The sequence below is a fragment of the Aricia agestis genome, chromosome 18, assembly GCF_905147365.1.
Source record: "Aricia agestis chromosome 18, ilAriAges1.1, whole genome shotgun sequence".
NCBI classification, from domain to species: Eukaryota; Metazoa; Arthropoda; class Insecta; order Lepidoptera; family Lycaenidae; genus Aricia; species Aricia agestis.
This window is the reverse complement of record NC_056423.1, coordinates 9360468-9504646: the sequence shown is the minus strand read 5'-3', so window position 1 is coordinate 9504646 and position 144179 is coordinate 9360468. Positions and strand designations below refer to the sequence as shown.

Here is a 144179-nt window from a genome sequence, read left to right as displayed (position 1 = left end):
GTTCACTGCCTACCATACCACTTTGCAACACCACCACAGAAAAAACAAACCATAGATAAACGATCTTTTTCAACTCCATTTTACCAGTGTCTTACAATATTTAAGAAAAACTTAGGATAGGACAGTCCTTAACGAATGCCCAATTTTAACTGACCACTAACTGAATCAAGATTTCGATGTTGTAATTATTACTAAATCACCAATGCCTAATTGGCTTGCATAACGGAATGTTATGAATGCTAAACAATCATCAATGTCGCAGTTTCGACACAAAATTCGAATTCGGAACACTTTTTTCGCGGCTTCTTCTCCTTCTTTTTGAGTGAACGCGAGTATCGTAATTGCCATACGCGATCGTTCTAAGACATTCCTCCGTATCACCCCACTATCTATTGACAAACCTAGTCAGAACTCCTTCACCTTTGAGCATTTCCTAACGTTGCAAAAAACTTTACACATTTTATGCAAATTGATACTGGATTCTTGAATTTACTCTGTCGATGGCAACACTCATATTTTTTAAAATATAGGTTAGTACTTAACTAATTGTAGTTAGAAGCAATATTGTTAATAATATAAAGAATATTATGTAATAAGGCAATATCTCTTGATGGCGGTTGCTCCAGTTTCTTGGCGTTAGCTGGTTCATTGAAACCAGGACAGCTACGCATCAGTTTTATAGTGCTTAAGTGTGTGCGTTATTCATAAGAGCGCTCTTTATTCCAATAGTTCGGATAACCAACATAGCTTACATGTAAGCTATGTTGGTTATCCGAACTATAACAGGCATAAAAGGGCATGCATAAAAGGGCATGCCCTTTTATGCCTGTTTTCACCAACGGTCTCCTAACGCTAACTGTTCCCTAGCGATATTTGCAGGTCAAATATCTCTTAAAACAAACACATTAAAAAAAAGTAATGTTTTGCAAAAGTTCTTACGCCCTAAGGACGAAGGTGACACACAAAAATTCGTGAAATCTTGAAGGATATGTACCCTTAATGGCCGCTAGGGGACCACTTAGCGTTAGGGGGCGGTTGGTGAAAACAGGCATCAGACGCATAGATTACCTTTTTTAGAAAATATGGCAACCTCCCTGTATATTTTTGGCTCTTCTCACCATCGTTGTAACATTAGGGTTTCGAACATTGACTGCAACTTGAGCCTCTATACTGGGTTTTAACCTAGGCATTACAAAAGACATTTACATATTTTACATCAAACAAGTACCATCTACAAAGTTCAATATTACATTCTTCAAGTTCTCGTCAGACGCTTTAAAACTTCAAACTTAGGCGTCACCTCCAGAGTGCTTTTGTAAAATAACTTGGGTCCGAAAGCGTAAAAGTTATGATGAATTCGACTTCCAAAAGGTTCTTGTTTTCAGTGTTTGTCAGAATATTATAGCTTTAAAGTAATTTTGAACTTATATTTTCATCATTCAAGAAGTTAATCTTAAATTCTGATGAGACTTCTGTATGAGTCATACAAGCAGGGGTCAGAAATCAGAATCTATTCTTAATATTATAAAGCAGAAGAGTTTGTTTGTTTGAACGCGCTAATCTCAGGAACTACTGGTCCGATTTGAAAAATTATTTCAGTGTTAGATAGCCTATTTATCGAGGAAGGCAGGCTATATTTTATCACGCTAAAACAAATAGGATCGGAGAAATAGATGAAAATGTGGGAAAAACGGGGTAAATTATTTGAAATTCACCTTTGAGTTATATATATATATATATATATATATATATATATATATAGATTACTGCAATGTTTTCACGCTAGGGGCAGCACAGACAGTATACAAAAAGTTTTGTTCGACGTTTGACAACGTTTCTGTCAATATAATATAAATCAACATGAATTTTAAATTTAGCTTATCTTACTCCAGAACGGCAAAACCAATTTAGCTGTTTTTAGTCTTGCAAATTGCAATATTCGCGGAAGACCAGGTATGGTAAGCGATACGAAGTTCAGCGGTTCAACTAGTTTATAATATTAGTTAAAATTCAGAATCTATATTAAAACTCAAAGGTGACTGACTGATTGACATAGTGATCTATCAACGCACAGCCCAAACCACTGGACGGATCGGGCTGAAATTTGGCATGCAGGTAAATGTTATAACGTAGGCATCCGCTAAGAAAGGATTTTGATAAATTCCAATCCTAAGGGGTTCAAATAGGGGATGAAAGTTTCTATATAATAATACTTCTTAACGCGAGCGAAGCCGCGGGCAAAAGCTCGTGTTTAAATAAAAATTGAGACATATTCCACTAAAATTATGGACTATGACGTCGAACATTGCGTATGCGCATAGTTAGATTCACTCTTACTTTTCAAACCGGTCAACATAAAATGGCATTCGAGCCAGTTGGCCAGTGGCCACCCGTCACGTTCATAATATTGTGTTGGCTTATAAAGAGTAGATTAAAATAAGTCCCTACTTATATTGTAAAATCCGGAGGTCTATCTATAAGGTGTAACAAAACAAACTAATAATTTACTTTAGGACGTGTGTATGAGTTCCCTGTGTAGAGTTCATTGTGAAAGTAGCAGTGCTGAAAGAGTAACTTTTTAAACTTTTGTATGGGCAAATTCACGACGCTACACTGGGGTGCTCGACCGTATAAAACACAAAAAAAATGCTCTTTTTCACATTGAACTCTATGGAATACTTACACACCTTAAAGTATTATTACACTGCTTTGTTATACTTACCCTGTATACAGGGTGTAACAAAAATAAGTGATAATACTTTAGCGTGTGTATGAGTTCCTTATAGAGAGTTCACTGTGAAAGTAGCATCGCTGAAATACCAAATTTTTTTTCACTTTTGTATGGGGAAACTCAGGCGCTTGCCCATACAAAAGTGAAAAAAAAATTTGCCCTTTCAGCGCTGCTACTTTTACAGTGAACTCTCTATAAGGAACACATACACACCCTAAAGTATTATCACTTATTTTTGTTACACCTTGTATATGTTAGGAACAGCTCATAATTAGTTTTTTACCGACTTACAAAAAGGACTAGATTACTTAGAAACCGCTGAACCGATTTGGCTGAAATTTGGCATGGAGATACTTTGAGTCACGGGAAAGAACATAGGACACTTTTTATCCCGGAAAAATGTACGGTTCCTGCGCGATAAACGAATTTTGGCGCAACGGAGTTGCGGGCGTCATCTAGTAGCATAAACATAATATTTAACGTCGACTTTGTTACAGGTTAAAAATACAAACATACCTTGCATAGACACCGCGACACTGAAGAACAATACAAAAACAATTTTGTTAAACATTTTGATATTAAAATGTTTGAGAGTAAATCTAAAACACTGTTACTTTCACAACACTAAAACTGCTTGTGGCCAAAACTTGAATCTCGAGAAAGGTGGTTCCAATTTCTCCCAGATTCACATCCATATTTATTATTATATCTGTTGTATTTTATTGTATGACTGTCGGTCACCTCTTCAAGCCGCGACGAACAGATTTTAATGAAATAAAAAAAGTCTAATACATATTTTATATGTAAGTAGGTACTTTAATCACATTTTAACCACATGCATAATTATTAACACCTTCTAAATGTAACTATTTTTTTTTATTAATAACACAAACACAAACTATTTAAAAACTTAAAATGTTTTTAAATAGTTTATGTTTTTACTTTGAGTCCCGGCAAAGGAAATAGGATAATAATAATAATAATAATTTATTTCTTTCAAATCATATTAAGTAACATTCAAAAGCTTATAATAAAGACACTGTTTAAGTCAATTACAGTACAAATTCAGTAGTTTGCGTTGGGAGCTGTACTAGTTAAAACTGTGACACAGCTCCCAAGGATAGCTGTTTCCCCAGAAAAATGTACGGTTCCCGCAAGATAAATGAAATTCGACGAAAAGTTGCGGGCAACCTCTAGTTTACATACATATAAAATATTACGTAATAATTTTTATGACGGAAAAATACGACAAAATACGCAACAACTTTCAAGCTTTCTTCAAAGGAGTTTTTTTTGTAAAGGTTTTTTGTTCAGTAACAAAAAAAAACATTATAATAGTAAGGGAGGGGAGGGTGCTATTTGTGTAGTCACTCGAGCGTCATGGATACCTAGTAGGTTTTTTGCATTAGGTAAAACTGATTAAAAAAAAATAAGAGCATTTTTCATCTTAGCGGTGGGTTCAAAAACTGCAGCCATTTGAAAGTTTAATTTAGTTAAATAAAAAAGAAAATATAATCAGAAAATTTGCTTATTTAGGTAAATTATAAATATATTTTAGACAACAAGGACTAAATCATTTAGTTTAGTGTAAAATAAAATATCTGCGAAGCTTAGTTAGGAAAATATGAACCTTTATTTTTTTATATTTTAAAATATCCCTACAGCTGGCTTATCTAACCTTTGAATAGTCGGTGCTTTACATGGAAGCTTTTTTGGGGTACACTAAACATTCCCTATCTTAATCTGACAGATCCGATGATATTTCAATATTCAAAAAAAATATTTTTAACCCACCACGTGAGAAATCTGATTTCTATACCATGATAACTAGACACATGACGGAAGCCTGTACAAGCTTAATCTGACACGCTCGAGCTTGTCCCGAAATCCCATCTTCCCCTCCCCAACTATAATGGTCTTAAGTCAGCGTTCAATAAACTATTTGGCACTACACATTTCTTAAAGGCTGCAGTCATTGATATTGTATTATATTGTAGATTAAATTTCAATTTAAGGCAACGCCTTGATAATTTTCTCAGCAATGACCAAAGCTAAGAAATTAAAGTTTATTGTCAGTATTCATCATGTGACATGTCTTTGTCTTTGAATTACCCATAGCATAACACGATTGGTCAACTTTTATAACACAGAAGAATCAATCAAAAAGACCTCTGTGAAAAAAGGGATTCCTATTTTGCCAACAGAGGAGAGTGATTTAAGCTTCCAAAATTTGTACATAAATTGGTTCAAGCATACACTTTAATTTGTCTATAGCTTTTATGAAATGTATTTATGGTTTTTAAATTACGCGACAAAAACCATTTTGTCGCTTACGAACTTTCCATTTTTTGCTGTTCCATTGCTTGTTTTCTATGACAGGCCGGGCCGGCCTCTCATAGAAAAAACGCAATCTAAAACATATCCAACACGGTTTTTTACTTTAACGCGGCGTCACCTTAATGAAGAGTTTGACAGATAATTTATAAGGCTAATCTCAAAATCTTCACTTAATTACAGTTAAGTAATTAACATTCGAGTTCATGCGGCAGTTACTCGGGTTAACAGTAAACAGACATGCAGTCTTATCACATAACATTGCTAGATGCTTCTAGACGACAACAAAGAAAAAACGTACAAGCGTCGCGACCCAATTGCGGCGTTACGTGCGAGTTACGTCAGCTGACGTAACGATGGGACGGCCCCCCGACCCGTATAGCTGGTGCGTGTATGTTAATCATAATAAGGAAAGGTCTGTTTGCATGTTGGCTAAACTGGGCTGGTTTAGATGCAGGCATAAAGAAAAGTAGCTAATTATGTGTCTTGTCTTCATAGAGACTTAAAATATATAGGACCAGATCTGAAATGTAACACAGTATACATTTGGCCAGTGATTAACTCATGAATCCGATGCCATATTGTACCTACTGGTGTGCCACTGGTGAGCAAGTGTAACGTATTATAATGACATCCCAATAAAGTCATAAACGTCAATGCACTGGCGCATATTTCGGAACGAATACTTTTCCTTATATGCGCTTTCTGGAGTATTATATATAGGTACCAGGCATATGAGTATTATATGCCTGGTACCTGTGTTTTGAAATCTTTGATGGAATGTATGTCGAAAGACTCTACACACATAGAGACACGCCTAGGCTACGTCTATTCAGTGTCAACAGCACACGGCTAGGGATAATTAAGCTAACGTGGTTTGAGGAACGAAATATTTTTTTGTGCATTTTACTTATGGTTGTAAAGGAACTCAGTGGCGGAGCTACATGCACGAATGGGCTCGTTATTACCCTTTGCACGTAAGATTATCTTTACTAATATTAAAAAACCTAAAGAGTTTGTTTGTTTAAACGTTATCTCAGAAACTACGGGTTCGAATTGAAATATTATGTTTTTATTTTTTGGTTAAATGATCGATTTTGTCAAGGAAGTCTTTAGGCTATGTAGCATTACGCTGCAGCCAATAGGAGCAAAGAATCTGTGAAAATTATACAAATAACGGGAAAAATAATTAATCTACATAATATTTGGGTTAATTATCCATTTTATGAAAATTGGTTAATATCTTGCACTGGTATGATAAATTAAAGGTATGTGTTCCTGACACTAATTAATTATTATTAAAGTTTTGTATCTTTATTTTTCTTAATTTAATTATTTCCTCCCAAAATCCCTTCCAAACATTAGTGGGCCCTAGCTACGCTCCTGCTGTGGGCTCCAGGTTTACCGACTGAAGTTCCATTAGGCATCTCATTACCACCGACCTACTTCGTCGCATCAAATATTCATACCGGTGTACGCCATATATTTCGCCACAAATCTCCCCATTTCTTTTTGTGAGATGTAAAATGAAGATTTTTATTAAGCTAGCAGATTTAAAATCTGCTAATAATAGTAGGTACACAAAGCTCGGTATTCGATGAAAATGACATTTTCTAAAAATGATTCCTAGCTAGATCGATTTATCGCCCCCGAAACCCCCGCTCGTTTAAAGATATAAGATTAATGCCTACTACATACAAATTAAAATACTATCATACATAGACTGTTAGCATTACCTTCCGTAAATGAAACTCGAGAAACTTACTTTTGTTTATGAAATAAGGGGGCAAACGAGCAAACGGGTCACCTGATGGAAAGCAACTACCGTCGCCCATGGACAATCGCAACATCAGAAGAGCTGCAGGTGCGTTGCCGGCCTTTTAATAGGGAATACGCTTTCTTCTTGAAGGTTTGCAGGTCGTATAGGTCCGGAAATACTGCTGGTGACAGTTCGTTCCAGAGTTTTACGTTTATACGTTTATTAAAGTTACGCGAGTAACGCACGGTGGAAGACTGCCACTCATCAAGGTGATGAGGATGGTATGTTTTTCGCGTGGGATGATGGCGAAAAGTTGCAGGCGGTATGATTCCGAACAATTCCTCAGAGCACTCCCCGTGATACAACCGAATTACATTTTTAACTGAAATAAAATAAACGATCGATTACTTTTAACTTCTCCTCCTCCAGTCGTGTTCCTCATGTCTGAGGGTCGTGACCTCCCCCTTCCATGACGTTCCTTCTAATGGTCTTACGCCAGCTGTTCCTATCCTCGGCCACTCGAAGAGCGTCGTAGACGGTGGACTCAAGTGTGGTGCGGATTTGATCGGACCAACGCATGGGACTGCGACCTCGTGGTCTTTTTCCCTCAATCTTGCCAGTTACCATCAGTTTTTCAAGATTGTCTCCTTTTTTTCTGGCTATGTGTCCGAAATATTCTAAAATGCGTTTGAGGCAGATGGTAGAGAGCCTTGTTTTTATATTTAGTTGAGCCAGAATGGATGCGTTGGTTCTGAATGCAGTCCATGGAATTCGGAGCATTTTTCTCCAGCACCATATCTCGAAGGCGTCGATACGTCTGCGGTCTGCAGACTTCAGAGTCCATGTCTCGGATCCATAAAGAAAGATGGAGAATATGAGCGTGTGCACAAGTTTCGTCTTGGGTCTTAGCGAAATCTTCCTGTCACGCCAGGTTTTATGCATTTGAGACATGGCACTCTTAGCCATCCCAATTCTCCTACGTATGTCTGGTTCTTTTAACTATTCACTGCGATTAACATGGACCTCGCATAAATAAGGAATTCAGTAGAAACCGTTAATTTTCCCACAATAAAGTAGCCTATTTACTAAGTCGTTGAAACAAGCAAACCCTTCAGATTTATAATATTAGTATAGACTAGACTATAGAATCTACACTAATAAATAATAATATTATTATTATTTACTACAACCTACAGTAGATAGGGATTAAGCACACATAGCTAAGCAGAAAAGTAAGGGCCTAGCCCTTACTTTTCTGCTTAGCCCAGGCTTTTTCGTTATCGCATCGTTATAGAATCGCCTATTAAAATGTATGTAATTAACATAATCGTTCGTTAATATTATGACGTTGTCGTTCGACTAGCTTAATATGTCAATGCTCATACATTTTGCTCGACGATTCTATAAAGAAGCGATAAAGAAAAGATCTTAGCTCACCCCCTGATTCTTTTCCCTCATTTCGTGAGTGTGATACAGCCAGGGCCTGTAGACAAGTGGCAAAGCGCTAACGCTAACGCTAGCGCTACAAAATGTATGCGATTTGACATAAGTCATCGTTTCGCTAGCGAATACTAATGTCAAATCCATACATTTTGTAGCACTAGCGTTAGCGTTAACGTTTTGCCACTTGTCTACGGCACAATAGACATAACGACCAGTAGTTCGACTGCAAAGAGACGGACAGGTTTCAATATCTATCAAATTCGTCGGGTTTCACTAGGATTATAAATGGAATGTGCCTCGCGCTGGCTGATATAATTTATTTTTAAATATTTAAAATAAAGATTTCAAAATTGGATTCTGACAATTTTAATCGCATGTGCCAAAACACACACAACAATACGACCAAAGAGGAACACGTCCAGCGAATATGACTCTATAATTCTGTCTACTCTGTCTACGGGGGCTGATATAGAAGCGACATTCCAGCTGTGAGAATCTGGAGCGTGCACTTGAAAAATTGATACGTTCGAACCGCACATAAAATATTCAATAGTGATTACGCAGCAGTATTCATGATGTTTAATTTTAATCAAAATTCAGGTCAAATCGATACTCTATCGGGATTGGATGTAACCTATGAATAGATAACTTGCATTTGAATGACACAATATTATATCCATACTTAATAGACTGATATAAATTACTATATACAGGATGTAACAAAAATAAGTGATAATAGTTTAGGGTCTGTACGTGTTCCTTGTAGAGAGTTCACTGTGAAAGTAGCAGCGCTGAAAGACCAAAAAATTTTGTCACGTTTGTATGGAGAAACTCGTGACGCTCTTGCCCTTGCCCATACAAAACTGAAAAAAAAGTTTCAACTTTCAGAGCTGTTACTTTCACAGTGAACTCTCTACAAGGAACACGTACACACCCTAAAGTATTATCACTTATTTTTGTTACACACTGTATAATAATAGATTATAGAGGATAAAAAATATATCCACAGCCGAACATAATATAACCTCCTCTGTTTTTGGAAGTCGGTTAAAAATATGGGGCAATTCTTCATTTCATTTTCCGGACTCGTGTTTTCAAAAACGATCACTAAGAATTTTTCGGCACTTTTCTAATTTACCACCTGCCACCAGGCGGAGTTATCGTGATAATTATAATCGTGTTAAACAGCGCAAGGCCTAAGGGTTTTTCTAATTTCATGACAAAATATTGTCATAAAATTAGAAAATTAATCCATAATGCACTGATTTGGATCGCACCGACAAGGACTACACAAAATGTCTAAAAGTGTCTAGATGTTAAATTGTTTATGTCTTTACGAATACTGCAGCTGTTCTCAAACTGTTAGCGCACTGAGCCTTAAACGAATCGCTTAAGTTCAATCTTTGAGGTCAAGTATACGAGTAGAGGGGTCAATTTCGTTAGAAACATACTTTGAAAAAGAGATAAATACAAAAATATAATATAGGTAATCTCTACACTTTAAAGGTAGGTAAGTAGCTATTATTTTTTATTTTTAGGAGGTAGAAGCGTTGTTAGGCTGTAGAGATATTTTTTGTTTGTTCAACGATTATCGATCCACTCACCGCTGTTTGTGGACGGATTTTAAAATTTTCAATTCTTCTTAAAACAAAACACATCTATAGTTTGTGCGTTTTATGATGATATTCGTGACACATTATAATTGACAATAGTAGGGAAGTTACCTAACAAAAATTAATCGATAGTTTAAAAATATCGAATCACTTCGTAAAGGAATTGCAATCGAAATTATCGACTTCGTACTGACATTTCAATGGTGTCGGCGATTTAAGATGGCTGCCCTTTTTTATCGATTTGATTTCGATTCAACAGTGTCAATCTCTATTGGCATGAGTTCCGTTTCATGCATCTGACATTTTTCAAATATTTTCGTAACATTAATTTTATACTCCTATTTCATAGTTAATAATATAATTTTATATTAATAAGTTAGCATTTAGCAACTTTTCATTTTTATTCGTTTACAATTATAGGAAACATTTCTTTTTGTAGATGGAATATAATTTATTACATTTTGATTTTTTTTGTTTTCTTGTAAAAAAATACCGTAGCAAGGAATATGAAAACTGTCACCCATATCATCTTATAACGCACAAACTATAAGAACAAATGTATGTAATACCACATTGCTTCTCTATTTCTTCAAGGCTCTATGGCGTACGTAAGCAGCGACACAATAGACATAACTACCAGTAGTTCGACTGCAAAGAGACGGGCAGGTTTCAATATCTGTCAAATTCGTCGGGTTTCACTAGGATTATGAACGGAATGTGCCTCGCGCTGGCTGATATAATTTATTTTTAAATATTTAAAATAAAGATTTCAAAATTGGATTCTGACAATTTTAATCACATGTGCCAAAACACAAACAACGATACGACCAAAAAGGAACACGTCCATCGAATATGTCATAGTTTTAAATTCGTAGGTAACAAGTTAACAACCCTAGCGACGATTAACGTCATAATACGTCAAAATTAAAAATTTCAACATCAGTTCTAAGTCGGTATACTCTATCATTCTGTCTACTCTGGCAGCGACGCGCAGTACTTCCTCGCGAGCGCACATAGTCCGGTACCGAATATGAGGAAACGGCCAAATCGACCGAATATAATTTGTAAAATATTGCCTTTAGTCGAAAGAAGGCAATAACAATCTTTATTGGTAGGTTGTTCGACTTATGCCGTGAAATTGGCAATAGTAATAATCTTCTTATATACTTATTTAAATTATCGTGTCACAATGTTAGGCCCCGTACTCCTCCAAAACGGCTATACTGATTTTAACCAAATTTTATATGCATATTCAGTGGGTCTGAGAATCGGCTACTGGGCATTTTTTATATTGATAAGTGCATTTGTTGAATAAATAATAGTAAATTATTACAACTCGAGACTGACGGCGACCATTGTTTATACGACGGGATAGCGATGGACGTTGCCATGGTGACATTCTTATTTAGTCACTTCAATAAAATAATACGGGCGAAATCAATGAGTTTCTAAAATACTAGAGTAGCAATGTCTTACAAAAGATTCTCAGAAATGCGTAACCACTTTTTTGTTCAAAAGACAATGTCAAGTCATATATTCGTTATGTCATTATGTATGTGAGATATGCCTGCAGGCATCTTCGAAGTGGCAACGCGTTGCTACCGTAAACTTCCAATCTAGTTACGTTAGTAACATAGAATATCATTGGGCGAAATACTTTATATGGCAAAGAAACGTTTGCCGGGACAGCTAGTAAAATATAATAAATGCGAACTTTCACGTTGTCTGTCTGTAATTGCTTTTTACCCGCTTACTTAGCCATCAAAGTCGCAACGATTTTGACCTGTATTTGACATGTATGTTTATATGTCCCGGGATCGAACATAGGAAAATCTTTTACAAGGAATATAAGCTGTGGGTAACATAATATTCTAGTTTTAATCAAACAAATCTAATTTTATGCCATAACCACTTTTTAAGCGGTAACAGGTTAGTGTTCAACAACATTGCTCGTATTACATTTGAAGGCAAAACATTATAGTACGGGAGCCCTAGAACATTTTTTTTTATTACTATCAAGCTAGTTTTTTGTGAGTAGCTTCATTTTGATAAGACGAACAACACTTTTATATGCGACTAGCTGTCCCGGCAACGTTGTTTTGCCGTTTAAAAATGATTTTCCCTGTGTTTCTGCTTTTCTCTTGATTTTTTTTTCTATTTTTTTTTCTATAGACCTCACGGAGCCCGAGACCTTTCCAACGAATGCAAAACCGTGGAAATAGATTCGTGCCTTTTGGAGTTATAGCGTCAAGAAAGAAAACCCGACTTATTTTTACATATTAGAAAAATCTTGAAAGTGGACTACTATAACGGAAACCTTTATTTTTTTATCTGAGGTCGAATTTCGACCGTTGGGAGTTCACTAGTCTAGTATAATCATACAACTAACTTCAACTTTGCCATCATTAATTTTCTAGGCACAATAATTGGATATGATAAACCTAGAGAGGCTAAACGGACCAGCCCCCTTAGACAAAGTATCTTTCGTTAAAAAAGATGACGAAATTCGTTATCAAAATGTATGCAGTTTGACATAAGTCATCGCTAAATGACATTTCGCTTGCGAAGACTAATGTCAAATCCCATACATTTTGATAACGAAATTCGTAAAAGATACTTTGTCTACGGCCTCTGTACGCGTAGGCTGTGCTAAGTCTGACTGGACATTCCGAAATCCATTACCCAATGGGGATTACTTGGACGTTCATTATCATCATCACATTTATGATATACACTATGCGCATTGGTGGATGTACCAGGTTGTTACAAAATATGTAAATGATAATTTAGCACTTTAGGGTGTGTATGCGTTGCTTATACATCCCGTAGCATCCAAATTCCAAACGGGTAGATCGATTTTGATTCAGTTTTTTCGTTTGAAAACTGACTCGAGACAAGTAATCTTAGCAATACTTCATCATTATCAGCTCGCTCACCGGTCGTCTATGTGGTATCTAGGAACAGTTTTGGTATCGTTTTTAAAGTTACAGAAAGATCGGAGCCTCTGCTCCGCTACGCTACCTAGCACATAATCCAACCAAAATCCGAGACTTTGTACACGCCATATCAGAATACTGATAGAAACGTCGTCAAACTTTTTTACCACGCTTTACCACGCTTTACGTGGTAGAGCCATGCTCCGGCACGAATGGGCCGGCTTGACCGGAGAAATACCACGGGCTCATAGAAAACCGGCGTGAAACAGCGCTTGCGCTGTGTTTCGCCGAGTGAGTGAGCCCCTATTCCATCTTAAAACACCGCACCTGCAGCTCGACTGATGTTGCGAGTGTCCATGGGCGACAGAAGTTACTTTCCATTTGCTCGTTTTCCCTCTTATTTCATAAAAAAAACGTCGAACAAGACTTTTTATCTGTCTATGCTGGTGTTGCCTTTAGCGAGAAAGCATTGCAGCGATATATCCTATTATAAGGATTAGCAAATCCCAAGTGACGTAAGGTGGGCCTTAGAATTTCTATTGTAGTTTCCTGTGCGGCTGCATTGTATATCAGGCATAGCCACGTTGAGTATAATACGTACCAGTCAGCACTTTCATAATGGTCCTTTAACACGCAATTCGCTCATGAGAATTAATGATTTTTCGTGCTATTTTTAACAACTAATAACAATGTTGCCGCTTCTAATAATATCTAATAATAAACACAACATGATACTTACATTGTACAAAGCTCTACTTTTTATCTTTTAATGGAGAAAGATATTACGATTTATTTGAAAAATCTGCGAGCAAAGTCGAAACTTATGTTCAGAAGAATAGTTGGTAGAGACAGTATAATAACAATTCACTGACGAACTTCAGACTTAAGAGGATACACCAGGGGCGAGAGAAATTGAAAATAGGTATTTGAAAATGTATTGCTGTCTCACCAATCTCATGTCTCCCACCGCAGAGCGCGATAGAGACAATACGACAAAGTTCTAATAAAAGAACAAAAAATCTTCGATTCGTTGTCCGCTAATTCCTTCTCCAAAACTTAACCGATTTAAGTACTTTTTTCATTAGGAATTAAAGCAAGGCTTGATCTGTGTTCCTATGTTTAATTTTTTTTGTATATTTTAGCCAGTTTTGTTTTCTGGGTGTTTAAACACAGAGGAAAATCTTGCCATTTTTTTGGGTTTTTGGACGTTCTTATCTTTTTTAATAATAAAATTATGAAAAAAAAGAAAACATAGGGACATGCTAATAGTGGCCATAGATATTCAGGAAAAAAATTATAACTCTACCGGCATTATCCAGGGAGGAAACAGGGGACAGCGTTTGTATGGAAAAACGGCGGTGTGGAATCCTCTTAAGAGCGTGCTTAGATGAACTGTGCCATCTCCCGTTATGCTTGGAGATGGAAATTGCAATAATTCTTTCTTCTATCTTTCTTATTGGTCCCAAGGCAGCTCTTGGTCGATAAGACCACCAAAGAGTTTATACGTGGTTGGTTACTTCTGTCGATCCCGGCTTATAGGAGTAGCACTAGTGGTGCGAATATGTAGTGGGCCAATGGCCGTTATTTTTTTACGGACTAGTAACAGAGTGTACTGATAAAATCACTACCTTAAACGTGGGAGAGCCATGCTTCGCCACAAATGGGCCGGCTCGACATGAGAAATACCACGTTCTCACAGAAAACCGGCGTGAAACAGCGCTTGCGCTGTGTTTCGCCGACTGAGTGAGTTTACCGGAGGCCCAATCCCTTACCCTATTCCCTTTCCTACCCTCCCCTATTCCCTCCCCTTCCCTACCCTCCCCTATTACCCTATTCCCTCTTAAAAGGCCGGCAACGCACCTGCAACTCTTCTGATGCTGCGAGTGTCCATGGGTGACGGAAGTTGCTTTCCATCAGGTGACCCGTTTGCCCCCTTATTTCATAAAAAAAAAACCTTCTTTTTGCCATCGGACAAAAAGAAGGTCAAACTTGCTGTCGTCCGGTTTCGGAAGAAGAGGGGTCCCTAATCTTGACGCATACATACGGTTAACTTAGCTACATGAGACAATATCAACAGAGGATACACGAAGCAGGGCGCTCTAGTTGTCCCAGGATGCCCTGGGCATTCGGTCTTTCGACAGCAACGGACCTCCCAACAGGCTTGCGCGTCTGTGGTATATATACCGCCGTGGAAAAAAACTTCGATAGCGCGATGCAGGCGCGGCGCGCTGATTGGCCGCTCTGGTGACGTGCAGGTGAAAGTGGTGCTCGCTCGAGAGGAACGACCAGCGGTAGTTGAGTCAGTATTCGACTGCCTGTGACCGAGGCGTGTAATGTGTATAATGTATGTGCAGTAACTGAGATCGAGTCATCGAGATGAAACGAGACGCGAGGCCAGAAGATAAATATTGGTTCCGTAGATATAATGCGAAAGTGTGTCTGTTTGTCTTTCTATCTGTTACCTCTTCAAGCCCAAACCGCTGAAACGATTTTGCTGGGTATGGAGATACTTTGAGTCCCGGGAAAGGACATAGGATACTTTTTACGCTTGAAAAATGTACGGTTCCCGCATGATAAACGACAATTTGGCGCAACGGAGTAGCGGACGTCAGTACGGAGGCATGGATTAGTGGTTTCCTAAAATACAATAAGGGCCTGTTTCACCACTTCCTGATAAGTGCCGAATAGGCTATCCACCACTTAACGTGACAGATGAATCTGTCAAAAAAGTTGTGAATAGCCTATTTGGCACTTTATCAGAATGTGGTGTAACATGCCCTAATTCTTCTATCTTCTCGTCAATATAGATAAGTATAACAGAATATGAGCGCTCTTCTTTCTTCTTAGATCTATCGTTTAACAAAGCCCGCTCTATTTTAAATTTACTTTATGTAAATATACAAAGCGCAGATAGAACGTCAATTTGTCTCCAAGCGGAGAAGACCTCAGTTTACATTTTAATGACATTTATTCAGTTTTCTTTCATCCTTTAATCTCGTAATGGTGCCTTCTCACGGCGCGTATTATCGCAAGCCGCGCCGCGCCCGCTCGAGCCACGCGCCGTATGAAGGGGTGGCTCGGGCTGGCTCGAGCTGGCGCGTTTAATATCACGCGCCAGCTCGAGCCACGCGCCCGAGAAAGTGGTGGCGTGGTTGCGTTCCCACGGCGCGTGCTACCACGAGCCGCGCCGCGCCCGCTCGAGCTCGGGGTGGCGCGGCGCGGCTCGTGCAGGTGCGTCCCGATCCGATTAAAGTCGGTAACTTCAAAGGCGCGGCTTAGCAAACAGGCGAGCACGAGCCACCCCTTCTCACGGCGCGTGATATCACAAGCCGCGCCACGCCGACAAAAAATTCAAGTAAAATGAAACTTTAGTAACACGAAAATAGATATCAGTTTGCTCTAAGTCACTTCGTTAAATAAGTAAATTTTAATGAAATGAAACTTTATTCACTAGGCAACTAGGTTGCATTTCAATCTATGCCGCTAATTTTATTAAATTAAGTGTAATTCATTTATTTGATAACAGATGCCGCTGCTTGGCGGCTACATCGCGCTATAGCTAGCACGAAGATTTTTATTATACGTGATTAACTAGTATGATTTTTTTTAACTTACACTCGTTCTTGGTGTTGTAGAATTATCACGCCAGAGGGATTTAAGTCCCAGGGTGGGATACCCTGGGGGCTGGGACTAAATTCCTATGGCGTGTATTGGTCCTCAAATACTGGTGGCAGATCATTCCTGAGTTTTATAGTGCATGGCAGGATGCATGGAGGAAGACTGCCACTCACCAAGGTGATGAGGATTGATGATGGTATGTTTTTCGCGTGGAATGATGACGAAAGCTTGCAGGATGTACGATTCCGAACAATAATAATTGCTCAAAACCTTCCCAGTTCCACGTGACGCTATACTACTTTTATAATTCACAATAATAATTATTATTATGTTTCCACTCGTACTGGTGGAAGAATGACCCTTCTGTTCGAGCACAACATCACGAAATCCGTCTGTACGGTTACCCCGGGACTAAAATCGCTCCACAACTCCACAAGACCAAGAGCGAATGGAAATAGTTTCATACTATTAATCACCTTATACCTATAACAAATATTTTCGTGCTAGCTATAGCGCGATGTAGCCGGCACGGCATCTGTTATCAAAATAAAGGAATTAAACTTAATATAATAAAATTAGCGGCATAGATTGAAATGCAACCTAGTTGCCTAGTGAATAAAGTTGCATTTCATTAAAATTTACTTATTTAACGTAGTGACTTAGAGCAAAATGATATCTAATATCGTGTTAATAAAGTTTAATTTTACTTGAATGTTTGTCAGCGTGGCGCGGCTTGTAATATAATGCGCCCGTGAGAAGGGGTGGCTTGTGCTCGCCTGTGGCTCGTGCTCGCTCGTAATAGCTGGCTCGGCGCGGCGTATCACACGCCATGAGAAGCCAGCCTAAGATTCAAAGCAAGAATAAAAGAGGTTTAGAGCGCACATCCTTCCTCACTAATATTATAAATATGTGAAAGTGAACCTGTCTGACTGTCAATGTGTTCCTTCTTCACGTTTAAATGGCTGAACCGATAAAGATAGAATTTGGTGTTAAAATATTTTGAGAGACGGGAAAGGACATAGGACGGTTTTTGTTGCAGAAAATTGTTCGGGTTTCAATTACTTAAAAACTTTTGCTCACAATATTGTGCATTTAATATGTAATCTTTTTTTTATGAAGTAAGGGGGCAAACGAGCAAACAGGTCACCTGATGGAAAGCAACTACCGCCGCCCATGGACACTCGCAGCATCAGAAGAGCTGCAGGTGCGTTGCCGGCCTTTTAAGAGGGAATACGCTCTCTTCTTGAAGGTTTGCAGGTCGTATAGGTCCGGAAAGGTGACAGTTCGTTCCAGAGTTTTACAGCGCGCGGCAGAAATTTACGCGAAAAACGCACGGTGGAAGACTGCCACTCATTGAGGTGATGAGGATTCTATTAATATTAAAAATATGCGTGTGTATGCGCGAAGCGTATCGGCCAATCTGTCTTGTTACTTCTGTAGGTGTGAGCCCAAACGAATTTTTAGCACGATTGAGTTGCGGGCTTCATCTAGTAAATAAATAAATGCGAAAACTATGTAGTTATAACGACTAGTATTTACGTAAAAAAATTACACATAATATAGCAAAATAATAAAAAGTACTTATGCTGTGTAAATACGATGCCGTAAAACTATTTTTTCGGCTGTATTTTAGTTCGTGAAAAACAATGATGGATAACAACACGACCATGTGCCGTTCTAAATCAAATGACACGGAAAATGGAAAATACTTGAAAATTTTATCAACCGAATGCCGACTTTAAAATTGGAACATTTTCGTTTTTTTACTGTATTTTTCTGTTCGGCTAACGTTGTGTTCTTTTACTGTATAATATTTCTGTTTGGCTGAAGGTGTGTTTTTGTTTCCCCACTAGATGACGCACGCAACTCTGTCGCCTCTGAATTCGTTTATCGCGTAGGAACCGCACTTTTTTCCAGGATAAAACTATCCTGATGTCCTTTCTCGGGACTCAAATTAGGTATCTCCATGCCAAATTTCAGCAAAATCGATTCAGCGGTTAGGGCGTGAAGAAGTGACAGACAGACAAACTTTCGCATTTATAGTATTATGTATGGATACTGAGAAAATTTCAGCCTGATCATGAAATAGTATACTTAGTTTAGGTATGTAAAAAACTACTTGTTTCAAAAGTAAGTAGATATAATTATATGAAGATTCTTGTAGCTGTTTTTGGGATGGATGACAATATGATCCTGATCTAAAATTGGTAAGACAGAGGGAAGTAAAAGAAACTGAATATGCCAAAGTACTTTTTAAATATGTTTCTTTCTACCTATTCATCTTTCCTTTTTTCGCCCGTGTATTATTATTTAAAATATTAAGCTATGGGCCTGTTTCACCACTTCCTGATAAGTGACGAATATGCTATCCACCAATTAACTTGACAGATCAAGTATGGAGAATCTGTCAAAAAAGTTGTGAATAGCCTATTCGGAACCTTATCAGAAATTGGTGAAACGGGCCCTTAGCTTAATATTTTAAATAATAATACTATCGGGCCAAAATTGCTCTATGGGTACGTTGAATTTAAAAATCATTTACAGTGTGTAACAATAATAAGTGATAATACTTTAGGATGTGTACGTGTTCCTTGTAGAGAGTTCACTGTGAAAGTAGCAGCTCTGAAAGACGAACATTTTTTTCACTTTCGTATGGGCAAGGACCCGAGCGTCACGAGTTTCCCCATACAAAAGTGAAAAAAATTTTAGGTCTTTCAGCGCTGCTACTTTCACAGTGAAGACTCTACAAGGAACACGTACACGCCCTAAAGTATTATCACCTATTTTTGTTACACCCTGTATATTCATAGCTTCATAATTCTAGTCCGATAATTATAATAATTTACTCTACATTCTCCAATTAAAAGTACTGCTCATTAAAAGTTTGCGGTTTGGAGGGTAGTTAGTCAACAACCTCTAAACTTTAACGAACTTATTTTTGTAGGTACTCTTTTCAATGTTTAAAACAATACTTATTCAATGGGCATTGTCCAAAAAAAATCACATGCACTTTTTATATTTTTTTTCGTTAAATTAAGGTATTTTAAGAATATAAATTAAATAATTTTGAAATTCATTGGCTAGTTTTTTCTCAATAAATTTTTAAAGTTTCGCTCTGACGTTTCATCATCGGCCGCCAATTGACCTCTGCATATGTTTTAAATTTCCTTTCAATCTTATTTATAATGGCTGGTTCGTCAAATGCAAGTTCTCATTATGTGAAAGCTGATACCAGAAGCTTACCAAAAGTTCGAAACGTAATGTTGGTCGAATTTATTGCTAATTTAACGCCATTGAAGGTCAAACAAAGGTTAAACGTATTTGTTCAAAAATATAAGTAACTGATGGGTATTTTTTTCGTTTATATACAGAAAAACGATCACAGACCTTATTCCTCGAAATGTTTTTGTAATGATCAAAATTAAAAAAAAATGGACAATCCCCATTGCACTCATTATTGTCATCATTTCGTATTGATTTTTTTAATACCCAACCAAAAGCCTCTAACGCAGAAATAGATATATAGCGGACTTACGTTATTTACGGTGTCAAGCTCAGATCACACTTATATTAAATAGGTAGTAGGTATATCAACAAAACGTCTCGCAAATTGCTTTTAAAGATTTTTCTTAACACAAAATAACAAGACATAATAAGAATAACAAGATGGAATTTTTCATAAAATAAGATCTCCATTTTACATATCAGCGTGTAATGTGGGGATATAATAACGAGAAACAAGACATACTTTTATGTTGTAATCATAATGATTTATCATACTAATTTACTGTAGCATTCGCTCGCATCGCACTCGCATTTTTATTGTTTTTTAGATCACTTTACAAGCAGAGTTTTTATTAAAGCAGTGGTCGTTCATTATGTGCAATGCCAAAATTATGTTGCGTTACTTATGTTTATTTTATTTAATTAACTTTATTTAATTAACCCTGCGTCAATGACGTGAAAATAATAACATGGACTATGACGTCGGGTCATTTTGACCCGAACTTTGTAGATACATTTTTAGTTAAACTAAGTAAGCTACCACAATTTTGTTTATTATTTATATTAAAAGGGCTTTAATTATGCATAAAATAAAAAAAACCTGTGTTAAAAAAATAAATATTTTTGTTATTGGCTTTCTTCACGGCAGATGCAAAATCAACCTTGAAAGCTTAATGTGTACGTTAATTTTATATTTTCGCAAAATTTTGAATGATGAATTTAAAGATTAAGACTGGGTTGCACCAACTAACTTTAACTTTAACTGTAAATTGAACTTTATTTTTAACTTTAACTACAATGCAAAATGTCAAATCTTTGGTTAAAGTTGAAAATGGACGCCATCAAGACGCCATATTATTTAACCATAACCATAGAGCTCGACAAGGTTTTAAATGCATGTGGCAAAAAAAGGAACTAACGTCATGTCATCATACAAAAACCGCCATTTTTGACAGTTCTCCTTTACCAGCAGCGCCCCCGCCCACGTGCATTTATAACCTTGTTGGATCAGCTGTCATCTGTAAATTTCTGCGGGCAAAGTTAAGGCTAAAGTTAAAGTTAAATTTACCTTAACTATAACCATAACTTTAACTTTAAAAACTTTAACCACGCCTCTAGTGCAACCCAGTCTTAATACTTAATATGACCCGGCGTCATTGTTGCCGGGTTAACTTACTGAGTATAGATATTGCCCGCAATTTCATTGCCTAAAAATGTTCATCACTGCTGTTAGCGAATATTAGAGCTCGAAGAGTTGCAACTTACAGGCAGACAGTTTCGTAGTTTTTTTTTAATAGAATTGATTATTGTATACATAAGGTAAGACTTATCTCAAAATGTTCTTGTTTATTGAATTCAATGTTCATCGACTGTTTTACCAAAAAAATTTATTTCTTTCAAATATTTAATGAGGACTGTTTTTTTTAATTTGTCTCAAAAATACAAACACATTGATTTCAACAAACTATTAAATAAAAGACAGTTTTAAACAAACAATTTATTCAGTGAATAAGTGAGTAAGACTAGTCTAGGGTACAAAATAAGGCGGTCGTGAAGTGAAGACGCTTAGATTAAGGGCAACGAGCACAACACCTATTGGTAAGTGCCTTTACTTTTTAACCGACTTTAGAAAAGAGGTTTCTTTCGACCGTAAATTATATGCTTTTAAAGAGGCGGTTTCACAATTCAACCGTATTTTATATTGTGATTTTTTTTGTTTGTTCGCGGATAACTTCGTTGTTTATTAACCGATTTTGATAGTTCTTTTTTTGTTAGAAAAAAAACATTTTAAAGGTGGTCCCATGATATAGATTTGATTAAGAATTACGAACAATTGAGGGACAAATCTCGCATTATGGTGTTCTCGTAATAAATCCCAACATTTTATAATAATAATATCTATGGACGCTTCACATCACGTCAGTCTGGCCCCGTGCTAAGTACCTGAAGGACTTGTGTTACGGGTACAGACAACGGAAATATATTTAATAATTTTATACTATACATATATTTAAGATTTTTATTATATAATACACATATTTAATACACATCCATGACCCAGGAACCTTGAAAACTTTTTGTTCCGTCTGCGGGATTCGAACCCGCGACCCCCGGCTTGAGCTACCGACAGCCCACCCACTGAGCCACAGAAGTCGTCGTTTTATTAACCTTAAACGTGAAGTTTTGAGCCTCGTCTGATGGCTTAGACTATAGTTGTTGTGCTCGTCGATTAAGGCAGTTCTTACGTAGTGCAGAGGTCTATGTACATTGTACACACACCGCTTACTTACTCTAGGTGGCTTGGTCAATACTTATTACATAGTAAAGCGTTTGCAACATAACTTACTAATATTGGGGGCATCCACATATTACGTCAATCAAAAATCTCGACTGCCCCTTGCTGTATCCAGTCATTTTAATTACCTACTTAACTTTAATTTATTGAATATTTTGAAATAAACTCCATACAATGTAAAACGCAGATGCGCAATGCACATGCAACGCAATGTAGATGCATTGTGACGTAATATCTGGACGATCCCTTGTTAAAATATTGTTCTACACCAGTATTGCAGCAAATGTTGAAATAAGCACTTTAGTCACATGTTCACTAAGTAACTTACATTTGTTTGTGACAATTGTTATATATTATAACGATTATTATATTATTTTCAAACCTAAAGTAAACTTAAATTGAACTCTTTACGGTTGTAGCTTCCGAAATAGAACTCAGTGTACCTATTTTTGCCGGTGCTCAAAACGTCATGAGATAATATTTCTAATTCGAATTAAAAAAGCAAGTAAACAATATTGTTTTATATTATCAGGCAGATAATATAAAACAATATTGTTTATGCAGCAATAAAGTAGGTTTCATTTAGATAACATTAGGGCCTTTTATGGGACCTAAGTTTTAAATTTTATGTATGTTTTATAATATACGTAAGCCAACATTCAGTCTACAAGCTATATAACAAAGAGGATTTGAAAATTACAACATACAGCGTGTTTTTTGTTCTTTAAAAAAATCGGTTGATTATTATTGTAGAACACGCTGTAGATTTTGCATTAATCAGGTTTATACAACTAAATTTAATGTGGTAGGATTAGTCGTTAGTTATTACTACAAATTCTAGTATTCTGTATTGCCTAAAATTTAGGCTGAATTTTGCAGCATATATCTATACAATCTGTTTTGTAATATTTGTAAAATAATAAAATTTCTTCTTTTTCTTCATAAAGGATAGTGAGAAGAAAAGAAGGAATTTAAAAATAAAATTAAATTATCCATAAATATTTTTAACTAGCTGTCCCGGTGAACTTCGTGTCACTTAAAAACCTTCCCTGGACTTCTACGAATATTTTAAGACTAAAATTAGCCCAATCCGTTCAGCCGTTCTCGAGTTTTGCGCTTAGTAACACATTCAGCGACTCATTTTTATATTATAGACTACATGTCCCGGTGAACTTCGTGTCACTTTAAAACCTTCCCTGGACTTCTACGAATATTTTAAGACTAAAATTAGCCCAACCCGTTCAGCCGTTTTCGAGTTTTAGCGTTACTAACATAATTGAAAATCCATTTTTATATATTTGACTTTTAAGTATTATCACAAATCTTTTGTATAGGAGTATAGAAAAGTGTTGTTTTTAGACTTTTTCAGGAATTTTTTTTTTTTAGAATTTTTCTCTCCGTAAGCACCATCATCGTACTTCAAGGTATATTTTAAAAAAAGAATTAGCGAAATCGGTCCAACCGTTCTCGAGTTTTGCGCTTAGCAACACATTCAACGACTCATTTTTATATTGTAGATTGTCCCTTTTTCTCATCTTCAAGTCATTTAATTGACAATGATCTAACATTAGATAATTTAAAGTTACACAGCATGTTAAAAACTTTGTACAACTTTCTTCTTATTGTTTTAATGATATTTATTTTAATAATTATGGTCTCACAGAGTCATTCTTGATGTCTTCATTTAGGTGTACTAATTATTTCGGATACATATTCTGAATTATTCTAATGTAGGATTTTTTTCGTTTATTTTATTTACACAAAAACAAAAGAAACTCTCTGGACAATTATAGAACTCTATTTACATTTTACATAAGCCTTAATGATAATAGGTATCTATGATACAACCTGTAAAGCTAAGAAAAAGCGTTAGTGCATCAAAATACAGGCTATTTCTAAACTAAGTGTCGGTTTATATTTTACGTGGCGAGGCAATGCGATAAATTTTTAAGGGTGAGGCGTGGTTATAGTTACAGTTACGGTCAAAGTTATGGTTATAGTTAAGGTTAACCTTAATTTTGTCCACAGAATTTGACAGATGTCTGTTGCTGGTCCGACAAAGATTTAAATGAACGTGGGCGCTACTGGTAAAGGAGAACTGTCAAAAATGGCGTTTTTGTATGATGACAGCGTTAGTTCCTTTTTTAGCCACGTTCATTTAAAACCTTGTCGAGCTCTCTGTTCATCGTTAAATATGGCGTCCATTATTGACTTTAACCAAAGATTTGACATTTTGCATTGTAGTTACAGTTAAAGTTATAGTTAAAGTTACAGTTATAGTTAAAGTAAGTTGGTGCAACCCACCCTTAGTGGGCCATTAAAAATTAGAATAGACCACCCAATACCTCGTGCAAGAAGTTTGTCAACTCAATCCGTTTTTGTTTAGTAAATAAAGTTCAGTTTAAAATGTCTCATTCAACACATGTGTAACATCGTCTCGCCACGTTACAATAGGAGTTAATCATAACACTCATTTGATTTTATTTTATCTATAAAAGTTGTTAAAATAAAACATTTTTTCCTAAAAAAGAATTTATAGAAACAGCCTGTATAACATCAGCCTTTTTATACTATAACTGAATGTCTATTCGTCTTCTTGTCTGGTGCGTACGGTTCAAGTTTCGCTGGCTCCGTGTTTAGGGCACTGTAGTCTACAGGGAATGGGGGTTGGGGGAGGGAGTCCTTAGGGGGAACGAGCACCCATTGGCCTGGACCGTTGGGGTTCTTGCCCATCAGCCAGTTGGTGAAACAGTGCATGTAGGTGCCGTAGTCCAGAATGAGGTAGCCGTTCTGTAAGAAATGAACACGGTCATTAATTAATGATTATTATAAAATACAGACCAGAAAAAAAACTATAATATTAAAATCGGTACACCCGTTGGGATGCTGCGATGCCAGGGACACACATACAGACAAACAGACATGCACGTCACTTGTAACAGCCCTCTTTTTTCGTCGGGGATTAAAAACAGAGGGTATGTAAAGGTACTATAATATTAACTGCCCCTCCTTCTTCGTTGACTTTACCAAATAGCCTACAGTAAAATTCTACCTACGTCAACGTAGTAAACGTATGAAATACATATTTGCATTATAAAACGTGGAGGAGTGTCCGTCCGCCTGTTCATGTTTATCTCATTTATGATCATACAGGGAACTGTTAAAAAACTTTCAGGGCGGTACGTGGAACGAATAGTTAATGTATTCGCGTCGGTATGGCGGTCTGTAAGTCACACCCGAGAAGTTCGACACTCGTTATTTATCCGACGCGTTCGATTTACGCCCACGCGTTTGGGCCGCCAGTGCGAGCGCTATGACCATCATTTTCCTTTTTGCCTTTACGTAATTAGACCCCTGAAGAACCGCCATCCTGGTACAAATGACCAAGAATTTTGTGTTACCATCTCCCGGTCTATAATGATTATTATGTCATATAGTATGGTTCCCATGTGATAAAAAATTTATGCGCAACAAAAAACGAACATCATCTAGATTCTAGTAGGTAATCTATATTATTATTAGCTTTTCAATCTATATTATTATTATATTTAGTATTTCGATAATTATATATTATTATATGAAAATTTTTCGTCAGTAACTTAGCCAGTAACCATGACTTCCTAAAATTCAACGACTCTTTAAGTTTTCGTCAAAACCGCACTCTACACTTCTGAAATTGTTCCGAAGTTCGAAACTGCAATATTAGTTTTATAGGAGTTTAGAACCAAGTTTCGAGGGTTTTATTTCGAAATATTTTACAACACGATTCGGAAAACATATATTTTATGTTTGGCGTTAGTTTAAATAATGTATTACGGTCGCACAATTATACACCATATTCAATGTTCAAATCAATCCGAACAGGTGGTAGGCACTAGTAGTATTTGTTATAACTCTATTCAGAAATAAATCAATTTTTATTTATTTATTTATTTAATTATATATTACTTATATAGTTTTGTGGAGTTTCTTAGTTTTGTGTTTGAGACGATGTATTTTCAGTTAGAGTGCATCAAATAATGATAATAATATACTCCCCACACCGATTTCGGTGACGGTGGCCAGTTTGATTGAAACTAGGCCAGGTACGCAGGAGTAATTTTATAGTGCTCAAGTGTGTGCGCAGTACACAAGAACACTCTCTATTCCTTCACTCTCATAACCCAGTGGGACGGAAGACCGACACGACTGGCGAGAGATCAGGCGCAGGACCGACTTTTTACATGCCCATCCGACGCAAGGATCATCTTACTTGTCAGACAATCAGGTGATCAGCCTGCATTGTCCTAACCAAACTTGGAAATAACATGTTTCCAACGCGGGAATCGAACCCACGACCTCTGAGTCGAGAGCCACGCTCTTAACCACTAGACCACGGAGGCGTCATCAAATAGGTACATCTTAATTAAAGCCTTGCTGGGCTGGCTTAGCCAACACGTTTACTTTCTTCGTCTTATTTATAAAATTGTCTTTAAGAAATGTTTGGATGTTGGATGATATACGCGTATAATAATAATAATTATTATTATTATAAAGTTGACCTTCGACTCAACTTAATTCCATACATTTGATCGGCGATTCCATAAAGAATCGATAAAATAAACGTGTTGGCTAAGCCCCCTGGATTAAATAAAGCTGGTCACCGAAATTGACTTACGCTGGTCATCCTATCGTATGCGGTGTCAATGACCTCGTCGACGCGGCTGGCCGGCAGACCAATCACGGATCTGTAGAAGGCGGCTAAAGCGGCCTTCGTTATCTCACCCGTACCTGCAGGATAATGGAATTAGGATTAAACAATATGCCACAGAACACAAAAATAATGAGAAATAGTATGACGGTCGCGGACACGTAGCGGATACGCATTACGTTTTCATCACACGCGCGTTCGCAAAACGCGCGAATACATCGCTAAAAGTCACCGTGTGCTAGGGCCCTACAATGCACAGAATCTGCTGTAACATTGCAGCGTTACGCTGCTGTCTCGGAGCGCATTCGCGACGTATTCGGTGCGTGCCCGTCCCGCCTAGCATACGCCAACGAGATATCTCACTCTCGAGATAATTAAAAACTACTCGTCTCATAATGTCAAAATCTCGACATTATCTCGACAAATCTCTATAAAAATGTGTTATTTCGACGATAGATCTACGCGAAAAAAAATGTTTGTCATGCTAGGGTCAATAGAGATGAAGAGACAGACCATCAAACATCGAGAAAACATGTAGAGCGAGATATCTCGTTGGCGTATGCTAGGCCATATGTTAAGGTCTACAATCCACCTTCTTGATTTCTGGATTTCACTTATTCCATTCCAACTAATAAAAAAATAAAAATGCATTACTAGAAAACTTCTGCCATAGCTAGCTAGTAATGCATTATCAATGAATTCATCCTACAAAGCATTTATTTCTCTTGGTAGCGGTTCCGGCATTTGATCCTCTATTTGGTACGAGCGGGTTTTGATACGAGACAGGGTTCGCTGCAGTAAACCGTTCCACGATACCGAGTTGTATACTGAATAGGCTTGTTGGTTTCCAAAGCCTTTCTGCGTTCATTATTTCAGCTATAACCTAGAAAAATAGCGGTCTTTTCTTATGAATATTCACCTGAATTCATTTATGTGAATGAATAAAATATTTGAAAAAGAAACCCCAAACAATTATTAATACCAGTATATTATTGTAAAACTATATAAGACCGTAACTCCGTTGCGCCAAAATTCGTATATCGTGAGGGAACCGTAAATTCCGGGACAAAAAGTCTTTTCCTGAGACTCAAAACATCCACAAACTAAATTTCAGCCAAATTTGTTTAGAGGTATGGGCGTGAAAAGTTAACAGACAGACAAATTTTCGTTTTTATAATATGCAGTATGCGCTGTAAGATATTGAAATAATTGTTCGAGAAAGCATTTTTATAACGAACAGCCCCCGTAGACAAGTGGCAAAACGCTAACGCTAGCGCTAACGCTGACGCTACAAAATGTATGGATTTGACATTAGTGTTCGCTAGCGAAGCGATGACTTAATGTCAAATCGCATACATTTTGTAGCGCTAGCGTTAGCGTTAGCGTTAGCGCTTTGCCACTTGTCTACAGGCCCAGGCTGTCGGCTTGAAAAACCTTTCTATGTTTATTATTTCAGCTATAGTAACTAAACTACTAAATATTATTTGTATTGTGGCTATACCCTACAGAAATAGCCTCATAATATCAATATTCATTTGAAAGGCGATTTCATAACTTTATAAAAAGATATTTTGTAATATGAAGATTGCGAGGGATATTTTAATATAATAGAGTGCTTCCTTCGAATTCCTATCATTTTAATGAAATTGAAATAAGGAGACAATATTTTCGAAATATGTATAATATTTACTAACGTACAATTTGTTCGGGTTCCGTAGCCAAATGACAAAAACCCTTTATAAATTCGTCGTGTCTGTTTGTCCGTCCTTATATCCCAGCCACTCCTCCGAAACTATAAAATCTGTTATAGTCCATACTGCTGAAACTTGCTAAGTAGTTGTATTCGGTAAACCGAGAGTCCGACTCGCACTTGGCCAATTTTTTTTCAATTACTGTTCCCCATGACTTTGTAGAATAAAATCCCTTAGAAACTACACATTTTTCCTCAGTGGGAAGCCTATAATGTACGCAACGATAATATCTATCCTTTTAATTGCTGTTTTACCATTCGTTTTGATTGAAACATTGATTTTTAATAAATGGCTAAAGAGAAGTCCACACCGCCGTTTTTCCATACAAACGTTGTCCTCTGTTTCCTCCCTGGATAATGCCGGTAGAGTTATGATTTTTTTCCTGAATATCTATGGCCACTATCAGCATGCTTCTATGTTTTCTTTTTTTTCATAATTTTATTATTAAAAAAGATAAGAACGTCCAAAAACCCAAAAAAATGGCCAGATTTTCCTCTGTGTTCAAACACCCAGAAAACAAAACTGGCTTAAATATACAAAAAAACATAAAACATAGAAACACAGCTCAAGCCTTGCTTTAATTCTTAATAAAGAAGTACTTAAATCGGTTAAGTTTTGGAGAAGGAATCAGCGGACAACGAATCGAAGATTATCTGTTCTTTTATTAGAACTTTTGTCGTGTTGTCTTTATCGCGCTCTGCGGTGGGAGACTTGAGATTGGTGAGACAGCAATACATTTTCAAATACCTATTTTCAATTTCTCTCGCCCCTGGTGTATCCTCTCCTGGCCTTACAAAAAACGACATTCGAAGCTTGGAAATCAGGCCCCTTGTTACGAGTGTCCATTATCACTTACCATTAGGTGATCTATTTAGTTCATTACATAAGCAAGTAACTATAGGGGTGGTTAAAAGCTAACCTCTCATAATAAATGTAAGTTGAAGCGAGTAGTTAAAAACACATTAGTTCCCTCTCGTCGTTGAAAGAAGTTGATTAAAGTTAGAAACTGTCCGACACCGGAGCTAAAAGTGGATAGAGCTACTTGCAAGATGACTTTGTCTATTGTATTTTTAGGGTTCCTTATAGATTCGTCATGTCTGTCTGTCCGTCTGTCCGTCCGTATGTCACAGCCACTTTTCTCCTAAACTATAAGAGCTATACTATTGAAACTTGGTAAGTTGATGTAGTCTGTGAACCGCAATAAGATTTTGATACAAAAATTGAAAAATTATTAAAAATTTTAGGGGTCCCCATAGGTACAACTGAATAAAAAAAAACATCTAACCTGTGTGTGGGGTATCTATGGATAGGTCTTCAAAAATCATAATATTGTTCGTAAATCGTTTGTATCGTTTCTAATGTCATTTTTTTTCTAACCTGAATAGTTTGCGAGAGAGACTCTTCCGAATTGGTAAAATGTGTGTCGTCCCCCCCTCTAACTTCTAAAGTAGGTGATAATTCTAATAAAAATATATTGATGCACATTACTATAAAAACTACCAAGGAAAATTGATTTGAACGAGATCTAGCAAGTAGTTTTTTTATACGTCATAAATGGTAAACCTTAATTTAACTTTCACCTTACTGCTGCTGCGGAATCCTTTATGAGCGAGTCAAACTCGCACTTGGCCGGCTTTTTAAATATCATACTACTAGTTGCAGATAAAGACGCGTAAATTCTCAATAATTTGCTTGCTACTATCATACACTCTCGTGAGGGTTATTCGACGTATATATTTTGTTTATGGCCTAAGAGCCAGCAACAGCCAGACTTTCATCATCTTATAAAAGGTTTTTTCTGTATTAATGAGTGTAAGAACACCCCCTTAATAAATGTAAGAACGACAAGCAACTATGGAGTTTCGTTAGCGGTTACTTTAGGTTGTATCCAGTTCTACCTAACATCCATTAAAGTATTAAGCTCTATTTTTAGAATTTATAACTTCTATATTCTAAAGTATTAAGGCCTGTTTCACCACTTCCTGATAACTACCAAATAGGCTATCCAGCACTTAACTTCACAGATGAAGTATGGAGAATCTGTCAAAAAGCTGTGGATAGCCCATTTGGCACTTTATCAGAAAGTGATGAGCCTAAGGGACTTTGAGGTGGTCTGGCAGTAGGAACTAGGAAGTAACTATTCATAAGTGTTCAGCAATGGGAGACGAGATTCCTATCACTTTAGGTGGCTTTTAAAATGATCACGAGTAAGATCATACAAAAAATAAGCGTAAAATAAGAACCTCATCTTGTTTTTTCGTCGTAAACAAAATCTCATTAAATATAATGAAGGTAGTTATGAATTTTTAAGAGGGTTCAGGTGTTTCGAGAGCGTGTTACAGTCATTATAACTGAACACCCTGTATAATTACTTAACTAATTAGTCACTTTAACTCAAGTGCTGAATCATTGATGCTAAATGTAAAATCGATAAATGTTCTCGATTAGAATAGAGGGTTTTGTCTTTTGTTGTTGGGTGTTTAAATATCCTTTTACTCAACTGCGTTAAGAGAGTTACGTTTTTTAAGTTTTCTGTACCCTTCTATGGTACACTCGAAAACATACACGACTGAGCCCTATCTATAATAATCTAAGGCTAGCTTCACAGCTATCCGGGACACCCCGCTTCACAGTATTGCCAGCCCGTACGGGCTGGCAATACTGTGAAGCCATCCTAACATTACAATCTGACTATTTTATTATATTTATAAGACAAAAAAGAGCTGCACCCTCTAGCAACTTATCTGATACTACTTTTCGTCAACTCTTCATTATAGCTTAATCTAAGCTGACTGAGCCAGTTTCTCCAACCAACTTACCATTTCTGTCGACCACATGGAACAGTATCTTGCACAAGTACTGCAGATAGAGCGGGAGGTCAACGAACCGCCTCGTCTCGCTCAACGCCAGGGCCCAGCGCGCCAACCAGCCTTCCAACGTGGTGCGCCCCGGTATACCACCAGCTTCGGGCCCGCAGACGCGCCGGTAGTAGGGCAGCTCCGCGAATCTGTTGATGAAGTGGTTTAAGAGCCAGTCCACACAGCACGTTGCGTCAGCGTCTCGTCGACGCAGGGCTGGCGTTGCGTTGTTTTACATACAAATAACCAAGGCGTTCACACGGCACGCTGCAGCGCGCAACGCACACATGACGGACAGCAGCCCCCGAGAAGAAGTGGGAGGAGGTGTTGACGTTAAGACTATTTCGTAATAACGTTGCGATGGCGCAGCGCCCGTGTTAATGGCTATGTGTTAAACGTTGCGTCGACGCAACGCTGACGCAATGCGCCGTGTGGACTGGCTCTTAGTCAGCGTAGAGAACTAGGTTGGTAATGCGAATAGCCTATACGGTTGTACAGTCCTAAAGTTTGGTAATCTAGTTGGTATAACATTTAGCTAGACTGCGTTTTTGGATAATTTTGGCATAGAAATTTCGCCCAACATCGTCGATGTAGAGTTTTCCACATTTTCCACTAGAGGCGACACACGAAGCGTCGCCTGTCACAGTGACGGGCAGTCCTCGATTAACCGCCGCACAGAGTGGAAGTGTTTAATGATACAGTATTCTGTTTTTAATTTCCCAGCTCTACAAGTGCTTGTATTCCACACTACTCACTATTTCTGTTGTCTACTACTCACTTCTCCGGCAGGGGGTTGATGAAGTTGTCGATGAACTCTCTCTTCACCTCCAGCATGATGTGGAACTCCGACGAGTTGGGAGACCAGTCCGCGAAGTGCGCCAGCTTCTGCAGAAACCAAAGTCAATTGAAATTTTAATAAACAACAGACTTCAAACAGTATTTCCTTATCATGGGGCCACCTATGAGACTTTCCAACAAAAAAATTCATCAAAATCTATTCATAAACGATGAAGCTACCCGCGAACAAACATAAAATAATAACAAACATAATATAAACGGTCGAATTGAGAAGCCTCCTCCATTTTAAGTCGTTTAAAAACTCTATCAAAATCGGCCCTTGTGGACGCTACAATGCCGAGAACACATACAGACATGTCAAACTTATAACATTCCTCTTTTGATCGGGCGTTAAAAAATTGTATATCTATTATAAAGATAATTATTTCTGTGTTTTCATCAAATAGGCTTCAAAAATACGAGGTTGATTTTGATGATATTTAGTTTTGTCCACACTGTGCCTTTTTTTGTTCATCAAGGGCATGCGTTATAGCGCATTAGCTATGTCCACACTGTGCACTTTCATCTTCAATTTTCGTCATCAACTTTCATATTGGCGCATACAATAACTGTTCTGTTGACTGCGCTATAACGCATGCCCTTGACGAACAGAAAAAGGCACAGTGTGGACAAAGCTAATAGCTAACATCGCAAGTGAGGCATGCCCGCGACGCTATGACACTTTTCTTTCCAACGCGGGTGGATTTTGACGCATTCAATTATTGAATATGCCAAACGAAAGTTGAATAAAAAGATGATGATGAAAATTGAAGATGAAATTGCATAGTGTGGACATGGTTTTGGCACAGACATAGAATGAACTACGTGGGATGATATAGCAAAGCTTCCATCGCGGGAAAATGTACGATTACCGCGGTATAGTACTTTTAGTGTCTAAACACACTAGGCCGAAAATACGCGGCCGAAGTTCGTCGCGCATGATTTCGTCAGCAATGCGCTAAGCATACAATATAACGCGACGTAATTTCGGCATGGTGTGTCATCTGTAATTTAAAAATGCAGTCGTAATCATGCCGAACTTCAGCCGCGTATTTTCGGCCTAGTGTGTTTAGACACTTACGTGGCGGAGTCGCGCACAAAATAAGTCTAAGTTAGGTTGAAAATATTGTTATGACATACATTAAGACAAACTGTTTTAATATCAGCAGAGGGCGTTTACTAGACTATATTTATTTCAATTTCCAAGAGAACCCTTAATATTTAAATGTTAATTGAAAACGTTTACTTTTAAATAACAGTGCCAAAACGCCCTAAAATAGCATTATGAAAATTAAATTACCTAAATAACCAGAGGGCGCCTTCTTGGAATTTTAATTCCAGTTGAAATATCTCGAAAGCGCATTTATGTGCTAATGGAAAATTTTCATAACCTTTACGTTAGGTTAATGTTAAAAAATTCGGTGTTCACTTTTCTTGTTGTTGGTATTGTAAGGAGGTACGAGATAATATAATTATATTATTATTATTTTGGACTGCAAACTTACAACGCCATGGTATAGTTTAGCGATGAAATGTAGCCCACACATACAGGACCATATTAAGGGCTCGTGCTCATATTTTAAGACAACACAAACAACAACAGTCATAAAACACAGTACGAAGATGCACACACACAAACAATAATTATTTTGTACTAAACGACGCCCGCAACTCCATGCTATGAAAAAATGAATGAAACAAATGAAACAATTCGGGGCTTATTTTCAAGCATAAAAATGGATTATAAAATCATAAATTTAGGGTTAGTCGCCCCCATAAGATAGTGATAGGGTATTAGAGCGAGCGAGAGAAATGCGTAGCTCGATTTTTATTCGGCGGTATCCGCTTTTCTGACATTTTACTAGATTTAGTTTAGTGAAATGACATATCACTAGATTTGTTTAGTAAGAAGACGTAAGAAACAAGAATATTCGGTATCTACCGCGATTTCGTGATATCCCTAGGGATTTCGGGATATCCCTGATATCTTCTTTTCCCTGCGACATATATATATAATTGGAATCTCGAAATCGGCTCCAACGATTTTCATGAAATTTAGTATATTAGGGGGTTTCGGGTACGATAAATCGATCTAGCTAGGATTCATTTTCAGAAAATGTCATTTTATTCGTGTTTTATCGAATACCGAGCAAAGCTCGGTCAAATAGCTAGTTTTATATTATTAGTAAGGAATACCTTAGTTTGCCTGTCGTGTCTAATAGCCATTCCCAATATTTGATCTATCTCTGGTTTTGCCCTACTAGAGATAGGAATAGCTCACAATTGACATAAAATATATGTCTCTAATGTCTAATGTGAGCTATTCCTATCTCTAGTAGGGCAAAACCAAAGATAGATCAAATATTGGGAACGGCCGTTAATAATAAAGCGAGCTCTATTATTCATGGTAACGAATTCACATAAGAATCTGATACCTGGTCGTACCTCGAAGAAGTGGTCGAAGTCACCATCATCAATGACGTCATCCCGGTCGTGGTCCAGAAGCTCCGTGAAGAACAGCGCCATCTTGTCCGTCTGCACGCCGGACAGCTGTGCCAGCGGCTGATCCTCCTCCAGGTCCAGGCATTCCAGGTCCTCGCTGCAGCGGTTCACCCAGGTCGCTGAAAAGTGTACTCTATTAGTATTTAGTATAAAAATAAGAGTTATATTGGTCTTCTAGAGCAGGGATAGCTGGGTAAGATTCTGCTCTTCCTTCAGGTCTTACTGCAGCGGTTCACCCAGGTCGCTGGAAAAAGCTCTATTAATATGACAATTAGAGTCATATTGATTCTTATGTATAAGAGACAGCTATGCCAAGGGCTGCTCCTACTCCAGATCCAGGCAATCCAGGTCCTCGCTGCAGTGGTTCACCCAGGTCGCTGGAAAGTGGACTCTATTAATATGCCACTAAGGATCATATTAGTCCTACGCCAGAAGTATTCTCACTCTGCAGCTTCAAGTCGCTGATGGCTTTATTTGCTAACTCCCTACGAATAATAAAAACTAAGGAGTCGTAACTCCCATACTATTACCGTTTTAAATTTGGTTCCTTAAATCCTTTTGATCTGTCATGTGACGTCAGCTTAGTACCGCTCAAGGACACCTAAATATTGCAAATGTATTGAAATGTGTACGTAGGTACAATTTTTTGACAAGTATTGTGGAGCATGTTTTTTGACGGAGTTACTTTTCCTTAGTTTTTATTATTCGTAGCCAACTCCTTATTTTAAAATTAAAAACATGAATATGAACATAATATTATCTTACTGCATGACGACCACAACCCCGCGACAAAATTCGTTTATCACGCTGGAATCGTGGATTAAAGTACTTATCATAATATGTCCTCTCCTCACTCAAAGGATCTTCATACAAAACACCAAAATCTGTTGAGCGCTTTGGGCGTGAACAGACAGACAGAACACTTTCGCATTTATAAATAATATAAGTATGGATGTTATTATCAATTTTTGCGGGAAAATATAATAAACATAATAAATATTCCACCGTGTTATTTGTACAGATTCAACCGCACTTTTATCAAAATTACACCATATTTTTCCATCATCTAACATTCCGTCGCAGGGTCCAAGTCTGCAGTAATACATCAATCCGGAATACCCGGGGGTTCGGGGTTCGGTGATTTACCGGGTACCTGGTGTTTTTACTTTAATAAATAGAGAGAACGTGACCAACGCGACATAGATTTCCAATAAAATTGCGTTACTATGTATAAAGAAGTCTACAAAGTTTTTCTGTGAAAATAGCAGAGCTGAAATAGTTACTTTTGATATCATGTTTATATGAGAAATGACCCAACATCATAATTCATAATATTTGCCTAAAAATTGAGAAAATAAAACATTCTCATTACCACACAAGGAGCACTAATTACTTAAAATAGTATGAAGATTTTAACATAAGCCAAAATACATCGTCTCTGAGTGCGGCAGTCTGCTGCTGCTTTTAAGTAGAACTTGTTAGATTTCACTTTTCTTGACCAGCTCTACGCCAAATTCTCTTATAGTTGGGGAGGGGAAGAGGGGATTTCGGGATAAGCTCGAGCGTGTCAGATTAAGCTTGTATAGGCTTCCGACATGTGTCTAGTTATCATGGTATAGAAATCAGATTTCTCACGTGGTGGGTTTTTTTTTAAATATTAAAATGTCATCGGATCTGTCAGATTAAGATAGGGAATGTTTAGTATACCCCAAAGATGCTTCCATATAAAGTACTGACGAATCAAAGGTTAGGTAAGCCTGTAGGGACATTTTAAAATATAAAAAAATAAAGCTTCATATTTTCCTAACTACACTTCGCATATATTTTATTTTACACTAAACTAAATGATTTTGTCTTTGTTGTCTAAAATATATTTATAATTTACCTAAATAAGCAATTTTCTGAATAAATTTCCTTTTTCGAAACTTTAAAATGGCTGCAGTTTCTGAAATCACCGCTAAAATAAAAAACGATCATATTATTTTTTTATCACTTTTACCTAGTGGATAAAACCTACTGGGTCTCCATGACGCTCGAGTGACTACACAATTATTACCTTCCCCTCCACTACTTTTACATTTAAGCACTATTATATCGTAAGATCCAAATATAATTTTGCTTACAATATACAATACTCGGAGCATGAAGGGAGTCATAAATTTTGGGGGCACAGGTGTTGCTAAACGTGTGAGAAATTTGCATTCGCGAGTTTGTATCAGCTCAATTCATTTAAATGTTAATACACAGAACACTTCGCATGCTAGGGAATAATACAACAGGTATTAATATTTGAAAGGTTAAGTAACAATAATATTGTAAATTATATCCATACTAATATTATAAATACGAAAGTGTGTCTGTCTGTCTATCTGTCTGTCTGTCTGTCACGCCTAAACCGCTGAACCGATTTTGCTGAAATTTGCTATGGAGATACTTTGAGCACCGGGACATAGGATACTTTTTATCCCGGAGAAATGTACGGTTCCCGCGCGATAAACGATTTTCATTTCGCGTCATCTAGTTTTATTTATTTATTAATCATGTAAATTATGTATAAATAAGACGCTCATTTAGGGCCCTGGTACACGGTGACTTTTGGTAAGGATGCAATCGCGCGTTTTGCTAACATGTGTTGGTCACATTTGACGACCTCTGTGGCTCAGTGGTGAGCGCGTTGGTAGCTCAAGCCGGGGGTCGCGGGTTCGAATCCCGCCGACGGAACAAAAAAATTTTCAATGTTCCCGGGTCTGGATGTGTATTAAATATGTGTATGATATAATAAAAATCTTAAATATATGTATAGTATAAAAATATTAAATATATTTCCGTTGTCTGGTACCTGTAACACAAGTCCTTTAGGTACTTAGCACGGGGCCAGACTGACGTGGTGTGAAGCGTCCATAGATATTATTATTATTAATTGCAACGCGCGACTATAGCGATGCAAACGCTTGACCGGGTCGGGTGATAGCGGGGAGTAGAACGGAGGGGGGCTTTGTACTTTATGCCGTTACTGAAGCTTGTGCTGAAAAGATTGAAACCCGTTTATGTCGCGTTTAATTCGCATTTGCATTACGACTAATAGACCGCCCCGTGGGATAGCCCACACAGTTAGCGACGGCTTCGCCGTAGGCCAAGGCCCTAAATGAGCGCCCGTACTATATTTTGGGTGAAAACCCAGGTACTTTACACAGTCTGTCTGAGGTTTACTACTATTCTCTAGGTATACTGGGGGACAGTTAACTCTTCTTAGGATAAAGGTGATGTGATTTGATTTAAGGGCGCTAGCTCGAATGCGCCACTTTTGGAACCATGAGGAATGATTTGTATGAAAAGATATTTACGCGACCGAAATTCTGCCACTCACAACTTACAAATTACGCTCGTTTGGCTTCACCCTAACGGCCGCAGCTAGCTTTTTTTTAAATGAAATAAGGGGGCAAACGAGCAAACGGGTCACCTGATGGAAAGCAACTTCCGTCGCCCATGGACACTCGCAGCATCAGAAGAGCTGCATGTGCGTTGCCGGCCTTTTAAGAGGGAATAGGGTAATAGGGGAGGGTAGGGAACGGGAGGGAATAGGGGAGGGTAGGAAAGGGAATAGGGTAGGGGATTGGGCCTCCGGTAAACTCACTCACTCGGCGAAACACAGCGGAAGCGCTGTTTCACGCCGGTTTTCTGTGAGAACGTGGTATTTATCCGGTCGAGCCGGCCCATTCGTGCCGAAGCATAGCTCTCCCACGTATGTGCCCTGTGCCAGCTAGCGACCGCTTCGCGATTGTATCGACGCAAACGCGCGATAGAACTTATCGCTACCGCATCGCTTCAAAAATTCGTCGTGTGCCAGGGGCCTAGTATTTTATATTATTTTTAGACAATAATACATTCGTTTATTGATGCCTCCTAAAATTTTTTGGATCGATCTTAAAACTGTGCGCGGTCTATAAGTGTTATCTTTTTATGCCATAAAATCGGAGTACGAAACCTTTTAGTGGATGCAAATGTACATTTTGTATTCCGATAATTACCCCAAGACGTATTTAAAAAATCTTTTAAGTAAATCCCGTGTTTTCCTGTAGTATGATTTAGCTTATCGCGATTAAAGTTCCTAATTAGTTGCGTGTTGCAACAGCTAAAGCCTTAAGAGGGCGACTAACCCCAAAAATCAAACATCGTTCTTCTCTCTTCACACTCACGCCCGTCTTTCATATGCCAGGTGAAAAAGAAATTAGTTTTTTCTCAATAACTCGATAAATATACATTTTAAAAATCCACTAGGTCGATCTCTCAATGACAGAATTTTATGCAATGTGTTACAATATTAACTTAGTTCAATGCACGGTTATAGCAATAAATAAAAAATTCTTGAAAATTAGATGCATATTTGTGATTTTTTTCTATTGATAAAATTTTAAGATTTCGTGTTTTTGCTCAGATCGAATTCTCGGAAATATAATGTAGTATCCAATTTTAGAAAATGAAGCAATTCGGGGCTTATTTTCAAGTATAAAAATGAATTATAAAATTGACACTTTTGGGTTAGTCGCCCCCTTAAAGTATTGCGTGCTCAATGTTGTTCAGTGCCTTCCTGTTATAGGTAGTTTAATAACCCGTTTAGTCATTTTAATTTATACTACAGTACATACTAGCTGTCCCGGCAAACGTTTCTTTGCTATATAAAGTAATTCGCCCGTATTATTTTATTGAAGTGACTAAATAAGTATGTCACCATGGCAACGTCCATCGCTATCCCGTCGCACAAACAATGGTCGCCGTCAGTCTCGAGTTGTAATAATTTACTATTATTTATTCAACAAATGCACTTATCAATATAATAAGTACCCAGTAGCCGATTCTCAGACCCACTGAATATGAATATAAAATTTGGTTAAAATCAGTAAAGACTAAAGCCGTTTCGGAGTACGCGTCCTAACATTGTGACACGAGAATTTTATACATAAGATATTAAAAATGTGAAAGTTTGTTTGACAGTATATCACGCTTAAATCGATTTTGATGAACCTGTATGGAGATTAGAGTAAGACTCGCGGGAACTTGAAGTGGCAAAACAGTGAAATATCACGTCATGCACGTAAAAACTTATCTCTCCGTAGAGCACGTTTACTCTACTATCTCTACTGGAGTTATTTATTTTATATAGCGGTTGCAGGTTTGTATTACAGATTGATGTAGATGTAATACAGAGTTTCACCAGTGTAAAATTTACAGTTCTCGTGGGATAGATAAATCATAACCCGCTGAGGATTCACGAGGAAAAGCCAGTAAAATATAGTTATGAATGGCATTTTTTTTTTCTCAATAAGAAATACCTTTGCAAAACAGTACCGAAATGTTTATATTGTAAAAATTGTTCTATCGCCTCCGTGATTTAGTGGTACAGAGCGCGGCTCTCGACTCGTAGGTCGTGGGTTCGATTCCCGCGTTGGAAACATGTTATTTCCAAGTTTGGTTAGGACAATGTAGGCTGATCACCTGATTGTCTGACAAGTAAGATGATCCGTGCGTCGGATAGGCATGTAAAAAGTCGGTCCTGCGCCTGATCTCTCGCCGGTCGTGTCGGTCTTCCGTCCCACTGGGTTATGAGAGTAAAGGAATAGAGAGTGCTCTTGTGTACTGCGCACACACTTGGGCACTATAAAATTACTCCTGCGTAGCTGGCCTGGTTTCAATGAAACCGGCCACCATCACCGAAACCGGTGTGGGAGCTATTATTATTGTAAAAATTGTACATTCCGATCGAATTATCTTAAATTTCGATCGCATATGCTATTTTTTTATTTCACTTCTTTTTCCTTTTTTATTCAAAAATTTTTAGATATTATTTCATATTTAGTTTTGCGTATTTTACAACATACTTTATAATATCCTTTATTAAGTGATCCTGATATGTGTTGTAATGTTCTACGATTCCTAAAATGTTGTAATATTTATACTTAAATTAATGTAATTGTTCTTGTAGTCGCTGATAATCTTGTTGTTCTAAACGACCTTAAATAAATGAAATATAATATTTAACAAAATATATAATATATTACAGTTTGCGTCGTTTCCAATGATTTGCAAGACACCTGAGCATCTCCAAGCATTCCACCGATTAATATCATACACCTACACCAGGGTTTCTCAAAGTGGGGTACGCGTTCCCCTAGGGGCTCGCCATTCGACGACAGGGGGTTCGCGACAAGATTTACGTAATGTAAAATGATAACTGGCAGGCATAATTTCTAGTTTTACGAACGAGAAATGTCCGTAGATAAAACTCTTTAAGCTGATTTCAAAATGATGTCTTTGATAGATTTTTGGGCACCTAGACAGGCAGAGTATTTCGATTTCTCATGCAAAGCAATTAATTTCCTTTTACCCTTTGCTACAATATACTTATGTGAGAGTGGGTTTTCACACCAGGGTCGTGATAAAAACTAAATACTGAAATCGACTTGATACTGAGTCAGAATTAAAGTTAAAATTGCCCAAAATTACTCCTAACATTGAATCCATTTGCGACAAGAAACAAGCACTCCCATCACATTAATATTAGAAAGACGTTTCTTTTGGCAGTTTGTGTGTTACCTAAAACTACGAATTTATTTAGTTAGTAAGGAGTTCGCTGTCACTGGAAATTTTAACAGGGGTTCGTGGAGCCAAAAGTTTGAGAAACTCTGACCTACACAAACTACAAACTATCTCGGCCCATAATATTTCGCATAAGCCCCATACATTCTCGGCTGAACTATGCCAATACATTGTCGGGTACAGACACGCCTGCCGTAGGCTTCGCTAACAACACGGATTTATAAGGGGTCATAGATTAAACTATATGACGTGTTTATAGCGAAATAGAACGAAATGAGACGCAGCTTCGATAATGCATATTTAATCGTCATTGAGGTCAGTTCACATTTCAAAGTGACGAGGCGATGCAATGCATTTTTAAAGATGATTTTAAAAATAAAATAGTCCACAAACACCGATCCGCTTGCCAGTCTATCAATTAATTATGTATCTTCTTGTGTCGAAAAAAAAGGTTTTGAAGGGCTCATTTAAAAATATATTCACACAAACTACTAAATATTTACTTCGTATGTTTTTTTTTTATGAAATAAGGGGGCAAATGAGCAAACGGGTCACCTGAAGGAAAGCAACTTCCGTCGCCCATGGACACTCGCAGCATCAGAAGAGCTGCATGTGCGTTGCCGGCCTTTTAAGAGGGAATAGGTAAGGGAGGGTAGGGAAGGGAAGGGAGTAGGGGAGGGTAGGAAAGGTAATAGAGTAGGGGATTGGGCCTCCGGTAAACTCACTCACTCGGCGAAACACAGCGCAAGCGCTGTTTCACGCCGGTTTTCTGTGAGAACGTGGCTATCCCAAAGCATGGCTATCCTACGTATGAATTCTTAATAATTACTTCGCACAGGCTACATACTTCGTATGTAGCCTGTGCGAAGTAATTATTAAGAATAGTTTAAGAAGTGTTTATACTTGCTAAATCAGTTCAGGGCACACTTTTGCATTTGATGTAATTAAATTCTACTTTAAGAAAGAAAAAAGAAACTTTATTTGGTAAAACAATAAAATATGTACAATACAAATAATCAAAAACATTTCAAATACAAGTCTTACCAAATCGGCGCCTACTCAGCATATGTTGCAAAACAGTTCGCAACTTTACATCATAACATTTTTAATATACGTGGGAGAGCCATGCTTCGGCACGAATGGGCCGGCTCGACCGGAGAAATACCACGTTCTCACAGAAAACCGGCGCTTGCGCTGTGTTTCGTCGAGTGAGTGAGTTTATCGGAGGCCCCATCCCCTACCCTATTCCCTTCCCTACCCTCCCCTATTCCCTTCCCTTCCCATCCCTACCCTCCCCTATTAACCTATTCCCTCTTAAAAGGACGGCAACGCACCTGCAGCTCTTCTGATGCTGCGAGTGTCCATGGGCGACGGAAGTTGCTTTCCATCAGGTGACCCGTTTGCTCGTTTGCCCCCTTATTTTATTTAAAAAAAAATCACTTTTGATATAAACATTTACTAATTAGATAAATATCTCGTTTATTATCTTAAAATGTACCATATTTAGAAATAAATGAATTATGTCCCTTTTCATTTCTAATAATAATATAATCATTACAATATAAAGAATATATTTATTGAATATATTATTTCATTAGATAAAACATACTTCGCAAACATAAAACCATTTTATTGTGAGTGCAAATTGTTTTTCCGTTGTTTTTATGTTGGTGCCGGTACCTAAGTTGCGGTTTAAGCAACTATTATCTATTCTGTGGTTTAAGTAATGAATTTCTGAGCAACACGCGGCTCCGCACAACGGTATTGTAATTAGTTTCATTTAATTAAGAAAAAGTTTAAAATAAATTATATTATTTAATGTTTGCTTTAAATTTTGCTTCTCTGGGACACATATAACGTTAAACAACATTATTGAAATATAATATAAAGGAACGGCACGGTATTTTACAGTCACGCATCCTATAGTACTAGTTGACTGTAAAAGACCGTACACCTTGGTGTAAGGTGACAACTACCAGGTCTGGCTAAAATTTCGGCGCCAAAATTCATTTATCGCCTGGGAACCGTTCATTTTTCCAGGGTAAAAAATATCCGATGTCCTTTTCCTTTACAATATCATATATCAGGACCGTAGATAAAAAGTATTCTATGTCCTTCCCTGGGATTCAAAGTATATCTATACCAAGTTTCAGCAAAATTGGTTCAGTGATTTAATAACAGACAGATCACAGACAGACAGATAGAAATACTTTCGCATTTATAATATGGATTGATATTGTATATTGTTTTTCGTATATCAGACGCATATTTATAACAATATTTAATTGCGAAAAAACTTTACGAGTATGCATTTTAAGTGAGCCCTAAAACTATTTTATGAGTGTAAATTTTATTAGTCCATTGACGCACTATATTCCAATGTATTGGTATCAATAAATACTTTCATCAGGTCGCTGTTAAACATTTGTGTAGTTACTAACCAACAAAAAAAATTGTTGAATTTGGAATGCAGTCTTGCTTTCGATTGATCTATAACAATCTAAAGAACACTGCATTGATAACTCAATACTTTTTGTGGGTTAGTACACGAATGCACAGCGTCCAATTCTAGGCAATACGTGTGTGAGCTGTGACGTCACAGTTCTGTAATCCGTAATTCTCTGTTCCACACTAGAGTGCTACACGTTCTAGACTTAGAATCTAGATTTTGTACTGCACTAAGTATTTTCCAGTACAGTTACAAAATCAAGATATTGTTTGTTACATATTAATCAAATAGGATATTTGATAAATGTTTTACGCTAGAGGTACCTAGCACAAGCATAGATAGCAAACAAAAAGTTTTGTTCGGCGTTTGACAACGTTTCTGTCAATATTCTGATATATTTTTTATTTATTTATTTAAATCAGGCTACGTAGGCCCATACAATATTGTATGGGCCTACGTAGCCTGATTTAAATAAATAAATAAAAAATATATCAGAATATTGACAGAAACGTTGTTGAAACGACACACACTTGGCCGGTTTTTCAATATAAGGTATATACCTTATATTGAAAAACCGGCCAAGTGTGTGTCGTGCCACACGCAATATAAGTTTCCGTAGTACCGCTATTTTTTGACAATTTTTATATGGTCAATGAATGCACATTTAAAACGTGTTTTAAATGTGCATGTGTGCAATGTGCATTTTATTATTTATATGATATTTTATCAATTTGAACAAACTTTTAAATGGCTTTGTGTTAGAATCTATTAAGGCTGCAGTCTTGCAAAATTTACTCGCTGCGAATTATTTCTGTATATTTTTTTCTTGACAAACTAACACTAACTAATAAAATAACACTAAATATTATTATTGCGTATAATATAAGTAATAGCTAGTTATTTTTTTTTTGAGTTCACATATGTGGATAATGTTAGGTAAATCAAGCGTTAAAAACAGCTCTTCGTGCCCAATGTCATTTCGAGTTGTGTTTGTGCGCTTAGTTTATGGCAATAAATAATATAATTTAAAAATATGTTCAGCGCATAATGAGCTCAATATTCTCATCTTTAAAATGCGCAGATTAGTTTTTTCTAATTATCTTTTATTTTCTTAATTAAGTGGCCACAATTTCATCAAAATTCTCTGTTTTTATCTCTTAACAAACGGGTTATTTCATAAAAACTATGCATCATAAGTATGTAATAATTAGATTATTTTGATGCCAAGAGTTTAATAAAGCAATTAATACAAAAAAAAATTACCTAAACCACCTTACTCCAACAATAATAATAATCTTAAAGACCTACACATATTTCTCTTGCAATTCTTGTTTATAAGCCCTTTTTTGCAGGTCTTTTGAAATTATTATTATTAGAAAATAATAATTATTATTATTATAATTAGAAAAAACTAATCTGCGCATTTTGAAGATGAGAATATTGAGCTCATTATGCGCTGAATATATTTTTAAATTATATTATTTATTGCCGTAAACTAAGCGCACAAACACAACTCGAAATGACATTGGGCACGAAAAGCTGTTTTTAACGCTTGATTTACCTAACATTATACATATATATAAACTTAAGAAAATAACTAGCTATTACTTATATTATACGCAATAATAATATTTAGTGTTATTTTATTAGTTAGTGTTAGTTTGTCCAAAAAAAATATATAAAAGTGCGCCAATAATTCGCAGCAAGTGAATTTCACAAGACTGCAGCCTTAAGGTTACTTTATAATATTAGCTGTAAGTTTTCAGAATAAACACAAAATTAATTAAATTTTATATTTTTTACCACGTAAGATCAAGAATGTCATTGCTCTTTTATGCTACGCCGTAGCGTTGGATGCTACAACGCTTCTACGGAATGCTACGGATAATTTAATAATTAAAATGATAGCATAGTTAAGAAATATTTTATTTCCTTTTACCAAGCATAATAAGCAAAAAAATATTATTATAATTGTAATTGAGATCAACTTATTTTCTTTTATAAAAATGAATTATATATATTATATGTTGTTCATTTGTTGAAAGTGGTCTTAGCAAAATCACAGATAAAGAAAAGGCTCGCTACATAATATTATGTAACACGTAGCTTATGTCATAATATGTGTATATTGGCACAAATTTCCTTCTAAAAATTATTATTAAATTAGATGATGCCCGCAACTCTGTTGCGCCAAAATTCGTTTATCGCGCGGGAACCGTACATTTTCCGGGATAAAAAGTATCCTATGTCCTTTTCCGGGTCTCAAAGTATCTCCATGCCAAATTTCAGCAAATTCGGTTTAGTGGTTTGAGCGTGAAGAGGTAACAGACAGACAGACAGGCACACTTTCGCATTTATAATATTAGTATGGATAAGTCTTCATAATTTTATTTTGTTTCAAAGTGACTTTTAAACAAAATAGAATAACAAGTTTCTAAGCAATTTCATCTACAATTTAGTCAAGTAACTTCGGAACTCCCGAAACAGTTTTGACACGTGGATTATAATTTCATTTACAATTTCCGGCTCAAATAAGATCAAAGAAAATTTCAGCAGTAATACTATAATTTACTTTAACAACCTCAGTTTCAAATTGAAGCTGGTTTCAGAATACGCTATCTTATATCTTTAAACGAGCAATTCTTGTATATATATATAATTGGAATCTCGGAATCGGCTCCAACGATTTTCATGAAACTTAGTATACAGGGGGTTTCGGGGGCAATAAATCGATCTAGCTAGGGATCATTTTTAGAAAATGTCATTTTATTCGTGTTTTATTGAAGCAAAGCTCGGTCAAACAGCTAGTAATATATTATAGCGCGTATATAGCTCACACAAGAATATCGCGCACCATACATAGCGTATAGCAATCCAATGATATAATATAGTACAGTACAGTGTGAACGTGTCCATAACAATGTATGGTGCGCGATATTATTGTGCTATGAACTATATACTATATGCTATTATATTATCATAGCATAGTCTGAAAACAGCTTGAAGCCCGTGGAGATTTCAACCGGAAAACGTTCTGAATTCAAACTTTTCAAAATTAATGACGATATTTTTTTTAAATGTCGAGTGTCAATTGGCAAATTAAGCGAACAACGAACACAAAAACTTTTATTCGTTATTCACTTAATTTTCTTCTTCGAATACCACGTTACTATTTTTAAGAAAATTTGCTTTAAATAACAAAGATTAGAAGTAGTTTAGTCATGAGTTACTTTATAAAAAGAATAGTTATGTAGTAAACTTTTCTTTTCTGTGAACTACAAGGTTCAGTGGGGACTATAAGTTTCACTCCTCGACGATGTAGGCCACAAGTCCAAGTGTGCTACTCCACTTAGAAAACTTTTTCCAAGTCGGGAACATCAAAGAAATGAGTTTTCACTATTTACGCATAACGCGTATGTTTCTCGGTTGAATAAAATGTCATTATGTTTATAGTTTGATTACGGTATCAAAATTCTTATACCTTATTTTTAACAAACGTAATTTGAAATTTAATAGGTAGTACAAAGTTTTAATTCACAAAGATTTTTTTTTATTACTAACATTTTGCGTCGTATATATGGTTAACAAAAAATTAAGAACGAATTGTTTTTTTTGCTTCTAGTCTTAAGTTACGCTTTGTAATACTCATTATAAAGTCATATAAGTGTATAGTGCAGCTATCCCCAACCCGCGGACTGCCGGGACTTTATTTGTGGCCCGCGTACTGTTAAACCACCGGAAAAATAATGTAAAGTCATCGTGAAAGCCGTGATTTTATTTTCCACTTTTAAATCTTTTAAGAGGGCGACTAACCCCAAAAATCAAACATCGTCCTTCTCTCTTCACACTCACGCCCGTCTTTCATAAGCCAGGTGAAAAAGAACGACGCGGATTCATCGCCAAATTAGTTTTTTCTCAATAACTCGATAAATATACAACATTTTAAAAATCCGCTAGGTCGATCTCTCAATGATAGACTTTTATACAATGTGTTAAATATTAACTTAGTTCAATGTACGGTTATGGCAATAAATGAAAAATTCGTGAAAATTAGATGCATCTTTGTGATTTTTTTCTATCGAGAAAATTTTAAGTTATCGTGTTTTTGCTCAGATCGAATTCTCGGAAATATAATGTAGTATCTAATTTTAGAAAATGAAACAATTCGGGGCTTATTTTCAAGTATAAAAATTAATTATAAAATCGACAATTAGTCGCCCCCTTAACCTAAAAATTTTTGTTGCGGCCCGCGACACCAAGACCAAAACATGTTCGTGGCCCGCATGTAAAAAAAGGTTGGGGACCACTGGTATAGTGCATAGCTTATTATAAAGTCATTCTTTCAAATCGGCAGGCTCTTAGTAGATCTGCTATTGCGTCCTTGTTACTAATAAGAAATTCGAAGTTGCGGATTTACAGCAGTAATTGTATAATTTTGCGCCAATTGCTAACCTACTATAAAATATGTAATCGGAGAGAAGCCAACACAAGAAAATTATTTATCAACCATCGCCAAAAGCAATTTAGTTTTCTTTAACTCTGTCCATTTCGCACTGCCAGCATAATGAACCTTTTTATATGGACCTTTTTAGAGTCCAGACTTCTGCTATAAAAAAAACACATCCATAGCAAAAATTCTCTATGGACAATGGTTGCTATCCATCTGGTGAACCATTTGCCCCTCTAATAAAAAAAATATACTCACTCCACACATGCACGCTCCACCCATGGTTCTTCTCTTCGTTCCCCCCCGCCATCGCTGCCTCCCCCCCCTCGGCCTCCGGCAACGTCCGCCACCGCTTCAACAACTCCTTGGTCTTATCTTTGGTCTTGTCGCATGCCTGCTTCCAGTTGGTGAAATACTTCCGAGAGACCTTCGGACTGCTGAGCGTCGCTTTGGAGTCTTGTCTGCGAAAGAGATGTGTGTTTAGATACATAGAATTTGCTTATGAAAGAAATTAGTGTTTAGATGAATAGCGGGGCTAAAATGGTCGCTTTGTAGAATCATAATATGATTCATTTTCTTAATATTGCAAAATGGTCACTCTGCTTGTAATTCATGTCTACAGATCGACAAGACTTTATATGAACGTGGCGAAAAAAGGAACTAACGCTGCCATCATACAAAACTTCATTTTATGACAGTTCTCCTTTACCAGCAGCGCCCCCGCTCACGTTCATAAAAAGCCTTGTCGATCTTACACATATATAAATAAGTCTATTTTTTTTTAAAGTAGAGAAATGCATTAACGCATTCGACGCAGGGGATGGGGACGCTCCGGGACGCTCCTCTCGCCACCCAAGACGAAGCCACGGGCACGACACACCTACCGTAACTCCTTCAGTGGCCGTAGATGAACAGACCTAATAATACTTTAGGTAAGTGTCGCTTATTCAGATTCAGTTCACTGTGAAGGTAGCGCTGAAATAAATCCAGTCCAAGAAAATATATACTTTAATCTTCGATTCGTTAATGTCGCTATTTCTGTCTGCGTGTTTTTCTGATCCCTCTCCTGTCTCGACGCTTAGGGTGGGTTGCACCAACTTACTTTAACTATAACTTTAACTACAATGCAAAATGTCAAATATTTGGTTAAAGTTAAAAATGGACGCCATCAAGACGCCATATTTAACCATAAGCATAGAGCTGGACAAGGCTTTAAATGCACGTGGCGAAAAAAGGAACTAAAACTGAAAACGCCATTTTTGACAACTCTCCTTTACCAGCAGCGCCCCCGCCCACCTTCTTATAAAGCCTTGTCGGACCAGCAACGTCTTCTGTCAAATTATGTGGTCAAAGTTAAGGTTGAAGTTAAATTAGTCTTAACTATAACCATAACTTTGACCATAACTCTAACTTTAACCACGCCTCTGGCGCAACCCAACCTTAGACTGGCCATAGACGGACCGCAAGTAAAAAGTTCTTGAGCGGTCGGTACACGACCGCTCAAGAACTGCTCGAGCGGTCCGTGTATTGCGGATATGATTTTTTTGTATAAAAACTGCACTTGCTTCGACTGAATGATGCACTCCGTTTATGTCCGGCCTTAGACATACCTTTTTATAAAGTAGGTTTACCTATTAATATATATTTTATTTTTAAAAAATATGATGAGCCCTCAAAAAAAAATCAGTCATCGCATCGGTGCAACATTTCCGCATTTTCTTCACTGAAATTATCTGAAAACGGTATCTACTTTCTCGTTACACTTGGTCATAAAAAATATAACTTTTTGCTGTGAATATTTTAAATGTTAGGGATATAAAAATGCAATTTTGCGCTTTGGCACCGCGAGTCGCGAATTGCGAGTGTCAATCAACGTCACAGCAATCAAATATTTACTTTGAGTAGCGTACGAAATTGCTTTTTGTGTAACTATACTTTTACTCACACTAATAAACGACTAGAGCCTGTCCCACTGACCTCTATAATACACTGGACAGGCTATGCCGTACAAAATGACAGCTATTTTTTTGTGCCGATTTGAAGCGCCGCGGTGAGCGTACTGTGAACTAATTACATAGAAAATGACAACCGCCATTTGCAAAATAGTAGTTCCAAGTACACTCAATACTGCTTTCACATAGCAATCAGCGCCAATATGGCGACTTTCAAAAAGGAACATTTTATTGATAGCGATCGAATGTTCTGTGTAATATAGAGGTCAGTGGCCTGATCACACGGCGCATTGCAACGGCAGCGTTGTGTCGACGCAACGCTGCCGTTGCGTTGTTTACATACAAATAACCAAAGTGTTCACACATCGCGCTGCGTCCGCGTCGTGACAGCAGCGCGCAACGCACACATGACGGACAGCAGCTCCCGAGACGAAGCGGGAGGGGGTGTCGACGTTAAGGGTTCACTCAGACCGCAACGCGACGCGATGTATTTTTAAAATATGGATTTGACAGATTCACAAGACGTCTCACGGCATTGAAATCTTTCAAATCGATACATTTTCCGCGCCGCGCCTCGCCTCGCCTCGCCTCGTCGCGTTGCGGTCTGAATTGACCCTAACGGTTAATGGGGATTGTCCATTTTTTTTAAATTTTGCTCATTACAAAAACATTTCGAGGAATAAGGTCAGTGATTGTTTTTCTGTATATAAACGAAAAAAATACCCATTAGTTACTTTTATTTTTGAACAAATACGTTTAATTTTTGTTTGACCTTCAATGGCGTTAAATTAGCAATAAATTCGACCAACATTACGTTTCGAACTTTTGGTAAGCTTCTCGTATCAGCTTTCACATAATGAGAACTTGCATTTGACGAACCAGCCATTATAAATAAGATTGAAAGGAAATTTAAAACATATGCAGAGGTCAATTGGCGGCCGATGATAACGTCAGAGCGAAACTTTAAAAATTTATTGAGAAAAAACTAGCCAATGAATTTCAAAGTTATTTAATTTATATTCTTAAAATACCCTATTTTAACGAAAAAAAAATATAAGAAGTACATGTGATTTTTTTTGGACAATGCCCATTCAGTCCGCAACGTGACGCGTCGAAAAGCTCGTTCATATAATATAAAGTCGGCTATGAAAATATTATGGTTCATCCATTTAAAACCCGTCCTTGACTTTTTAACTCAAAAACAAGAAGCGGTTACGTACTTGTAGCATAGAATTCAAATTGTTAGAAAAGTATAAAATCGCGTGTTTTATCACAAAAATAACTACTGAAATAACATTGACTGCACTTTTTTTAAACGGGCAAAAGGCCCACCACACATTCCCACCACTGCAACTCCTGTGTCACCAGGATCAACAGTGGCAACCAACCACGAAAAACCCTTTGATATGATCTCAGGGATGCCCGAGGGACAAGCTAAATCTGTCTTGGGACCCGTAACGAAATTAATCAGAAGAAAGGTAGGAGGAGTAGGAGATATCCAATTTCCCTCCCCAAGCAAAGCGGGAGACAGCCAAATTGTAATGACAATTAATGTCCGAATAAGAGGGGGAAGCACCACGGGAAAAAATATACTTAATACAATATGCCTACTTCATAAAAATGATATAAATTTATAATGGCAAACTTGTGTTCGATTGTTTCCAATAGTATTTATGACAAAAACGTTTGAAAGCACGGAAATTCTTTGCGCTGCCTACGAGATCATCGTAGTATACGGCTCCGGAAACACATTGGATGCTGTTTAGCAAATCGGTTCTTTCCTCATGCCAGAGATCGCATTCCCAGAGTATGTGATGAGCAGTTTGTTCTTGTGGGCTGCCTTCGGTCGAGCACTCGCAAAGAGGAGATGGAACTAGCTTGAATCCATGAAGTTTAGCTTTAAAATTGCCGTGACCAGTTAGGAATTGCGCAACGCAGTGATCTATTTTTATCCAATGCATAGCGAGTCGTTCACGAACCGAAGGGAAGAAATTGTACAGGTGTCACCTTTGATCGAGGTGTCCCACCGATCCTGCCACTCGGATATAAGATTTTGTAGTGTAACGTCTAGTGGTTCAAATAATCTATTCACTTTATTTCTGTCTCTTATGCTTAAGAAATCTGGGGTCGTAATTTTTTTATTTTTGTAATATAACGCAGCTCGGCGTTGTATTTCTAAATCTACAGGCAAAACACCCGAAAGGACAGGGAGTGCTTCAGTACTGACTGTTCTATATGCCTTACATAAGAATATCAATGCGAGACGTTGGCTTTGTAAAAGTTTACGCCGGGCTGCGCCTATCGTAGCCCTATCTGCCCAGACCGGTGAGCCGTAGCATATTCTGCCCAAGTACGTGGCTGTATATATAATTTTTAACGTTTTGAACGAGAGACCCCATGTAGAAGTCGATATTTTAGTAAAACTATAGAAATTTCTTTATGCCTTCTCACCCGTTTGTATAATATGTTCTAAGAATGTGAATTTATTTTCTAAAATTAGTCCAAGATAACAGAGTGATTGTGTACGTTTGATGTTTGTTTCGTTAAGTTTAATGCGGGGAGTTGATATAAGAGAGCCTTAAAAGAATTTGATAAGTTTTGTGCGCCGCAAATTCCAGACGATTTCTATGACTCCAACTCGCAATTACGCTTAGGCACTTGTTAGCCTTATTCTCTATTTCAGTTCGCGTATTGCCTTCAACAAGGAGGAACCCGTCGTCAGCATAGCCTACCAGATAACAGAGAGGCGGTAAAGGAATACACAGTAAATCGTCAAAACTTATGTTCCACAGGTATGACGATAGCACCGACCCCTGTGGGCAGCCGCGGGTTAGATCTTTGACATAGATGTAGTGACCAAATCGTAGTTTAATTATGCCGTAACGGAAATACGATAGTAGTAAGTAATAAATATTGCGGTAGCAACCTCTGTTCCGTAGCTTTAGTAGTATCATCGGCCACCAGGCATTATCAAAAGCCCCTGCGATATCCAAAGATATACCTACCACGTAATTACATTCCGATGAGTTCACTATTTTTCTGACTTCGATTGCCGCATCGATCGTCGATTTTCCGGCGGTAAATCCAAATTGGTGGTTATTAAATTTCAGCCCGCCAGGTAGGAGGCGGGGCACAACCAGACGTTCTAATAATTTACCTAAACATGGTAGAAGTGTTATAGGTCGGTAAGATTTCGGGTCGTCAGGTGGCTTATCACCGGCTTTTGGAATTAATTTAATTGTGCCGATTCTCCAAATTTTTGGGAACGTGTCTTCCGCAATACATTTATTGTAAACTTCTAAAATCGCTGGTCCAGCCGTTCGACAAGCCTGCTCATAATATTAGAGATTTTGTCCTCGCCGGTGGACTTTTTTGTAGGTAATAAATTTACGGCTTTAATAAACTCATCGAGGGTAGGTAAGTTAGAAACCGGGGAGTTTACGGGGTCAGATAGTCGATGTCGAATTTCACGGTGATGATCGTCGTCCAAGTCCGGCTCGTCGTCAGGAATCAGTACGTCTATGTAGGCCTTAGGGGTGTCTTCTAAGCTATGAGTAAAGGTGTTATTAATTTTTATATTCGAGATAAAGTGTGGAGCTGTCGTAATGTTCGGATTTAATTCTCGATATAAAGAGGACCGCGGGCCCTCCCTATCTAGTCTGTTGGCGGCGTTACGTAATATATTATTTTTCGCCAACACGACGGCGGCGCGATAACGCGACATTGACTGCACTTATAATAATAGCTCCCACACCGGTTTCGGTGACGGTGGCCGGATTCATTGAAACCAGGCCAGCTACGCAGGAGTAATTTTATAGTGCCCAAGTGTGTGCGCAGTACACAAGAGCACTCTCTATTCCTTTACTCTTATAACCCAGTGGGACGGAAGACCGACACGACGGCGAGAGATCAGGCGCAGGACAGACTTATTACATGCCCATCCGACGCATGGATCATCTCACTTGTCAGACAATCAGGTGATCAGCCTGCATTGTCCTAACCAAACTTTGAAGTAACATGTTTCCAACGCGGGAATCGAACCCACGACCTCCGAGTCAAGAGCCGCGCTCAATACCACTAGACCACGCAGGCGTTACTGCACTTATCGTACACTCTAAGAAATTGGCTCCTAGGCAGATTGCGGATCTCTGTGATTTAGTTAGGTTTTGTCAATTCAATGTTTGTCGCTATCTATTAGCTGGGATTGACATTACGCGATCAAATTGCGTAGGTCTGCAATCTGCCTATGAATTAAGTTCTCTGATAGTACATACGAGTATATTATAGATCTCGTATTAGTTTAAGTAATTTTATCTTGAGTTTTAGTGTACCTAGTAATAAGCTTTCAAATACAATTATTTAGCGAATTGAATAGTTTAACGCTCGTGAATATTTATGTAATTATTTATTTTATTTTATTTTAGCGGAAAACAAAACAGTAATTAAACTGTAACAATATGAGTAACAACAAAGCAAGAAGATACACAATTACATTTAAGTGGGATAATGTTTAAGGTTGTAACTGAAAAACTTTATAAGACAATTTTATACTAAGTTTTTAAAATCCACTAAGGCAATGAGATGAAATTGCTTAACAAGATCTACGATACCTGATAGCATCTGCCGGGAATAGATTACAGAGCTCTGGAGCTAAACGTCGTCTAAGTAGGCTACGTAGGCTTTAATGACACAATTGGCTTCTTAAATGCTACCGTATTTTAAAGCTTAATAGGGATAGATTTTTATTTGTTTAATTATATTGGACGGAAACTGATAATATATGATGTAAGAAAAAAGAGGACTATATTAAATATTTTTAAAAATATTAGGTAAACGAGTAAAGGATAAAGCAAGTTTCTGAAGCTTGGTGTTTACTTGGTGATCAGTTTACATTGCGACGTGGCGAGGCTATAATAATATAATATAATAACAATATCTATGGACGCTTCACACCACGTCAGTCTGGCCCCGTGGTAAGTACCTGAAGGACTTGTGTTACGGGTACCAGACAACGGAAATATATTTAATACTTTTATACTATACATATATTTATTTTTTCTATATCTATGCGATGCATTTTTGAATGAGATATTTAAAATAATTGGAATAGGCGACCCAGCACCGCGGGCGACAAGTCTGTTAATTCATGTGTATCTTTGTGTTGTGAATAAATTTCAGGTTTGAGTCTGGTCAGGTCTTAATGCACGCTACCTCTCGTCGAATGTGATTAAATCCTTGAACGATTTCAATAGCCAAATTGACGATTGGATACTGTAATCATAACCCTTCAGCTCTCATTATTAAAAAGTTCCACACTGGCTTCGTTCTAGTATACGAAATGTTGTCCTTAACTCATACGCTAGAAAATTATATCTACCATTTCATAACTATAACATTTCCACACGGCGCTGCGCGTTGCGTCGACGCAGCACTGTGGTTTTAGTTTTGACGCATAGCCGGCCACACGAGCGCTGCGTCATCGCAGCGTTATTACAAAGCAGTCTTAGGGTTGATTCAGTCCGCAACGCGACGCGTGGATGCATTTCTAAATTTGTATGGATTTGACAGTTTTTCATGACGTCTCACGCGATTGAATTCTGTCAAATCCATTTGAAGCTACGAGTACGTAATCGCTTCTTCTACTTCTTTTAAAAAGTCGAGGTCGGGTTTTAAATAGATGAACCATAATATTTTCATAACCGAATTTCATATATATTAATAAACAATTCAATGGAATAAATGAGCAATTTTATTCAATTTATATTAATTGATAACTGAATATTTCGCTACAACATTTCAGCTTTAATTAAATTCGTATTTTCTACAAATAGAAAACTATTCATTTCAGTGGATTTGGAGGTTTCAAATTCCGCCGGTGCCCAATACATCCTTACAGGATTGTAAAATCACTGCTGCCACTATCATTTGATAGACAACTGTTAAATTAGTCATGGGAGTGTGTCAAAATATAAAAGTAGGTATGCTAAATAAAAATGTACGGTTCCCCAATAAACTACTTTCGGAACAAAAAGTTTTGTGCAATATCTCATATTTGATTACAACATGATCAACTTATACTCAGTAGTCTGTGTGGTTGTGTTGGATTCCTAACTATATTCATTTATTTCATATCGATTTCACAGCTTGTCACACACAGAGCAGGTAATGTAAAGATGTATACACAGATGATACATCTCGATACATCTCAATACATCTTTCTATAGAAATCGTCAGGAGACCACACACAGCAGCTATAATGTATTACATCTTCGTATCTTAAGATACCGAGCTATATGAAAATACATATTTACACTAGCTGTTGCCCGCGACTTCGTCCGCGTTAACAAAGTTATACTTAATAACAAAGATGGATAGTTTTCCCCTTTTTGTGGTTCCTTATACAAAGGGTAAAAACGGGACCCTATTTAAGCAAACGTCAAACGCAAACGTCAATAAACTTTCATGTTTCTAATTTAAGAAATGACGGAATTTCACCCCCTTGGCGGTAGAATTACCAGAAACGCATATATACGTATCCATTCATTTTTAAGCAGTAGCACAAAAACAAAGTTTCATGTTTCTAACTCAAGAAATGACGGACTTTCATTCAAAGTTTCAACCCCAATTTCACCCCCTTGGGGGTAGAATTTCCAAAAACGCTTAAATACGTATCCATTAATTTTTAATCAGTAACTCAAAAATAAACTTTCATGTTTCTAACTCAAGAAATGACGGACTTTCATTCAAACTTTCAACCCCTATTTCACCCCCTTCGGGGTAAAATTTTCACAATTCCTTCCTTAGTGGGTGCCTGCTTAATAAAACAACCCTTCTCACCAAATTTCGTGGCTGTAACTTTAACAGTTTTTGCTCAGAGATGATGAATCAGTCAGTCAGTCAGGACATGTAATTTTATAAGTATAGATTTTGATACATCTCAATGTATTTCTGTATATTACGATACATCTCTTCTCTTCATAGGGTGTTCAAAAAATTCTGTGATTATATTATTATTATGTACTAGCGACCCGCCCCGGCGCGGAGTTGCACGGGTATAAAATATATAGCCACTGAAAAAATGATTAAAATCGATAGCATATGATCCTTCACGTGCTGGCGCATTTTCACATGTCGCATGCGGGGTGTGGGAGATCATGCCACGACCAATTATAATAGACATGCGCCATTCGTTGTCATAGAGTATAGACTCCCCGTATGCTGTATACCGTACGAGTTAACGACTAATGAAAATGCGCCCTTAGAGATATTCAAAAAATAATAAGCGGGGGGTGTCACTACATCGCTATAGAAGCCAAAACTGTGGTTATTTTTTTGTCTGTATGTCTGTATGTTTGTTCCAGCATCACAAGAAAACTACTGATCCGATTTGAATGTGGTTTTCGCAGATATATTTGTCTTCTTCCAATTTAAAATATGGTGGATAAATCCCCCCCCCCTCTCCACCTCTCTAGGGAGACAAAAGAGGGGGTCAAGTTTTGTATCAAACTTTTTTCTTTAATGGAGTTACTTCATGTTATTAACTGTGTTTTCCAACTTAACATCTGGTGTATAAAATTCCCCCCCCCCCCTTAGGGGATAAAAAAGGGGGTAAGATTTTGTATTAACTGATAAAGTAGAAATACTTTAAATGGCAAAACAACTTTTGCCGGGACAGCTAATTTTATAATAATATGTATAGATGATAGACAGAGACACACGGTGTTACCACCTCAGCACAGCACTTCACAGCAGGCACTGCAGGCAGTCTGTTCCCCAGAGCCTTCATTTTTAATCAAATATCTTCAATTCACATTCTGTTATGAGCACATATTGTAACATTTTGCGTACATCAAAATCACAATCCGAATCATCTTCTGATAAACTATCTAGTAAATCTAATATCAAGTAACTCGAAGGGTCCATAGTATTATGATTTAAAAATATAAGAACAGCCTGTATAACACTTTAGCAGCTGAAATGTGCGTCAAGCGGGGCGGCTACCATTGAAATGTAGCGAAAGATACATTACATTACATTACCTGTTGTGTGTGTGATACATTAATATAATGTAAATATACATCCCGGGATGTAATATACATTACCTGCTCTGTCTGTGACACGCTTTAGACCGTCAAAATCCTAAGATTATCGGTCTGTACAAACTGTTGACAAGTATTTTAATCAAAATCGGAAAACAACAAGTTCAACCCATCGTTGACCCCGACCTCCATCAGGGCCCGGCAAACATTGTTCCGCCTCATTACTGACACTCACCCCAAAGAGATTGACGTAAGATTAATCAGGAACGCTCGATTTGATACAACCGAAAAGGTTCAGGAGTACCCCTGCTTACGTAATATCAGATATTAGAAATTTTGTTGGACAAAAGAAACACAAAAATTTGTTTTTTTTTTTTTATTTTTATGAAAGAAGGGGGCAAACGAGCAAACGGGTCACCTAATGGAAAGTAACTTCCGTCGCCCATGGACACTCGCAGCATCAGAAGAGCTGTAGGTGCGTTGCCGGCCTTTTAAGAGGGAATAGGGTAATAGGGGAGGGTAGGGATGGGAAGGGAAGGGAATAGGGGAGGATAGGGAAGGGAATTAATAGATATTATTATCAGTAGCTTAGACGCTGCAAAGAAAAATACAAGAATATGATAGCAATCTGGCTATTTAATTAAAAAGCCATCTTAAAATAAAGTACTTATAGTAAAAACACCCGATGAATGGTTTTAATCAAAACCGGTCGTGTATTTTTAAAGTCTTATTAATTAGTGATTATAGCGAGAAAGTGCAGAAAGATTATGTTTTAGTATAGTCTAAGGGAGACTTTTCCCCAGCAGGGCAGCATAGACTAAATAAAACCTTTAAAAAAATTAAAAAAGTATTTTTGGAACTTCCGCCCCAAATTTCATGTGTTACAGCGCAGTTTCCAATTTATAATTCAGCATCAGCGGGCCGAGTTATTGCTGACGGAATTGGTGTCGTCAAAACACACGTAAAAACACGACAGTACGGCTTTGCCCGCCGTAAACAAAATTACGGTTCGAGACGTGACATTTTTATCAACCAAATTATATAACAAATGTGATATATCTGAAGATTTTAAAATCTTCAGATATAAAGTGGGTATCATAGATTCAGCGTACTTGTATAATCTCCATTATACAAGTACGCTGAATCTATGATACCCACTTTTTTTTTGTGCCATTTGAAGTGGAATCAGCGCCCCCATTATTAGAACCGAGAACTAAATTTGACATAACCATTGGTAACCATGTATTTATTTTAATTCTCTATGGCTTAATCGTTCGAATTGTTTTCGTGTTTTTAAAGTGTTTTAAAAGGTTTTACGCGATTAAGTAATATATATATATATATATAATATATATGTAAGTGGTGGTAGTTCATAGTTAAACTATGAAAGGGTGTATGTTATGTAAAACACGGTACAAAAAGGGATGTGGGGTTACATTTCACAAGTAAGTGATTTTAACAGCTCATTTCTACGATATTAAACTTTTATTAATAATATAGGATAATTTAAATGTGGCACTAATCTTATTATACCGTATTCACCACATATTTACGTTTGTTTTACCGATTTTTGATAAACAATAAAATTCAATAGTGCTGGAGTTTTCTGTCGATAAAACTTGTTGGCGCTGAGCAAAAACAACTTGAAGTTAGCGAGCATGAAACTAGTGCCGTTCTCCCTACCACTCAAAGTGCGCCCAACTTCACACCGGTGCATCCCCTCCTGTTTCGTGGTTACTACGTTGGAGAGCTCGAGGCAGTCTCATCGGTATCGCCAAAGTGTTCACTTGTGCAGTGCTCTAGACTTCTAGTGGTCATAATTATTTAGAAGTTGTATTCAGTGTTTTAAATATAAAACTGAATACTATAAGTGCTGATTTAGCAAAACTAATTAACTAATGGAAGTACCTTGTGATTAATAAACTAAGTAATTGGTGTGATTTGGTGTTTTATTTACATCAGAAGTGGTCGTGAGCCTACGTGTAAAATGGGCCGAAAATCTCGCTAGAAAAATAAGAGGTCCGAGAAACGGAAGCGAAAACGTTCATCGAGTAGCTCAAGTTCGAGCAGCTCTCCAGGAACGCCGCCCCGCCCAAAGAAAAAGGTACAAAGAGAAAAGCAAGTAAGTGACTACACAAATTTAGCTTTGAATGCGATGGTACCAGAGTTTGATCCCTTGAATGACAGGATAGACAATTGGCTTGAAATTGTAAATTTACATGCAAAGACGTTTAAATGGCAAGATGAAACGGTTATTTTCCAAGCTTTAAATAAATTGAAAGGTACAGCAAAAATTTGGTACGATTCTTTTTTGAAAAACGATTGCAGCTGGGCAGGCTGGTCTTGGGCTGTCTGGCGTAAAAAACTATTAGAAACTTTTCAAATACAAAGAAACATGTTTACTTTGTTAAAAGAAATAACAGAGAAAAAGCCTAATCATTTCCAGAGTCTTTACGAGTTTTGTTTTGAACAAAAAGCTAGAATTGATCGCTTAAACCTTAAATTTACCGAATTTGATATAATCTCGATTATAATTGGAAATATAGGTGATCCTAATTTGAGTGCGTCGGTAGAAGCCGGTAATATTAAAACGTGTAATCAGCTCGCGTCATTTTTACACGGTCGCGTGTACGAAATTAATAAGGCTAATTTTTCGGAGCCGAAAGCCCACAGTTCTAATATTAGCAATCCTAAACCGTTAATCGATAGAAATAAAAATCGGAATAATTTAAATAATACGTTGACATCAACTAAGACAAATAAGCCAATTAGCTGTTACGTTTGCGGCGGTAATCACAAAAAAATTGATTGCACTCGCGAATGTACCATTTGTGGGAAAAAGGGTCATTTAGAAAACAATTGGTATCATAAGAAGGCAACCGTACCACCAACGAAAACTGAGAAAACAGAAGAAGTTAAGTCTGTTTCAAGTTCTCAATTGAAAGAAAAATTCATTAAAATAGCTTCTATCAATAACAATTCTCAAGAAGTTTTCATAGACATGGGAAGCGATTGTTCACTTATCTCTGCCCATGTAGTAGATAAATTTAACCTTGAAAAGCATACTTTGCCTCAGTTAATTAATTTGCAGGGTTTTTCTAATACTTCAGTTTCCTCAGTTAACGAGTACGTTGTAGCGGATTTAAAATTAGACGATGTCCTTATTGCCACTAAAACAGCTGAAGAAAATTTATCTGTTTTAAAAAAGGTGTTAAATATTTTTGTACAGCATGGATTGACTTTAAATTTAAAGAAATGTTTTTTCTTGCAAAAAGAAATTACATTTCTTGGTTATGTTGTTAATAACAGTGGCATTAAGCCTACACCAGAAAAAGTTAAATCGATAAAAGATTTTCCAACACCTAAAACTGTCCATCAGTTGCGTCAATTTTTAGGACTAGTCAATTATTTCCGCAAATTCATAAAAAATTGCGCGATTCTCTCGTCTCCTTTGACAAAACTTTTAAAAAAGGGTCAGAATTGGCGCTGGACCGACGAACACGACAAAACTGTCCAAGTTTTAAAAAATGCTTTGACAAATGATTCTATTTTAGCAATATTTGATCCCCAAAAACAGAGTATATTATATACGGATGCTAGTAGAGATGGTATTGCCGGTATCTTAGTACAAACTCATGAAAACGGTGTTGAGAGGCCAGTATATTATTATAGTAGGCAGACTACTGAAGACGAAAAAAAATTGCATTCTTTTGAATTAGAACTTTTGGCAATCGTAGCCTCTTTACAAAAATTCAAGCTCTATCTGTTAGGTTCAAATTTTAAAATATTTACTGATTGTAACGCGGTAAGGTACGCATTGATTAAAAAAGAGATAATACCTAAAATAGCTCGATGGGTACTCCAAATTCAGGAATTTTCTTTTGAAATAATTCATAGGCCCGGTGAAAGAATGCAACACGTGGATGCATTGTCTAGAAACCCTACTGAATGCGTTAATGAAGCACGACCTATTATGTCAATTAATGAAGAAGATTGGCTTTTAAGTGTTCAGGAACAAGATGTAGAGCTTTGTAAAATCCGCGATATTATATTGTCAGGAGATGCCGAGCTTAATAAGCAAATTTTTAATGAGTACGAAGTTCTATGTAACAAACTTTACAGACGCACTCAATTCGGACGCCGTTGGGTAGTACCTAAAAATTGCATTTGGCAAGTCATTAAGTATAACCATGACGATATTGGACATTTCGCGTTGGACAAGACTTTGGAAAGAATTAGATTGTCGTATTGGTTTTCTCATATGAAAAGAATCGTTACCAAATATATAAATAACTGCCTAAATTGTTTATATAATAAAAGTAAATCTGGTAAAAAAGAAGGTGAGCTTTACCCTATACCTAAATATGCGCGTCCTTTCCATACTTTGCATGTGGATCACTTAGGGCCATTTGTCAAATCAGTAAAAGGTAATTGTCATATTCTGGTACTAGTAGATGCGTTCACTAAATTTGCGTTCATATTTGCTGTACCTGATACCCGCACTGAATCAGTACTGAAAGAACTAGAAAGCCTATTTAAAATTTTCGGAAACCCGAAGCGGTTGGTAACTGATGCGGGCACGGCTTTCACATCAAAAGCATTTGTCTCTTTCTGTCAAGAGAGAAATATTCGAAATCACACAATTGCTACGGGCATGCCGAGATCAAATGGCCAGGCTGAACGATACAATAAGACCATTCTAGAAGCTTTGCGGGCTTTAGGAGCCGATAATGAATACAATCGTTGGGATGAAGTACTTACAACACTGCAACAAGGTATTAACAGTACTTTACAAAAAACTATTAAAGCTGTACCGAGTGAGGCATTTTTTGGGTATAGGCTGAGAATGGAAAGCGATAAATACCTACCAGAGCATGAAGACTTGATTGATGTTACAAATTTAAGGGAAGAAATCGATGCCAGAATTAAATCTAGTGCAGAGTACCAGAAACAGCATTTCGATGCAAAAAGAACCACTGCAAGGAAATATCTAATTGGAGATTTGGTTTTAATAAAAATTCCATCACAGCAAAACGATGGACGGAGTACTAAGTTATTACCTATCTTCAAAGGACCTTTTAAAGTTTCAAAAATTCTTGGCAAAGATCGTTATCGTGTTACTGATGTTACAGGAAGCCAAAGAACTAATAAGAAATATACAGGTATTACTTGTGTAGAAAATATGAAGCCATGGATTAATATTGATAATTGGGATAATGAGTAAGTGTTTTATTTTAATTTTTGGTCAGATGTTGGCGAAAAAAGAGTAGCTTTTGTTCATGAAATTATTTGTGATTTCAATATGACAATGATTCTGATATGTGCTATTCCTAAAAAAATACAAACGGGACTTTGAGTCTGGTAGTTTGTATTAGTGGAGGTGGTGTGACTGAGTTAACTGTCAATAAGAATCCTGTTGTGATTGTGGAGCCTGTGACTCTGGAGCATTCACAACTTGTATTCAGAGAAGCCCTTTTTCTGTATGTGGAGCTTGTGACTCTGGATCATGCGAAATTGTGGTGTTGACATTTAAGCTCAGACACACTAGAACTTGACACTTGTCGGATGGACATATCGATTCATTGTAAACCAACGTTACTGATACTACTTCTTTATTTGTATTTATCTCAATAGTTAAATTTACATGTTGTTCACAGAAATAGGTGTTAATGGAGATGTGTCTGAGGACAGCCACCAGCAGGAGGGCCGGATGTTGGCGCTGAGCAAAAACAACTTGAAGTTAGCGAGCATGAAACTAGTGCCGTTCTCCCTACCACTCAAAGTGCGCCCAACTTCACACCGGTGCATCCCCTCCTGTTTCGTGGTTACTACGTTGGAGAGCTCGAGGCAGTCTCATCGGTATCGCCAAAGTGTTCACTTGTGCAGTGCTCTAGACTTCTAGTGGTCATAATTATTTAGAAGTTGTATTCAGTGTTTTAAATATAAAACTGAATACTATAAGTGCTGATTTAGCAAAACTAATTAACTAATGGAAGTACCTTGTGATTAATAAACTAAGTAATTGGTGTGATTTGGTGTTTTATTTACAAACTTATCGATATCTATAATAATTGTATTGAAATCTCTGATAACCGATTTTTATTATCAAATACATATTATGCTCTTAAAATAATTGACAGGTTTCCGTCTGACGAAGGAAGACTGGAATTATGGTTGAAAAAAATTAAAAAGCCTAGTTGGCGTCCGAAAATTGCTACTACCGCTTTCCGTTACTATTTGAAGTGTACAAACGTTCTCTGTGAAAATACAAGGCGCAAAACTACCATTTGATCGTGATTTTGTTTGGAAAATTTATTTCAGCTTCTACTCTTTCTTGACAGACTGTAACTGTGTAACGGTAACTAATAAAATATAATGTTAAAGTATCGCACATATATTTTTATTATTTATAAATACCTTACCTACTCCACCCCAATAAAAAATGTATTCATACGTTCCATATTTATTTATGGATCGCATTATCCAATTAGTTAATTTCCCTCGCACTTCTGCAATCAGCGCCAAAATGACGAAAATCAAATGAGATAAAGTAAATCGATAAAAATTGGCTTGCTGGTTCCATAAACAAATAAGGAACTTTTATATTATTACTAGACTTTCCGCGCGGCTTCTCCCACGTAAATATCTAATTACACAGACAAATTGGCCCACAAAGAATAGCCTATATAATCCTTCACGTTATACATTCCCCCGCCTTTTCCACATTTTCCTCTATTTCTTAGCTTCTATTAGTCTCAGCGTGATAAAATATATAAAATGGGCTGTCTAACACTAAAATAATTGTTCAAATTGGACCAGCAGTTCCTGAGATTAGAGCGTTCAAACAAACAAACTTTTCCGCTTTATAATATAATATGAATAATATGATGAGATTAGTTAGGGTCTAATCACACAGAACACTTATTCAGCTTTGTTCAGCTGTAATACGATACACTGTAGCACTACTTTGATAATATTAGAAATGAAATTAGAAAATACAATACAACAAAGTTTTCGTTAGAAGCTTATCTTCAGTTTTGTTTTTAGTTTTTCGTAGTGCTAACTGCTAAAAATAAATGGATTATAGATAGGTACTGCTACTTCACGTTATCTACGTATGAAATCGTTGTTAATTTATTACGCCTATCTTAATTACGGAGAGGAAGTCTGTAATCTTTAAAAAAAATATGTAGCGATTATATTATTCAATTTAATATTTTTGTCCTAATGGTCGACATTATCTGAATCTGGAAACATTTCATCGATAATAGAAAAGACAGTTGTACATGACTAGTATTAGTTCCAAATACTCCCACTACTGCTATCAGCGCCAATATGGCGATATGATGGCGACTTTCAAACGTCATTTTTACGTCAAATTTAGTTCCTATCCCTAATAATGGGGGAGCTGATTCCGCTTCAAATAGGCACAAAAAATAGCTGTCATTTCAAAGGGTATCATCAGTCCAGCGTACTTGTATAATGCAGGTCAGTGCAAATTATGAAATAAGAAAAAAAACATTTTTTTCCAGCAGTGATCTAGTTGATGATGATAAACTTTAAGAACATGTGCAATTCAAACAAAAGAAACTACATCAAAATTGGCTCACTAGTTTGGACGTAACCATACCACAGAGATACACAGAGAAACACCCGTCAGTTTTAGGGTTAAAAACGACATAATAAGGCTACAATTCCACCAGAGATGTGTTGCGAGGAATGTGTTTTCGAGAACCAATAGAATCGCTTCATTGACGTGTAGTGATTCTATTGGATCTTAACAATGATGAAATACTCAAACCAGATATGTTACTACCGCGCGCTTTGTGAAGCTTCAAATACGGCCCAATTGGGCCGTCTGTTGTTTAGTCTGCATCGAGCGCAGTCACGAACGTGCCGCGTCTTGTCTTACCTAAATAAATTGAAAATGACGTCGTGCGTGTATCGAAAATGTACCAATTATGACCCGAAAGTAAACAAAACACATGAAATCTCTTACCACATGTCTTGATTGCAATAAATACCTCGATTACTTACATTTTCAATTATTTTTTCGAACAATCTGGAAAAAATCGAATTTTCGTCATAGCTCAGGCGAAGAAAGAGAACAGCGATACGATTCGACGTTTAAAAATAGAACTGTCTCTTTTACGTAAATGGTTTTTCGTATCTTTTGTTTCACTCATCTGTCAAATTTGTCAATGTCTGCAATTTTGAATTTGAAAATTGTTCGGAATAGATTTAAGCCGGAAAATAGTATGGACGTAACATATCTGTATAAGTACAATATCATTGGATCTTAAAAACACATTCCTCGCAACACATCTCTGGTGGAAACGCAGCCTAATTGGTGAAACTATACAGATTTGCCCGGCGCGCGGCGTCGCCATACGACATACGTGCTTGTTGATTCTTTTGTACTAAGGACTTTGGGGCTAGTATATTATACAGTGTACATAAACAGATAATAGGGAACATGCAAATATATTTATGAAAATTTTGCTATTAAAATGTTAAAAAATATAAAAGAATGGCCACTGCAAGGTTAATATTTTATATAATATTGTTTTTCTACAAAAATTACGAATTTAAAGTAACTTGAAACTGAACGGATTTCAAAACACCAACCAGCGTTCAGTCACGTCACACCTGCTATCCCCGCGTTCCATTTAGCGCTAAAACGATCAAAACGCTCAAAATCCCTCTTATTTTAAGCGTTTTGATCATTTTTAACGCTAAATGGAACGATCAAGTGATGCCATTGTCAATAATTGTCAAACGGTAGTGACGTCATACAGATTAGATCCGTTTTGGCGTCAACATTTAAATTGTCAATTTTAAACCCCATTTTTTGCAGTAAATTCCAGTGTTTTAATTTTTTTAATATACTTGTGGTCTATTCTACATGGAGTTCTTTAAAATAAACACAAAAAAATCGCATCCCTATTCTGCCCTATTCTGATAATGATGGTGATGATCAGGTATTAATCTACATTGTACAGCAATACGGAGGTTCCCGGTATAATTACAACTGTCTGCCGCATGATGGATGCCCCTGTCAATAACTCCGAACCTGTACGTGTACGTCCATTGTGGAATATCACCACTCACAAATACTAATTACTTCTCAATAGGATATGATTGCATATCGTATTAATAAATGTACAAGTACGAATGAAGAAAACATGTCAAAATAATCTAATTACGATACAGAAAGCTAAAAAATAAGAAAATATTGGAGTATGACCTGTGATTTGTCAATATGAACAACTGTGTAAGACAGTATGTGGCGCACTAAACCCTATCTTTTTACGTATCCTTAGGGTCGTAACGCAACGCGACGAGGCGAGGCGCGGCGCGGCATAAATTTGTATGGATTTTACAGATTTCAATTGCGCGAGACGTCTTGCTAAGCTGTCAAATCCATATAAATTTAGAAATGAATCTACGCGTCGCGTTGCGGTCTGAATCAACCCTTATCAATAGGTCATAGTATGACGTAACTCATACATGGCACAACGTAGCTCTGTGTAAATGAGCGTGCGCATCGTAGCGTGGCGTAACAATCGGTATCGCGACATAGGGTGTAGTGGTCCGTAGCGTCGCGTAGCCCTCGGAAGCGAAGGGCTGTGAACCGTAGCACGCGGCGTAGCGATCATTGCGAAGCGTAGTGCTTCGTAGCGTACCGTAGCGCGTCTGCGGCGTGCCATAGCTGTCGGTAGCTTAGGAACGCGGCGTAGCGATCGTATACTAATTTATGCCGCGCCGCGGCTCGTCTCGCCTCGTCACGTTGCGGCCTGAATTGACCCTAGGGTTGATTCAGACCGCAACGCGACGCGTAGATGCATTTCCAAATTTATATGGATTTGATAGATTCGCAAAACGTCTCACGCAATTGAATTTTGTCAAATCCATACAAATTCGTACCGCACCGCGCCTTGTCGCGTTGCGGTTTGAATTGACCCTATCGGAGCGTGGTGTAGCGCGTCGTATTATGACACAATGTGACACTACATTACGCGGCGTAGCGATCGTAGCGAAGCGTAGTGCTCTGTAGCCGTGGTGTAGCGAGTCGTAGCATGGCTTTGCCATTGCATACGAAGAAACTGATTGATGGGCAGTTGACAGATCTAATTCATTTGGTCGAAATATGTCGGCTGCGTTTGACGTAACGCGACCAAACTACTACCTAGTTTGGTCGCGCTACGTCAAACCCAGCCGCCGTCCGCCATCTGCCTATAACAGCCATTCCCAATATTTGATCTATCTCTGGTTTTGCCCTACTAGAGATAAGAAATACCTCACATTAGACGTTAGAGACATATATTTTATGTTAATTCAATGTTAGCTGCGATCGGTTGTATGTCAAACCAGAGATAGATTGAATATTGGGAACGGCCGTAAATCAACTTCTCTGATAGTACAAGTATAGCTCTGTTACTAACTCTTCTTTATACCTACCTACCTTCAGTATTAAAAAAGCAATAGAGAATTTCATCTCACCTGTCAAAAGTATCCTTCGACGACTCGCTGGCTTTGGACAGTCTTCTCTCTCTCCTGTCCTCCGGAGACTTCTCCGGCGGCAGCCTCAGCTCCTTCTCCGATCTGCTGCTGCTCCGGGACCTCTTGTCTTCCTCCTTGGTCGTCAGGGGGACGCTGCCCTGTTTGTCATTGCGTTTCATCTCCATATTACCAGCATCGTTCCTGCTTTGTTACCCTGCGACAAAAGAGAAAGGATAGTTTAGTATTTCGTATCTATCAAAATGTTTCCTTAAAAAAAATAGTATTTATTAAGACTTTGCAATCTCTATTAAAGCCCTTTTCAATAAATGGACTATTCGACATCCATACTTCCATATACTTCCATACTAATATTATAAATGCGAAAGTGTGTCTGTCTGTCTGTCTGTCTGTCAGTTACCTCTTCACGTACAAACTGCTCAACCGATTTTGCTGAAATTTGGCATGGAGATACCTTGAGTCCCGGGAAAGGACATAGGATAATTTTTATCCCGAAAAAATGTACGGTTCCCGCGCGATAAACGAGTTTTGGCGCAACGGAGTTGCGGACGTCATCTAGTAGAATATATTTAAATCTTTTAATTCGAGCCGGTAATTCCTGAGATTAGCTTTACAATATTAGTATACAAGGTGTAACAAAACTAAGTGATGATACTTCAGGGTGTGTATGGGTCATATTTGTACTATTATCTATTCTGTGGTCACATGCAGTATTGAGTCCAGTGTCAAAGGAGCAGCGCTAAAAGAATAACTTTTTTAACTTTTGTACGGGCAAATTCCTGAAACTGGGGCTCTTGCCCATACAAATAAAAAAAATCTGCCAAGTGCGAGTTAAACTCGCGCACGAAGGGTTCCGGTGTGGGGAGTATTACTATTACCATAATCCAAGTCGAGCCGAGAGCCAAGCGTTTGTTCTTATTGTGGTATATTGTATAGGCATTTTTAACAATGTGCAGGTACACGCCTGACAACATCCATAGTCAAACGGACGTCATGAAATATAACATATTCTGTATATCAATTATATTGCGCCTGAAAGAATTTTCATAGCATTTTTTGTATGTCAGACAGTAAGGATGGCGTTCGGAAGTATGCCATATTTTTATATTATTTTTTTATTATCTTTTGAGGTACATCGCTTTTCTATAGGACGTGGGGCAATTTTAATCCTTCTTCTTTGTGTTTTTTGTATGGGAACCCCCTTAATTATTTAATTTATTTAAATTTTATTATTGATTATTAAAGTACAAATATAACTCGTCCGTGGGAGAGACATGCTTCGGCACGAATGGGCCGGCTCGACCGGAGAAATACCACGGCCTCACAGAAAACCGGCGTGAAACAGCGCTTGCGCTGTGTTTCGCCGAGTGATTGAGTTTACCGGAGGCCCAATCCCCTACCCCCCTAGAAATGCCGCAGTTGAAAAACAATTTGTTACCCCAGGAGGGTACCAACTGCGTTGGAGAATCCCTCTCTGGACGTCCAGGCTCAGGAACTCCTGGAACTGAACGTGGACGTCCAAGGCTACCCCTCGTATTCTGGGGAGGGCAAAACTGCGCTCCGATCTGCTCGGGGCAAGAGCAAACACACAAAGGCACCCCCCTCGATATTAAACATGGACTTTTGTAATATCAGGGGATTACACTCCAACCTTAATGCTGTCCATTACCACCTTGAGACGGCAAAGCCGGCTTTGCTCTTTTTAACCGAGACGCAGATATCATCTCCGAGTGACACATCATACCTTTCCCACCCAGGGTATTACCTCGAGCACTCCTTTCTACCCAAAGCTGGAGTGTGTGTGTATATCAGAGATGATATCAGCTCTCGCCGCCTCAGCAATCTTGAGGTCATGGACCTATCAAACTTATGGCTCCGCATAGATTGCGACGACCACCCTCGCGTCTATGCGTGCCTATATAGGTCCCAAAGTGGTGACCCCGAGACGGACCGACTCTTGGAGTACCTGCAAGCTGCTTCAGATTTTGTGCAGCAGCAGATCCCATCCGCAGAGATCATAACTTGGCAACTTTAATGCCCACCACGCCGACTGGCTCAATTCCAGTAAAACTGATCATGCGGGGAGATCTGTCTGCAACTTTGCCCTTGCGAACGACTTGACACAACTGGTTGCTACGCCTACGCGAATCCCAGATGTGGATGGTCAGAATCCTTCCTTGTTGGACCTCCTACTGACTTCAAATCCTGACGACTACCAAATATCCGTAACCGCACCACTTGGTTCATCGGATCATTGCCTTGTTAGGAGTTCTGTGCCACTTACGATGGTGTTAAGACAGCGCGCTGTTAAATACCGTCGTGTGTGGCACTACAAGTCAGCAGACTGGGATGGGATGCGGTCGTTTTTTGCATCCTATCCTTGGGGGCACGTGTGCTTCTCGCCGGATGATCCCGACAACACTGCCAACTCTGTTGCCGATGTGGTGATGCAGGGAATGGAACTTTTCATTCCGACCTCTTTAGTGCCAACTGGCGGCAGATTTCGTCCCTGGTCTGGTTCATCCCCCAAAAAAGCTTCTCACCGGAAGCAGGAGGCTTACCAATCCTGGGCCAACGCAGTGTCTGCTCGGGATTTAAATACCAGCACATATAAAAAGGAGTACAACCTTGCCTCTAGGTCCCTCAAGAAAGAGATTACTCGGGCAAAGCAACAGCACGTCAATAGAATTGGCAAGAGACTCGAGTGCGTCCCCTCGGGAACCCGTGCATTCTGGTCTCTGGCCAAAGCTATTGAAGGAAATTTCTGCAAGCCAACCCTACCATCCCTACACGTAGGAAATGGATCGTTAGCCCAAGACGCAAGGGACAAAGCCGATCTTCTGGGCAAGCTCTTTGCGTCAAACTCGACCCTGGATGACGGGGGGCAGAAACCGCCGACCATACCGCGATGCACGAGCATCATTTCGGATATTCGGTTTCATCAGCGCTCAGTGCAAAAAGCCCTCTTTTCCCTTGATATCCAAAAGTCGAGTGGGCCTGACGGAATCCCGCCTATTGTGTTGAAAAAGTGTGCTCCAGAGTTGGCTCCGGTCTTGACGCGTCTTTTTCGGCTCTCCTATTCCAATGGCATCGTCCCGGCTTCCTGGAAGACAGCCTTGGTGCACCCGATCCCCAAAAAAGGTGACCGCTCAAATCCTTCCAACTACAGACCAATCGCTATAACCTCTCTCTTCTCAAAGATAATGGAATCCATTATCAATAGCCAGCTTCTTCGATACTTGGACGGCCAGGGATTGCTAAGCGACAAACAATACGGATTCCGTAAGGGTCGCTCGGCTGGTGATCTCTTGGCATACCTGACTACTGAGAGGCATTGGGTGTTAGTTTGGACATTGCGAAGGCCTTTGATCGGGTTTGGCATAAAGCGCTGCTATCAAAGCTTCCATCATACGGGCTGCCCGAGAAATTATGTAAGTGGGTCACTAGTTTCTTAGCAGACAGAAGCATAAAGGTCGTAGTTGACGGCGAATAAACGGAAACTCAGTCTGTTAATGCTGGTGTCCCTCAGGGCTGTGTGCTATCGCCTACTCTATTCATACTGCATATCAATGACATGTTACAAACCAACGGCATTCATTGCTATGCGGATGATAGTACAGGTGATGCTGTATATACCGGCTCCCCTAATATTTCTCGGCAAAATGTCACTGAGAGTCGAAACGAACTTGTGTCTAAGGTGGAGAATTCATTGGAGAAGGTCTCTGAATGGGGTAGACGTAACTTAGTCCAATTCAACCCCACCAAGACACAAGTCTGCGCATTCACCACTAAAAAGTCACCAATGGTCGTTTATCCTCGTTTCGAGGGCACATCTTTAACCATCTCCCCTAGCATTGAGATACTTGGCGTCAACATATCGAGCGAAGTCCAGTTCCGATATCATCTTGAGGGTAAGGCCAAAGTAGCCTCGAAGAAGCTTGGTGTTCTTAACAGAGCGAGACAGTACTTCAGCCCGGACCAACGCCTACAACTCTACAAGGCGCAGGTTCGGCCTCATATGGAATATTGTTCTCATCTCTGAGCAGGGGCGCCAAAATACCAACTGCTCCCTCTGTTTCGTATCCAACGAAGGGCTGCTCGAATTGTTGACTGCCATAGTGTTTCAAACAGCTTGGACCCCCTGGAGTTACGCCGAGATGTAGCTTCACTCTGCATCCTCTATCGGTTGTATCACGGGGAGTGCTCTGAGGAATTGTTCGGAATCATACCACCTGCAACTTTTCGCTATCGTCCCACGCGAAAAACATACCATCCTCATCACCTTGATGAGTGGCAGTCTTCCACAGTGCGTTTTTCACGTAACTTTCTGCCGCGCACTGTAAAACTCTGGAATGAACTGTCACCAGCAGTATTTCCGGACCGATACGACCTGCAAACCTTCAAGAAAAGAGCGTATTCCTTCTTAAAAGGCCGGCAACGCACCTGCAGCTCTTCTGATATTGCGAGTGTCCATGGGCGACGGTAGTTGCTTACCATCAGGTGACCCTTTTGCTCGTTTGCCCCCTTATTTAATAAAAAAAAATAAAAATAACTGAGTATTTCGTGAATATTTTAAGTGCCTATGTGTTGCAGTTATTGATATCGAGCAAAAAATAGCAAAAAATTACGTTTGTTTTATGTTTGTATATCTCTGGTTTTGTCCTACTAGAGATAGGAATAGCTCGCAATAGACATTAGAGACATATATTTTATGTCAATTGTGAGCTATTCCTATCTCTAGTAGGACAAAACCAGAGATAGATCAAATATTGGGAACGGCCGTTAGTAATAGGGTTCTTACCCTTTGGGTACGGAACCCAAAAATTGCACTTTCAGCGCTGCTACTTTCACAGTGAACTGTATTAATTAGGAGAAAGACATCGTAATTACGCACCCTAAAGTATTATCACTTAGTTTTGTTACCGCCTGCAGATAAATTATAATATTATATTATAAACTAGTGTACTAGAACACCTCCACCGTATCAAGTACTCTGCAGAGGGAATTCCCCGGGGAGCCTTACTCCAGTACTTATAGTCCGGGCCAACTTAAACATTAATCAGCGCGATATTGGCCGAGCGGTGTTAGGTTACGCCTCATGAACCTCATGGGTTTGAAGCACTTGTGATAGGTCAACATTATTATCATTATTTTAATAATATTATTATTATTGTGCTTAAAAAGGTTGTTCATTAACCCTCGATGAAAAATCTGTCTGTTATAAGTTAAACGTGTTCACCTTTCTATCTATTAAATCATGAAAGTTATTACAAGAGTAAAATATATTACTGCTTTTCATTTTATGTGTAAACTAAATCATTCCAGTTTCCCGCAAAAAAAATAGACCACGGGAAATTACATTTACGCAGGTAAAGAATAGACTCTACTATACTTAGGTCTGCGCCAAACCACATAAAAATAGGTATCTCTTTAGTTTTATAATATGAACGTGATACATGATTTTATTTTATGTTTCTACCAGTTTCGAAGTCTGCAATATCCTGTGTTTGAGAATATTCGTATTCATTTTGATCCGGTCAACGGAAAACCGAACCTATATACACGCTATCTCGGTACCTATACACAAAACTTACCTACATACACTATTATAAAGTTGATTTTGTTTCTTTGTTTGAACGAGCTAAACTGACAACTGCAAAACCGATTCTTATGATATTTAGCACTGATATAATTGGACGCTGTTAAGCATTCGTGTACTAACCCACAAAAAAAATGTGTATTCAGTTATGAATGCAGTTATGTTTTTAGATGATTTAGAACAAGACTGCATTCAAATTTTAACAACAAAAAAATGTGGGTTAGGACACTAATGCTTAACAGTGATCATATAGGGTAGACCACAGAAAAGGACATAACAATCATTGACATTTTGAACTCCAACTACGTTTTGGATGTAGCCGTGTTTTGTGCGCGCAATAGTAAAACCCTTGTTAACTTTGCGCAATTTAAAGTAATTTAATAAATAATATCCTACTTCCTCTCTATTGTGTAAACTATACCTGTGCTAAGCCTCATCAAAACCTGTCATAATTATCATTTAGCACTTTCGGAGATAATATCAAAAAAGTCGGTCCAGTCGCTTCTTAAAATTTCTTTCCATTGAATTTTGAACTGGGACATGATGGATAACCAAGTTTACCATCATAATTATTTCGCAACGTTCATAATCACGTTTATTTGTCCATCATTTGCAAACTTAGAGGGTCAGTATTATATTATCATGATTGATGGCCAATAATTTTGACGCTGATCTTCCCATTGATCATTATAATGACAAATGATGTAGCTAAAGCCGTTTAAGCGCCGCTAATCTCTAGCCACATGCCTTTAAAATGATTTGTAGTCATTGAGGCTGGATTTATATGCGTTCGCGTGAACGCGCAGTTTGACGTCTACACCGCGAGATAACAAATTATCTAACGATTTATTAAATAGCGACGCGGATACAGTTGCTTGTGATCAGAGTAGTAACCACGTGTTCGGGTGGAATCATATTATACACTATACAGTATACAGCCTACAGCCTTTAGAGGCATCCGCTGACAGGGTCGCGGTTGTGTATTCCGCGTATCCCGTGGCTCTGCCTTAAGCGGAAGAGTAGGAACACCGTTGGGGTTTTAGTGGGTATGCCCGGGCGCGGCCCTCCGCCCCCAGGGAGTCCCACATACCCCGGTAGCCCTCCCCAGACTGCCGGGGATGCGTAAACGCATTTCCCCAACGACAAAAAAAAAAAAAAAGGTGGTAACAAAAGTAAGACTCGACGGCAAAAAGCGAAAACGTAGTTACCCACACCCACGTCATTTTTTTATTATTACAGATCTGGAGTCCAAAAAAAATTTCCCGTGGATCTACGAGCAATAGAAAATTTTGTACAGCGTTGGAATTCACTGAAATTGAGGCAATTTCTATATACTCTATTATGAAGTTACAACAATTTTGCTTTATAGAAAAACACTTGATTTGATGTTGCCCATACATTTATTTGAATCATTTACAGCGTTTTATCATAATATAAAAATAATATTAATATGTGCTTTTGCTGTAACCCACAGAAACGGATCTCAAAAGTAACTTCTGGTAGATTTTACTTATTTTTATCGATAGAAGATAATTATACACATAAATGTTTAAAAAATGGTGCACGTAGGTTTAATGAAAAAGGAGATATTTTTTTTTTCTGAAATCTCAAAAGGTTTTCGGCTCTGGTGTACATTTTCCAATTTGCGTTATACTACGTTTTCGCTTTTTGCCGTCGAAGTGATAATACTATAAGGTGTGTATGGGTACCCTATATCAAGTTCGTTGTGAAAGTATCAGCGCTGAAAGAGTTACTTTTTTTCACTTTTGTATGGGACGTCATGACACTAGGCGCTTGTCCATGCAAATCACAAAAAAAAATATCTTTCAGCGCTCGCGCTGTTACTTTTCCTCAAATCAAATTAATACAAACCATTTAGGCTTTGTATCTATTATTTTGATCTAAGGTGTGTGAAGGTGTAAAAAAACTAAGTGATAATACTATAATTATTAGTTTTGTTACACCTTGTAAATCGTACCTTACCCTAGCAAACTTATCTCAGTAACCCGAGCTATATTTGAGCAGCCTAAAGTATAAGAGTAACTTCATTGTATTATATTTCGAGCCTTAATACATAACAAACAAACTTTAGTACAATGTTATATTTCCACTATTTAACAGGGACATTTAACAATAGTGTGTTGGGCTAAAGTGTGGTGAGGGTATAACAATTATAGTTAGATGGGAGGGGGTGGCGGAAGTAGGTCGGTCCTTGACCCCACAGTGAATCGATTTTGATGAAATTTTGTGTGATAATCAGATGGTCTAAGTAAAGTTAACCGGGGAGCTAGTAAATAATATATTTCGTTTTTATTCAGGTTGTTACGTATCGTCGTATCCTACGAATAGGGGCGCCCTGCCCCTCTATCATGAGCTCTTAAAGCCAGCCAGAATACTGACTGGCTCGCATTTTGGTACCATGACCTCTATTTTCCAGCCAGTCAGTGGTCACGTGACACAAAACTCACTTCTCCATTGTTAACTGAGTAATAATTTCGTATCATTTGGTATCATGACAACACTTCTGACATAAGCTCGCTTGCTTTTACGTCAAATACAGCAATTCAATAAACACCAACCAATGAGTAGCTTTTACTGAATAGTTTACATTTTAGTAATTTTATTACATACTTTTTAGTCTTAAATTATATTGCTATTTAGTTGGTTAGTTACTTAATAAGTTATATTTTAGTCTATAGCATATATTTTAGTGAAAATAATTCGTTATTAAAACCAAAAAACTAAACATTCGAAGTGTCCAAATTTTTGGAAAACGATTAAGTATTCTCAAGTTAATCACGAAGTGATACATAAGTAAAGACGTAGAGACCTTAGTAATCCATTTAGTGTTAGTGAGGTTTCAGAATAATAACATAAGTGAGGTGTAGTATATTAGTACAATATACCTATATGTCTAGTCAACAATAAGGTTTGCATTTGTGCGATGAGCTAAGACTGCATTGATTTAGTACACAAGAAACACATACAAGGTATAAGGAACACAAGTGTTGTGTATAATTACTGTAAAACTAGTATGAATTTTCACCAAAAACCTACAGGTACAATCTTATAGTTGCATTGTAGGTTTTTGTGTTATTTCACAAACTATTTCCTTGTAAACCTGAAGTATTTTGGTATATGCATGATAAACACTGCACCAAAGAGGTAAATTCAATATTAAGTACTTACTTTTAACAAGAATTTTCAGAACACAACCTTTTAAACTTTAGATGTATGTATAACATGCTCCGGATAAACATTGATACACCTAAACTAATAGAAAAGTTAAATAATTGATAATATCATAGAATCACAATTAGCTCAATTCTCATATGAGCACTTTTTCATTTATAACTTCTTCTCTTGACTACAATATGGTATTATATGATGGGAATAGTGTAAATCACTAAATTTTACTCAAAAACAAAAACCTACATTATAGTACTTTTCCAAAAAAGACTTACTTAATAAGAATTGCATAACAAACATATGGAACTTATTGTTCATAAAACATAATATTATCATAGGAACATATATTATTATGTATTAAGTACCAAAAATACTTTTGTACTTACCTCAATAATAATAATAAGTAAGTATTAGTTTTATATTAAATTAAAACTTAAAATACATGAGGACTTACTATGTACTTCTTAGGAACCTATCTTAGGAGCATTTCGTACAATCTTTTGATTGCAGTAGGTCTTTGTGTTATTTCACAAACTATTTCCTTGTAAACCATGCATGATAAACGCTGCACCAAAGAGGTAAATTCAAAGGTATTACTTTCTCAATAACAAGAATTTTGAGAACACAACCTTTGAAACTTTAGATTCATGTATATTCACGAATAAATATTAACACACACACATACACCTAAACTACTAGAAAAGTTAAATCATTGATAATATAAAATCCAAATTAGCTAAATTCTCATATGCACTTTTTCATTTATAACTTCTCTTGACTACAATATGATATAATATACAATGGGAATAGTCACTAAAACTCAAAAATATAATCCTACATTACTTATAGTACTTTTTTCCAAAAAGACATAACAAAAATTGCATAACAAACATACTTATTGTTCATAAAACATAATATTTTCATTGGAACTTATATTATTATTACCAAAAATACTTTTGTACCTCAATAATAATAATATTAGTTTTATATTATTACATTAAAATTTAAAATACATGAGGACTTTAGTAAGTCCTCATGTATTATACATTTTAAAAAGATGTGGTCGTTTTAGGGACCTATCAGACAGAGTGGTCATGCGTTGAAGCATTTGCGTTGGTGACTGAGGAGCAATTCTGACACATTCAGAACTCCTCCTGTGTGAGTATATAGAGATACTCACACGGGAGGCATTCTACAACATAATACAACACAAAGAACACAAAACCCTTGACCGCTCTCTGTCTGAGATATCCCAGGCAATTTCCCATAGTTGCAACTTGCAATGCAGTTTCTAATTGTTATTGGTTTGCCAAATAAAAGTCTGAAATTATAATATTGTTTTTATCTTTCATCAAAAGTTTGTATTTGAACTCCTTTAATAATAATAAATTAATATTTACACAAGGGATATTTGATTCATCTTCTTTGATTTTAAGTGACAAGACCTTGTTTAAGATTTCCGCTGTATAAATGTTTTTATAAGTATAATATAAAAGAGATTTACCACTTGCCTATCTGATACTAGGTTGATAATAAGATGTAAGACAAATATAGTACCTATTGATGAAAGCTGTGTATGAATATGTATCTAAGGTAGGTATATTTAAGTGAGAAAATAAATGAAAAAACATTTAAAAACGAGTATTTATTAAATTTCTTTTAATTAAAGCTTTTGAGTGAATATATATTATCTTCCTAGGACTTTGTCATCATTACACTTGCAATTCTTTATTATAAAATGTAGTACTTATAGTATCTCAGTGTTAGCAATCATCCTTTATCCTGAAAAATATTTGGTTCAGCGTACACAATACTAATAATGTAAAATGCCTTACAAGGCACGAAAAGGGGATTATTAAACTTATAAATTGCCTGTTTATGTTACAATAATACCTATTTGAAAGCTCAAAAAAACGTAGGTGTTCAAGAATGAGTTCAAGTTCAACAAACTATGTTCAACTCATGACATCAACTCTGTTGTAATGCATGTAATTGTAATCTACAAGTTTGATGCATTTCTAAGACTTTTTTATGGTAGATTATTTAGCGTAGGTATCAAATAGGTATAGGATATAATAAACTTATCAATTTTTTGCATATAACATAATCTCTATAAACTTAATAACAATATCTAATTATCTTTTTTTTTTGTCTCCTTCTTCTTCTTTTTTTTAATTGCCGACTCAGTTAGTTGCCAATGTCAGAGAATTCTTTCTCCTCTAGATCGCCATGCTTGTGATAATATAAACATGAAGGAGTGTTATTTTCTCAGTGTTTTCATAAAGGGCTTATAAAATACCAAAAAAATATAAATAAAACCATTTACACATTTATAATAATTACCTTTAAATACAATAAATCGGTGCAAAAGTAACTATTCCTACATTGACCACGTTATGTATTAGAAAATAGTATATTTTATAATAAAAAATATCAATTTTTTTTAAACTATATTTTCATCTTGATTTACAATTTTTCCGTTAGTCGTTATGGCTAAGCCATTTCAATTCCTAAAAAAAAAAACAATTCCGTGAGTCAAATTTGACGTTCGTGTTTGACATTTCTTAATCCAGTTCAGAGACAATTATTACAGGTTACAACCATTCAGAAGTAAAAGTTGTTATGATGCGAAAAAAGAACAATTTACTTTACAAGTGTTTTCTGAGCTGCGCGGATTAGCTCAGGTTTTGACAAAGTTAATGATAAGGCCCCTGGTCAGTATGGTTTTTTATTGTTATTGCATAATCGAAATCGGCAGCTCATTATTTATAACCTTCAAGTTAAAAAATATTAAAAGTTAACTTTAATAACCAATAAATGAAGTTTTAAAAAATGCCACACTTGCTAGCTCTTAAATTTCCCGCCGAAAAAAGCAACAAAGGCTTCCGTGACCGTTTTCTTTGAGTGCGTGAGAGGACGCGTGGCTCGCGGAGCGGAGACGAGGCACTCGCGCCACCACGCCATTACTCCGCGAACTTGCGTTATGCGTCATTGCACTGTTCCTTGTTTAAATTACGTTGTGTTAAGCGTTAAAGGGAACACACAGTAAGAACAAAATATGTTTTACATTCTTTAAATTAATTACCTACCTGGAAAAAAGACACTATTGCGTCTATGGCCTTTTTCCACGGAATCGTCTCTTAGTACTAGTATAACTAAGGAATCATTTGCCCTAATGGCTTTTGTTGCCTTTTTCTATGTACGAAATTTATTTCTTTAATTTTTCTTTAGTTAAACAGTTATTATTGACAAAATTATTACATGCATTTACCTTTTATTTACTAACCATTTCGAAATGTATATAATTGAAAGTTTATAATGTTTTGTTTTAATTTTCTTAAAAAGCCGCAATGAACTTTGTGGCTTTTTCCGTAGTATAGAAAAATAGTTAAAGGTAATGTGCTACAAGAATATTTACATATAAAATATTATTCCACAATACAATTTGAGTTTTTTTTTTGTATTTTTAGGTTTTAGGAAACGAAAACAGTCCCCGGTGCCTGAAGGAATTGAACAAAAAGTTTCGTTTTTATTACAACATTTAGAAAAAGAGCTTTTGTTGTATCGATAGTGAGTGTAATGAAACTTTTTTTTGTTACTATTTTTTTTGGTTTATTAGACGAACTGTTAACTGAACGTACCCAAAATTTTGAGTACGAGAGATGTCGTATATCGTCTCATTTTAAAAGAATTTTATTTAAAATACAAAATATTGGCGTTATCATGCTAAGCTGATGTTGAAGTAGAATAGGCACGCACCGTCATAATATTGTAACTACTCATAAGCTAAACCAAGAGCCAGCGACAGCCAGACTTTTCCATTTTATAAAAGCTGAAAGTTTTCCTTTAACTTAATTATGCTATACTCGTATTATAATACGAGTATAGGCCTATACTTATATTATAAATGGGAAAATATGTTCGTTTGTCCTTCCTTTACACCCTAGCGAAGCAACTAATCGACATAAATTTTAGCAACGACTAAATCAAAAGAATGAAGAGTAACATATGCTACTTTTGGTTTTGAAAACGCTTTACATTGTACGGAAGGCTAGGTAGACCTTCAAAACTGGATACCTCCTAAACGCGATCGAAATTCTATAGTTGCTGTTCGTTCATACAGGAAAACTTTCAGCTTTTATAAAGTGACAAAAAACTGGCTATCGCTGGCAATGCATGATGCAAGAGCATAATCTAATTGTCATAAAAGTTAACCAATATTATAATAGTCGTTAGTTATAATGATATTTGGTAATTTAAAATAACTGTCATAAAACTGCGAAGTCTTATCACGTTATACGGAACCAATAGTTATTGTGATTGCTTTCAAGGTCGAAAATTAATATAAAACGTTCCATATTATTATCTTTAATGTATGTTTTTTTCATATTCCTATTTATATTGTTTTTTTGGTTTACATACCCAAAGGATAAAGACGGGACCCTATTAATAAGACTTCGATGTCTGTCTGTCTGTCTGTCCATCTGTCTCCAGACTCTATCTCAAGAACTTTTCACAAATTGAGTACATCTGCTGCCACTATAACAACAAATACTGAAAACAAAATAAATTAAATATTTAAGGAGGCTCCCATACAACAAACGTGATTTTTTGCTAGTTTTTGCTCTGTCAATAATAGCAGCGATCTGTCAATAAAAGAGCTTTTGAAAAAATATTCCATTGTATTTATACTTTAATAATAATAATTGACGACAAAATAAAATAAATTAAAAAATTAAGGGGGGACTCTCATACAAAAAACACAAATTTTTGGCTATTTTTACTTCGTAATGGTGCGGAACCCTTCGTGCGCGAATACAACTCGCACTTGGCTGATTTTTCAAAGTAGTTTTAAAAAGAAAATTCTTTGTTAATGATCAGTAAAAAGACATAAATGCGCTTAAGACCCCGTTGAATCCGTACAAAAAAGGCATAACGTTGCTTGTGTCTGATGAAACTTATTTTACCCCGCCGAAAAAAGAAATAAGGGACAAATCTACCCGAAATATCAAATTAAACGTCTCATTTAAAATTTTATAGCAACCGCTACGTAGTTTTGCGATAATTTCATAATTAATTTTTAAAAGTTGTTTAACAATATTTTGAAATAAACACAAAAAACCTTCTCCTGTAAAGAGGCTTTTTGCAATAGCGCCCTTATTCGTAGGATATGACGGTATTACAGGTAATACGTGAGCGAGCCATGCTTCGGCACGAATGGGCCGGCTCGACCGGAGAAATACCACGTTCTCACAGAAAACTTGCGTGAAACAGTGCTTGCGCTGTGTTTCGCCGAGTAAGTGAATTTACTGGAGGCCCAATCCCCTACCCCATTCCTTTCCCTACCCTCCCCTATTCCCTTCCCTTCCCTATCTTCTCCTATTACCCTATGCCCTCTTAAAAGGCCGGCAACGCACTTGCAGCTCTTCTGACGCTGCGAGTGTCCATGGGCGACGGAAGTTGCTTTCCATCGTTTGCCCCCTTATTTCATAAAAAAAGGTCATGTTTAAATTGCACTGAAATCCATTCAGCCTTTCTTGCATTAAATACTAATGCAGATTTTCTACGTAAAAAACGGTGATTATTACCGCTGTCGAGAAAATAATATGCAATTTCGTTTACATAGAAACTATTGATTCTCACAAAGTTCGTATTATCAGGGCGAGCGAAGCGAGTATATCCCATGTAACCTGTACATTTTGTGGTACACTTTACTGAAAAACTATCACACCTATTAATTTGTCCTTTAACATAGTAATTTTTATATTTACATGTAGATATTGTGTTATAATCAGTCAGTCAAGGTGTGACGACTCGAGCCTACACAAAGCTCGGCTTTTAGCTAGTATTAAATAATACAACGTAATCTTCTGAATTCTTCTTAAAAGCGATATCCTATAAAAGCGATATATAGGAAAAAGTAGCAATTTATAACTTCAAAGCCAACTACTCTACGCCTCACTGGCATTGATATTCGACTTTGCGTTCTCACTAAAAGCGTTTTTGAAACGCAGCGTGACATCAGTGTAACGTGACACGAGCGTGACAGCGTGCCACGTACGTGACGTCATTTAGCACGTAAGTTTTGTGTTACACAAAAGTACGTGTTCTGAATACTTAAAACTATATCTCAAACGGCGAATCGTGGCACAAAACTTCTTATAAAATATCAAAAGTATGAAATTTCTTGCGACTTAATCTTGGTTATAACTTATTTTCCTGGATTTTTAATATATATCATCCCTTAAGAGGAGTCCACACCGCCGTTTTTCCATACAAACATGGGCCCCTGTTTCCTCCCTGGATAATGCTGGTAGAGTTATGATTTTTTGCCTGAATATCTATGGCCACTATTAGCATGTCCCTATGTTTTCTTATTTTTTCATAATTTTATTATTAAAAAAGATAAGAACGTCCAAAAACCCAAAAAATGGCCAGATTTTCCTCTGTTTTCAAACATCCAGAAAACAAAACTGGCTAAAATAAACAAAAAAAATATAAAACATAGGAACACAGTTCAAGCCTTGCTTTAATTCTTAATGAAAAAAGTACTTAAATCGGTTAAGTTTTGGAGAAGGAATCAGCGGACAACGAATCGAAGATTTTCTGTTCTTTTATTAGAACTTTTGTCGTGTTGTCTCTATCGCGCTCTGCGGTGGGAGACTTGAGATTGGTGAGACAGCAATACATTTTCAAATACATTTTCCAATTTCTCTCTCCCCTGGTGTATCCTTCCGGGTGTCATTGCAATTCTCATAATAATAAGAACATTGTAACCAATTTCTTGGAAATAAAGACTTACTTACTTACATACAAACGTAATACCAAGATCATTTCCCATACGAGAATATTTACCATATTTAAGTTATTATTCAGCTCAAGATAGTAATTACCTAGGTTCCTATACAAAGATTCACTGCAAAATATTTACATACCAAAAATATGAGCGATAACAATATATGATTACATACTAAATTGTAATCGTTCATATTTTTTGGATCACACCAAAACGACACGAATCGCGGTGCGGCTTTAAAGTCGCTAAAAGTAGAAACACAAATGACGCTTCATAACATATTATTATTGTTTATCTATTATCATATCTCTTTCTATCTCTTTGATACCTCGTTGTATCACGTACTTTTCGTATTGTTTCGGTGTTTTCCGACCATTATTCTACGCGCACACATTAGAGGTTGTTTATTCTCCTTGTCCACGCCTACATTAACAAAATACTCACACCCCAGTAAGGGTTGAAATCCATTCTTCAACGTTCTAAAGGCGATTACTGTGCAGAATTTATTCTTTTATATTAAAAATTTGATAAGAATTGAGTAATATTACCATCTTTTTTCGCTTTAAAAAATATATTCTGAGCCTCTAAGGTAAAATCAAAATAACGAGCCACGGAATTCGCCGTTTGGGTATTTATTACTTGCTTAGATTCGCTTGTTTTATAAAATTCACAAAATACATGTAGCACTCCGGGACTGTCGCCATAAAGCGATTGCATAGCATCCAGTCTATACGCACACGTCTAGTCGAGCGCCCACAAACACCGTGCCGAAGTCTGCCGAACTGAAATGGGCATTGTCCAAAGAAAATCACATACATGTGATTTTAAAAAAATATATAAAAAGTACATGTACTTTTTATATTTTTTTTTCGTTAAAATAGGGTATTTTAAGAATATAAATTAAATAATTTTGAAATTCGTTGGCTAGTTTTTTCTCAATAAATTTTTAAAGTTTCGCTCTGACGTCATCATCGGCCGCAATTGACCTCTGCAGTATGTTTTAAATTTCCTTTCAATCTTATTTATAATGACTGGTTCGTCAAATGCAAGTTCTCATTACGTGAAAGCTGATACGAGAAGCTTACCAAAAGTTCGAAACGTAATGTTGGTCGAATGTATAGCTAATTTAACGCCATTGAAGGTCAAACAAAGGTTAAACATATTTGTTCAAAAATATAAGTAACTAATGGGTATTTTTTTTCGTTTATATACAGAAAAACGATCACTGACCTTATTCCTCGAAATGTTTTTGGAATGAGCAAAATTTAAAAAAAATGGACAATCCCCTTTGCGTTAGACGACGATGTGTTAGGTTTATTTTCGTCACGGTTTAAAAGTTATCAGTTATTAGTTATTACCATGATCATGACATAAGATGGAGTCATTTTAAATCAAATCATAATATCTATAATGATAAAATTACATGTCCTGACTGACTGACTGACTGATTCATCATCGCTGAGCAAAAACTGTAAAAGTTACAGCCACGAAATTTGGTGAGTAGGGTTGTTTTATTAAGTAGACACCCACTAAGGAAGGAATTTTGAAAATTTTACCCCGAAGGGGGTGAAATAAGGGTTGAAAGTTTTAATGAAAGTCCGTCATTTCTTGAGTTAGAAACATGAAACTTTATTTTTGGGTTACTGATTAAAAATGAATGGATACGTATTTAAGCGTTTTTGGAAATTCTACCCCCAAGGGGGTGAAATTGGGGTTGAAAGTTTGAATGAAACTCCGTTATTTCTTGAGTTAGAAACATGAAATTTTATGTTTGGGTTACTGATTAAAAATGATTGGATATGTGTTTAAGCGTTTCTGAAAATTCTACCCCCAAGGGGGTGAAATAGGGGTTGAAAGTTTAAATGAAAGTCCGCCATTTCTTAAGTTAGAAACATGAAAGTTTATTTTTGGACTGCTGATTAAATATGAATGGATAGGTATTTAAGCGTTTTTAGAAATTCTACCCCCAAGGGGGTGAAATTGGAGTTGAAAGTTTGAATGAAAGTCCGTCATTTCTTGAGTTAGAAACATGAAATTTTATTTTTGTGCTACTGATTAAAAATGAATGGATACGTATTTAAGTGTTTCTGTTAATTCTACCCCCAAGGGGGTGAAATTGGGGTAGAAAGTTTCGATGAAAGTCCGTCATTTCTTGAGTTAGAAACATGAAAATTTATTGACGTTTGCGTTTGACGTTTGCTTAAATAGGGTCCGTTTTTACCCTTTGTATAAGGAACCACAAAAACAAAAAGGGGAAAACTATCCATCTTTGTTATTATACTATGTTAACGCGGATGAAGTCGCGGGCAACAGCTAGTTATGTATAATAGTCGGGGAGCCAACCTGAGTTTATCCCGATATAAAAATTCCATTTTGCTGGAACATGAATAAGTTGAACGGATTTGTGCTGGAACTGGCCGCATGCCAACGCTGAAGTACAGTAGTAATCATTGAAAAAAGTTTAGTCTTAATAGGTGTACGCTTTCTATAACAAAAGGCTATGGCAGCACAGAGATTTAATAATAACTTAACTTTAGAGATTTAATGAAGATTTAGAACTGGCCTGGCCTAGTTTTGGGGGACCAAAATTGTGAACATTCTTATGCTCAATAAACTATTATTATGCTTAATTTTAACATAAGATCTCTTGTTGCACCAGAGGCGTGGTTATAGTTATGGTTATAGTTAAGGCTAAATTTAGCTTTAACTTTAACCTTAACTTTAAATTTACAGATGACAGCTGGTCCAACAAGGTTATAAATTAACGTGGGCTGGGGCGCTGCTGGTAAAGGAGAACTGTAAAAAAATTCGTTTTTGTATGATTACAGCGTTAATTCCTTTTTTCGCCACGTGCATTTAAAACCTTGTCGAGCTCTATGGTTATGGTTAAATATGGCGTCTTGATGGCGTCCATTTTTAACTTTAACCAAAGATTTGACATTTTGCATTGTAGTTAAAGTTAGTTGGTGTAACCCAAACTAAGAAGTTTTCCCACCGAGCGAGGTGGTATGCTCCATCAGGCCAAAGTCTACGCGATTGATTTCGCGCTGTCGTTGATATACCGACGCACTTTAAAAACTTCGATAGCGCGATTCAGGTCTGAGCTTATTGTACCGCCACAAACTTTCCGTCAAATCCTTTAACTAAAATTAAGCAAGTCATTAAATGTCTCTGAGTGCGGCAATGTGTCGTACGTACAATATTGTTATATTTTTTCCAAAGGCTTTTAATTAAAATGTTCCACGAAAATATTTTAGGCAGTGTTCAGTTACAAAAGTGTGTCAAAAGAGCGCGAAATGCTTTGCGCCGAGAATGACGTTGTTATTTTTTAATTTTGAACAAAATGGCACAGGGTTTTTATAGATAGGTGCATCGCAAAAAGTAATTATTGTACTGGTTTTAATTTATCTTATGAAACTATGGAGTTGAAGTTTAAATTATAGAAGTATAGTTAATTGGTGTATTTACTATTATATACTAGCAAATTATAGAAAACTAGCTTATAGAAAACAAATAAACTAACAAACTCTTCTGCTTTATAATATTAGTACATAGATACAGATTGTAAAATATAACAGCTTAGCCCACACAAAGCGGTGGGTAAACCATATTTTCGTATAATTTAGCCTTAATACTAAGTAAGTCTTTATTTCCAAGAAATTGGTCACAATGATATTATTATTACTATGCTGGCGCGGTACAAATGGCGGCTTTAGCCTATAGACTATAGTTCTAATTTTGGCTACGACAAATCATCCTTGTAGGAATGTTAAAAAAACCAATAGGATTGGAAAACACAACATTCCGACTTTTACGTTCAAACACGAGTGCACTTGTCAAAACCATCAATAGCCGGGTCAATATAAAACTCACAATATTCCAATTTTGTACTCTATGTCTAGTTCATAAAGTTCCTTTTCCAACGGCAATAAGCCTTCATGTGTTTCAAAGGCGTACTCAATTCAGTACGCTCTGAAATAAGACAAAAACACGGTATCGGTATTCGAAACCGTATGTAACTTGGGGTAACTATGTTTGTGACAGTTTTTGATACAAATTCTACCGAAATATTTGGATTAAAATTAATAGAAAAATAGCGAACAATAGGTCTGCTTGTCTTTTTTGGTTTATTGTAAAAGTCATACCTGCGACTGACAAAGACAAGAGACTCCGTAAAAATATACGTATTATTCATATTCATGTATATCTGTAAAATCTGTAAAAATAATTGTTCATGTAAGTATCTGATCCATAGGACTTTTATACGGCCAGCTCTCGGACTATTAGGGACAGACACACTCAGAGACATTTAATAATTAAACGTTAATTTAATGAAGATTTTGATTGATAATAATGTGTAAGTCTATGCCAAAATCTTCATATTTTAATTAAGTTAAGTACCGCAATTAATGTTAGTCTCTGACTGCCGTACTCAGTACTTAAATATAATGAATTCGGAATTTTGACATAAGCCCCATATCAAACTATATCTGTCAAACTTTTCATTAAATTGAAGGTCAATCATAATTAAATGTCTATTCTTCTTTTAGCTCGTCTACAATTTCTTCCATGAAATAAACCAAGTTATTTCAGTTACTTCATTTTCACTTATGCTTTAATAAAGTTTCGATGAACCGTTAAAATTATGAAAGATTTATTTTAAGCCGTCTACGAGAGCTGGATTACTTAGTCAAAAAATATTTTTAAGTAGCATAAAGTATCAACTAAAACTTTTTTTTTCTCTATATCTTATTTAAAATAATCTATACAATATTTATTTATGAATTTTTAATTTTTCTCGCTACGTCTTGCTAAAAAGTCGAGAATGGATTTGGCTAATTTTAGTCTTGATACTACGAGGAAGTCGGTAAGGTTTAAGAGGATACACCAGGGGCGAGAGAAATTGAAAATAGGTATTTGAAAATGTATTGCTGTCTCACCAATCTCAAGTCTCCCACCGCAGAGCGCGATAGAGACAATACGACAAAAGTTCTAATAAAAGAACAGAAAATCTTCGATTCGTTGTCCGCTGATTCCTTCTCCAAAACTTAACCGATTTAAGTACTTTTTTCATTAGGAATTAAAGCAAGGCTTGAGCTGTGTTCCTATGTTTTATTTTTTTTGTATATTTTAGCCAGTTTTGTTTTCTGGGTATTTAAACACAGGGTTTGGGTTATCGGACGTTCTTATCTTTTTTAATAATAAAATTATGAAAAAAAAGAAAACATAGGGACATGCTAATAGTGGCCATAGATATTCAGGAAAAAAATTATAACTCTACTAGCATTATCCAGGGAGGAAACAGGGGACAGCGTTTGTATGGAAAAACGGCGGTGTGCACTCCTCTTAAATTATTATTAGGAGGAAAGTAGAACGACATTCACCTACTTTATTAAACAGATACATAGATTCACAATAATAATATTATAAATTAATTACATGTCGTATCATTATTAACATTTAATCGTTTTATAATATCTCTTGACAAAAATTGTTCAGAGTCTACTTCGAAGTTCATAATAAAGTTGGTAAAAGGAAGACACGTTGTGACGACACGATACATTAATATTCCGCGATGTGATGGATGACTGGGCCGCCATATTGGATTCACTTGGCGCCAAATTATACGCTTGATATTCGAATTTTGAAAAACGCAGCTGCTGCCAACATGTAACTTGCTCGTAATGGCATTTTTTTAGTATAATTTGGTAGTAACGAAACTAATTTTGTTGGCAATTTGTTTGTTCAAAGATATGAGAGTTATTTATATGAAATATGGGCAATATTCTTCATTCCAAAAGCCATAATAATATTATAATTTAATTGAGGTATTTCTAAAATAAATAATAGGTATTATAATTGAGGTCTTTCTCAAATAAAGGAGCACTAAAATTGCGTTTTTCTGCTCCAATTTATTTAGATAAAAGTAACCCTAGTCATGCACACTTTCGCATTTATAATATTAGTAAGTATAGTTAGTTTAGAAACATGTCTCAAATATCCGTAAACTTACATAGTTTTAGTCGTGGTTTACCCAAAATACACCTCCAAAGACTGTAAGCTTAAACCTACAACAACATTCTACACATAAGCCGGATTCCACGAACTAGAGATCAGCTGTGGTCGGATTTAGCCCGTAATTATAATTCATATTATATATTTTACGTTGTGCCTTTATGGGGTTACTTATTTAGATACAGGTTGTACGTTCGAGCAATACTAAAAAACATAGATGTCAACATTTCAGCACTGCTACTTTTACAGTAAACTCTATACACACCCTAAAGTATCATCACTTTGTTGTGTTACACCCTGTATAAGGGATATATACTCACTTTAAAATATTATTAATCAGTGTTATTACAGCCTGTATACTTCTAGATTCTATTTTTATAAAAGATCCCATCCCATCCCATTTTAAAAATATTCGTCTTCCATATCTATTTCATGTTGAGTCTTCAAGTATCATTGGAGACGACTCAAGGACGTCAGAGTAATTTCTTATTTTGGAATTCGGATTATAAAAATAAGATTTGATTTCAGAATTTTCGTTTTGAGCATGTCTTTACTTTGATTGCTTTATTATTTTACTAGATGACACAACTCTGTTGCTCCAAAATACGTTTAGTAGGTAAGTATGCGAAAACAGTACAAAAGTATATTTTGTCCTAAACCGTCTCTCAAAGTATCTCCATGCCAAATTTCACCTAAATCGGTTCAGCCGTATAAGCCTGTGGTAAGTGATAGACAGACTTTTGGATTTATAATATTAGTAAAGATAAGGAAGTAAGGATTGTTATGTTTTAAACAATTATGTCGATCTGAATACTATACTGGAATTTCATGTCACAATGTTTATCTTTGTCCATGCTTAGGCTAGAAAATAAAAGTAATGTATACTTACTTAATTAATAAATAATAGATAAGTTAACACCGTTGTATGAGTACTGCATTCTTTGAATAAACGATTTGATTGATTGATTGATTGATTGATTGATCTCTATGCGTCCGCGAGGACGACCAGCTAGGCCGCTACACCGTGAGATCACAAGCAAATGTTTGCAACGATTTATTTAAATAGCGGCTCGGTCGCGCCGCAATTCACATACTTGTGATCTCACGATGTTGCGGCCAAACCGCTCGTTCGCGCGGACTCATTAATCGAGCCTTTACTCTAGAATTTTTAATATTATGTCGGCTGTACACTCTCGCCGAGACACAGCGAGGCGGCCCGAGTGCGTGAGTGTAAATGGGTGCGCTCGCCTCGTCTCGCCTGTCTCGGACCCTCTCAGTCCGTTGTCGGTATTTTGCGCCCGAGACAAAGGGTCTCGCGAGGAAAGCGAGCGCATTACTGTACACTCTCGCGTTTTACACTACTAGACACTAGTCGCGCCGCTAGACAGTGCAGAACAGAAAAACAACAATAATAAACGTCGTTATCAGTCATTATCTGTGAGAAATAAAATTAAATATGATTATAGATCTTTGGATTACAATGATATCTTTCGATGCATGGTGAATGGTGATCAATGATCATTGATCGTAGAATTCGTAGATACGTTTGCGTAAATATTTGGTAATTACTAATTATTTATTATAGCTCATAGCACAGAGAGCTACGGCAGCTGCTAGAGAAGTGTTTTCGTCCATCTCATAGAGAAAAATAATGGTCCATCTTCTCTGAGTTCATAACTGCGATTGAACTAAGCGAGAATATACATGATCGCACTCGGGCAAGGGGCTCTCGCACGAGACTCTCGCCCGAGAGCTCTCGGCGAGAGTGTACAGCCGACATTAGGGTTACGAATACGTAGTTGCCATTAGTTCCTGCTAAGCACGCGGCGGTAAAGTTCACAACAACGCCTTACCTCTTTAACAATGAACAACTTTACAATAATAGAAAGCTTCTAGTTCCCGACTTCAATAAGGGTTATGTGGTAAAGTTCGATCTTAGTTTGCAAGAAATTGTTGGGCAAAACATAGGAGTATAGAAGTAATTTTACTCGTAGCGACGCAGTAAAAGTTTTTACAGAAACAAAAGTTTTAAAGGCTTGTCTATATTTATAGTCTATACATAATATTATAAAACAAAGTCGCATTTTTTTCCTGTCCCTTTGTTCCCTTTCTCCTTTAAAACTACGCAACGGATTTTGATGCGGTTTTCTTTAATAGATAGAGTGATTCAAGAGGAAGGTTATAGCCATAGTAGCATTAATTAAATAGTGAAGAAATACTGTTATTTTTGGGGTTTCTAATGTGATTTCGTAAATCATTTCATTTTTTTCCGCTTACATTTCAAACGCAGGCTGAGCCCTACGAGATTTATCAAAATAATGTACCAAGTACACATTGAAAAGGTCTACAGAAAACTCCGCGACGGTATATGTGATAGACAGTGATAGATATCTTATTGATTTATTATTTTTGATTTTATTTTTTATTGATTTTGATTTTTTTTACTTAAGGATATCCCACAATAACATTTTTTATCATTTTCATTTTACGACAAATAATGGCTAATTTTCGAAGCAACTTTAATAAATACAGCATTAGTCCTTATCCAATTAAACGAATGGCACTTTACAGCATAATATGATTTAAATTAATATTTTCAAAGATATTACAGATTTGAAAATTGCGGGAAGTAGCTTTTGCGGCGGTACCGACCAATGCGGGCCACGGGTAGTAATAGTGAATACAAGTCGAAACTGCTGAATCGATTTTAATCATTTTTTCAGTGGCTAGGTATATATATTTTATACCCGACGCGAGGCCGGGGCGGGTCGCTAGTTTTAATGATATAGTAGACTAGATGAAACCCGCAACTCCATGAGCAAAAATGTATACACCGCGCGAGAACCGTACATTTTTCCGGATTAGAAAGTATCCTATGGTCTTTGTCAGATCTCAAAGTATCTCTAATCTCTATACCTAATTTCAGCAAAATCAGCCAGCCGTGTGGGCATAAACAAGTAACAGACAGACAGGAAGATGTATGGATACCGATTTGAAATGAAATGAAATGAAAATATACTTTATTGTGCACACTCAATACAAAGACAAAGTTTAAAATAATATAAATTATATCATAATATGAAGAAGGTACACAAAGGCGGCCTTATTACTAAGCAGCAATTTCTTCCAGGCAACCTTTGAGCGAGAGGATTAAATTGCTGGATATGGGTATAGTGCTTAAAAGTATAAAAAGTTAGTATAAAATAAAATAAACTAAATATACATAAACAACATACTTACTTATAAATATATAGATATATATACGTACTATACTAAGTTATAACATAATATACTTAAAATAATAATACATATAAATATTATTGCTATAAGATCTACTTACATAAGATACATTTAATAAATTTAAATTTGACACTTCAAACTTAGATAATATTCTTTTAAAGAAGACTTAAAAATATTTAAAGTTTTTGCTTGCCTGATTCGTGTAGGTAGGGAGTTCCAGAGGAGAATGGACTGGACGGAGAAGGACGAGTGGAAAAACTTTGTTTTGATTTTATACGACTTAGAAGCATTCAAACGAGTGGACACAGACATATTATATCTTGATCTATTTCTGTGGTACAGTTACACATGCTCAAAAATAGCATGCTTAAAAGTTAAAACAGGCATGCTCGGTTGAACCATGCCGTCGTGCTTGAAATAAGCATGTGTAACTGTACCTTTAGTATGTTTTTTTTTATGAAATAAGGGAGCAAAGGAGCAAAGTAACCTGATGGAAAGCAACTACCGTCGCCCAGGGACACGCGCAACGTCAGAAGAGCTGCAGGTGCGTTGCCGGCCTTTTAAGAGGGAATATGCTCTCTATCACGTATGTTGAGAGAATTGTTTAATAAAATAAATAAATCGGCCATCGACACTGAAATCGGTGTGAATTCCCTACAGCTAGCATGTGCAAGAGCTATAAACAAATTAAGCTAAAAGGTTGAGACCAAAATGTGCAAGAGTCCTTAACGTAAAAGCACTCTGGCAATAAGTCATACTTTTCTAATTAACCCGCTCACATTTGGCAGAATTTTCCACATAAATAAAATTGCATTTATGTACCAAGTTACTGGCGGCTGGCCAGCTTCGAGTTTGGTAAAATCTAATTTTCGTGTACCATTCATTTTGAAATGAAAAATTTAACTTTTTTTAGTGTAAATAGCATCTCTGTGTGTCGGTCTGTTACTTTGGAGATACATTACATGGATTACAAAACGATTTTTTGTGTAACTAAATTGCGTTCGCAAGTAGAATATTCTGAAGATAAAAATTCTATAGATTTCCTAAAACAAATTGAAGTATTTTAGTTCTTATATGAAATATACGTATTAATGAAAAACACCCAAGAGAAACTCTTCATACACCGTCAATACTAAACAACAAAACTTTAATTAAAACTTAACCGTTCGCTTTACATATTTATTCCTAAAGGATAAATAAATAGATTTTGCCTGGAAGCCTTAAAGCTAGCAAGCAATAATTTTAATGCACGAACGTGGTGCCTTAGTCCAAAGGCAAATGTTTGGGCTGGCAAAGGGCACTCGGGGAAATTAAAACACGTCCATGCTGATACACTCTCCAAATTCCAATATACGTCCAAAATAGGGTTGATGACAAGGTCAAATATTAGCGAATTTTGTTAATAAAATAAAGAAATCACGGTAAAAAATAAGTGTTCCCAAATTTTCAGCTTGATAGCATTTGTATTTTTTTTGTTATGCGCCTTCAAAGTTGGATATTCAAGTCGAATTTTTTTTCAATTAAATTTCTTAATATCTGTATATAATTCGATAACTTATGCAATTAAAAGCAACTTTTGTTATGAAACCACTTTCATAAACGCAATATTTAATATACCTGTCGAACAAAGTTGTCTCCCGATGCGTACAAACTACGAAAGACTGACGTCATACTTTCGTAGCACTTTGTATGGAGCGTTTCGGGCAGGTCTTTTTTATGAGATATTTGAATTGTCATATCTTTGTGAATTCTTAAGCTATCAGAGTCATTCTTTCAACGATGTTTCTATTTTTTAAGTATCTTTCAATTACCGATAAGAAAAAAAATTGTCATCATGCTTATTATAAAATTTGCAAGTACACAGTAACGAAGTAAGTAATAATACTTTAGGGTATGTGTATTTAAAAGATCCTTTTTTTGATCACTGTGGAAATATTTGTATAGGTAAATTATTGTAATGACGTTCAGAAGTCACTAATGGCTGGTTTACACGTTTTAAGTTGATAAGTAGTTAACTGAATTTTAACTTAATTTTAAGTTATTTATTGCATGTAAACACAAAATTGTGTAGCAAGTAGCAAGTTAAAATTTAGTTAAGTACTAAACAAGGAAATTAGAAATTTGACTATTTTCTTTTATGTTGGCAGGCGGGGGTTGTCACTTGACACATTTCGGGCAGGCACTTCAAATTAAGTTAAAATTTAGTTACTACTTATTTACTTAATACGTGTACCAGCCCTTAAGTACAGTTCACTGCGAGAGTAGCAGTGCTGGAAGGGCAATTTTTTAATGATTCTATGGACAAATTCATGATATTCAGACATTTTTCATACTTATATAATAAGTCAAAAGTAACTCTTTCAACGCTGCTACATAGACAATAGACATGAGACATACACTAAGGCCTGTTTCACCACTTTCTGGATAAGGTGCCGAATAGGCTAATCATAACTATTTTGACAGATTCTCCATACTTAAAATATGTCAAGTTACGTGGTGAATAGCCTTGTAGGGGTATTATATGTATATTGTATGAGTATTGTTCATGTATGTAAACGGCAGTACGGCCAGTCATCGGGTGTAAGTGCGCGCGATTAGTTGCGCCCAATAAATATTCAATATATTATCTCTGATTATCATTCCCGTTAAGGGTCTCCTAAATTGGTGACCCCGACGTGATCTTTGTGTGAAACAATGATGCACCCCGCTGTGGCTGGACAGTTTCCGCCGAACCCGGCACCTGCCAATCCGACGACTCAGGCAGTAATCAAGACAGAGGAATCCAATTTAGCCACAATTTCGGTGTCGACAAGAATTCCCGAATTTTGGGTGGAGCTACCAAGATTATGGTTCGCTCAGTTCGAGGCCACGATGAATCCTCAAAAACAAGGTGACGACTGCAAGTTCCAGTTGGTGATATCGAAACTCGGACGCGACGCACTCCAACAAGTGTCGGACATCGTGTACAAGCCGCCAGACAGTAATAAATACCAGGCACTGAAGGATAGGCTGCTTCAGGTATTTGAGGAATCACCAGAGAGACAGTTTCAAAGGCTTGTGAGTGAATTAGACCTCGGCTCGCAGAAGCCCTCGCAGCTCCTCAGAAAAATGCGAGAGCTCGCTCGAAATTGTCAAGCTAGTGAAGAGACGGTACAGAGCTTGTGGTTCTCGCGTCTACCTCCAGCGGTCAGAGCTGTATTAGCCGCTAGTGCAGACCAAAAACTGGACAACTTGTCGCCGATTGCGGATAAAGTGATGGAGAGTATGCACCAGACTTCCTTAACGGGCGAGCTGGCCAATATAGGATGCCATTCCGCCCAGGTGTCTGTTGATAAGGAATTATGTACGCAGATGAACAACTTGATGCTGGAAGTAGCTGCTTTACGGAACGAGGTTCGAAGAAAACCGCGATTTAACTTCAGGGGACGCTCAAGATCAAGAAGCAGATCGAGGTATGGGTCTAACTCTGTGGCTAGGACCCCCGAGAGTCCTGACTGGTTGTGTCACTATCATTTCCGGTTTGGAGCCAGATCCAGAAGGTGCGAAGAGCCGTGCAATTTTAACAAGAGACCGTCAGCGGAAAACTAAATGAGGCGACCTCCGAGGAGACGGGAGATACATCCGCCGGTATGAAAAATTATCGTCTCAGTATTTATGACTGTAAAAATTCATTGAGTTTCCTTATTGATACAGGAGCTAATATTTCAGTTGTACCTGTGACTAAAGTTAGTAGATATTTTAAACGTAGAAATTTTCCATATAAATTGTACGCCGCTAATGGGTCAGAAATTCAAACTTTTGGTGTAATAAACTTAGAATTAAATTTAAACTTAAGAAGAGCCTATAAGTGGTCTTTTGTAATAGCTAACGTGAGTCAGCCCATTATCGGAGCTCACACTCAGGTTAAGTACAGTACCTATGATAGGGAGCTACTCGCTATGTATATGGCCGTCCACTATTTTAAAAATCAGATCGAAGGTCGTGTGCTTTCAATATTTACGGACCATAAACCTTTAACTTTTGCATTTACTAGGGCTTCGAGCGATAAAGAAACTCCGAGGAGAGTTAGACAACTATCGTACATAAGTGAATATACTACAGATATTAAACATATAACCGGTAGTCAAAACATCGTTGCAGATACATTATCACGTATAGAGAGTATAGGCAGCCCTACGACATTCGATTTCGACGAACTCGCCGATGCACAGAAACATGATACTCAGTTGACGTCCCTGCTATCGCGGTCAGATTGCAACGCGCACTTCAAACTGCAGTTATGCAACATTCCTAATTCTAATAATAAAATTTACTGTGAAATTTCATCCAATTGTAGACCGTACATTCCCGAACGTTTTCGAAAACTAGCCTTTGACTCTATTCATAATATAAGTCACCCGGGAATTCGCTTATCTCGAAAACTATTATCTGAAAAATATTTTTGGCCCGGCATAAATAAAGATGTAGGGGTGTGGGCTAAGTCGTGTCTAGGGTGCCAACGTTCGAAAGTATCCCGTCACTCAAACTCTGAGCTAGGCGAGTTTCAAATTAGTGAAAAATTCGATCATATCCATATCGACATAGTAGGTCCCCTGCCTACAACTCGAGAAGGATACAGGTATCTCATCACAGTCATAGATAGATTTACTAAATGGCCCGAGGCTTTTCCGGTAACGACTATCACGGCCGAGGTAGTCGCTAAAGTGTTATATGAGGGGTGGATTTGTCGCTTTGGTAGTCCTAAAAGGATAACAAGCGACCAAGGGCGGCAGTTTGAAAGTGATCTTTTTAATTCATTAATGAAATTTTTGGGCATTAAAAAATGTAGGACCACGCCGTACCACCCACAGAGTAACGGGATGATCGAACGGTGGCATCGTAGTTTAAAAGCGTCGATAATGGCGCGGCTGAGTTCTGAATCATGGAGTGACGAGTTATCCACGGTTCTGTTAGGATTGCGGGCGGCAATACGAAGCGATACTAACATAAGCGCAGCACAGCTGGTCTACGGCCAAGGTATTAGATTGCCAGGAGAATTTTACACTGAGACGCCGCAGACAAACCAAGGTGTACATGTATACCTCGATAAGTTACGACACACGTTGAGTTCATTGAAACCTAAGGCGAGTCTACACTCGAGCGCAAAATCGTTTTTTGTCCATCCTGACTTAAAGACATGTACTCATGTCTTTATAAGAAATGACGCGGTACGGCAACCGCTGGTACCACCGTATGATGGTCCATACAGGGTATTACAAAAAAGTGGTAAAGTATACACCGTGCAGCTACCCCAAAGACAGACTCGAGTTTCAATAGATAGACTCAAACCAGCCTACCTGATGACTCATCCGGTACCTGATCGCACTCCGAATGAGCAGGTAAGTTTAGCTAAGCAATTTACAAATAACGAGGGTCAAACTCCTAGTTCTGATTTTGCAAGTAAGTCATGTACGGTGCAGCCCAAAATTTCCCGGCACGGTAGATTGATCAAACGGCCTGTTAGGTTTGACTTTGAGTAGGAATAAAAATAATTGTTATGATAGTGTGTACCTGCCCTTATGGTTTCTAAGGAGGCTAAACGTAAAAGCTGATTCTAGTTCTAAAATTAATTAGCAAGTATTGTATTGTTGCGCAATAGAGTATATTGTCCAATTAATATAGTGTTATTTCAGAAATTGTTTCACATTTGTAATCTGTACTTTACGAGTTAAACATTGCTATATTCGCGAGCATAATGGGAAAGAACCAAAGTAAAGAGCAAGAGATCATAATTGCTCAAAACGGAGCGAACAGTGCATCCGCTCAACAAATTGCAATGGATAGTAAGATAAACCACGTGTACGTGATGTTGTTTTGTGTAATAGCAGCGGTGGTCATGCTGTACATCTATGTGCTGTACCAGCACTACAAGAAGCATACCATTAAGCTTTTTAATAAGCATGTCGGATTATCGTCTCTTTCGTTTGGGCTGAGCCAAGGGGGAAATGCAAATCAGCGCCCATATACTGTGCAGCAAGTATAGTGATAATACTGTGTTATATTGTGTCGCGCGTTTAGTGCTAGATAAGTTTTAAATTGTAACTTGTACGTCTATAACATTTTATGTTGTGTCTCCTAGCAGTTGTAAACTGATCCCAAGACTTCGGTCGTAGGGCTAGGTAGTATGCATATGTGCATGATAATTTGATAAACGAACTTGCATTCCATTGTAATGCACACTTTGTAATCAGTTATTATGATATAAGTAATATGATATTTGTTTTGTTATAACTTTAAAGGTATACTGCACTATAATATGCATGTAAGCTGTGTCTAAGTACATAATCATGTCATAATATATATATATATTTTTTTCTTTCATTTGACTTTGTATGTATCTAATTTTTTTTTAAAAGGGGGGGAATATTGTAGGGGTATTATATGTATATTGTATGAGTATTGTTCATGTATGTAAACGGCAGTACGGCCAGTCATCGGGTGTAAGTGCGCGCGATTAGTTGCGCCCAATAAATATTCAATATATTATCTCTGATTATCATTCCCGTTAAGGGTCTCCTAAAGCCTATTCGGCACTTTATCAAAAAGTGGTGAAACAGGCCCGAAGGCTTCAAGTTGATCTACGAGCGAGATTTAAGCGACCCAAGAATCGCTGATCGATCGAGATAATCCATCGAAAGATATTTCACCTCAGGGTAATGTTGACCTTTCAGACGTTGGCGTTAAGGTATATTTTACCCTGGCTTCATAATTCTGGTCTTGTAGCTTGATGGATACGGTGATGCTTAAATCCCAGCATTCCCCCAGCTGTATAACGCTGTCCGTCTAAAATACTTAGGATCAGTTCACATTGCGACGGCACGCGACGTTGCGATGAATTAAAAAATTTGGAACAAGTAACTCAACACCGCGGGAGGTATTTTTGTTTTTGGGTCAATAATAAATGGAACGTCGCAATAATAAGGATAAGAAACATGTATTTTGCCCATCACATAACACAATATTTACAAACACACAAACAATACGTGGGAGAGCCATGCTTCGGCACGAATGCGCCGGCTCGAAAGGATAAATACCACGTTCTCACAGAAAACCGGCGTGAAACAGCGCTTGCGCTGTGTTTCGCCGAGTGAGTGAGTTTACCGGAGGCCCAATTACCCCTACCCTATTCCCTTCCCTACCCTCAACTATTCCTTTCCCTTCCCTACCCTCCCCTATTACCCTATTCCCTCTTAAAAGGCCGGCAACGCACTTGCAGCTCTTCTGATGCTGCGAGTGTCCATGGGCGACGGAAGTTGCTTTCCATCAGTTGACCCGTTTGCTCGTTTGCCCCCTTATTTCATAAAAAAAAAACACACGTAAGAACAAAGACAAAGTATAATTTAACATTATATTGTGTGATGCCAAAAATTGACCCCAGCTCAGCATAAACAGCAAGTCTGCTACACTGATATACATTTAATACCGTCTTGAAATACAATGTGAGCACTTTTCCTATCATGCGTGTCATCTGTTTCGTACGCAAGTTGCCCGCAACATAACATTTCATAGATGTTGTCTGTCACGCGGGCAACACGCGCGTGTGCAGGAGCATGTAGTCACACGCATTCGGATAAGATCCACGCGCGGGTGGCCACACGCATGACAAGAAAAGCCGCTTGTGCACCGCTCTCACGACACAACGCGTCGACGGCGTCACAGCGATGCAGCGGTGGCTCGACGACATTACAGCCATGCCATACGACGCGGTGCGGTGCCGCACCGGAGGCCATTTCGCCGGACTACCGACCACTCGCAGCAGTTTTGCAGTGCTTCGTACTCGAGCTCCACCAATACATACATCCCTCCCCGCCTCGTCTCGATTCCGGTGCGCGTGCGGTGCAGCGCCGGAGCGCACCGGACGGCGCCGTGTACCATACATTTTTATACGTAGGAAACCGGAGCGGCACCGGTCAGGCGCCGCACCGCATTGTATGGCATGGCTCTTACAATGCACCTTGGCAGTGTGCATTTACCCTTATGCTGGACATCTAATTAATATTGCAGCTTACATCAGCTTCAGCCAATAGAATTCGTCTTCTAATTTGGCAGCGAGATGGCTTGTGTTGCATATTTATTGCGCATTACGACAGACGAGACTAAACGTAACCCGACGTTGCATTGGAAAGCATAAATATACAAAATAGCACTAAAATTTCTACTTTACCCATGGCAATATTCTACATAATGTTTGAAATAAATATCTATTACAGTTTTTCATTTTCCTCTTAATGTTAGTATTTGATATTTCATTTGCTGACGTAAGTCGTAACAGAGGGCGATCTAAGAAAAGGTGAAGCGGCGAACTGGATGTGTTCGAATAAAACTGGCCAGTATCATCACACTACGATCGTGAACTTTGGAAAGAAAGATTTGTCAGCTTTGCCTTTGGCCAGCAGGATACTGTAGGCTGCTAATAATAATAATGATTTGCCACCTGAATCGCATACGAAGCGCCACCTGGTGGACTTGTGTTTTTAAAAGCTGTCAACAACAATTTTCCGACATTTTTCTTCCTACCACCTGCTACCATAAGGAGCTAGTATCGTAGGGACTTCCTTTATCATACGTCACGAATTAAAAACCCTTAGTGTTAAATTCTCTTTTTATAGACCCTTAAGAAAGTGCCTCTGCCTTTGAGTTGATACATTACATGATGACGGCGTAAATTCTTATAATTATTTACCGAAAGAGCCTTGTAGGATTGTTTTTAATGCTTGGCTTGGTCGCAGTGCTGAATTTATTTTTTTATGAGTGTAGGCCACTTTCTTACCTCTGGCCCATGTACGAAATCTGCCGGCCCCCGAGGACGCTGCCGCTCCTAGGCCACGGCCTATTTATAAAATATCTGAGGCTGTTGGCACTTGGCAGTTGACATCAAGAGGCCACAAGCCTCGCGCGATAAACACAAGCGATTATTTCCCGTCGCGTCGAGCTGACAACAATGATTTGTAGCGCCTTTAAAAGAACATGGCCATAGTCGCAGCTTACACTTCAAATAGCGTTGTAAAAGCAACCATAAATGTAATGAATAGGGTCCATAATCCGTTGAATTTGTGATTTATCAGCTAGGTGTCAAATAGAGCTGACAGTGCAATAGGATTAGAGCTCGTTTATAATATATCGAAACAATATTTATCTGGAATGTTTTGGAATTAAGCCATTTCAAATGTTAATTAAATCAATCAATCAATGAAAAACAAATGCTACTTTCACAGTGAACTCTCTACAAGGAACACGTACACACCCTAAAGTATTATCACTTATTTTTGTTACACACTGTATACTAAATAATCAAAATAACCAGGCACAGAATTTCATACATATTTTGGTTTGCTGTAAAAGTGGTAGATAAGATATTATGAACGCACTTTAGATCAAAACTGTAATGTTTTCTAAAACTTTCTGTTTTAAATTGCCACTTGAGATGCAGTTGTATGGCAAACATTACACGGTAGGTTTTGCTGTCATTTTTACCACAGTCATGACTGTGACTGATGCTCAAGTGACAAAAATACTAACACTTTTTGGTCAATGACCACTTTGCATGTAGCTTAAATAAAAGATACTGGTGACATTTTTAAAAACAGCTGTTGTACGTCTACATCAAATCCTAAGTTTGCTTAATTCACTGTATGCTGGCCTAGTGGCACTAGTGGCCCTAAATGACATAGTATTGACAATGTCGTGACATAATATTATGATTTATATGTCATCCACGTACCACAAGCTACAAGATTCTTGTTGGCCTGCCTTTAATATTTATTTTCATTGAATACCTGAGTAGGTATCCAATACATAAAGGTGAATTGAGTAATTCACCTTCATGTATTGGATATAATGTTATAATTTTTGGATTGTTTCAAAAATGTATCCCCAAAGTTCTGTCATTTATTTATCTGACACACGTGAAAATTCTGGAAGTTTGAAAGCGCACTCGTGTAATATCTTCGAAGTTTTCTCGTAGTTTCTCAGTTCGATAACTTATGTGTAGTGTCTCTTCTCTCAAGCGCTTGTTGAGTCGAGACTCGAGACCACTTGATGCACATTGGTCTCGCCTGGAATAGATTAAGGGTCAGTTCATGACCGGTACATTCCGGTCTACCTATGCAGATAGACCGGAATGTTGTGTGGGAATGGACCTGTTCAGTTTTTAGAATGGAGCAAAATCTGAAATCAATTTATTTGACTGAAACCTGCGCAGGCATACCTGTACAAGTGGTAAACCGATAAACCGTAGCGTGTGGCGTACATGAAGTATTGAATTGACAGACTTGCATGATGTCTCACGCAATTGAAGTATGTCAAAGGTGGGTTGCACCTGCAGAGGCGTGGTTATAGTTACAGTTATAAGTTGTTGTTATAGTTTAAAGGTTAACTTTTTTACCCTTAACTTTTAAAATTTTAACCTTAACTTTGACCACAGAATTTGACAGATGTCTGTTGCGTTTATTTTTGTATTAAATCTACAGTTAATAAGATTGAGACTGATTGAGAGTATAAATATTGAATTATCCGTAAAAATCGACAGGAAAAACATTAATTGTTATAACAACAAAAAAATCCAATATGAGTATGAGCGGTTATGGTTATCATTAAATATAGCGCCCTTAACCAAAGATTTGACATTCAGCACTGTAGTTATAATTAAAGTTACAGTTTTAGTTAAAGTAAGTTGGTGCAACCCACCCTTAGAAATGCATCTACGACTCGCGTTGTGGTCTGCGGGGCTAAAATGGTCACATTTAGCAATTCCTCTCAATCAATTCACCAAATGAATTGTCAAAACTGTCAAACTGACAAATGTCAAATCAACTTACAAAAATACAGAAATGAATTGCAAGCAGAGTTGCATTTTGCGATTTTAGAAAAATGAATAATATTATGATTCATATCATGATTCTTCAAAGCGACCATTTTAGCCCCGCTGAATTAACCCTGCGTAATAATTTTCAAGTGATATTGAGAATTATATTTCAATTGCGAGTGCAAATTGAATGTAAAAGTGATTTTCAGCTTCGCAGACTGATGTGAAAAGACCGTCTGATTCGATTGCCGCTTTCATTGAGATAATTAATTTCTCTGAATCCATATAATTCTCTTTCCAGAGCTCATCAAGTTCTGTAAAATTATCCGTAACTCAAATGAATCAATATTTACTTCCTTTAAACTCAAAAGGGCGTACTTAAACATAATATTAATGATTACTTAACTTTTTAACGAAAAAATTGACGGAAAAGTGAAGTTTATTATAGTTTGTCCGTGGGAGAGCCATGCTTCGGCACGAATGGGCCGGCTCGACCAGAGAAATACCACGGCCTCACAGAAAACCGGCGCTTGCTCTGTGTTTCGCCGAGTGAGTGTGTTTACCGGAGGCCCAATCCCCTACCACCCTAGAAATGCCGCAGTTGAAAAACAACTCTGGAATGAACTGTCACCAGCAGTATTTCCAGACCGATACGACCTGCAAACCGTCAAGAAAAGAGCGTATTCCCTCTTAAAAGGCCGGCAACGCACCTGCAGCTCTCTGATGTTGCGAGTGTCCATGGGCGACGGTAGTTGCTTACCATCAGGTGACCCGTTTGCTCGTTTGCCCCCTTATTTAATAAAAAAAAAAAAAGTTTAAGTCGTTAACTTAAAATTAAGTGATCATTAAAAGTGTCTGAGTGTGGCCGTTACCGTACTATATTATATTCTGTGTCTCACACATAATTAAATTAACGACTTACTTAAAGTCGTACCAAATAATAATATTATGTATTATCCCCACACCAGACCAGGCCAGTTCATTATCATCATATCAGCCTATAGTCGACCACTGCTGGACATAGGCCTCTCTCAATGACCAGGCCAGTTAGGCTGGAGTAATTTTATAGTGCCCAAGTGCGTGCGCAGTACACAAGAGCACTCTCTGTTACTTTACTCTCATAACCCAGCGGGACCGGAGACCGACACGAATGGTGAAAGATTAGGCGCAGGACCAACTTTTTACATGCCCATTCGACACATGGATCATCTCACTTGTCAGACAATCAGGTGATCAGCCTAAATTGTCCTAACCAAACTTGGAAATACCATGTTTCCAACGCGTGAATCGAACCCACGACCTCCGTGTTACTCTCTAAGCCACTAGATCACGTATGCGTTATAGAGGTAGTATTCTGTGGAAATATCATCAGAAATCGTAGCTCTGCTAAATGTATTATCAGACCTCTGACCCTATATTTTTCTATTTGGGTCAGATTTTCAGGCTACAGTTACAGATAGACTTTAATTTTCACTGTGCTAGATCTGATCTAAAATCAAGACCAAAGTGTTCGTTAGGTTTTGATATTATCTAGGTTATTGTATTTTGGTCCTAAATACACGTCTTTATGTTTTGAAGTTAAAAAACATACTCATTTATTTTTGGAACGTAATTCCTTATCGCGCATTGCGCCTTGGACTATACTGCAAAAGTTGTAACGACACTTTTTTATTAGTACCTGCATGGTAGGGGCAGAGGGCGTCCTATGCTATATGGTGTTTTTTGAGAATAAACAGCGACGTGTTGTTAGTATTCCTGGGCGTCAGTAGATGGAGTTTTTCTAATATTTTTTGAGTGTATATTATTATGTATACAGGTTTTTTGAACATAAGAAATAACTTCGTTCCATTCGGGTGTCCCTTGACACTTCTCAAGTTTTATTACTAGTTGATGCCCGCAACTTCTTTGCGCCAAAATATATGGTCTGCCATCTGCCTATGAATCAATTTCGCTGATAGTACTTCGAGTCCAAGGAAAGTAAAATTAAATGAAAAATCTGCTATTCTCAAATGATTTTTGAAATGCAATTAACAGTTTCAGGAATTACTACGTTTCTACCGTTTCAAGAACTAACCCGGCGAAAAGAACCGGCGTAAGAAACTCGAACGGAGCACTCTTTTAGCAAAATACAGGAAAAATTGTAAGTTATTTAGTGATTGTAGAGGTTTAACATTATTAACATAGTAACAGTATACCTGTGTAGTGTGTAATCTTACACAATTTAATTAGAGGGAGTAGAGCCACATAATTACAATTACCAGCTCTGGACAGACTAATTAATTACTAATGGACACAACTGTCACTGTCCACAATCCACGTTCAGAGAATTTAGAATTAGGTATTGCGGGGCTAGGCGCGGCGGAGAACCTGATATTTTCAAGCTTATTATTATTATAGACCTGGATCCCAGAAGGATAAGACATTACTTACTCTCTGATGGATAAAACCATAGGTTATTAGTAGTGCCTCGTGTACTTAGAACACCTGCGAATTTGTGTAGCTCTAAGTGTGACACCTGGTCAGGTACCAGGAACCAAAGTGGACTAAAAATGAGTCTTACTTTACTTATTTTCAAATGGCTAATATTTATATATATTTTGTAGATTATTGTTCTGAACTAGTATCATGTAGTGTAAGACACTTTTCAATGACCAAAACTATTGCCAGACGTTTTAAAAATAACTTTGTTGCTATTTTTTTTTCAAAGGTATTATTTTTATTTTATAAATTAATATAACACCTTAGAAAACAATATTGCAAGAATTTATTTTCTATAGCTGTTGCCCGCGACTTTGTCCGTGTCAGCATACTGCATAGTATAATAACAATGATGGACAATTTTCCCCTGTTTCCTCACCCAAAGGGTAAAAACGGGACCCGATAACAAAGATATTTCAGCCTGTCCGTCTGTCTGTCTGTCTGTCCATATCCAGACTGTACCTCCCCTTTCTAACGTGTAGTGAATATTATTAAAGTATGGATACAATTGAGTATTTTTTGGTCATATACCTAGTCAAGTGCCTACCTGTTAGACCCAGATCCCAGAGCGATAAGACAACTTACTATCACAATATGGATAAAACCTTAGGTTCTCAGTAGTACCTACATAAGTACTTAGAATACCTTCGAATTTGTGAAGCTCTACATGGAGCTATACTCACTCTCACTCACTCACTCATAATGTGTAAAAATGTCTGTCTGTCTGTTTGTAACCTCTTCACGCACAAACCGCTTAACCAATTTTGCTGAAATTTGGTACGGAAATACTTTACTATTTAGGAAATATGATACTTTCATCCCGAAATTTTGCCAAATGAAGTTGCGGGTATTATCTCTAAATTAATAAATATTGAAGTCAATTTATATAAAAATAAAGCTATTTGGAACTATTTCGTTTTATAAGGCACTTTATTTTTTGTAGAAAAGATATCAGATAAAAGAATATATTTTACTATGATTATAATAATTAACTGCAAGTATTTGTCTGTTATTTATTCATCGTAGTCATCAACAAAATAATTTTAATTTTCATCGTTCATCCAATCACGACCCAATCACGACACTGCCTGTTTCAGTCATCATCCTTGTCGTCATCAGCTAAGGCAAGGTTTCTCAAAGTGGCGTTCGCGAACCCCTAGGGATTCGCCATTCGACGGCAGGGGGTTCGCGACAAGATTCACGTAATGTTGGCTTGATAACTAGCAGGCACGCGCGGCACTCTTTTGGCACTTTATGTGTTCTCATTAGTTAGTAAGGGGTTCGCTATTACCTGGAAATTGTAACAGGGGTTCGTGGATCCGAAAGTTTGAAAAACCCTGAGCTAAGTTAACACCGCGTTAAAGTAAAAAACCGTGTTTTTAGATTGCTTGTTTTGTATTGCGGCTGGGCCGGTCTCTCATAGTAAACAAGCAATGGAACAGCAAAAAATGGAAAGGGCGTAAGTGACAAAATGGTTTTTGTTTTTTTTTATTTTTTATTATGAAATTGGGGCCGTCTATTGACTGTTCGTCCATATCCTTTTTTTTGTTATTGTATTATTTAGATTTTTCGCACCATGGATAATTGAAATAATATTATGAATTTTAATTAATTGTGGTCCTAAATAAAGTATATACATATATTTCTGATCAGAATTCGGACAATGTGCGGCCGGGCTAAAACGCACAAACTATAGATGACGCCCGCAGCTATGTTCCGCCAAAATTCGTTTATCGCGCGGGAACCGTACATTTTTCCGGTACAAAAAGCATGCTATGTCCTTTCCCGGGACTCAAAGTATGTCCAATGTCCATACCAAATTTCAGCAAAATTGGTTAAGCGGTTTGGTGTAAAGAGGTAAACGACAGACAGGCAGACAGACAGACGGACTGACAAACGCACTTTTGCATTTATAATATTAGTATGTATTACACGTACAATACCTTGTTAAAAAAATTTTGTGATAAAAAGTAAAAACTGATTTCGATAAACTATGATATCGTCGGCGTAGTTAGAATAATTATTAATAATATAGCTCCATTTGAATTAATTTTGCAGGAGCAAATTAATTTATTTTTGTGCATGACTATAATAAAATTATCATTATGGTGTGATAATAGTTTTATTCTAAAATTGATAACCGTGATCATTATTGCAAATATTAAGATTTAGAATTTAGAAAATATTTCTCCCGCATAGACCTTTTATTACCTCTTGTTAAGTTCTTTCAAATGGATTCTAATAATTATAACTAAGCCGACGATATAGATTTAAGAGTATAATCCTAACTTTATTAAACACCATAATATTTTTCCCGCTGCTCCTTGAGTAACTCTATTTTTCGTTTTATCCCTAATTTGTTAAGCTATGTTTTATGTCCTTTCCTAGGACCCAAGGTATGTCCATTGTCCATGTCTCTGCGCGAGTCTGGGCAGGTCGGAACGGATTCGTTTGTTAGCGTGTGTAGGTCCCTTTACTAGTGTTTATTTCTTTTTTTAACTAGGAGCAAAGCTTTTCAGGTATAATAATTACTTAACCTTCATAAAATGAACAGTTTTTCATATTTTTAACGACCATCGCTAATTAAAAGTTCCCGGCAGCGGTAGAGCTATGGAGGGTAGTTAAACAAGTTCACAACTCGACTGATTCTGCCGGACCGCGGTACTCGTTTTATATACTTAAAGTTAAATGAACAAATTCAAAATATATTAGGGTTAAGCAATATAATTTTTTTTACTGTTAGTTGTCGTGTTCATCCACCACGTCTTCATTATTGCTTGTGATCTCGAGGTGTGGCCGCCAAACCGCGCATTCGGGCGGACACATAATATAATCGAGCCGCAAACGAAGTTACAGCAACCTTTTTTTATGAAATAAGGGGCAAACGAGCAAACGGTCACCTGATGGAAAGCAACTTCCGTCGCCCATGGACACTCGCAGCATCAGAAGAGTTGCAGGTGCGTTGCCGGCCTTTCAAGAGGGAATAGGGTAATAGGGGAGGGTAGAGAAGGGAATAAGGTAGGGGATTGGGCCTCCGGTAAACTCACTCACTCGGCGAAACACAGCGCAAGCGCTGTTTCACGCCGGTTTTCTGACATGATAATTATTGTACATTCATTTGTGTTCAACTCAGTAATACCGTCAGAATATATAACGCTTATGGTATGTTTACACTGAACTATCATATAACGCCTCTGTGGTCCAGTGGTTTAGAGCGTGGCATGACTCGGGGGTCGTGGTTTCGATGTTGGAAACATATTTTTTCCAAGTTTGGTTAGGACAATGCATGCTAATCACCTGATAGTAAGATGATGAATGCGTCGGATGGGCAAGTAAAAAGTCAATCCTGCGACTGATCTCTCGCCAGTCGTGTCGGTCGTCATCCCACTAGGTTATGAGAGTATAGGAATAAAGAGTGTTCATGTCTTCTACGCACACACTTGGGCACTATAAAATTACTCCTGCGTAACTGGCTTAGTATCACTGCAACCGATCACCGTCATTGAAACCGGAGTGTTGGAGATATTACACTGATCTATGCCTAACTGTGAACTGACCCTTCATGCTTACGCAGGGTAAAGGAGTGAGCACACTGAGACGGGCCGTGCCGGGGCTCATCGCAAAAATCCGCCTCCATACAATTTGTATGGAAGCGGAAATCCACTGCGCCCCGACACAGTGTGCGATACGCGCATCCGCTTAAATACAAATTGTATGGAGGCGGATTTTTGCGATGAGCCACGGCACGCTGAGTCCCGGCACGGCCCGCCTCAGTGTGCTCACTCGTTTAAAACGCATATACCCATAATACTTAAATACTAAATAGTATTTAACCTAAGTTTGGTAGTCCCAGCAGAAATATTATTGTGTAGTATATTATACTGGTTTTACAAAGTAAACTGCTACAACAAAAAGCTTCTTTCCAAGTGTTTGTCACAAATATCCGAAGCCAAATTTTCCTCTTTCAATATATTCCGAAAATGGTGGCTGGATTTATTCTGATTCATAAATAATCAGTTTGATATTTTCATAATATTATATTCACCACAAAATATCAGTGTATTTTAAAAGGTAAAAATATAACCGTCAGTCGTCACACTTTAGGTAGTAATCTTCAGTTTAAGCATTCTTCTACGTTACTCCATGAAGGGGCCAATATTTCTTGAGTATATTAAACTGTATACAAAAACATTGAAGGTCGATCATAGTGCTCGTATGATTTCGTCTTTATCATTGCTATATATTGTCTCTTTCACGTGGAGAAGATAGTATGGTGCCACGTTACTGCTGAAGTACCGGCACATTACCACGTTTCAAACGTTTCAAACCGCTCGTTTGCGCGGACATATAATTATATATAAATTGAGCCTTACTGAAATATATTAACTGTATGAACAAGCGGCTATTTTTAGTCGGGGGAGTCGACACGCACCGGGTAATCAATAAGTCAACCTTCGGCCACTTCGTAATCTAATCGCAATTGAATAACAATACAAATACAGTAACGTAACGTAGACGTGGGAGAGCCATGATTCGGCACGAACGGGCAGGCTCGACCGGAGAAATACCACGTTCTCACAGAAAACCGGCGTGAAACAGCGCTTGCGCTGTGTTTCGCCGAGTGAATGAGTTTACCGGAGGCCCAATCCCCTACCTTATTCCCTTCTCTACCCTCCCCTATTACCCTATTCCCTCTTGAAAGGCCGGCAACGCACCTGCAGCTCTTCGGATGCTGCGAGTGTCCATGGGCGACGGAAGTTGCTTTCCATCAGGTGACCGTTTGCTCGTTTGCCCCTTATTTCATAAAAAAAGGTAGCTGTAACTTCGTTTGCGGCTCGATTATATTATGTGTCCGCCCGAACGCGCGGGTTGGCGGCCACACCTCGAGATCACAAGCAGTAATGAAGACGTGGTGGATGAACACGACAACTAACAGTAAAAAAATTGCCGCTTTTTAGCAGTGCCGGAAAAATGATTTGAAATAAAAAAACTATGCATTTTATGTGTAGCTAGTTTTATTAGGTGAGGAAGATAAGTTACAACATTTGTTCAAATTATTTATATAATAACCGTATGTTCCAAAATGTTAGTTATCATGTTCTTGCGCTCACGTCTTCAAGTATATGTAAATGACAGCGCGACTGCGCCGTTGTTGTAGCCGTTCTCGAGTTTTAGCGAGACTTACAAAATTCAACATTCATGTTTGTTTATATAGATTGTATCGATGTCACATTTAAAAAACCAATAAAACTGCATTTAGTTTTGTTCGTATAAGGTTAACAACGTCCTGGGTCACTGCCCGATCGATTTTACCATTTACTCCACTCGAAAAGGTGACGTCGGTATACACATTAGCCGCTATAAATTCTATTATCTACCTTGTACAAATTTATTGTCCATAGTGTAAACGGCGAAGGCACACTGTCCAAATTCTTTTACCTACCTTGTCTAAATTATACTTATTAGCTACCTTGTCCAAATAGTATTATCTACTTTGTTCAAATATCTAACTTGTCCGCACTAATTAATTTTATTCATTATGTTGGCCACAATATTGTTTTTTGGCTCGGGAACCAAATTTTTTTGGAATAAAAACTATCCTATTAGATGTCATTTCGTACGACACGGCTGCAAGAATGAAATAGAAAAAATGAAAAGTAGCAGGGGTAGAGGGAGAGCCAGTGTGTTGATATTAGATAAACCAGAATAATAAATAAAAATATTGTAAGTAAATGTTAAAGTAACATAATAATTAGTAGTAAATGGAAAATATGAAAACTGTTCATACAGAAATAGATAAAAAAATTGTAAACAACATAATATATGTTTGTGAGAAATCATAGAAAAATATTAGTTACAAAAAAAGGAAAAATTATTTAAAAAAAAAACCTGTATTACGTACGGGGGAAATTAAAAAAAAGCAACGTGACATAACTATAACTTAATATTAATATTACAATTAGCTCCATAAGTTTCTTGTTGTTACTTAACTATAATTATTACAATGAGCTCCATACGTTTTCTTTTTTTTTTTATGAAATAAGGGGGCAAACGAGCAAACGGGTCACCTGATGGAAAGCAACTTCCGTCGCCCTGGACACTCGCAGCATCAGAAGAGCTGCAAGTGCGTTGCCGGCCTTTTAAGAGGGAATAGGGTAATAGGGGAGGGTAGGGAAGGGAAGGAAAGGGAGTAGTTGAGGGTAGGGAAGGAAATAGGGTAGGGGTTAGGGGATTGGGCCTCCGGTAAACTCACTCACTCGGCGAAACACAGCGCAAGCGCTGTTTCACGCCGGTTTTCAACCGGTTCGATTTTCTGTTAAATTATTCCTTTTATTATAATTACTTACCCAGTAATCACTAATCAAAAATCATATTTTAATGTCTGTGCGGCGGTTCAACGGTTTGAGCCTTAAGAACAGACACAAAATTTTCAATATTGATGTGCTAACAAAACAATGAAACTCATTTCATATCTAAACCTATTTTCTTGTATTCTAGTGGCGGTTAGTGTGTTTGTGAGTTGTAATACAATATGCATTACTTGAGGGAAATCAGACGAACACGACCTTCTGCTTACAATCGACATTACCTTACACGCAGGGCTGTCACAAATACACATTAAAAAATGTAATTTTATAAAAAACAATGAATTTTAATAATTTTGTTAGTCTCGGTTAAACCAAGAATGGCTGAACTGATTTGGCTAATTGTAGTTTTTAAATATTCGTGGAACTTCATGGAAGATTTATACGGTCAGAAAATTGTTAAGAAGTTAAGTGATACGAAGTTAATTACGGGCACCTATAATATTAGGTGTAACAAAACTAAGTGATAATACTTTAGGATGTGCATGTTTATACGTGGGAGAGCCATGCTTCGGCACAAATGGGCCGGCTCGACCGGAGAAGTACCACGTTCTCACAGAAAACCGGCGTGAAACAGCGCTTGCGCTGTGTTTCGCCGAGTGAGTGAGTTTACCGGAGGCCCAATCCCCTAACCCCTACCCTATTCCCTTCCCTACCCTCAACTATTCGCTTCCCTTCCCTCCCCTATTACCCTATTCCCTCTTAAAAGGCCGGCAACGCACTTGCAGCTCTTCTGATGCTGCGAGTGTCCATGGGCGACGGAAGTTGCTTTCCTTCAGGTGACCCGTTTGCTCGTTTGCCCCCTTATTTCGTAAAAAAAAAAAAAAATATGTGATCCTTATAGTGAGTTCACTGTGAAAGTAGTAGCACTGAAAGACCAATATTTTTTTTACTTTTGTATGGGCAAGCGCCTCAGCGTAACACTACAAGGAATACGTACACATCCTAAAGTATTATCACTTAGTTTTGATACACTCTGTATATTTATATGCGTCTATTTAGGCTATTTGTTTTTAATGTCAGTAGCCTACCATTTTCCAGTAGTTTACTCGTACTTCTGTAGGTAAATTAAAGTCTACAGCAGTAACCAACTACCGAAACCCTTTGACCCCTTTCCCTGTCTTGGGAGCACCGAAATTAATTAGAAAAAAAAACTAGATCAAAATTGATCCACCCGTTTGGATGCTGATATGCCACGGACAGACACACACACAGACAGACAGACACGTCAAACTTATAACACCCCTCTTTTTTGTCGGGGGTTAAAAATATGAAATTAGATTGTCGAGATTCACAGATTTTAAAATTTCAACTGCTTCTTATACAGTAATATTCAAAATGTTTCACGTATGCTCTGAAAAAGCAACTAAACTTGCTACGTTTTGTTTCGTGTGCCTTGTTCTGTAGCAATTAGCTTCTTGCACTCAGCTAAACCATATTTGCAGCGGGAAAGTCATTAAATATTTTACAAGGGTTCCGATTCTTGTGCCTCGAATCTCGTTTGGATTTACAAATCTTATCTTACATACACGTCATAATATACCCAAATATTAGTCATCGTCATCATTTTCTCCCATATTATGTGTATAACTTTTAAACACGGTTTTCTTTCAAGTTCAGCCTTGGATTTTGTGCATATGTTACGCTCAAAGACCGAAATCGCTCAAGGACCGAAAAAGTGGCTCACAACGCGTTGTGGTCACAGTGAAACAGCCACGACGCGAAATTCGCGTCCTGGCTCTAATGAAAACGGCCACGACGCGTTCTGGCAATCGCAAAAAAACCATAACGCGAAATTCGTGTCGTGGCTGATATGCTATTCGTTTTTCTTGATTTGTTCTTGATTGATTATCGTCCATAGGTATGGAAGATTATATTTAAATTACCACGCGTACTACAAAATATTTTTTCTTTCACTAAATCACTGCAAAATGTGTTTTTCATTATTATTTGAAAATATCCATAGTTCCATAATTGCGCCACGTTGCGCCAGACAGACAGACATTAATAATATTAGCACGGATAGTGCTAATATTATTAATGTCTGTCTGTCTGGCGCAACGTGTTTATGTTTGTTGTTGTTGTTTTTTTTTTTAATATAGGGTAATCTGATCTTAATAAATTATAAAAAATTAGCTTTTTTTATTTATATAATTTAAATATAATACTACTAGTTGATGCCCCCAACTACGTTGCGCCAGACTTACAGTAATAATATAAGTACGGATAGTATGGAATTATGGATATTTTATAAATAATAATGATAAACACGTTATAAAAAATTATGTATGGATTGTCCATACATAAATTTTTATTAAAAATAGAAAATTATGTAGATTTGTCTGCTAGGTTTTCACGCTTAAACTGTTAAAGCGATTGAGATAAGCATAGAGATTTTAAGTTCCGAAAAAATTAATAAAGTTTATACAACAGAAATATGTACGGTTCCCACGCAAAAAAGCACCTAGCTAACAATAAATAGTGGAAATATCTTGACACCTGACTCCTGAGGATGATTATTAGAAACATTCAAATTGTAATAAGTATAATAAACAATAATAAAGTTAAATAAGTGCATGAAAAGTGTCAAAATTGTAACAAAATGTATGGAATAAGTTTATTACTGTGAAATAATTTGAAATCGACAACCCTGCATACGGGTGCTTGTATTTTTGTGAGGGCCGCCGGTAATTCGGGATAAGGGTTAGGACGAGGGTAAGGCAGTATGTTCCATGATTTCATATTTTGTTTCAAACTTTTATTTTAACTAGACGTTCCGCGCGGCTTCGCCTGCGTAAATTAAGTATTTCACAGACAAATTAGTCCACAAAAAATAGCCTATGATTCTTCAGGTGGTCTTCTTCTTATCGGTGCCAAATAACATAAAAATTACTACAGTAGTTCGTAAGATAAGCTCTTTAAATAATTTCCCCCGTTTTAACACATTTTCCTTTATTTCTTTACTCCTATAATTAGTCTTAGCGAAATAAAATATAGCCTATAGCCTTCCTCAATAAATGGGCTATCTAACACTGAAATAATTTTTCAAATCGGACCGTAGTTCCTGAAATTAGCGCGTTCAAACAGACAAACAAACTCTTCCGCTTTATAATATTAAGTATAGATTACCATAAAGTAACAGCTGTTAGTATTAAACAAAACATTCACAATGTACAAAAATACATTTAACGGCAAACGAGCTAACGGGTCACCTAATGGAAAGCAACTACCGTCGCCCATGGACACTCGCAACATCAGAAAAGTTGCAGATGCGTTGCCGGCCTTTTAAGAGGATATACGCTCAAAAATTCTACGTTATAACCGTAAAAAGTCTTTTTATTATTATACTTAAAAATACGCACTAAAAGTCTAGTAAAGTAAAAAGTCGAAATGAAGTATTATAGCTACCGAACTTTTTAAACTCCCATTTTAGGTTCTATTTAGGTAACTAGGTTATATTTGGGTATAAATATGTTTTAATAGAATGTTAAAAAATATACTTCGCAGAAATCTATCGCAAAAAAGTTTTTATTGTTTTAGCAATATGCCGCGAAAGAAATTAGTACTTAAAACTTTATGTTCAAGTTTATTTTTGTGAAACAGAAACTATCTGAGCGAGATCGTCTGCGTCATTGCCCTAGCGTTTTTACTGCTGCACTTAAAATAAACTCGCGTTTCGATTACTTCAAGCTGCCGAGTATTGTTGCTAGATTGATTTATCACTATATATACATATTATAAAACAAAGTCGCCTTTTTTCCCTCATGTCTCCCTTTAATCTTTAAAACTACGCAACGGAATTTGATGATTCTTTCAGTATTAGATAGCTAATTTATCGAGGAAGGTTATAGGCCATATTTTATCACGCTAAGACTAATAGACGCGAAGAAATAGAGGAAAATGTGGAAAAAAACGGGGAAAATTATTTGAAAGGGCTAACTTGAACGCGCTCATCTCAAGAACTACTGGTCCAATTTGAAAAATTATTTCAGTGTTAGATAGCCCATTTATTGAGAAAGGCTATACGCTATATTTTATCACGCTAAGACTAATAAGAGAATGTGGAAAAACGGGGGAAATTATTTGAAAGGGCTTATCTGGCGAACTACTGGAACAATTTTTATGTTATTTGGCACAGATGAGAAGTAGACCACGTGAAGGAACATAGACATCAATTTAATCATTTTTCAGTGGCTATATATTTTATATCCGTGCGATGCCGGGGCGGGTCGCTAGCAATATTATAAAACAATGTCGCTTTTTTTCCTCATGTCTGTTTGTTCCCTTTAATCTTTAAAACTACGCAACGGATTTTAATGCGGTTTTCTTTAATAGATATAGTGATTCAAGAGGAAAGTTTATAAGTACAATAACATTAATTAAATAGTGAAGAAACAATGTTATTTTTGGGGTTTCTAATGTGATGTCGTAAATAATTACATTTTTTTCCGCTTATATTGCAAACGCAGGCTGAGCCCTACGAGATTTATCAAAATAATGTACCAAGTATTGTACACATTGAAAAGGTCTACAGAAAACTCCGCGACGGTATAATAATGTCTATCTCTTATGGATATCCCACAATAACAGTTTTATGTCATTTACTTTTAACGACAAATAATGGCTAATTATCGAAGCAATTTTAACCAATACGGCATTAATCCTTATTCAACATTAAACAATTTAAATACATTGTTGATTTAATACAGATGTATTGCCCTTTACAGCATATGATTTAAATGAATATTTTCGAAGATATTACAGATTTAAAAATTGCGGGAAGTAGCTTTTGCGGCGGTACCGACCAATGCGGGCCACGGGTAGTAATAATGAATATAAATCAAAACTGCTGCATCGATTTTAATCATTTTTTCAGTGGCTATATATTTTATACCCGTACGAAGGCGGGGTGGGTCGCTAGTATAATTTAAATTAAATAAAATACTTACTTCTGGCATATTTGCGCATTATCGCAATTAGCCGCATATTATTCCAACGTATGTTCACAAGGTTTGTGCAATGTAATAAAAATAAACCAGAAAGAACATTATCATATTAAAATATCATTCAGTTTTTTAAGATTCAAAATGTATAATTTCACGTAAAAAAATAAACTCATATTTGTCTCTTGGGCCTTATCATTATAATAATTTAGGATTTTGTTACTACTTTTGACTAATTAAACACTTATTTCCACTATCACAATAGTTATTTTTCAATCAACTTCTCATTTCTAATATCGCTAATAGATTGCGAGCGTATGAAGTTAATTAGCAAATACTCCCTTTGCACTTACCCCCTTTTCATTTCCTCCCCCTATTCCCCCTTTTGTCTCTCCCCCCTTTGCCCCAGAGGCGTGACCACTCCAGCGTGTAATGGATCCGGTGCAAATTGCAATCAAACGCCACTGGTTTGTCGATAATTGCGCAAAGATAGCTCGTAGAGCCTTCGTAGCGGCTTGTCATAATGTGTAGATTCGTAGCAAACATGTAGCTGTGCGAAGCGGCTTGTAGCAATGCGTACAGTGTCGTAGCGATTCGTAGCAATGCGTAAAGTGAAATAGTTACTCGTAGCAATGAGTAAAGTGTTGTAGTTACTCAAGCAATTCGTAGAGTGTGTCGTAGCGTTTCGTAGCACTGCGTAGAATGTCGTAGCGGTTCATAGCAATGCGTACAGTGTCGTAGCGGTTCGTAGCAATGCGTACAGTGTCGTAGTGGTTCGTAGCAATGCGTAGAGTGTCGTAGTGGTTCGTAGCAATGCGTAGCAATGCGTACAGTGTCGTAGTGGTTCGTAGCAATGCGTAGAGTGTCGTAGCGGTTCGTAGCAATGCGTACAGTGTCGTAGCGTTTCGTAGCACTGCGTAGAATGTCGTAGCGGTTCATAGCAATGCGTACAGTGTCGTAGCGGTTCGTAGCAATGCGTACAGTGTCGTAGTGGTTCGTAGCAATGCGTAGAGTGTCGTAGTGGTTCGTAGCAATGCGTAGAGTGTCGTAGTGGTTCGTAGCAATGCGTAGCAATGCGTACAGTGTCGTAGTGGTTCGTAGCAATGCGTAGAGTGTCGTAGTGGTTCGTAGCAATGCGTAGAGTGTCGTAGTGGTTCGTAGCAATGCGTAGAGTGTCGTAGTGGTTCGTAGCAATGCGTAGCAATGCGTACAGTGTCGTAGTGGTTCGTAGCAATGCGTAGAGTGTCGTAGCGGTTCGTAGCAATGCGTAGAGTGTCGTAGCGGTTCGTAGCAATGCGTAGAGTGTCGTAGCGGTTCATAGCAATGCGTACAGTGTCGTAGTGGTTCGTAGCAATGCGTAGAGTGTCGTAGTGGTTCGTAGCAATGCGTAGAGTGTCGTAGCGGTTCGTAGCAATGCGTAGAGTGTCGTAGCGGTTCGTAGCAATGCGTAGAGTGTTGTAGTGGTTCGTAGCAATGCGTAGAGTGTCGTAGCGGTTCGTAGCAATGCGTAGAGTGTCGTAGCGGTTCATAGCAATGCGTACAGTGTCGTAGTGGTTCGTAGCAATGCGTAGAGTGTCGTAGTGGTTCGTAGCAATGCGTAGAGTGTCGTAGCGGTTCGTAGCAATGCGTAGAGTGTCGTAGCGGTTCGTAGCAATGCGTAGAGTGTCGTAGCGGTTCGTAGCAATGCGTAGAGTGTCGTAGCGGTTCGTAGCAAAGCGCAAAATGTCGTAGCGGTTCGTAGCAAAGCGCAAAATGTCGTAGCGGTTCGTAGCAAAGCGTAGAGTGTCATAGCGGCTCGTAGCAAAACGTAGAGGCTTTGTAGAAGTTTGTAGCAATGTGTAGAGATTCCTAGCAATTCGTAGCAGTGCGCAAGCGCTGTTTCACGCCGGTTTTCTGTGAGAACGTGGTATTTCTCCGGTCGAGCCGGCCCATTCGTGCCGAAGCATGGCTCTCCCACGTATAAAAATCCTTTGAAATATGATGCGTAAATATTAACTTCGACCAAAGAAGTTGATTCTCCTGACAATAAATCTGCCTTTTACTTTCCTAACTAAAGTAAAGTATGTCTAATGTCACCGAGGGAGTGACGTCACTTTGGGGACCAAGCTCCGTTTGTACCACTTTTATGTGTGGTATTCCCGAGTGTGTACCTCATAAAAGTAATGGCACAATATCATTGACTTGACAAGAACATAATGAGTGTTTTTATGTTTGTGTACTGAAATACTTTTATTCTGGTATGTTATTAAGATATTTATTTTTTTGTGTTTGCCTAGCTGGGAATCGAATCATTGTTTTTTGTCACATGCACATTTGACAGCATTGTTATTAGAAATCAAATTCTGGATAGTATAACTTATCGGGGAAATCGGGGTGTAGGTCGACCTCCAACTAGGTGGGACAACGATCTCCGCTTAGTTGCAGGCCCATGTTGGATGCGAGTAGCAGGAGATCGGTCATCTTGGCGTTCATTGAGAGAGGCCTATGTCCAGCAGTGGACGACTATAGGCTGATATGATGATGATGATGATGATAACTTATCAAAATTATTATTTTAATGAAAACATTAATATTATTTTATCATTTTGGTACTAATGTATATAAATCTTTCAACTATTAAAGGTTATATGGCTCGATGAAAATTTGAAGCTTGGAGTATAACTAGTATTCATCTCTAATGTATTATTACACCTATATTTGAATAAAACATAAGATGCTTTACAAATATAATACGAATTTACTTTAAAGTTTATAACCTACAAAAAATATTCTTTGTAAAATATTCAAAGCACTTATATTCGAATAACAAGTCCCTATTATTTCGTACAAAACCTTGTCAGTAACATGCACGAGTCACGTTATACCACAAGTGTCTTATTAAAATAATACGTAGCTGAAATAACAAGATGAGTTCGTCAGGAACTTTGACGTGTAATTTGAATAAGAGTTCATCATTATCTTGCTCCATACTATTTTGAACTCCACAGAGCTTTACTTCGCGTAACAATTATTACTATTATCAGGACCCTTATCCTGTAATGCGTGTGACCCGTGCGCGGATCTGGTCCGCATGCAGGTGACACCATGCTCTTGGCTGCATGATACCCGCATGACAGGACAAATATCTATGAAATGATGAATGCGGGCAACTTGCATGCGGATCAGATCCGCGCGTGGACGATGACACGCATGATAAGAAAGGGGCCCTTATCATTCGTCGTAATAGTCTGATTATAATAATCTTCCACAGGCAATCCTGATAAGAACACCTCGCTAATATTTTATTTTTCGGGACAAAAAGTAGCATTAGTGTTAAACTTCACGACTTGACGAATTTTGACGAAGGCGGAAATTCGTCATCGCGTGGGAACCGTGTTTTTTTTTCGGATAAAAAGTATCCTATGTCCTTTCCCGGGACTCAAAGTATCTCAATACTAAATTTCATTAAATAAGGTTAAAAGCATTAAGAGTGAACAAAGAAACACAGTTTCGCGTTTATCATATTAGTATGTCATGTATGAAATGCTTATAGTGTACATACAATAGTTTGACAACAAAACCTCCATTACCTGATTGGTTCATTGTTACGCGTTATACATTGTTAACAGGACATAATATAACCTAATGTGAGCTATAAAAACCCCACACGTATTATCTTGAGACGTGAGACGTGTTTAGTACATGAGAACATGCATAATTTATTTTCTTTTTTTTATGAAACGAGCAAACGGGTCACCTGATGGAAAGCAACTTCCGTCGCCCATGGACCCTCGCTACATCAAAACAACTGCAGGTGCGTTGCCGGCCTTTTAAGAGGGAATAGGGGAGATTAAGGAAGGGAATAGGGAAGGGTAGGAGATTGGGCCTCCGGTAAACTCACTCACTCGGCGAAACACAGCGCAAGCGCTGTTTCACGCGGTTTTCTGTGAGCCCGTGGTATTTTTCTGGTCGAGCCGGCCCATTCGTGCCAAAGCATGGCTCTACCGCGTAAAAGCATTACTATGGTTTTGATATTATATTATATATACATTTATATATCTGGCTGAAACATTTTTGTTTGTTATAACGTCGACGAGATAGGTACAATTTTACTTCACACTGATATTATGGCAAATCTTAGCCTTGAAATATTCGTAGAAAAATATAGAAAATAGAAATACAGGGAAGGTGCATATTAAACGAAAAGTGACACAAAGATACAAGACAAGACAAGAGTAGAAAAGGTCAATATGACCTATAAACTATATAGTTTTATTAATAAAAACAAAACAAAGACTCCGTAAGACATATAATATGATTAATTTTGTATTTAACAATAAAGCTGTCATGCATTCACAATCTTACATCTTTCCCTTGCAAACAATGTTTATTTAATCTTAACTTTTTTTTATTCCTTTTGCACCAGGAATACCGGATTTAAATATTAAAAAATTTAACTGCATTAGAAAATCTCGTAAAAGGAAAGCCACAATAAAAGATTGTGAACACTACAAAGCGTCTTTAATTATATTGAAATATTACTTTTTACTGTATTTTAAAATAGAGAGAATAGGAATGATGACAAGGTCAAAGATTAGCGAATTTTGTTAATAAAATAAAGAAATCACGGTAAAAAATAAGTGTTCCCAAAATTTCAGCTTGATAGCATTTGTATTTTTTTTGTTATGTGCCTTTAAAGTTGGATATTGAAGTCGAATTTTTTTTCAATTAAATTTCATAATATTTGTATACAATTCGATAACTTATGCAATTAAAAGCAACTTTTGTTATGAAACCACTTTCATAAACGCAATATTTAATATACTTGTCAAACAAAGTTGTCTCCCGATGCGTACAAACTACGAAACACTGACGTCAGTCTTTCGTAGCACTTTGTATGAAGCGTTTCGGGCAGGTCTTTTTTATGAGATATTTGAATTGTCATATCTTGGTGAATTTTTAAGCTATCAGAGTCATTCTTTCAACGATGTTTCTATTTTTTAAGTGTCCTTCAATTACCGATAAGAAAAAAAATAGTCATCATGCCTATTAAATCAATATTTTAAAATATTATTTACTTTCTTTGGCTAGTCGATACTATGATGATTAATAATAATATCTATGGACGCTTCACACCACGTCAGTCTGGCCCCGTGCTAAGTACCTGAAGGACTTGTGTTACAGGTACCAAACAACGGAAATATATTTAATACTTTTATACTATACATATATTTAAGATTTTTATTATATGATACACATATTTAATACACATCCAAGACCCAGGAGCTTTTGAAAAACTTTCAGTTCCGTCGGTGGAATTCGAACCCGCGACCCCCGGCTTGAGCTACCAACAGCCCACCAACTGAGCCACGTCTATGGCTCAGTTGGTGGACCATCATTCAGGCCATCATCATTATAGATATTTAACATGTATTTCTCTACGAGAAATAAAACGTTTTAACATTGCAAACACAACTTTATTTACACAGGTGATATAACATGAATGAAAAAAGGTGAGTTATTTCCTCGGTATGTAGATTTATATCGATTATATAAGCCGTGGTGTTATTTTTATCCGTAAATGGCACGATAGGCTTTATTTACCCGTATCATATAAATATAAAACTCAAAGGTGACTGACTGATTGGCATAGAGATCTATCAAAGCACAGCCCAAACCACTGGACGGATCGGGCTGAAATTTGGCATGCAGTTAGATGTTATAACGTAGGATACGTACGTATGTTTTTGATAAATTCCAACCCCAAAGGGGTTCAAATAGGAGATGAAAGTTTGTATATAATAATACTTCTTAACGCGAGCGAAGCCGCGGGCAAAAGCTCGTCTTTTTATAAAATTATTTTAAGCGTTCTGAAATTTACTTTAAGATATTATATTTTTGTTACCTTTTTATGCAATTACTAAATATTGTGATCAAAAGCATTACTTATGCTAAGGGTTTATATATTTGAAGGTTTATTATACTTTAGATTAAATATTGAAGTAAAATGTACGATTCTTGGAAAATATTTTTGACTATGGCCTCACAGAACATTTAATGTTGAGTGTTTTTACCTATATTGTTTTAATTAATGCTAACTTTTATGTTACTCTTGGGCCTTTGTTTGAATTATAACGTAGTGAAATAAAACGGAGTTGTTCTTCTTTTTTGTGTGAGATTAGCTGGCACATTCGTGCCGAACATCACTCTTCCGAGCTTCCGAGCGCTCAAAAGCACACAAAGGAAGAGTTTTTTAATCTACCACGGCACGCTCAGGGCGAAATTTTCGCACCGCTTTCTAGTTCCATATAAAGCATTATCAAACTTTTAATATCATTTTAGACTTACTTTTTGATCTTCAGAGGCTGGGTCAGAATTTAGAGAAGGAATATTTTTGTCTCGTGGATGATGCACATTGCACATTCGTTTATCACGTATAGCAATACTTCACCAATACTTGTATATAATTTCCGCAATAAAAACTTAAAATATATATATATATATATATATATATATATATATATATATATATATATATATATATATATATATATATATATATATATATATATATATATATATATATATATATTATCCTTTCTCGGATCTTAAAGTATATTACATCTGTACTAACTTTCATCAATATCGGTTCAGCGGTTGGAATGAAGTTTTAAAAGACAGACATACCCATGCATATATTATTTTAAACAAAAAATATTAGGGTAAAAGCAATAATGGTAGACTCGGAACTAATAGATGACACTTACGACAAAAATACCATAAAAATAAGAATTACTCTAATTTTTTCTCAACACTATAAATTTTATAAGCTTCTCAAGCTATCTGTTGATGTGAAAAAATATATTTGGGACGCCTTCGGAATCAAAATTTTGAAATGGGATCAGTTTTCGTAAATAATGTGACCGCGTCAACACGCGCTCGGCAATTTCTTAGCAAATAGATTAAGGAAGGCGAAATTTTGCACGTAAGTTTTGAATACATTTATTTGATTTTTTTTTCTATTGATTTCATTGGATTAATGGCCATGTTGTATACACTAATTAATGCTTATTTATGATTTTTTATCCATTTTCCCTAACAATATAAAGGATGTCTACTAATAGTTCTTGAAAATGTAAAAAACCTAATAGATGACATGGATCTCATCTTTTAGTTTTGCAATACATACTAAAGTTATTTTGAAGTTTATTCTACTGCAAATAATACCACTATTCTCTGAAAATATAATTATATTAACAAACTAACAAATTAGAACTACTGTACCTAAAATGGACATATTAGACCTTGTACTGATCTAAAAATCGATTGCTTTAGTTTTTTAGCAGTAAAAAGAAGGAAAAGGAGAGCTGAGAAAAGAAAGAAGAAAGAAGAAGAGGCAAGAGAAGCATGGAGACTAAAGACTGAAAATAAATTTGCTTGGAAAAAATATATGAAAAATAAAAATAAAAGGAAAGATAGTTTTAGCATGGAAAAAGAATGGATTGAATCTGGAGACAACGTGGATAATATTTCATATGCATGTAGTTACTATGATGATGTAAATGAAATCTTTTGGAAAACGGCAAATAAATATCTAATAATAGGAAAAATGTAAAATGTAATGTAATGTTCTATGTCAACTATTAGTTCATATTGGTGTCTACTATTAGTGATGTTCCTTTTCTGTGATGTCATCTATTAGTTGTTATGACTAAGTCTACAAAAAGACCAATAATATATTTTTTAATTGATTTGTCAGTGAATAATCATAATAGTTTTATTTTGTAAGAGTTACTGAAGACATGGAAGAAGTTATCAATCCTTTATTTTCATTAATATATATTTTACAACATTCAAATGTTTTATGTTTCCTTACAGCGTCTGCCATTAGTGCTTTTTGACCTTAATTTGTACTATTATAGTAGTAAACTAACAAAATTGAAATTCTTTAATATAATACACCGCGTCACGCCACAGTGTGACACGACCCGTAGTATTTTACTTCAGTTACAAACAATAACTCTGGAAACTTAACTTGTACACGTCAGGTTTTACGTTCTCAAATCAGCTCCATCCCTATAAAAGGTTAATTCGATGCGGTGTAGGTTGACGTGGGTGGGGTCAATGAATCTTACGGCCTCTGTATTTTGTTTATACTTTAGCGCCTGACATAAAGAAAATACGACCTTTATCTGAGCATTTAGTAAAGCTATATTTGTTTTTTTAGCGCCTCGCCAATGGGCATTTATTTAAAATTGCATTTATAATTTCAAAATTTTAAATAACTCGTCGCCGGAAAACTCATAGTGTGTCTTCTAATTTATAATAGTGACGAAAATAGTGCCGTAATATAAAGTCAAATTTCAAAGCGAAAAGCAATTCAACATTTTCAGTTTTAGTCGTTTTTCAGCCCTATTAAAGAAGAGTAATAACAGTGCTGTAAACTGTCCCACAATTTCGGAATTTCGATATATTCTAATTCGATATTCCAAACTAAGACACTGTTTTATAGCCTCACTTCACGTTAAGCTATGATCGATAACCATGTTTGCCACCATGATTGTGAATCTTACATATTGTGTGATTAAAGACAAATATTTGCTGAAGAGTTTGTTTGAACGCGCTAATCTCAGTAACTACTTTAAATTGAAAAAATATTTTAGTGTTGAATAGTCCATTTATCGAGAAAGGATAAAACATCACGCAGCGACCAATAATAGCAAAGAATCAGTGAAAATTTTGGAAAATAACGGCAAAAATTATTCATCTTTGTTTATATGTGTTGGTGCAGACGAAGTCGCGGGCAACAGTTAGTTGTTCATAAGAGCTCAACCTACAGCGCTTGCATTCACGTAAAAAACCTGCCAAGAAATTGAAGACATCTGTCCCTATTACTTTGTCAAATTAAAATGTAATTAACTTACCTCCAAACTGGGTTATCCCACACCTTACACTGACAACGTATTCACAGTAACCACATAACCACAACACTGCACAATCACTATACAATTTTACTGTGATAAAATTGACTATAAAACCTAAATCATAAACCTATTCTATCATTTGCATGACTCACTGCAAACTAAGTCTAATGAAAACTGTAGGAAAAGTTACGTATTTTCGTGAAGCGCGCCGACGTGCTTTCCGCGTGAAAGCTCGGAGCACACTGACGGAGCTTTCCTGAAAATTGAAAAGCTCATGTAGGCTTTCTCGCCTTATTACAAGAAACTATTTTCGCTCCGTAAAAGCTTGATGACACATTCTTTGTTAATGTTTAGTGCTTACGATCTGCAATGTATAATGTAGCCAAGCTTTGCTTATAAATAATTCTAAATTAAGTGTTCTCTGGGATATTGCATTTTAAAACCACAGAAAATTACTCTACAATGGCGGTTTTTCTTAATATTGGTTTCGTGTAGAGTTTTAGTATCTAAACACACTATGCCGAAGTTCCGCGGCGGAATTTCCGCATGATTCCGCCTGCAATGTATTTTAAATTACCGATGACACACCATGCCGAAATTCCGTCGCGTTATAAATATTGTATTGTGTAATTAATTATTTTTAATAGTTGATCAAATACCTCACAACTAATCCACAGTCGAACTACGACCTGTGTGTCATTAAATCTCAAAATATAACCTTTTCGTCGTAAACTCGACACCACGAGTAATGTCGGTTATAAATTACATTCAAGTTGGTATATTCGGGTGTATAAGACCTGGATGAAGTATGAAGAGTTCCGGAGGGTTTACGATCTCGTTAGACCCTTTGGGTACTTCTGATCCCTTAACCCTTTCGGTAAAATAAATTTTAACCGGTTAAGCAGGCTTATCACTGGTTTGTAAAGGATGTTTATTGAAAATTGTTTGCTGCCAATGCGGTACAAAGTTTGGTACGAAAGAGCAAGTGTTTTAGACTTTTACGGCCGCATTCATACATTTAGGCTGGCCGCATACACACGTTTCCCGTATTCGTTTTCCTAATGTGGAATTTCGAATTGGATTTCTGTAAGACTAGCGCAAATATATACCTTTTTTCCGAACGGAACAAATTCCGCACGTACGTTTCGAGTGCAACGTGCGTATACAGCTTAATGATTATTATTTAACCTTAATTAAATAAGGAGTTTAACAGGATATGTATGGTTTTATGTCAACAATCATTAATTCTTTCTTTAGCATTTTTTACACCTTCAGACTGCAACGCGACGCGTAGATGCATTTCTAAATTTATATGGATTTGACAGATTCGCAAGACGTCTGACGCAATTGAAATCTGTCAAATCCATACAAATTTAGAAATGCATCTACGCGTCGCGTTGCGGTCTGAATTGACCCTAAGGCTGGCCACATTCACACGTTTTCTTGGAATTCCGATTTGGAACTCCGTGAAACTAGCACCAACGTTCGTTTTTCTTGACTTGGACGGCACTTGCACTCGAAATATACGAGCAGAATTCATCTCGTTCGGAGTAAAAGCGAATATGTGCTTCAGTTAATGTATTTTCTATAGATCCTATGTATTCGTATCTTCGAGTACGAAAGACGAATTCAAATACACCCCATGACATGAATGTCAACCAATTACAACATCTAGATATGATATTGAATGTACTAGCTTGTCACTTCTGGGTGGAAATTCATCTTCAATTAAATAATTATACACTTCCCTTGCACTTATTCCACTTTATTTTAATAGATATATTACAAAATTATTAAATACACGACCGTTTACGAAAAAACACCTGAAGACACCTGGAGATGATTTTTTCGAAACCGGTCATGTATATAACAAATAACAATATTGTAATAAATATATTAAATATTAAAATGAAGTGTAAAAAGTTCAAGGAAACTGTATACTAGTTATTTAATTGAATTAAAACATCTGTCCGTCGCTACGTCTCGTCTCATTTCAGTTTTACCTGACCCTAATAACCCTAATATTTAACTTTAAGAAGCCTTTTGTTATTGTGACGTAAATACCGTAAACTTCAGGATACAAAGCTGCTTGAAAATAATTCACAGACGAGTGTTGTGGTCCGCTACTGAACGATGGTTATTTAACTAAGGTGATAGACGTACCCTTACTAGGGACCTTGCACTTAATATAAATCAAGGCGTTGGATCATGATGGAAAATCATAATTGAGATATAATATCTATATCTAATATCATGCACAATCTATCGCCTTATTTATCCGATTTATATTATTCATATGAGTTTAAAAACATTTACATAAAAAAAATATATATTTTACTATATTCTCAAGTGAACCTAGTATTACTTTCTTTCTAAGGGGGATATTAGATTATCATATATATTGGATCCGAAATCATTGAGTCAATGATATTGGATAATGTAATATAGACATATGATTCATTTCTTCCTTGATCATAGATTTTTGACATTTGCTGAGAGATTGGATCCAATACGGTCATAGAAATAGGTGTTGCCAGTTATTTAATATAAAAAAGATTTTTTTAATTTCTTGTTCGTTAATATGTTTCAAATAATGTAATGTAATTATTTTTCTAATTATATACTTGGATAATCTTGCTGAAATAACAAAAAACAAGCCATATTAAAAATGACGCTGTCTTTTGACAAATCGAATTCTCTAAGATCTAGTAACCCTGACGTCAATACCTGTCAGCGTTAGCGCTCTTCATTGGCTATTGAAACCACATATGACGTAAAATAGGATCAATGAAATATAATAATGATTACATTATCATATTTCATTGATCCTATTTTATTATATAATGATTACATTATCATATTTCATTGATCCTATTTTACGTCATATGTGGTTTTAATAGCCAATGGAGAGCGCTAACGCTGACAGGTATTGACGTCAGGGTTACTAGATCTCAGAGATTCGATATGATCAAATGATCATATATATTGGATCCTATATATGATCATAGAAATGATCGAATATAAATGATAATGTAATAGCCCCCTAATATAAAAAATAAAATATAATATACCTCGAGTTTCAGCGAGCCTTAAGATTCAATTTTATTTATTACTAGCTGTTGCCCGCGACTTCGTCCGCGTCAACATAGTATATTAACAAAGATGGATAGTCCGCTAAGAAATATGAATATGAATGTAATAATGATTACATTATCATATTTCATTGATCCTATTTTACGTCATATGTGGTTTCAATAGCCAATGGAGAGCGCTAACGCTGACAGGTATTGACGTCAGGGTTACTAGATCTCAGAGATTCGATATGATCAAATGATCATATATATTGGATCCTATATATGATCATAGAAATGATCGAATATAAATGATAATGTAATACCCCCCCTAATATTAAACTTCCCTTGATTTCTACGAATATTTCAAGAGTCAAGATCTATTAACCAAATCGGTTTAGCCGATAGCGAATTTTAGCGAGACAATGATTAAAATTAATGTTTCTTTATATAGATAAAACGATGTTACCAGCATTTAATTATTGTGTTTGAATCATAATAATTGAAACCCAACAAAGAGGTTTTTGGGTAACGGTTCAGTAATTTAATCCAGGCGGGCGCTAATAGTTTAAAGAGTTCAATTGCGATATCCCTACTACAATACGTCAATGAGACAGTTTAAATAATAATATGTAGTGCGGTCAAATCTTTATTATTCACCTGAACTTTACCTCAAAACTCTGCATGTTGTAGATAGACATGTCGGGGAAGAGATTAAAACAACGGTAGGTAGTTAGTAATTCCTGGAGTGCTAGCAGAATTGAATATAAAATATCTGCTACTGTAGGCATACATTTTCAATAGTCAACTCCTTTTTGTAGTGTACAATAAACAGTAATATTTTATTATATTATATTATCAGATGACGCCCGCAACTCCTTTGCGCCAAATTCCATCTATCTCGCGGGAACCGTACAATTTTTCGCAACTAAAACTATCCTCCGAGACACCAAGGTATCTCCATACCAAATTTCATTTCAATTGGTTCAGTGGATTAAGTGGGAAGAAGTAACAATGAATGAGAATCTTTTAAATTTTCAAGCACTCTTTGAAAATTAAGACAAATAAAAAAAAAGGTTGGCCATCGAAAGATAACTACTTAGGTTTCTTTCTCACAAAACCTTTTCAGCAACTTCAATACTGAGATGGCAGATTTCCATTGAATAAATATTATTAAAATCAAGTCAAAGAGAAGTGAAGAGAATCTCTAGTTGTAGATAGAAGAGACAAATTGACATTCAATTTCTAGTATTTACATAAAAATGAATGAATGATATAATAAAAATGAGATAGCGATGAATGAAAGATGAATCTCATTACACGGAAACGAGATGAAACAAGACACTGCTAAAAGCAATAGAAAACTGAAAATAACAAGGAACGATACAAAATAAAATATAATATACCTCGAGTTTCAGCGAGCCTTAAGATTCAATTTTATTTATTACTAGCTGTTGCCCGCGACTTCGTCCGCGTCAACATAGTATATTAACAAAGATGGATAGTCCGCTAAGAAATATGAAAAAAGTAAAATATAACCTCCTCCTTTTTGGAAGTCGGGTAAAAAGTAGCCTAAGTTACACCTTACTACATGAGTTATCTACCAAAAAAAGTCCCGGCAAAAAGCTCCTGCCGTTTCAGAGATTAGCCGGAACAAACAGACAGACAGACAGACATACAGACAAAAATTGTAAAAAATGTTGTTTTGGTGTATGTAGCGTATTCATATGCATGTAGTAAAAAACAGTTCTTTCAATATTACAAACAGACACTTTTATTTATATGTATATGTGTATAGATGTATAGATAAATTAAATTGAATCATAAGCTCTAATCGTTATCTTAATTTTATTTTAAATATAGATATAGATTACCATCGCACGCCTCGTAGTGCGTTTCCTTTCATATCTGTGTGAACCCTCATTTTGGACTTTTATATCAGACAAGAAATGGTTGTGCACTTAATTTTGTTATAATTTAATATATTATATTTCCTTAATTTCCTTAATAATTAAATAATAAGTTCTCAAATTACACTCTGGATTTGTGTTGTGTTTGATTTCCACTGTTAGGATGTAGCTCAGTTTGGGAGTTTCTGTTCATCAACCGTTGGATGAACCTTTAACATAATATGGCAATTCACCACTGTCGGAAGAAGACGAAGAATACATATCTTTGACACTTGACAGATGACAAGTGTTTTCTGGCTTTTTGCCGCTGACCGGGCTTGACGGCTTACGAGAAAATTTTGTTCTGATAATAATTTTCCTTGAAAAAGGTTAATCCAGCAGGAATTTCAAGTTTCTTTCTCTTTTGGTTTTTCAATATAATCGCTGTGAACTTTTTGTGTGGTCGGCCGACCAAAGTGCATCGAAAATTCAAGAGTACTTCATCTACGCTCCGGAGCGGACCGCGCGCTACAGAAGACAATCATCTTGCTCCTACAAGATCCAACGGGCTTGCTGCTACTGCAATTGCCTGATGAGCACACCTGCTGACTATGGAACAGGTTAGTCGGGCGTGATACGGATTCCGGAGTGTTTTTTTTTTTTTTTTGAGAACTTTGTATTATCCCGCAGGCAATTTAGATATTTACACGCATTTGCCTTTCCAAGAAAATTACAGGCTCTGTAATTTTCTGTGATTTTTATGCCAGAGTAGTGAATAATTTAATCATATTAAACCACTTATTTCAATTGCTACATTTTAATTTTCTTTAATAGAACAATAATTTGGTATTCGACATAACCCTTACAGATTGTATGAAAAATCATTATTTATTATGGCCCGTTCGCGTGTCCGTCACTAATATAGCCCAGTAGGAGCACTCGATTCCAATCTTATCAGAAACTTCAGGTAAGGTTTAAGCCTTATTTAGGGTTCCCCGGGTAATTGTTTACCCAGGGAACCCTAAATAAGGCTTAAACCTGCAGGCATTGAAGAAATATTTAGGAACAAACTAAACTGTTACCTGTAAATGACAGCACTATTATCACGCTGATGATGGTTTGATGATTGATTTAAAATAGTCATAAAAATAAAAATTAATTTCTCTTCCATTATTTAAAACACTTTACAGAAAGAACAGCGCGGCAGCGTAATTCTAGTTAATTGTTTTCGTTTTGTGTGACTTCTGAACTTTGCAACTGAGAGAGACAATATAAATACCCAAGATCCTTGCATCATCTTCATCATCATTCGTCTGAACTCAGCAATAATCATTCGTCCAGACAGATTTTCTGAAAGACATGATCACCGTAGTTTTTTTTAATTTTCACTACCACCAGGCTTAGCATAAAAACATTAGAAACGGAAAAGAATGGACATGCTGACAGATTTTAGTAATAAAATGGCGAATTTCCTTTGTCAAACTGTCACTTTGTCTATTCTTCCGTAGAAAGAAACCGCTCTATGGTGACCGTGCTAAGCCTGCAGGTCTAACAGAAAGTAATGTACCTGATAGAGTTTGCATTGGGAAACATCCAGCTAAATGGGTAAGGGTAGGTAGAGAAATAATTCCCGTATCAACTGCCCTTAATTTTGAAGCAAAAATTTTAAAATCAAAATATCATTTACTCAATAAACAGGCTCGAAGCTACAGGGAAAACCTTTTAAATAATATCCAATATCCACCAGGGTTGTAAACTATACTCTTTATATTCCACGCTCATTAACGGATCTGTATGATAAGTTTCACGTATGGGACAACCCTGGCGTTACAAACATTTGCCAGTCCTGCTTTTCAATTGACTTATTTATTATATTCAATACTTTATTTTTCTCGATGCTTTTCATACACCAATGACACAATAGACATAACTACCAGTAGTTCGACTGCAAAGAGACGGGGTTTCAATATCTGTCAAATTCGTCGGGTTTCACTAGGATTATGAACGGAATGTGCCTCGCGCTGGCTGATATAATTTATTTTTAAATATTAAAAATAAAGATTTCAAAATTGAATTCTGACAATTTTAATCGCATGTGCCAAAACACAAACAACAATACGACCAAAGAGGAACACGTCCAGCGAATATGTCATAGTTTTAAATTCATAGGTAACAAGTTAACAACCGTAGTGACGATTTTCGTCATAATACGTCAAATTTAAAAATTTCAACATCAGTTCTAAGTCGGCATACTCTATCATTCTGTCTACTCTGCCAATGATATTACGTATGCCAATTGAGTATGTAATTATGATTAATCCAATGTCTGTGTGCATCTACCAATAAGTAATAATATTAAATACTATGTAAGAGTAAAGGTGGCTTTCCGATCTTTGACGCAAGCTAGTACCACGACCGACAAAAACAAAAAATAAAAACCTTATGACCTTGGCTCTAGTTCTTAAGAGGCCGGGTACATACGTAATACCAAAATCATTTTCTCATACGAAAATATTTAACATGTTTGAGTTATTTTTCAGCTTAAAATAGTGTGGCGGTACCCACAATTCGCCTAACATTCCTGCATCGCGCTATCGAAGTTTCGTAGAACGGCAAGATATATACAACGTCTGAAATGACGTCAGTGGGGCTTCGGCCTGACCGAGCATGCTATCTCGCTCGGTCGGAAGATCTTCCTTTTCGGCCGCCACTAACAACGTTAAATTGGTGACCACCGACAAGAACACGCATCCTTCTGGACATCAATCATCATCAACACGCCCCGCCCCTCCGCACCACGTCAGCAGACATCAAGCATAACCGGGTCGCCTCGACCATAAGCCGCGTTGGAGGTCCGCGCCGGTCGAACCTGTGTCTGGCTTGAACGGGGCAGCCATAGGCTACAACGACCGGTCAGCAAGCAGAGCACGGGGTCCCTCTCCTGGTCATTGCACGCGTAGCTTCGGCCCACACCTGACAACACAAGCGCATCGAAGAATACCACAGGTCTTCGGGGGGGAGTGATGTGGCGGTACCCACAATTCGCCTAACATTCCTGCATCGCGCTATCGAAGTTTCGTAGAACGGCAAGATATATACAACGTCTGAAATGACGTCAGTGGGGCTTCGGCCTGACCGAGCATGCTATCTCGCTCGGTCGGAAGATCTTCCTTTTCGGCCGCCACTAACAACGTGAAAATAGTAATTACCTAGGGTCCTGCGTAAAAATTTACTACAAAATATTTAAACACTAAAAAATATTTTTTAGTGTTTAAATATTTTCGACATGTCGGACGTGGTCGCTTTCTTTCTTTCGCACTTCAGGTAGAACTTTCGCACTTTAAGTTGATCTCAAACTCGGTTCGGTTCAAACAATTTTGGTATGCCTATATCGTTCTAGTTAAATCACTCTATTTATTAATGAAAACCTCGTCAAAATCCGTTTTCTAGTTTTAAGTTCACATAGGGATAGATAAAAATGCAAATTTCTTTTTTAATAGTATAAATTCTTTTAATAGTATGTAGTGATATTTAAGGCTTTGTGCCAGTTTAAAAATATCTACAAATCTTATCAGATCAAGTCTTTCTAGGGCAAAGTAAAATTAAAATCCATATCTGTAATCTGAAATAGTCTGAGCATCAGATGACCCATATACGGCTAAAATAAAAGCCCAAGTCTAAAGTAAGCGCAGACGAGCTCCCGATGGATATGATTTTGCGACCGCCACATTTTAATATAGCATTTTGAGTTGCAATACTGTGCTACTGCGTTTAAAATATATGTTCTTAACCTACTTCTCAATTTAATATCTAGATCTAGTATATATAGAGTTGAATAAAGACGTTTTTATTCTAAAAAACATAATAATCTTTACCATACGTGTATGGAAAAGAGACAAAGAAGGCAAAATAAGGAAACAGAGATGTGAAAAGTTAATGATAATATTATGATGGTGACATTTGGTATGAACATTGGACCATAAAGTTAATATACCTAGCGGAATAGAGCAACAATCTCGAGCTGTCAAACGAAACCGAAATTGGTTTTCATCTGTGTGAAAAATATGTGTACGTATACACTTACACAAGCATGATTGAACATGAATTCTATAAGATTAAATTGTCAACGTGCGGCACGTGCCGACTGGACGTCGAATAGAGAGTGCTGCTGTCATGTATCAGTCGTCGTCTCTTTTTACCACGCACTGTTACTGATAGTAACATCTCTCTTGCTCAGGCCTTTGTTTCTCTATTCCGCTAGGTATATTAACTTTATGCATTGGACATACTTAGAAAGATCAAAAGGATAAAGGATAGTTTGCGTTGAGGAAAAATGTGCGGTTCCCGGATTAAAAACTTTCAACGTAACAAAGGAGGAGCCATTGTCCCAATAATGTGAATTTTTAATTATTTAGCCAAGTTACGCATTAATACCCAGAGTTTTTTGAACGTCAACCAATCAAAATCGGTAGTGAGCCCTTTAAAATCCTTTAAGATAACTCAGAACTGAGAAATTGGTCGCTCGTCTGCGCACCGAGGTAGACCGTCGAAGGCCGGAGGTCTGAATATGTTGGTATATATTTACGGTTCCCGGTATATCCGGACCAGGCCGCTGCATATTTAATTGTATTACGAAATGCTCTTCGCGATACCCTCCAGTTACTTCTCGTTTATTTATTTTTGGGATCACAGAATTTACTCGCCAAATATCGTTAAAAAAATAACTTTAACCTACTGACCGCTACACAATATACAGTGCTACCAAAGTGATAATGCGCATAGAAATTTTCGTAATTTTTCACAACGCTGCAAAGCGCTGTTTTTAAACTTAACTGCCAAACGTTGCTTGGACGTTACCATGGTTACGTCCTGGCCACGTCGCGATGGCTTCCCGGTGAGTTATTTGGTTATAGCACTTGACGGACCGGCGACAGCGGACAGCCACCGGCCATATGACATTTCCTTCTATTTTCTTTGAACAAGGTGCAAAATGCAAGTGCATTCTTTGAGGCTCTCACGTTTCACAGATTCGGGTGTTTCCGTGATTACGAAAGTTAGCGAAGATTTGCATGCGCATTATTAGTTTGGGAGTACTGTAACGCATTATTAGTTTGGGAGTACTGTAAGAGATCACGGCTATCATTGAGCCGACAGCCAGCTGCCGCATAGCAATTGAAAATCTATTTTGTCTGCGATACCCACGATGAAGGTGTTAAATTCATCCTATGTCCTTTCCGTTGAGAGAGGTTGATAGCCAAAACATAACAGACTGACAAACGTCTCTTCCATAATATTATAGAGCCACTTATGTAAACTTATTATACTTACGTTCTTTAACTTACTATTATGTTCTTTAACTACTTTTACCTTTCTTACGCCGGTTCTTCTCGGCGGGGTAGTTCCCGAACCGGTGGTAGGCAACGTAGTTTCTTCGTTCGACTTTCAAAAAGTGTATCATGATACCCATTTTGAATAAAAAGATGTTTTATTTTATTTATTTTATTTTTATATGAAGAGAAACCAATTCAATGGAATTAATTATCTCATTGACGTCCTAAAGCGTAAGCCTTTTGAGCTCATTGCGGAATGAAATCCAGTTACCAATTTGCATTTATAATGCAAGGAAATAATTTAGGACTTTGACGTAACTGTGGAAGTGTTGATTCGGAAGAACGATTATTTAATTCAAATAAATGACGCCCGCAATTCCGTTGCGCCAAAATTCATTTATCGTGTGGGAACCTTAAATAAAAAGTATTTTACGTGTTTTCTCGGGACACAAGGTATCACCATACCAAATTTCATGCAAATCGGTTCAGTGATTTAGGCGTGAGGAGGTAACAGACAGAAGTTGCATACCGGGAGTGCCGGCAGAAGTGGAAACTTTAACACCACAGGTACGCGCATGCGCGGACCAGGGTACAATACCATACGTACTGACGCAAGCACAATATGCTATAAACGAAACAGCAGAAACAGGCATAGGGCCGCGCTACAGCGGAATGGCAGCGGCGAGGCGAGCACTTTTAGTGTCATGTAATTTCAAACTTTATCTTCACTCTAATGCATAGTATCGCCTGAGAAATCGGGCCGCCGGCGGCCGTCAGCGGCCACGAGCGGCCGCAAACTTCTCAAGCGATACTATGTATTACAATAATGAAGGTAAAGTGTAAAATCATGTGTCACTGAAAGTGCTCGCCTCGCCGCTGCCATTCCGGTGTAGCGCGGCCCATAGGGATATTTCTTCCTCCCCCACGAAGTGCCGTCGGCGGTCTACTCCTTCTCAGTCATTCGAATTTTCTCTAAAACGTATCTTGATGCAAGTATAAACATTTTAACGCATCCCAAAAAAAGTATAAAATACCTCCTTAAAATGTTTCACTTCAAAATATTCATACTTAATATTATTAATGCGAAAGTCTGTCTGTTAACTCTTCACGCCCAAACCGCTGACCCTGCCCGATTTTGCTGTGTATAGAGATATTTTGAATCCCGGGAAAGGACGTAGGATACTTATTATCCCGGAAAAATGTACGGTTCCCTCGCGATATAATTATTTTTGCGCAACTGCGTTGCGAGCGTCATCTAGTAAAAATTTAAGCCAAAAATACTCGATAAAGAGAACAGCGTTCCAGTAAATTGTTTTCGTTTTCCGTTTGATAAATATTGATGGTGTCGGTCGCAAAATAAATTACAACATTACTTCCGAACTCCACGAAATCGGCTGCCATAACAGCTTACAGCAATATATATTAACACATTATATTATAAATTAATTAACTAGCTGACCCGGCAAACATTGTTTCGATATTTAAGTTATTTCTAGCATCAATATAAAAAGTAGATAAAAACATATTCTCTGGCCTAACGAAAGTACATACAAAATTTCCGAAACACGAGAATTTTATACAGTGTGTTAGTGTACACCGATCCTTGAAACCATCAAATGAGCCCGTCAAAATAAACAACTTTTTCTATGAGAACAATGCTGGGAATTAAAAAAAAAATGCCGTCTTCATACCCATACGGATGCCCGGATCAGCAATTTGTATGGGTATGAAGGCGGATTGAGACGTGAGAGAGCCATGCTTCGGCACGAATGGGCCGGCTCGACCGGAGAAATAACACGTTCTCACAGAAAACCGGCGTGAAACAGCGCTTGCGCTGTGTTTCGCCGAGTGAGTGAGCCCTATTCCCTTCCCTTCCCATCTCTATCCTCCCCTATTACCCTATTCTCTCTTAAAAGGCTGGCAACGCACCTACAGCTCTTCTGATGCTGCGAGTGTCCATGGGCGACGGAAGTTGCTTTCCATCGGGTGACCCGTTTGCTCGTTTGCCCCCTAATTTCTTAAAAAAATATATGATTGAGAGCCATAAAGGAACATCTTCAGCCATACTCAAAGTCCTTGGGCTCTACAAAGCTTTTGTAAGGGTTTTGCAAGAATAACACTATTAATAGGTAGAAAAATACACCACTAACAATCAGTATCCCAATTTCCAATTTAATTTTTTGCATTCAATTGTGTTTAAGTATCTAACTACGTAAATATCAATGTGCTTTTTAGGTTGGGTTGCACCAGAGGCGTGGTTAAAGTTAAAGTTATGGTCAAAGTTATTGTTATAGTTAAGGCTAATTTAACTTTAACCTTAACTTTGACCTCAGAATTTCACAGAAGACGTTGCTGGTCCGACAAGGCTTTATAATTACGTGAGCGGGGGTAAAGGAGAACTGTTAAAAATTGCGTTTTTGTATGATGACAGCGTTAGTTCCTTTTTTCGCCACGTGCATTTAAAGCCTTGTCTAGGTGTATGGGTATGGTTAAAAATGGCGTCTTGATGGCATCCATTTTAACTTTAACCAAAGATTTGACATTTTGCATTGTAGTTAAAGTTACAGTTATAGTTAAAGTAAGTTGGTGCAACCCACCCTTAATGATTACATACTACATTTTGAGGAATGCATATTATTATGTAACATTTTCTTTTACTTTTGCGATTCTTCAAACTTTTCGCTTTTCAAAAGGGTTCCTGCCCCAAATAACTTAGTGATCCAATGGTACGGAACATGGATAAAATATTATACAACTAGCTGTCCCGGTGAACTTCGTGTCACTTTAAAACCTTTCGATATTCGTAGAAGTCCAGGACTTCTACGAATATTTTAAGACTACAATTAGCCCAATCCGTTCAGCCGTTTTCGAGTTTTAGCGTTACTAACACAATTGAAAATCCATTTATATATATATATAGATTTAGGTGTACAGTAAAATACCAAGTAAGCCTACCTATCTGCCCTGTCAGGAAACTCTAGCCATCACCGATAAAATATGTTTCATTTTATAAACGGTTAGACATTATGGACCCTATTCATCACTGATAAGGTCTCTTTTAGACTACCAACGGTAATTTAAAGTCCAAACGGTATGTATTTTTAAAAGGCAACATAAATCAGGGTTGTCGACGCGACGCGACGCATAATCGCTTCGGATACTTTTTGTCACGGGGCTTATGGCGTTTTTATTGATTTCAAGCAATACCTGACAACTATAAATCATTGGAAAAATCGGCCAAGTGCGAGTTGGACTCGCGCATGAAGGATTCCGCACTATTATAGAGCAAAAATAGTAAAAAAATGTGATTTTTGTATGGGAGCCCGCTTAATTATTAATTTTATTTAAATTTTATTTTTAATTATTAAAGTTTAAATACAATCAATGCCATGATGACAAATACAAGTGCCGATCTGTTGTCATCGTTGATACCGAGCAAAAAATGTTTGAAAAATCAAGTTTGTTGTATGGAAGCCTGTTGTAAATATTTAATTTATTTTGTTTTTAGTATTTGTTGTTATGGCGGCAACAGAAACACATAATTTGTGAAAATTTCAACTCCCTAGCTATTACCGTTCTTGAGTTACAGCCTGAAGACATACAGACAGACAGACAGACAGACGGACAGAAATCGAATTCTTAGTAATAGGGTCCCATTTTTACCCTTTGGGTACCCGGAACGGAACCCTAAAAATTATCTTTGGCATTTTAATCGGTTCAACCGTGCAAGTGTCAATATAAGGACATATTGTTGCTATTTCACGCAAGAGGCAGCACCAGTATAAACATTAGACAGTAAACAAAAAGTTTTATTCGAATAAAACTTTTTGTTGTAGTGTAGTGTAGTGTAGTGTAGTGTAGTGTGTAGTGTGTAGTGTGTAGTGTGTATTGTGTAGTGTGTAGTGTGTAGTGTGTAGTGTGTAGTGTGTAGTGTGTAGTGTGTAGTGTTTAGTTTGTAGTGTGTAGTGTGTAGTGTGTAGTGTGTAGTATGCAGTGTGTAGTGTGTAGTGTGTAGTGTGAAGTGTGTAGTGTGTAGTGTGTAGTGTGTAGTGTGTAGTGTGTAGTTTGTAGTGTGTAGTGTGTAGTGTGGAGTGTGCAGTGTGCAGTGTGAAGTGTGCAGTGTGCAGTGTGTAGTTTGTAGTGTGTAGTGTGAAGTGTGTAGTGTGTAGTGTGATAATAATTGAAACGTACTTATAAGGAGCATTAAACTTTTTAATTTGATGGAAACAATAAGTTCTTCAAATTAAAACCATTTAACTTTGTAACTAAAAAGTTACAAAGTTTTGTGAGTAGCTAAAAAGCTACTCACAAAGAAAGAATTAATTCAAACTTTCAAATGTTTAATTAAATGACGACCTTTTCACTTGCATGGAATATGTATAGTTGTCAAACGTCGACAATGTTTCTGTCAATATTCTGATATGACGTGTGCAACATGTCGGATTGTGGTCGGATTTTTTTTTTCTATGAAATGAGGGGGCAAACGAGCAAATGGGTCACCTGATGGAAAGCAACTTCCGTCGCCCATGGACACTCGCAACATCAGAAGAGTTGCAGGTGCGTTGCCGGCCTTTTAAGAGGAAATAGGGTAATAGGGGAGGGTAGGGATGGGAAGGGAAGGGAATAGGGTAGGGGATTGGGCCTCCGGTAAACTCACTCACTCGGCGAAACACAACGCAAGCGATGTTTCACGCCCGTTTTCTGTGAGAACGTGGTATTTCTCCGGTCGAGCCGGCCCATTCGTGCCGAAGCATGGCTCTCCCACGTATATATGTGTGTGCTGCTCCGACTTTCGCGTAATATTTTGATAATAGTTACAAAGAGTTACGTTTATATGGGGGAGCTATCGGCTATGGTAACGGTCCTGCCATTGGTTTTTATATTCTCACATTAACTGCTATTGGTTAAAATGACTATTAATGTATATTGCTATCACAGTTAACAGAGGAAACCTAATGACCTCTCCCGCAAGAGATAAAAAAGAATGCCGGCAAAAGGGAAATCGAAAGAAGTGTGCATTAGTAATTAATTTAGTTGTCGAGCAGGCAAATTGTAACTATACGGCACTATTATAGTTATAGTCCGTGCAATCCACGAAGACGCGCCCCACCACTTTTTGGATGAGCATCTTTCCCTTTGACCGTGACGCTTTCTCATTGGTCTATTTATTGTGGAGTGCGCGTGCACTCATAGGTAATTAGTGTGTACCGATAACACTCAAACATTGGCGAAAGCTTGCACACATATACTATAAACGATTAGGAAGAATAGTGGGGCGCGTCTTCGAGGATTGCACGGACTATATTATACTCGTATTACATCGTTAATGTTTTTAGTGTGTAGTGTGTAGTGTGTAGTGTGTAGTGTGTAGTGTGTAGTGTGTAGTGTGTAGTGTGTAGTGTGTAGTGTGTAGTGTGTAGTGTGTAGTGTGTAGTGTGTAGTGTGTAGTGTGTAGTGGTTAGTGTGTAGTGTAGTGTGTAGTGTGTAGTGTGTAGTGTGGAGTGTGCAGTGTGCAGTGTGCAGTGTGCAGTGTGCAGTGTGCAGTGTGCAGTGTGCAGTGTGCAGTGTGCAGTGTGCAGTGTGCAGTGTGCAGTGTGCAGTGTGCAGTGTGCAGTGTGCAGTGTGCAGTGTGCAGTGTGCAGTGTGCAGTGTGCAGTGTGCAGTGTGCAGTGTGCAGTGTGCAGTGTGCAGTGTGCAGTGTGCAGTGTGCAGTGTGCAGTGTGCAGTGTGCAGTGTGCAGTGTGCAGTGTGCAGTGTGCAGTGTGCAGTGTGCAGTGTGCAGTGTGCAGTGTGCAGTGTGCAGTGTGCAGTGTGCAGTGTGCAGTGTGTAGTGTGCAGTGTGTAGTGTGTAGTGTGTAGTGTAGTGTACAACGTACCTGTAAGAGACGTACAGACAGACAGACTGACACCCTTTCGCATTTAAAATTTTAGTATGGTGTTTATATGTAGAGGTATTAATATACCACTTTGTATATTATATTAAAACTAGCTGTTGCCCGCGACTTCGTCCGCGTGGAACTCAGTTTATAGCGCGCGATGTTCAAACAACAAAATTGGTGTCAAAAGCTTTTATAAAAAAACCCTGGTACCCTTAAATCAAAACACCCAAAAACAGCTGTGCAGTGTGCACATAACTCCACCTCTTATAGAAAGACTTTTGCGCAAGCGTCAGCGCGATGTAGGAGACGGCACGGCGCCATCTATTATGTATTTTTGGAAGTAACTTAATATTTGAACAAATTTACGGATTTTTACCCCCTTACAACCCTTTTTTCCAGTTAAAAAGTAGCCTATGTCCTTTCTCAGGCTTTAGACTATCTGTGTACAAAATTTCATTACAATCGGTTCGGTAGTTTTGGCGTGAAAGCGAGACAGACAGAGATACTTTCGCATTTATAATATTAGTATAGGTAACAGCCAATGCATTCGCCACTTTCGATAGCGAAGTTAGATATCGAAAATGTGTGGGATTTGACATAAAGCATAGCAAGCCATATGACACTTCGCCATGCGTTATGTCTTATATCACTATAGTGTAGTGTAGTGTAGTGTAGTGTAGTGTAGTGTAGTGTAGTGTGTAGTGTGTAGTGTGTAGTGTGTAGTGTGTAGTGTGTAGTGTGTAGTGTGTAGTGTGTAGTGTGTAG

General features: G+C 37.2%; 3 protein-coding genes and 1 long non-coding RNA gene across 4 annotated transcripts in view; 2 read left to right on the top strand and 2 right to left on the bottom strand.

Moving 5' to 3' along the window:
- Window positions 1-79, bottom strand: part of LOC121736028 — a 12270-nt gene extending 12191 nt beyond the window's left edge. The window contains exon 1 of the mRNA XM_042127061.1: window positions 1-79. This exon is cut by the window's left edge and continues 105 nt beyond it. Within this exon, the coding sequence (XP_041982995.1) occupies window positions 1-79 (79 nt within the window).
- Window positions 80-24790: 24711 nt separating this feature from the next.
- Window positions 24791-127455, bottom strand: LOC121735971. The gene is made up of 8 exons (XM_042126980.1): window positions 127246-127455; window positions 68857-69070; window positions 48621-48823; window positions 34816-34991; window positions 32312-32418; window positions 31495-31682; window positions 26892-27004; window positions 24791-25024 (listed from the first exon to the last, which is right to left on the bottom strand). Exons 2-8 carry the CDS (start codon window positions 69039-69041, stop codon window positions 24800-24802), a joined length of 1197 nt encoding a protein of 398 aa, XP_041982914.1. The 5' UTR covers window positions 69042-69070; window positions 127246-127455; the 3' UTR covers window positions 24791-24799.
- LOC121735972 lies at window positions 63460-64384 on the top strand. Its single transcript, XR_006036951.1, has 2 exons — window positions 63460-63573; window positions 64011-64384. It is a non-coding gene; the product is annotated as an uncharacterized LOC121735972 (long non-coding RNA).
- Window positions 96408-97301, top strand: LOC121736204. Its single transcript, XM_042127293.1, has one exon. The coding sequence runs from the start codon at window positions 96408-96410 to the stop codon at window positions 97299-97301; it is 894 nt and encodes a 297-aa protein (XP_041983227.1).
- Window positions 127456-144179: the final 16724 nt, after the last annotated feature.

Excerpts from the sequence above, each read along its gene's own strand:
- LOC121735971 (XM_042126980.1), bottom strand. The coding sequence starts at position 69,041 with ATGGAGATGAAACGCAATGACAAACAGGGCAGCGTCCCCCTGACGACC. Across the intron at positions 31,683-32,311 it reads ATCAACCCCCTGCCGGAGAA|ATTCGCGGAGCTGCCCTACT; the intron begins GTGAGTAGTAGA and ends CTTCATCAACAG. Across the intron at positions 27,005-31,494 it reads CCATGTGGTCGACAGAAATG|GTACGGGTGAGATAACGAAG; the intron begins GTAAGTTGGTTG and ends ATTATCCTGCAG.
- LOC121736204 (XM_042127293.1), top strand. The coding sequence starts at position 96,408 with ATGATGCACCCCGCTGTGGCTGGACAGTTTCCGCCGAACCCGGCACCT.